At 42.8% G+C, this 144,179-nt stretch overlaps 1 protein-coding gene and 1 long non-coding RNA gene across 2 annotated transcripts; one reads left to right on the top strand and one right to left on the bottom strand.

Moving 5' to 3' along the window:
* The first annotated feature begins 11,501 nt into the window (after positions 1-11,501).
* On the top strand, positions 11,502-17,837 carry LOC142827670 (uncharacterized). The gene is made up of 3 exons (XR_012902377.1): positions 11,502-12,396; positions 15,774-15,804; positions 16,797-17,837. It is a non-coding gene; the product is annotated as an uncharacterized LOC142827670 (long non-coding RNA).
* Positions 17,838-57,627: 39,790 nt separating this feature from the next.
* On the bottom strand, positions 57,628-132,194 carry TGFB2 (transforming growth factor beta 2). The gene is made up of 7 exons (XM_006115568.2): positions 130,843-132,194; positions 82,161-82,324; positions 64,369-64,501; positions 64,142-64,252; positions 62,480-62,657; positions 61,313-61,466; positions 57,628-58,080 (listed from the first exon to the last, which is right to left on the bottom strand). The coding sequence occupies exons 1-7, from the start codon at positions 131,183-131,185 to the stop codon at positions 57,922-57,924; spliced, it is 1,242 nt and encodes a 413-aa protein (XP_006115630.1). The 5' UTR covers positions 131,186-132,194; the 3' UTR covers positions 57,628-57,921.
* Between the last annotated feature and the right edge of the window lie 11,985 nt (positions 132,195-144,179).

Below are 144,179 nucleotides of genomic sequence, written 5' to 3'. Positions count from 1 at the left end.
AACACACCCCGGAGGACCTCATGAGAGAGGAGATGGCCTGCCTGCAGTTCCTCATCCAGGGGCTTGAAGACAAACACCAGGAGCAGGCTTCAACCAGGAGAAGTGCTGGGCTGATCAGGAAGAGTACCAAGATGAGCAGGAGCAAAGGAAGGCCTCCTGGGACCCGCTGGCGCACCAGCATGACACCATGTGCTCCTCACTCACCTCAGTGGCGGAGGGCATGACATTGTGCATGAAGCAGACCACCAGTCCCTTCCCTACCACTACCCAGGATTCGGTCAGGATGGGGATGTGTATGCTATCTATGCCCCATAGCTGGGGAAGCGCATGGCAATAAAGCCATCCACAATGCTGTCCACGTTCCTCAGTGTGATGACCCTCCATAGCAGTGCGTGGTCCATGACCTTCACTATTTGTATGAGCAGGGCCCCAACTGTGGATTTCCCCACACTGAACTGGTTCCTGATGGAGTGTTAGCTGTCTGGCATGGAAACCTTTCATCTCTCATGCACTTCTGCACAGAGATGGCAGGTCACGATTGGGTGTCCTGTTGCCTGAGGGTAGGGGAGAGCCACTCACATTCTGAAGCCAGTGCTGCTTGTCCCATTGCTGCAAGACGATGCCGTCCCATCAGTCCGAGCTCATCTCCCACTGCCAGAAGTGGTGTTTGACGATGTCCAGGGGATTGAGGGGCATGCACAGCAGCAGGAGCACCAGGGACTGTGTGATCAGGGCCTGCAGTCCATGCTGGGGTTGGTCCTGCAGTTCCTGGTCCTCATCCTGCTAGAGCAATGCGAGGGCAGTCTGGAAATACAGCACCATGAGGCACAGCACAAGGCCCGTGAGCCTGGCACTGCTCTGCAACATCTCTGGCTGCATGCTGTGAGGGCTGTGGCATCTGCAAGGGCAACCTGAGCAAAAGAGGCACATACCCACTGCATCTCTTTTGTGTCCTGTGAGGGGGCAGGCAGTGGAGGAGCGGCATGTGAGATGCAGCTATGGAGAGGAGCTCCTGAAAGCATTCGCTACAGCTTCCCTCACCAATCTGCTCTCCTAGGCTGTGTCCAGACTCAGGGGTTTTTTCGGGAAAAGTAGCCTTTTTCCGAAAAAACTTCACCTGCGTCTAGACTGCAGCCGCGTTCTTTCGAAATTAAATCGAAAGAACGCGGCTTTTCTTTCGACGGCGGTAAACCTCATTTCACAAGGAAGAACGCCTTCTTTCGAAAGTGCTTCTTTCGAAAGAAGGCGTTCTTGAATGTAAATAGGGCTTCTTCGAAAGAGAGCATCCAGACTCACTGGGTGCTTTCTTTCAAAAAAGCAGCTTGCTCTTTCGAAAGTTCTGCGTGCAGTCTAGACGCTCTCTTTCGAAAGAAGCTCTTTCGAAAGTATCTTTCGAAAGAGCCTCTTTCGAAAGAGGCTTGCAGTCTAGACATAGCCCTAGTGCTCTCCCCAGAATGCTTCCGGGCAGTGCTTTTTTTGGTTAAAAAAAAGGGGGGCCGGTGCTCCAGGGGAAAAGTTGTTGAGCTCTGACTGGAGGTGCTGGTACTGCATCTGGAGGTGTCGGTACTGCATAACGGGCAGTACCGTCACAAAAAAAGCACTGCTTCTGGGGGCTCTGAGTTCAAGACAAGTTCCAAGCAATGTGGATGTGCTATTTTTGGAATAATGCTAACTCATTTCAATGCTTCCCCATAGTGGGGACTTGCTATTTCAATTTTGTTAAATTGGAAGTTGTCGATTTTAGTAATTTTGAAATAGTTTCCTAGTGTAGACATGCCCTAAGTATGTACCCAAGGTGGGGTGTGATTGTAGTTGGATGGCTCATCCTGATGCCTCACCCTGCCACAGCCAGTGCCCCAGCCACCTTGAGCAGAGCTGGCTTTTGTCTGTCTCACTGGGCTGGGAAACACCCTCCCAGCTGTTATGTAGACATATCCTGAGAGGCGACACTTGTATTTGCATGTTTATGTCTTTCTCTCTATGGGCACAGGCACAAACTGGGATTTTCATACATGCACATCTGGCATGTGAAATCCTTGCCTTAAATTTTATTGAAAGTCAATCTCTTAATGAACAGACAAACACGCTGGGCTTGCAATACAGAGCTTATTAATAGTCTGATAGGTAGTAAATTCGGGGAATAATGAGTTAGTAACAGACCAGCTTCTAGATTTTTAAAGATGTACTATATGATCATTATGAAATTTTAGCCACAACTATTTTCTTTTTTGGATACCAACAGAGAGCTAGTGACTGCACTGCATTTATTCTCTGTTTGTCAGTTCATACAACCAAGCAAACAGGAAAACATCAATGCTCCTTTCACTCTGGTTCTAAACACAGATGAATTGCAACTGTTTGTGTGTTCTGACTGAGACAACTGGGTACAATGTTATACCTAGAAGGAGGCATCTGATACTGTTTCTGTATCCCAAAAACGCCTATACTGTCTGCACCCAGGACTCAATCCTGCAAGGAACTGAGTACTGGGAAGTGCAGAATGTCCTGCATTACCCCTAACATTCATGGCAGTTGATGGTATGCAAAACCTTGTAAGGCCAGATCCCAAAGGAGCATTTACAGGATTCTAACACGAAAAGTAGTGTGCCTTCAGACCCAATGAATAATAACTACTATGTAATAGCTGCTGTAGAAAAAACTCAAAACAGTAACATCAGCCAAACAGAATGTAGCTACTTCAAAACAAGATATGCACATGATTCAGCGCATGGGAGTCAGTTATGCATTAGGTGATTCTGACTAACTTATTAAAAGCCAGGCTCTTCCATGATATTATTAGGATACTGCACATATAAAGCTGTTGGGGGGGAGGTCCTAATATAATACAGGGTAAAGGGTTTGAGGAAATTCCAGTGTTTTTATAGCAGGCCAAAGTCTTCTGTTTTATTTTTTTCTAAACTTTTTGGCTAGGATTAGAGATGGTATAGGCACTTACTTGTATCTAGTAGGACTTATCTTTCCCATCTTTGACCCAATAGTCCTATTGAGGAAAGTCCATTGGAGTTAAAGTTGGTGTGAGAGTGATTGGCAATTCCAGTCAAACCACCAGGGGGGGAAACCTGAATATAGAGGGAAACACAGAGGTATTGCCAACTCTCTCCCCTTGCCTGCTGCTCTCTCTCCAGAGCAGATGGATGGTGAAAGACACAATTACTTCTTGCCTAGACACATGATCTGGATACTGGTCATAGTGATGTGTTAAGGGAGTTCCTACTTCTCTTAGTCCCTTGTGTAGTCATGCAGGCAGAGAGTTGGTCTATGCTGCCCGCAAATTCTGGCTGGGCTGTGCCAACAGACTTGGGCGAAGGGGCAGTTTAAACGCAATGTGGATGTTTGGGCTTGGCCTGGGATGTACAACCCTGTGATGTGGGAGGGACCCAGAGGCTGGGTTGCAGTCTGAGCCAGTCTATACCACAATTAAACAGCCCCTTACCCTGATGCCCACAAGTCCATGTCAATTGGGAAATGCTGGCCACAGGTGTCTAACTACAGTGTAGACCTCCCTTGAGTTGCTTTATGCCAAAGCTGACGATTGGTATTTCTTTAAAAAATAAATATATTCAAGTACATTCTGAAAAAAGTAGAATTATTGCCATAGGTGTGAATGCAATTCTCTGTGTGGAGGACAAACAAAAAAACAAATACAAAATATAAGCCAAGGCTACTCCACATTACTTTGCTCACAGAAAAATCCAAACCTCTTCATAATCCAACATGTAAAAGCAAGACCTGATAAACAGAACTGAGAGCTAGTCTTCCACCATCCATTAGCATTAAAGCCAAAGCACTTTAGTCCTTCCTGCTGAGCCCAGTGAGGAGATAACTGACATCATTTTCTGTGTGTCTTCACAGTTGTTGTAACCTCATTATTCTTTGAATTATCTTGGCTGCTAGTCATTTTTAGGTTTAGTTGGTGCCATCTCGTCTGTAAAGCTCTGCAGTCAAAATTACAATGTGGAGAAAGGTCACAACACAAAAAATAAGTCAGTCTCCATCTCGTAGCACTTGTAGAACTGCTTTAGTTTCCTGAATTATTCATTATTTCTTCTTGTTTTCAGTTCTTGGTAATTGTCTGATCTCATCCTGCTCATTGCAACTCAGCAATAATGTTCTGTGAATGCTAAAACAGTTTCTTTTCCTCTCCTTTCATGCCAATTGCTTTTACCGGGTCTATTGGAATTCTGTAGTTGGGGGGGAGATAATACATCAGCACAATACAAAACAGCTAACCTCTGCAAGCATAATATCCAAGAAGTCTAGTATCATATAGCTCATTGCCAGCAGTTAATAGCAGAAAACTATGACAAAGAATTTACCTAAGTGATCTCCCTCTTCCCATATGCCTGGCTCATACCAAAAAAAAAAAAAAAAAAAAATGTTGATAAGGCCATTGGTGCTACATTGTTTTAAAAGGTCTGTTTGTTCTTCTGAAATAATTGGGCTCTTTCCTACCTGAACTTTTCCTGTTCTGTTTGACATACCCTAGGGGTTAGCCAAAAGTATAGGGTTGTATTTGTCAAAATGCAGATGCTAAAATTACCCAAACATCAGGATAAAAATGGGAAAATGCTCTGTCCCTAACACACCCTAAAGCTACTGAGAAAGTGAGGAAGTTGGAATAACCTCAACAAATGGCTTCCAATGACACGCGCCATTTCCTCATTTTCCCTGGTCAGCCTTAAATGTCATCATTCACCAGCAATATTTAGACTGTAGTATGAGACTCATCACAGCTTCTTACTATACTTAGAACAAAAAGTAGCTGAGGTATCTCAGCCACCACGATGTCGTAAATAGCAGCAGCTGCTGACCGCCGCAGGATCACCCAGGGCTACATCACATCTTTACTCAGTGCCCTTTGGAGTGGAGGGTGGGGGCATTGCTGCACTGCTGCTAGAAGAGTTCAGGGTTCAAATAAGAACTAGATACATTCATGGAGGTTAGGTCCATCAATACGTATTATCCAGGATGGGTAAGGAATGGTGTTCCTCATCTCTGTTTGTCAGGGGCTGGAAACAAATGACAAGGGAAGGATCACTTGATGATTCCCTGTTTTGTTCACTTCCTCTGGGGCATCTGGCATTGGCCACTGTTGGAAGACAGGATACTGGGCTGGATGGACCTTTGGACTGACCCAGTATGGCCATTCCTGTGTTCGGGTTGGTAATTCATTAATATGTGTAACATGTTCAGACCATCAAGTAGGAAGAGCTATAAAAGTGCATAATAAGGCACTGAGGGTATGTCTACACTATCACCCTAGTTCGAACTAGGGTGGTAATGTAGGCAACTGGAGTTGCAAATGAAGCCCGGGATTTGAATTTCCTGGGCTTCATTTGCATCTCGCCAGGCGCCGCCATTTTTAAATGTCCGTTAGTGCGGATTCCGTGCCACGCGGCTACACGCGGCACGGACTAGGTAGTTCGGACTAGGCTTCCTAGTCCAAACTACTGTTACTCCTCGTGAAACAAGGAAGCCTAGTCCAAACTACGTAGCCCGTGCCTCATGTAGCCGCGCGTCACGGAGTCCGCACTAGCGGACATTTAAAAATGGCGGCGCCCGGCGAGATGCAAATGAAGCCCGGGAAATTCAAATCCCGGGCTTCATTTGCAACTCCGGTTGCCTACATTACCACCCTAGTTTGAACTAGGGTGGTAGTGTAGACATACCCTAAGTGACTGAGGGTGAGATTCTGGAAAGCACATATGCATGTGCTGCAACTTAAGCCTATGCTTAAAGCTAATTGATTGTAATTGGGTCATGCTTAAGCACTCTTTCTGCATAGAGCTGCATGATAGGGTGCTGAGAGCCGGTACCTGACCCAGCACTCTGATCACGTAAGCATTAATTCGTGCCTCCTCCCAGAAAAGGCCTGGTGGAGAGTGGAGTACTTAATTACCTAATCACAGTAGGGAAGGGGAGTTGATGAGGTAAGGTCTGGTCTATAAAGACTTACATTGGTAAAACATCATCATTCAGGGATGTGAAAAATCCATACCCCTGAGCAATGGAGTTATACCAACCTAACCGTTGGTGCAAAAAGTGCTATGTCAATGGTAGTGTTGCACATGGAGACCTGCCCATATTGTCCCATTAACTCAAAGGTAACCGAAAAAGCAATGGAAGAAAGGGCCCAGGGGAAGTCTAGCAGGGCCGAAAGGAAGGAAGAAACTGATGAGCTATCTCCCGGGACAAGAGGCCGAGGACTAGGACTAGGGATGGGATCTCAATGCTACATGGGGTCATGATGGTGGTTTGTTGGAAGTAACACAAAATAAAACTCACGAAGGCACTAACTAACACCAAGACTGTTTGTGTGGGATCTCAGGACAGGACTGAAGCCTACCCTGTTACAGAATGGTTTCCTGAATTAGAGACCTTAGCTAGACATCTTGCAGAATAGAATTTAATTTAGATAGTGTAATCTAAACCACTTGACGTTAGAGACTTAGATACTGCTGAGGTGCACTCCCAACCTTCTGAAGCTTTTTCTGAACAGATCAGTTGAATTCCCTTTTGTATTTATGACTCTGGATTATACTTAATCTCTTTCCATACACTTTTAAGGCTCTGTGGTCAGGTTTAGCTGGGGAGCAAACAGGTGCAACTCTGCTAACTTCAAGGCAATTCTAAAACTGATAATTTTCTCAAGCACATAAGTTACCATAGTTCCTGTTATTTTATGACACTGATATTTCACTCTCACATTTTGTCCTGTGCTCATAACATTTTCCATCTGGGGTACTTTTCTAACCCTTTTGAGAGGCCCTGGATTTTATATACATTATATATATAATCAATCTGTAGTTCTCATGCTTGGAGACAGAAGATCTTAAATTTACATCTCAGGATACATCTAGACTGTAGGCTTCTTTCAAAAGAAGCTTTTCTGGAAAAAATCTTCTGAAAAAACTTCTTCTGAAACAGTGTGTCCACACTGCCAAAGCTCATCGAAAAAGTAATCTGCTTTTTCGAAAGATAGCATCCAAACTGAATGGACGCTATATTGCATTTAAGCTGTGATTACTATGGACGGAGTGGCACCAAGAGCACCTGTTCTTTTTCCTCTTTCCTCTTCTTTGAAAGAATTCCCTCTTCCTCATCCATACACACACCTTTTTGCAAAAGAGCTCTTTTGGAAAAAGCTTCTTCCTCATAGAAAGAAGTTTACCAATGTCAGAAAAACCCCACTGTTCTTTCCATTTTTTTTTTAAAGAACCCAACTGCAGTGTGGATGTAAGTGAAGTTTTATTTTGGAAAACAAGCCTTTTTTCTGAAAAAGCTCTGTAGTATAGACATAGCCTTAATAAAGAAACCTATTGTATATGATTTGTTAAAAAGCCATATACAGTAAACTTCCGATAATCCGGCACCTTTAGGACCCAAGGGGTGCCGGATTATCAGATATGCCGGACTATCAGAAGGGGGGGCTATGAGGGGTCTGGAGTGGGGTGGGAGGGGATGCCACCCCAGGCCCCTCATAGCCCCCCCCCTTACAATAGTCCGGCTCTGCCCCAGGCGTCCCTGATTCAGCCGCTGCTGGTCAGTTTCAGCAGCAGCTGGATCGGGGATGCCTGCAATAGAGCAGCTGGGGTGCTGCCCGGTTGGTCCCGCAGCGCTGAGGGGCGGCGCTATGGCACCAACCCAGCAGCACTCCAGCTGCTCTTGGGGACGCCTGGGACAGAGCAGCTGGGGTACTGCCCAGTTGGTCCTATAGCGCTGCCCCTCAGGGCTGCGGGACCCACCCGGCAGCACCCCAGCTGCTTTGCTCCCGGCTTCCCCGATTCAGCTGCTGGTCAGTTTCAGCAGCAGCTGAATGGGGGAAGCCTGTCCGGCTGCCCCAGCACTTCCGGGTTCCTGATGGTGCCGGACCATCAGGAGTCCCGGAGCATTGGATGCCAGACTAATGGAGTTTTACTGTACTTCACTGTTGGATGGAAAGGGTTCTACTGCTAAAGTTACCTTCTTATAAAATCATAATAAAATCACTGAACTACTTACAGCAGAAAATCCTTGAAAATTATGATAGTGATTCTATTATATAAAAGATGAAAGAGCAGCTATCATTGTGGTTCTCTTTTGGGGTTAAGAACAGGAACAAACTAAGCCCTGTTAGGGGGAGGAAGGGAAACCAGTGAAGATATATTTTCAAATAGCTGAAAAAGTACAAAGCTTGTGCTTTTTGTCTCTTCTCCCAAAGGAACAGTGAAGTCTATCCAGCCAGAGTCCATGAAAGAAGAACAAAGGCCGAGGCATCATGTGGATAACGTTACAGACTGATTATAATTCATGTGATGCTATTTTATTACTGATGGAACAAAACGGGAATAATTTCTCTGTATGGACATTATTTCCTGTGGCTTTATGATACTGGGGCCATTTTTCCCAGAAACAACATGGTATATTAATTTACTCCCCATACCATAGGAATTTCTATTTGAAATGTCCTTTAAAATAAGTTATTTATCCTTCTGGATTAATTTAATTCTTTTTCTTCTCGTTTAGAATATTCCAGTTATTTTGCCATTAAGCTGCAGGATTTTTATGTCATCCCAGAAAACTTTATATGGAAAAATATCTTAGGGGTGGTAGATTTATTAGCCAGATATGTTTTAGGGAATTCAGCTAAAGATGAGCCAAGCCATTTCTTTCTCAAGGATTCAGGTCCCTCTGAATAAATGAAGAGTAGAAAGAGAAGGCAGAGAGGCCCAGGATTCAGGAGTATGTTTTTTCTTGAAAGTAAAAATTACCACCAGTGTGCAATGTCCTGTTTTCCCAGAAAACTGTGGAGTTGGGAACACCAACTGCATTGTCATCATATAAGAATGACCATACTGGGTCAGACCAAAATCCATCTAGCCCTCTATCCTGTCTACTGAAGGTGGCCAATGCCAGGTGTCCCAGAAGAGATGAACAGAAAGGGAATCATCAAATGATCCATCCCCTGTTAAACATTATAAATAGGGCTGAAAATGGACAATTATAAATGTATAATTATCATAAATATTATGATTCGCTTACATGGGGACGTTAACTCTGACAGATTCCTCTACACTCTTTGGAAACTCAGCCTTATTCGCCTCAGACCAGATTCTGCAGGAGATTCTGCAGACCAGTTTTACCGAACTAATTTCATTGCCCTCATAAATTAACTCTTAATATACCTCAATGAATGAGAGAGGAAAATAAGCCCCTGGCCTGCACTTTGCTCTCTACCTCTCTCATAACCAACACTAAGGGACATCTTAAGGTCTCAGTTTAGTAAAGCACTTACCCATATGCTTTACGGCTTTTGGCCCCCTAGAACATAACTTCTATTCTTCAACTACTGCTTTGAAATAACCATATGATTTCCAGTGCAATTATGTTCAACCTATAACAAAAAATGTCTACAGAGTAACCAGCTTTTGCTAGTCACTTGAGTATCACATAATATGTGTACACAGACATTTATGCAAAGGAATTATTTCCCTCCTACTGAGATGAAACCCCCTCTGGTATAGAAGGCAGCATCTGTCATTTAACGTTGACTAAATTATTCTTTTTGGTCCCGCATGGGTCTAAATTCTCTGCTGTCATAAATGGGCAAGTCTTTCACTGAAGTCAGCTGTGTTGTACCCATTTGCACCAGTAAATAATGTGTCTCACTAAGTGGCTATTTGTTGCCAAGGTCCCCAAAAGGAATGGAGCCTGATGAGGTGTATGACAACCCTCTAAAACTTACTTAACTTTACAAATTGGGTTACCTCAAAAAGATCTCAGATACGTCTGACCCAGCAAGAATGGGAGTGTGGCTGAAGAGGGGACATGGGGAGTAACAGGAGAGTCAGAAGTTTCGGCATAGGATGGATATTTTGCAATGGAAAGTGCTACCCAATCACAGTGTGACATCTCATTTTTTTCACTAGTCCTTAAAATAGCCATTTGGGGCAGGGTTTCACTCTTTTTTTAATGCTCATAACAGTACCTCACACGTTGGGTGCTGTCAAATAGATACTAATAATTGCCACTTTTCTATTAGCTATGGTGACAAAGCCAGTTCAGCTGTGAAATGAAAAGGTCTCCTGAAGCTGCAGCAACAAGTCTAACTTCAGGAAATTTTCCCAAATTCTGTCTTTTATTGCAGGACAGTAGAAATATATATTTTTTCCTCTGAGAGTTTAAATTGTCTCCTGAAGAATATTGCTAACAGAAGGAAAGCATCTGGTGAATGACTTACAGTAAAGCAGCATTTGGCTTGTACAGTAATCTAAGAGATTTTCTGGGTTTTTCAATGGAGTGGGAATAGGAATATATTAAAATTGTAATAATGATTTATAAATTAGCAAAGACTGTCATCACACTGTTTTTTTATAGCTAATCTAAATGGCAGTCACAGTGGAGTCTGGTTTGTCTCATGTTCTCCCTCTCCGTAAAACCAGGCACAGACACTTTGCTGGATATTCAAAGTGCTTTTATCTTTGCCTACGGAGACCCCCGAGGATTGAAAACAGGAAGAAGGTGTGGCAAGGGAATTCGTATCCTCAGCCTTTTGGAAGGACCTGACTTTGGATAGCTCTCTTCAAGTGTGGCATTTTAGCCAGGATTTTTTTTTTTCTGTTTAATAGGACATCAGAGAAAGGAAAAAGCTTCAATATGGCCCAAATACTGACCCCAAACAGCAGCAAAATAATTTTTATGCTTCTCTCAACCAGGGCCAAAGATTAATTTTTCTAACTATAAAATGAAGGACAGGAGTCCAATTTTCAAGAATGGATTTCTGCCATGATATCCTCAATCGGTAATAAAAAAGGGGGATTTCATGAGGTAAGGAAAAGATTAGAAAGGATGGATCTCAGTACACACAAGTGAGAATGGATAGGTATGGCAATAAATGCTTGCAGAATGAAATGCTAAATCACTACTATAGCCAGCTCCTCAGACTTGCTGTCCAAAATGCTTGTGATGACATCAGGGGTGAAGAAGATGTTGCAGGAGTAGTGGATACTTTTAAAAATTTAGTCCTGGCCTTTTGCCCCTCCACAGTGACTGGGCAACTACCTAAATTACAAGCTATTTGAGGCAGGGTGTGATGGGTCTTCCGGGACCCACACCACATCCAGAGGGTGGACGGGGGGAGGTCGGTGAGGAGAGGCACAGTGAACAGCGAACCCCCCACCACTTTGCAGGGAAATGGGGGAAACCCTGCGCTGCCGCTGGCAACAGGTCAGTGAGGGAAGCCCAACCACCGGCCTGCAAGCAGGGGTGGAGCACAGGGAGCAAGGCATCCAGGGGGTGATGCTGGCCCATGTCAGGACGCCGATGAAGGGCAGCACTAAGATGGCACAGAAGCCAGCAGTCCCTTTCAAAAGGACACTCAGCTGGCAAGGATGGAGGGGCTGCGATTTGGAAGGACCTTCCAAAGGAGTGGCTGGAGAGGACAAGCTGGAGCGGACCTGAGAGGAGGAAGGCTAGGGACAGACATCGGCAGCCACAAAGAAGGCGATCCGGCGAGGAGCCTGGTAGGAACAGGGGTTAGAAATCCGGAGACACCAGACAGTGGGAGGGGAAGGAAGCAGCCCAGGGCAGGACCATTCTGGTGCCTGTGGGCTGACGCGTTTTGGGGGGACACCCTGTCAGCCAGGTAGGGAGCTGCAAATCCCTACACCTTAGGCCCCGGGCTGGGACCCAGTGGTGAGGGAGGGCCCGGGTCCCCATTTCCCCTCCCTTCAAGGTGGTTGGCCAGGTCAGCTAGTCCGCTGCTGCAGCAACCGTAGTGCTACTTTCACAAGTCTTGTACTTCAGAGGGGACAAGGAAGCGGAGAACGCACGCATTTTGGGGGAACGTAAGGTGGGCGGAGCGCTGGGCCACCGCCCAAACTCTGGGCAGGGGAGCTCAGCATCTCAGCTGTAGCATGACAGACTCGCTACACAGGGACTTTCCTTTTGTTCTGCATTTGTAGAGCACCTGGAACAGTGAGATGTAAGAGCATGTCTAGGCTTCTAGGCATGATGGAATAATAATGTTCTGAGGTGATTCTGCAGATACATTGAGTTACTAAATACTGAATTTTTCAGTGGGATTCACAATAAGTTGTTATATCTTGAACAAACAAGAGCCCAAATCCTTCTTTCACATTATTTAATCCTGGTCCCATTTTGGCAAGGGTCAGAGTGAAATCCAGGATGAAATAGCCAGATTGAAGGGCTGGACATGTGTTATGTCCATGTGCTTGTGACTGCAAGCAATTCAAGAAGCCCAATTGACTCTGGTTTGTTTCCAGCAACTCACCCAGCCAAGAAACAAAGCTCCAGTTTTGAAAGAAAGCTGCCAGATTTCACCCCCATCCTCACCAAGATCAATGAGATTCAAAACATTGTCATCTTCAGATGAAAGTGAGTTCTTATTAGCATTGTCAGTCTGTCAATCAAGATATGCTCAGTGTTACACTGTAGCTGTGTGCACATTGGTCCCAGGAGATAAGAGGCAAAGTGGGTGAGGTAATGTCTGTTATTGGACCAACTTCTGGAGGTGGAGGACTCGCTAGTTCTCTTCAGGCCTGAGCTCTGAAGAAGAGCTCTGTGTAAGCTCAAAAGTTGTCTTCCACCTCCACACATTGGTCCAATAAAATATATTACCTCACCCACTGTGTTTCTTTAGGATATGCCCAAGGCATTTTTAAATGTATGCTTAGTTATACCATATTAACACAATATGTCTTGAAATACCACAGAAAGACACAACATTTTTTCATCTTACCCTTCAGTAGGAAGTACAGCTCTTGCAACCAGCTCTCTTCTGTCTCATGATCTAACTAGGACACAACTAAAGATGGTTAAAGTGTCCCACAGATTTGTACTTTGTCTGTAACCTCTTCCCAGATTGTAACAATTGGTTACAGGAATGTAATCTGATACTGCTGGCTTGCAAACAAAGTGTTAGACAATCTGCAAACATGAGCTCATCACTCCAGGCAAGGTGAAAAGGGTCTCTGATGTGGTATCCCCATTGCTGGCCCCCAGATACGAGTTGAAACTCCAAAAGGAAACCAGTTTTTAACATGGTATCTGTTTTCATTTTGTTACCCTTTGTTCCATCTATGGCTCCTGCACACTTTGATATCTAGCCACTCTCTCTTTTTTGTTATGATTCAGTCTACAAGCATTTATTGTTAAACGGCTGTGTCTCACAGCAATGCTGCCACTGGGCTATATTTCTTAGGGGAACAATTTCATTCCCTTATTCTCCATATACCATCTCCACCGTCCTTAGTGCTGGTGGTTTTCCTGTAAAACTTAAAAAAAAAAAAAAGCAAAGCAAAAAAACCCAAACAAACAATACAAAACAAAACCCCAACAACCCCACAACCAAAAACACCCCAACAAAAAACCAACAAAGTAAACACACTGTTATGGATGCTGTGAACGGATAAAAAAGATCAGATTAAAGCACATGCAGACCTTCTGACTTCTCCTGCCCCACTGACCCTGTGCATCTTTGCTGTTTTCACTTTCATGGAGTAGTGGAAAGAAGGGGGATCACTAGCACTGAACACCCCAAAAGAATGTGTCTGGCTAGGGTAGGAACAGCTACCACTGGAATAAAGCACTGGTGGAGGTGTAGTAATTGTTCTAGCTATTCTGGAGGTAAGTGGGGATATGTCTACACTACAGCGCTAATTCGAACTAACTTAGTTCGAATTAGTTAATTCGAACTAAGCTAATTCGAACTAACGCATCTAGAACTAAAAACTAGTTCGAATTAGCGTTTTGCTAATTCGAACTAGCAAGTCCACATTGAGTGGGCCCTGAAGCGCGGTTAAGGATGGCCGGATGCAGTGCCGGCAGCGCATCAGATGAGGACTTAGAGCGTGGAGCTGCTGTCTCAGGCTAGCCGAGGGCTGTGCTTAAAGGGTCCCGACCCCCATCCCGGACAGACAGGTCTCAGGGGTGCCCCGCTTGCAAAGCAGTCCTGGCTTGGAGTGCCCGGAGTGCCCACACTGGGCACATCACAGCACTCGGCCATCAGCCAGGCTGCACTTGCCGCAGGCTGCCATCTGAGGAGAGGGGGCAATTGGGGGTCTGCAGGAGAGCTTCCACCCCCAGAAGCCCGTAGAGCCAGCCCAGTCCTCCCCATCAGGGGCTCGTACCCCATTCCTCCCTCACCTCCTTCCACTTACCCTTCCCTAACCCCTCTTCTTGATGTACAAAATAAAGATAACGTGTTTTCCAAAATGGAATCTGTCTTTATTGAACAAAACTGGGGGAGACTGGGAAAAGGAGGTGGGAGAGGGGAAGAGAAAGGCTGGGAGAGGGGAGGGCAACTAAAATGATCAGGGGTTGGGAACAGGTCCCATATGAAGAGAGGCTAAAGAGACTGGGACTTTTCAGCTTAGAAGAGAGGAGATGGAGGGGGGACAGGATAGAGGTCTCTAAAAGCAGGAGTTGGGTGGAGACGGTGCATACAGAAAAGTTCTTCATTAGTTCCCATAAAGAAGGACTAGAGGACACCAAAGGACAGGAATGGGTAGCAGGCTTCAAACTAGTAACAGAAAGTTCTTCTTCACAAAGCAAAGAGTCAACCTGTGGAACTCCTTGCTGCAGGAGGCTGTGAAGGCTAGATCTGGAAAGGGAAGTAAGATCAAGTCATGGAGGTTGGGTCCATGGAGTGGTATTAGCCAGGGGGTAGGAGTGGTGTCCCTGCCCAAGGTTTGTGGAAGGCTGGAGAGGGATGGCACGAGACAAATGGTTTGGTCGCTGTCTTCGGTCCATCCCCTCCAGGGTCCCTAGGGTTGGCCGCTGTCGGCAGACAGGCTACTGGGCTAGATGGACCTTTGGTCTGACCCAGGACGGCCATTGTATGCTCAGGGCTCAGGGTCAGGGGTCTCAGTGGACCACCTTGATTTTCATGCAAACCTGCTCCTGGGTGGCCAGGCTGGCAGCTCTCCTGCCCTAGATGGCGACTTCCTGTGCCTAGTGCGGAGATCGTGGACGAGGTCCATGATGTCCGCACTAGCCTAGGCAGGTGCCCACCTCTTGTGTTCCCGGGCAAGATCCCGGGAGCCGCCAGCCTGGTCCCAGGAAGAGGGGGAGAGCTGGGGGGCATCGGGTGGCTGGCTCGAGCCGTGCCAGGTGCAGGGTCTGCTGGTTGGGTGCTGGCAGGCTTGCACCTGGCACGGGCACCGTAGCCAGCCCATGCCCCTTTAAGAGGTCCGGGGCCGGGAGTGGGGCAGACGAGTTTCCCTGGTGTTGGCCAGAGTGGCCACCAGGGAAAGCTGGGGAGGGCTAGCCTCCCACTAGTTCGAATTAAGGGGCTACACACCCCTTAATTCGAACTAGCTAGTTCGAACTAGGCTTAATCCTCGTGGAATGAGGATTACCTAGTTTGAACTAAGCGCTCCGTTAGTTCGAATTAAATTCGAACTAACGGAGCACTAGTGTAGCGCCTATGAAAGTTAGTTCGAACTAACGTCCGTTAGTTCGAACTAACTTTGTAGTGTAGACATACCCTAATATACTTGCTTCTTGGTAGGTATAATGCTGCAAGTCACTACATGGGCGATGTTTTGGGGATTTCATTATATTCAGATAGCAAGCAACTTGCCCAAAACCAACTTTCCCTTACGTGGGGGTTTGAACTCAAAAATTTCAATAAGATCTAGAATTGATTTGAGCCTTCAAGCAAAATTTGAACTGAACTTTATCTGAGATTTAAATATAAGCTTTTGTTTTAAATCTAAACTAATCTTAGTCCTTTTTATTTGTCTTTGCAGTTCCTGGTTCCAGACTGGTCAGGAAGCAGAGGTATCAAAATACTACAAGAAAGTTTGTTCTCTGACAGTATTTCCTGCACACACAGGAGACAGACAGTACAGTGCAGGGATGGGCAATAATTTTTGACTAGGGGGCCACTTCAGAAATTTTGTAAATGGCCCTCGGCCACTCTGGAAAGGATGGAGCCAGGACACATTCATGCTTCCCCACCCACACACCCTGATTGGTCTGGGGTTGGAGGAGCGCCTGAAGTCTTTGCCCACGCCCCCCTCCCCTCCCAAGGAAAACCAGCTATTCTGAACAGCTGGCAGTTCCCTCTAGGTGCCTGTGCCCTTGGCAGTGGGAGGAGAATTCATGAGCTCCCCCTCTGTCTCCAGGTCAGTCATGGTCTGGGGGTGGGAGTAGCACACAAAGTCTGCCCCCGCCCTGCAAGGGAGCACTGCACTTAGAGTCACCCACCAGCTGGCAGTTGACTCTCGGTGCTGAGCCCCTTACAGGGTGGGAGGAGACTTTGTGTGCTGCACCTACCCCCGGGCCACACAGGGCTTGGGGGGTAAGGGTACCCTGCCCCCATCTAAGCTCTGCATACTCCTTGTAAGGCAGGGGCATGGCGGGAGGAGACTTCGCATGCTGCCCACCCCTCCAACCCCAGTCCCTGATTGGCCTGGGGGCAAGAGGAGCACAAAGCCTCTCACTCCCTGCCCTCCGGCACATGGCACTTAGATTCAACCCTGGCAGTTGACTGTATGCGCCGTGCACTCTCCCGTCCCTAGTCCCTGATTGGCCTGGGGGCAAGGGAGTGGCAGGACCTCTGCGGGCCGGATCGATCTGCTTTGCGGGCCACATTCAGCCTGCAGCGGCCCCTTTGCCCACCCCTGGTACAGTGTAAACTTATTAACAAAACCATGGGTGAGCAATAGTCCTGGCCATCTGAAGAATGGGGATTACACTGGGGATTACAGCCACCGCAGTTGGACTGTAGGGAAGCCAGCTAACAAGGTATCTGCTTCTCTGCACTTCAGGTTTGTCATACTTACAGTGGACCATCACCACCATGGCAAGCTGGAGAAAAGAACACCGGTATTACTTAAGTTCTGCTCCTGCAATGAATGACACCGGGAGTTTGGGTTATTGAACTTGTCTGATTATCCAAAGGTCATGGGGAAGAACATTTGAGACCTTGCTAAAATTCAGTGTTGAATGATGACAGAAATACTACAAGAAATACTGAGATTGCCAGGCCAGTTGTTAAAGCCAAAAGACCTGGAAAGCAGAACGACAGAGGTCACCATAATAAAGTCATCAGTTATCAATAGAACACAGGAACAAGCTGCGGTGGTAACTATATGCTACCTGCTGACTTTCCAAGAGTGAATGTTGCAACATTAGTAAATGACTTTGCAAGAGGGTGGTCATCCCCCTTAAAGGTAGTAACATTCCCCAGAGTCAGTCGTACCTGCATTATTCCTTCTTGAGAAGATGAGCTGGTCAGGGTGGCATGGGGGAGGACTCAGGTGCATGAGCCACGTGACTGTGTGCTGAGGTTTATAAAGGAGAGCTCTTATCTCAGTAAAGGGGGAGCTGTGAGTCATAAGAAACCTGCAGACTGGGACTCTTGGGACAGAACATAGATAATGGTGGGCGGAGGCCATCTGCCAGGATTAGAGCACAACCCTAAGAAAGATTGCTACGGAGGCCCTGCCCCAAGGACAGAAAGGACCAGACTAGGAAGAGACCAGGTGGAAGATCTCAGAAGAATGGAGTAAGACCAGAAGAGCTTCCCCATAGTGAAGAACCTGAGGGAGCTGAGACAGAAATGGAACATTAAACCCTGAAACAAGGATAAATTGGAAGCCCTGAGGGTTTGATCCTAGTAAGGTTGGATGAACTATATTTGTTTCATGAGAATTTAATAAATCATACCCCAAAAGGAAAAATGTTATTTCAGAACAATGGGGTGGCATGTTCTGGGACCCCACCCTGCAACAGGAAAATAAACACCCTTTGAACAAAATTATTCATGGAATAGGAAATGTCTAGTTTTACCAACAAATAAAATTATAACAAATGGTCTGGTAGCACTTTAAAGACTAACAAAACATGTAGATGGGATCATGAGCTTTCGCAGGCACAGCCCACTTCTTCAGATGACTGGAGTTATGACCGGAGTTATCTGAAGAAGTGGGCTGTGCCTGCAAAAGCTCATGATCCTATCTACATGTTTTGTTAGTCTATAAAGTGCTACCAGACCACTTGTTTTTTTTTTTTCAGTAACAGACTAACTTGGCTACCCCCGAAGCAAATAAAATTATATTAACTATAATTTCAGAGCAGTGTACAGGGTTGGGTTGGGGTTGGGTTTTTTTTTTTTTTTTTTTTTTTTTGGTGTGTCTTTTTTTTTTTTTTTTTTTGGTCTTGCAGTCCACTTGCCTTAAATAAAATTCAATTTTTACAACCCACTATCTATCCAAGTACAAAATAATCTTTCGGTGAATCACCTCAGCTGTGACTTTCACACTGTCTCCTGACAGAAAATCTTAATCCTTATGCTCTTGGGACATGTCTTATTTTACATCAGTACTTGTTGTGCTTTCAATGCCCCACCTCTGGCTGTTTTTCACATTTCAATCTGTAATCTTATATGTCCCTTTAGTGCCTGACATTGTATATCTTCTCCCCCGGTCACTGTTTTTAGTTGTGGTCTCATAGAGCATCTGAACATAAAAAGAGAAGATAAAGACCATATAGAGACAAGTGTTTAAATGTTTATTTAGTTCAATTTCAACCAAAATGTGAGCTGGAATCTTAGAAACTTTCTTTTCCCATCTAATTTCAGACTTAAATTGTTAATAGAATAAGAAAATAAAATAATGTATTAATTGTTATTGTCATGATGCCTTTTTACATCTACTTTTTTTTAGAACAATGTCAAGAATAACTTCCAGGGCTGGCCTGGCTGTACAATAACAGGACAGTATGTCTGTCTGCCATGTTAGGGATCCAAGATCTGGTTCAGAAGGGGCTTCTTTACGCTCCAGCAGCCCAATCCAATAAGGCAGTGGTTCTCAACCAGCGATATATGTACTCTTGGCACAGAGGTCTATATGTGCCTAGTTTTACAACAGGCTGCATAAAAAGCACTAGTGAAATCAACAGAAACTAAAATCTCATACAATCACTTATTTATACTTCTCAGTATACACTTAAATATCAGTACAATATTAATATTCCAGTTGATTTTATAATTACACGGTAAAATGAAAAAGTAAGCAATTTTTCAACAATAATGTGCTGTGACATATTTGTACTTTTATGTCTGATTTTGTAACCAGTGAGGTGAAACTGGAGTTCCACATGACAAATCAGACTTCTGAAAGGGAGGCAGTAGTGTGGAAAGGTGGAGAGTCACTGCTATCAGGGACTAAACAGAAGCTTTGTGCAGACACTCAACAGCATCTCATCGGTTCTGGCTCCAGGTTATTGTAGGTCTATGAGTACTAGAAAGGCAGTATACTCCACCCCTGGCCTCAGTGGACAAGTGTCCAAATCACAAAAACAAAAAATTTGCAACTAGCTGCTAAGCAATTAATAGGCTTTGAAGTGAAGAAGTCTGACACAAACCACCCCCAAGGTGTGGACTCAGATTGAAGCAAATTGGTTGATTAGTGTTAGGTAGTTTGCTGTGTAGGTCTGATTAAAGAGAGAGAGAGAGAGAGAGAGATTCCATGAGGACTAAGGAATGTTTTGGAATAGCATTCTATTTCAAAATTGGGTGCTGTGTAGACAGCACCAAATTTTGAAACAAGCTATTTTGAAATTGACTCAAAATAAGCTATGCAATTTGCATAGCTCAAATTGTATAGCTTATTGCGAGGTACGGGTGCAGTGTAGATGCATCCTGACTGGGCTTAGAGTACACTTAATTTTGAAGTAAGCATCATTGAACGCACTGACACTTCAGCATAGTTCAGTTTTTTCCAAGGGAACCTCATCCCATACTTCTTTTCTCAAAAAACTGAAGTAAAACAGGGAAAAGGCTTATGAGACTTATGTTGTCACCATTATGGTCTGTGACCATGATTTTCCAAAATAAGGGACATGTATTATGTAATATAAAGTAAGAAAATGACACTCAGAGGCAACTAGAAGCTCTAGATTTCTCTTACTGCAGCTTTCTGTACTATATACTTGAGTGATAGATTCTAAACCTAGTTAACTAATTAAACCACCCATAAGGATTAGCTAATCTAAACATTTTTTTCCCCTAGCAACATCTAACACAGCAAACAGCTTGGGAGTTTACTTGTCAAATCACACTTGTACTAAAAAGCATGGAGAGAGTCTTGAAGAATGATGCATTGCAAAGTGAATTGTGTAAGTTACTAAACAATGGATCCACTCAGTCACGTCTACATCTTCATCCACATCATTTTCTTCCAATAATCAATTTTCCTTATGATGTTTCATTCCTACAACTAGACCCTGCATCATCTTCTTGCACTGCTTACACAGGACACATTTTCCTTTTTTACCCAGGGAATTAATTTTTTTCCAAAACATTTCCAGATAGGGCCCCTCATACCGAGAAGCCATGACAGATTTTCTGTAGCAAAAGTGGGGGAGTGGGAGTGGGGGAGGGATATAGAAAGCTGTGTGTGTTATGAATAATGTCTTCCCTTTTTCTTTCCAGTCCACTCCACTGTTCCTTTCTATGTTGCATCCATCCTTTCCTATATATTGCCTCTCTGTCTTTAAGACAATGTTTTAACTAACTCCTCTGCCAAAGTCCACCACCACATAAGCACAGAACAAATGTGAAACCAAAAGTGCACTGAATATACCAGGGACCAAAATGTGTTGTGTATAAGCATTGTAGCATTTGGCACCCAGCACATGCAGTCAAGTGTACCTTCAATTTGAAGCCCCAAACAAATACAATTGGTTCACTTAAAACATCATTTATAAACATCTAGACCTGGACCACTCAACACATGGCCTGCGGGTCACATATGGCCCTCAACCCGTTCGTTTGTGGCCTGTGGTGCAGTTTGGGCTTACATGGGACTCAACATGCAGCCCGCGGGTGAGATCCTTTGAACATGGCCTCCACTGGGAACACGCTCCACAATGGCGAGGTGTGCAAGCGGACAGGTTGGCTGGAACAGATGGATATAGGGTGTCAGCATTTCAAGCCCCCAGAGAGGAGGTGCCAGAAGTACCGGGGCCTGCAGGAAGTGCTTTGTATTCATACCAGTCAGTGCGAAAGAAGCTATTTGCATATATTATATATATATATATATATGTGCAATCACACTTAAGTTGCAGCCCTCAGTATGTTCTGTGAGTATCATTGTGGCCCCTGGGGATTCCAAAGTTGAGTATCCCTGATCTAGAGTTTGCAAGTGTTGTTTGCCAGTCCTTTTATGATGCACAGAAATTTTAAACATTTTCATAGCTTTCCGGGGGACTAATTAAAGCATTCAAGAGCTTTACTGTTTGAGCCCTGTAATTCTGATGTGAAAGGAAAATTTGAGCAGTCACACACCGAGATGCATGCTTGTTCATTGTAGCTATAAAATACAGCTGCCCAGGGACCTGGCAAGAATACCAACCTTTTACTCTTCCATACAAGTTATTCAGAAATAAAAAAAGACAAATTCTAGTTGGAGGAGTTTTTAGTTGGGTTCAGTTGTTTTCTCCTTCCAATACCACATTTGGCTACCTCTCTTCTGGATTGTGATACTGGTCATTCAAAGGAGCTGCTGAAATGGATTTAAAGCTGATTTGAAACATTTCTCCCCCCCCCCCCGTCTCCCTGGGTCACAGTCCACAGTCTTTCTGCACCCTCCTATGTTAGCACCTGTTGTGTGGTGAGCCAAAGTGTCTCTGTTACAGAATGAATCCATTTAAATATCAGTGACAAGGCTGTGACCAGAAAGCAGATGCCATGTGGAGGTATTTCATTTTCCAGCGTGGGCTGATGTTCCAGCGTGGGATTTTAAAGAGTACATAGTGGCTTATTATTTTTACTCCAGAGAAAGGAGCTTTTTGATCAAGGGAAGCTGAGTCACCTCTTGTTAGTTTTATCAATTTGTTGGAAGTGAATGTCGACACTCGATCTTTTGCTGACCTCTTATTTTGATTTTCTGTCGAGCCCCCTCCCGACATATTTCCTTTTATCGTGTCTCTTTGATATGCAGGGGAAATGGATACATCTTTAGTTGGCTTTGTATGATGTCATGGGCAAAAACAATGCAAATCCCATGAGGTTGCCTTGCATTTGAAATGGTTCTCTTAGAGAATGAGGCTCAGTTCTAGAGCTTTTTCCAGGTTCTGAGTTCTTTTCGGGTTTTTTTTTTTCCCACAGCTATTGTAAGAAAAATAGATCACGGGTCAGGTAATGTAAGCACCAGACTACAAAACCATTGCCAAAAAAGTGTAACCACCCAAAAGGCTCAAAAGGAAAAAAATCATTAAAGTGACACATGTTAATAGTATTGAATTCAAAACACTTGTTTTGACATCCAGATGTTGGAAAGCGCCATATCCTGATTAACAAAAATATTCTCTAGTCTTTCAGCTCTTCCTTCCTTATTTTGATTATAAGTCAAGTTTTGGAGAAATTCTTTCCCATTACTATCCACTGATCACATCCCCAAAGTATTTCAGAAGTTTAACTTGTTTCCTATAAGGAAAAAATGGAAAGCATAACCACAAATATTTATGTTAATGTCACTGTTTATTATTGGAAGCTCAGTTCAGTCTGCTAAAGTGCTATAGCAGCATACCATGAGATATACAATCCAACTCCTCAAGGCATTCCACAACAAACAACAACAACAACAACACATCACTGTTGCAACATGGAAATCCATTAACAGAGTGCTAAATACAAACATCTTCAAGTGAAAATTTGTTTAAACTGAGTGTTTTGAAAAAATATATATTTAAATATTACAGACTGAAAGCAAGTCAGAAATGTATCCCGCTCAGCCTTGTGGATTAACCATTTATTAAAAAAATGAAAAATAAAAATGAAACATTCATGTTTTTAACAGTGAAGCCTCAAAATGCCACTAAACACTAGGAGCATTCTTTATATTCCTCCTTTACAACTGGGATCTATTTGTAAAATGGGTGATAATGGAATGCACTTCCCTTGTAAAGCACTTTGTGATCTGCAGATGAAAGGCACTATATGAGAACTAGCTATAAAAACAACAGTAATAAGTAAATGTAGCCATTGAGTGCCATAACCATGGGCACACAGGAAATTTGTGGCACTGTCAAGAATAGAACTTGAATCTCTGAGACCAGTGAACTTGAGTCCAGTGTTGTGCCTTTCCCCCTATTGAATGTATGGTTACAGTACACGTATCCTGTGTCATCAAAGCTGCTCAGTTGGCCGGTGTCTAAATGTTTATTACCCACTTGAGCGTCTTTCTTTCTTCAATGGGAAACAGATCTCATCAACCAAATTACAAATATTGAGCAAGATGATGCCCTGATGTAACTTGGCTAAGCAATGCGTGAGGAGGAAGAAATGATTTTCTCTGACCCACAAATCAATATAAAGGAAGCAACAATCACAGGCTCTTTGTTTGAGGGAGCACAGGGGGCAATTCTTCAGGGGGGAGGCAGCAGGAGCTGAGAGAAGGCAGGACTCCAGAGCTACGTCACCTGGGCTCTGTGCAGCAGAGGAGAATACCTCTTTAAAGGAAGTAGTAAGTTCCTCTGCAGCCTTCCCCCACCCCACACACACACTCCTCCTAGCAGGCATTGTGTCTCTGCAGGGTCTCTCAGGGTGCATCTACACAGCAAAGTTATTATGGAATAATGGCCGTTATTCTGAAAGAACTGTGAGCATCTACTCAGCAGTTTAGTTATTTCAAAATAATTTCAAAATAGCAGATGGCTTATTCCGACTTCTGTAAACCTTTTTCTACGAGGAATAATGCCTCCTCCAAAATAGCTATTTTGAAATAAGGCATGCGTAGACACTCCACTTCTGTTATTTCGAAATAGAATGGCTCTGATGACAGGCTAAGTTACTAGGGGAGCCTGCCTCAGACTAATGTTGAGGCTTCCCTTCAGTGTAGATGTGCTATTTTGAAATAACTATTCCGGAATAGCTTATTCTGAAATAACTGTGCAGCGTAGACATCACCTCAGAGGCAGAATGCCTGGTGCTCTTCTTGAGATGTGATGGATTCACTGTGCTCCAAACACAGACAAGTGCATAAAATATCTACCTTAGTCCACCTGGAAAAGGGGACTTTTTTCCTGCACAGCAAGGAAGGCCGAGCTCTTCTACTAGGATGAAGTTTCAAACCATAACAAAAATAAACCATAGTTCTGTTCCAGAACTTCTAGATTCCCATTCTAAAGACTGGTCATAAAAGTTCTTCTTGATCAGAACAAACTGTTATCAATCCCTCTGCTCTGGTTACAGCTCACCTCCCTTTTAAATCTCTTGCTTTGCCATGAACTATTTGTATTAGAAAGCTTATGTTTGAACTGGAATTGGCACAAATACTCGCCCATTAGATATTCCTTTTCTGCAGTAATCTGATCTCTTTCAGTGCTTCACAAATCACACTATCCACTGAGGACAGAAGCCTATGTTTTCTTATTCTCCAAAGAGAATAAAAAATTGTCAGTAACCCTGACAGCTTCCTGTAGGGCAGCTCTCACAGCTTATTCCAGAGGAGCTGAGCAGTAAATTTGCCATAAAAATATTATGAGGTGAGTATGCATCTCCCACCGTATTCAGAGATTCGTTAGTGAGTTAGAAAACTTCATCACGATCAGTCTGCAAACTAGTTCACAGGCTAGCTGGCCTACACCACTTTGAGATGTGATAATTGGTCAAGGTAAACTGAAGAAAAGGCAGACCACTAGTAGCAAAGTCCATGAACATTTGTGCATGAATGGCTATTGTTTTAGAATCTTTCCAGGGTAAGCTTTAGAATCATATGACCTTGCAACTTTCTCTAACTCAGCCAAAGTCATGACTTATACTGGCAGCTGTTTACAAGGTTTCGGTCAGTTCCCCATTGAAACTCAATTGGGCTGGGGGGAAAAGGGGACCTGTGGTTATAGCAAGAGGCTGGAAGCCTCAATTCTCTTTCTAGCTGTGCTACTATGTGACTGTAAGTACTCAACTAAGCCCTCTCCACCCCACTTCCTCATCCTAGAAAATGGACGATAATCCTCCTCTTCCCTCCCCCCCAACACCCGACCCCAGTTACAATAATGGGTGAAAAGTGCTATTCAGATGTATTATCATTGACTCCTAAGTTGCTGTAAATAGTCCTAACTGTTGATGTGGTTAGTTGACACCAGCTGAGATTCTTCTCACTGAGTAGCTGATGCTTTTTCTTTAAGGCTATTTCGTCATTGCTTTTTTTTTAGAAGTAGGGAGAAGAGAGTTCTGGAATTTCTCAAAAAATGGATGTTTCTCCTCCTTCTGAAAAGAGTTTAGAAATGTGGAATGTTGTGGGAAATTACTCTAAATGTTAAAAAAAATGTGCATGAAAAAAAACCCCACGCTCTAACAGTTTCCTTGGCTAGAGCAGTGTCCCAGGGTTGGATCCAGCTCAGCAATGCTCTTTGGCCTCTCTCTTGCTTTCTCTTTCCAGGACCATGTCTCTCATTCATTCTTTGCTTCCAGGATCCTATCTCTCACCCACACACTGCACATAAATATACAGATGCATTCAGTACACATACACACCCTTTGGTAGAGCAGGATGATCCGAAAGCCTCTCTTTTCCTTCTCCATTTTAAAAGGCCCAGCCTGCCCTTAATCACAGCACCTCCATTGTCCCATCTTTGTTCTCCAGACAGGCACGGAGAGACCAATGCACAATTTATGTGCTGGATCTGTTGCTCTTTTGCCTGCCGTCCCTATCCTATGAAGAGCAAAAGGGCTGCTGCCTGAAAGTAACTGCAGTTACAGTTGTGTGGCATTTTGCAAAGCTTCTTTACAATGATTCTCACCCCCACCCCACTCTCACACACACACACACTCCCCTCCTGCCACCTCCCATGCTATTGGAACTGATCACCATTTTTTAAACAGGAACATTTTCTTTGAAAAAAAATTGCTATTTTTGTCCAAAAATTGCCCCCCTCCCCTTTTTATGGCAAAAAACCTTGCTTTTTTCAAATGACACAGTTTGAGTGACACTTCATTTAATCAAAATGCTTATTGAAAACATCATTACCCCTCTTCCTGTCCCCCCTTTTTTTATCATCAACATTATTTTTCAACAAAACATACACGTTTCCACAAGTTTAAAATGTTGATAAGCACTTTGGAAGTTATCTGGAGAATGTTTTTGCTAAACAGACATTTCTGCTCAATAAAATTGTGTCTATATTGCAAGAAAAATAGAATATGAATCTGTTTTTACATCGGTTTGGAAGGGAAACAACCTCCACATTTCAAATTCTAGCCATCATCAAGTGAAGTAGCCTCAAATGTACAGCAATAGATTTAGCTCTCTCTCTTCCACTTTAACTCTCTTTCCAGTTTTTCCATCTCTCTCCCCCATCACCCCTTTGACACTGAGCTACCATTTTCACTTGCCTTCTCCTCAGAGAAGAGCAATCATAGCACTTTAAAGGAAAACTGCAATGATTATCTTCATGAGCAGCGGGTAACGTACACAAGGGAAAGCACGGCCCGTCCCCAAACCGTTCACACTCCCACTGCCTGGCTCTGCGGCCGCAATGCAGCTGCCTGGCTCTCCTCCTGGCCAGGAAGAATGGGGCTGTGGGGTGGCTGGCTGTTCAGGTCTCCAGTCGCCTGGCACACCAACCGGCCAGGACGGATGGGGCCAAGCCACCTGCTGGGATGGATCAGAGTAAAAGGCTTGGGAATATTCGGTGGCTGGGGGCAGTAACTCGGGGTACAGGCTAGTCTGCTGCCATGGGGCCAGTCTTGACTCTGGGGCGAGGTCATGGAACGGGGCTAGGAGGCCTTGCCTTCCCCAGCTGGGCATTCACCCACCATCCAAGATTATTTCTAGCATACCCAAGTGCTCCAGCCCTGATCCCGCTCTTCTTAAAGTCAGTGGCATAGTCACACTGAGTTTGATGTACAGGAGCATCAGCTGAGAAAAGCATTCAAGTGTTTATGCAGCTTTAAGGAGGTAAGCAGTCCCACTGAAGCCGATTAGACTCCTTGCATGCTTCAAGTTCGGCATGGGCATAAGTGCTTTGATGGGCTGAACCAGAAATCAGGATCTCTTAGGTGGTTGCCACACACACAAACTGTACACCAAAAATAACTTTCCAAGCTTTAGAAATACTTGCTTCAGTTTCAATTTCGCCCAAGCCAGATGGTGCAAGCACTTCTCACTGGGTAAAAGTCACCTTGCATACGAGAACTAAGCACCCCTGAAGACTCTGCTAAACCTCTGTCTTGACAGCTTATGCGGGACGTTAAGTAATGCAACGGTCCCATGCTGGCCTTTTGCACAGGAATGAATTTTGCCCAGGGAGAGCTTCTGCTTTGCCAATACAGTGTTTCAAAGTATAAATTCCACTCTCATGGTGTCCGAGTCCCAGGAAACTGAGCTCCGTACCTGAGAAAGGCAAAAAGGGTTGGATGAATATGATATGGCATATTCCATTGTTGATATTTTTAGAATTTTGGAAGACTGAAACAGTGTTTCTATTAGCCACTGCTCGATCCTCGCACAATGACTTTGAAAATCTCCAGCCTTTGTGAGAATAGAAAGACGGCCGTAACCGCTCAGAGCTAGAATAGATTTTTTCCAGGTTGACAGCCAGCACTGGCCTATCCTGTTTTCCAGGGTAGTCATTCTTTAGAGGAACAGCAGGTCCCCAGTGACACTGTGGAGGATACAAGCAGCAGCACAGAGGGGGGGCTGGTTATGTCTGTCTTCATCACCCATACCGTGGTTCTGATTAATTCACTGCAGCTTAAGAGGAAGACCAAAACACTCCCAGTCACATGGATAGGCTAGAACAGGCTGTCTCCAGACAAGTGGCAGGCAGCAACCTGAACATGGTATCGGGAGAAAGCCCTTTTCTCAACACAAGGCTGGCTAGAATGCAGATGATTGGATACAGCGTGCAGGCTTTTAGGGCCAAGGGTCACTTTCTCTGCTGCCTCCAGTATTCTTTGCTATGTTTTTAAATGGATGAAGTCAGCAGAGGGGGACATGTGAATGGGGAAAAACCATCCCTCACCACATAGCATGCAGTCAACAGCTTCTACAAAGAGTTTCTTTTTCACATGACATATGACAATGAGACCAGGAAGAGACTGTACACAGAGCTCCTCAATGGTGTGGGGGGAGCAGGGGGATCTCCTAATTGAAACTCATGTGGAATGCCCTATTGGATTACAAGTTTAGTGGGCCGGGGCGGAGGAGGTAAACTCCTAGAGATGGACACTCACAGAAGATACATTTGTCACTCTGGGACTGGCTTGTTGGTGTAAGGGCCTGCTCCCAGGAAGAGCTGAGTGCCCTTCAATCGCACTAGACAAAAGTGTTCTCTCACTTATCCTGGATAACGGCACGACAACTGGCTGAGGCTGAGGAACATTTGGCAACACTGAGGTGCCCTTTGTGCTCCCCAATCCCAGGGCCTCTCTGCGTTAGCCTATTTCCTGGGCACAAGTTACAATGGCTGGGGATCAGTGCCATACAGGGGAAGACTTTACTGTGGCAGTTTGCTGTCTGACACCTTTCCTGTTATACCAGGGAGACCCAGTCAGAGCCAGATTCACCTTGGCACTGCGGCCTGGCACCAAGGTACAAAGCAGCAGCCTATAGACCAGGAACAGGTGTGTTGGTTTCCAGTGACCCTCCTGGGGGGGTTCAAGAGGATATTTTCCTATGGGTCAAACCCCAGAAGTCTTTGGAAGGGCCAAGGAGTGTCTGGAATGCAGTTGTTCTAGCATGCAGGCAGAATAGCAGGATTGGAGAGGCTCTCACAAGGCACGCGCAGCCCATCCATGTCACAAAACACTGTTCTTTAAGGACTTCCTGCTGCACTCTGAGGTGCAGGAAGTTGGGGAGACAATGACTCCATGGGTCTATTGGCCATTTCCCATCACAGAAGGCAGAAAGGATGCTTGCATGAGGCAGCCAAAGGGCTCCCTACCGTTCTAATCCTCCATAGCTGAGGGAGAATTCCATTCCCTCCAATCCCAAAGATTCAGAGCCGGTTTATCCGCACTTGTCACTGAGACAGCATTTGAGAATACTTTGGTGGAGCTAAGCTGCTCATTTTTGACTCATGTATTGTTAGCCTCGTGGTAGCACACTGAGGCTCCAGTCAGAGATCAGGGCTCTATTGTGCTTGGTGCTATACATATCTATAATGAACAGAACAATCCCTGTCCCACAGACTTGGCAATCGAAGGAGGAATTGGAAAGCATATTTACACTGATGTGCTTTCATGTTTGTGTAATCAGCTGGTTGCCTGAGAAGGTGTGATTTGGCCCACGAAAGGACTGACCACATCCTAATCACAGCTGAAAGGTATGCAGGATCCTGTTAAGCTGTGCATGATCTGATATTGTAGCATGTGACAAGACATAGATATACTCAGAAATACTCTTGTGCCTTCTACACAATATTAACAAGGGTGTGTCTAGACTCCATGCCTCCTTCGACGGAGGCATGTAGATTAGCCAGATCGGAAGAGGGAAATGAAGCCGCGATTAAAATAATCGCGGCTTCATTTAAATTTAAATGGCTGCCCCGATCTGCCGATCAGCTGTTTGTCGGCAGATCGGGGGAGTCTGGACGCGATGCCCCGACAAAGAAGCCTTTCTTCATCGACACAGGTAAGCCTCGTGAAACCAGGTTTACCTGTGTCGATGAAGAAAGGCTTCTTTGTCGGGGCATCGCATCCAGACTCCCCCGATCTGCCGACAAACAGCTGATCGGCAGATCGGGGCAGCCATTTAAATTTAAATGAAGCCGCGATTATTTTAATCGCGGCTTCATTTCCCTCTTCCGATCTGGCTAATCTACATGCCTCCGTCGAAGGAGGCATGTAGTCTAGACACACCCCAAGTGTAGCAAATACTCTCAAATGCTGGGTAAATCTAAAGAGAGAGGTAAAATATAGCTGGTGGTACTGCAATATTTTGGGGGAAGCAACTAACAGAATTGCTAAAATACTCTGAGTACCAATATTTAAATTATACCCAGATTATTTTGCTTTCAACATTAGTGACATTGGAGAAGCCAGCAATGCCAGTTAGTGTTCATACCGTAGCCTAGCAAATCAATGAGCATGCTTGCCCTGCAGGAAGGACAATGTTCTGCAATAAAAACACCTCTAATATACATACAGGCAAAAACTACTTTAGTCTATTTGCATCTTAGTGATACTTGCACCACATGACACAACCAACTTAACAGTATAAGTTATTAGTATTCCTGTGCTAGAATTAGCAGGCAATCCCACGAATAATTAAGCACATACCCATTCTTCCACTCAGCTTTAAATGGTGACTGTATTCCAAAGCTGGAAGTGTGGAAAAGCATTTAGATACGATTTGTAGAAAGAATTACAAGGAATCTCAGGGCACAAATAAGGAATATGTTGACATGGAAGAATAGTCTGAGTAAACTATTACATAACAGCTAAGCTATAATAAAACCCCGATTCCAAATCAAATAAGTCTCCCAGACTGCTTAAAAATGAGTCACCAACAGCTTTATAAACATACAAAATACTTGACAAGGAAGTCTCTGATAATTTTTTAGTAATTATGTCTGTGAATTGTTCTCTGTTGACATCACTATTAGAAATAGTTTCCCATAAGTTTGCATTGCCTGTTAACATCTGCTCATTAATCACTAAATTTTTGAATATTTCCTTCATTACATATTTATTAGAGAGTTTACATGATTCTGAAGCTGGCTGCTCAGAGATTTTTAATTAGCAGAGAAACAATGGTATGGGACAGTACTTGGATTTTTCATGTTCTTTAGAATGAGATGGCTTAGGGTGGGTTTTTTTTTTTAGTAGATTCTACATGGCTTGAACAGCTTCATACCAGAACATGAATTCACAAAACAAACACAGATGACAACTTCTGTTGGTCCCAGATATATGTAGGGAATAAAAAGCTATTGGATTTTTACTTTTTTGTTTGAAAGACATTGTAAAGCCATATGCATAATTTATCTGGGTCTCGGATGAGTTTTTCAAAGTTTGCCCTAGTGTATGATTTAGAAGCAAATCCAAAGCCAAATTTGAATGTGAAACAGTGGTTTCTTAATATGGTCTGGACAAACTGATGCAACTGATAAAGAGATAAAATGAGCCAGATGATGAGTGCAATAAAGAGAATAATTGGGTCCTGAGAAAATCTTATTTGGCAGATGTGAATTGGAGGACAGTGTGGCCTGTAACAGTATAATGTCTGGGAGGCAGGAAGGTCCTCCTGTGTTCCAAGGAGAACTGGAGTATCACCTCGGGCAATGCACTTGACTTTTTTGGGCCTCAGTCAGTCCAGCTGTAAGACTGGATTCCACTGAAAACCAGATGGTGTCTCTGAATTGAGCTAAGCTGAGTAAATAAGTCACAAGGAAAATAGTGTATTTGAAAAAAATGTCTTAGCTACTAGTGACAGTCCAATCAGGCACGTTACAGGCTGTGGCAACTGTAGATATTTCAGCCACTGATGAAATATGGAATATGTGAATTATTTTTCTCCCTTGATAAATAGTAGGAGGAAAATAAATAATGAATTGCTTGGCAATTTGGTGTAAGAAAAAGCTGCAGTGAAAAGATGCAAGGTGGATACAAAATAAGCTTTTAAATTGAGACTACGGCAATGACACTAGTGAATTGCATTGTTTAAGAGCTCCCATGATATATAAGTAAATGAAATACTGTACAGTCTGTCTACAGTGTGCAGGACTAGAGTGACTCATTAACAAACAAAGACATTTTTCAGCAAACACCCACTAATAAGGCTCACGCTGCACTGATCTGTGTGTAGAGAGGCAGATGTCAGCCTATTCAGAAAGATCAAAAGGAATCAATGGAAAGAACCTGGAAGGAGCCATATGCAAAACAACACTAACCTTGCCAAGAGCTAGCACCACACCCGGGTGTGCGGTAGTGCAATTAGAGTACATTTAAATCTCTATAAAAGGCAGCTTGTGTTATATGTTGATGTTCCACTTGGCTTTGCATTGCATTGTCCACCTTCAGAGTTTACCTTAAAGTTATGGGATGATAGCAGCCATTTTATGACTTTTTCAGCAGGAAAATGCAATAGGAGGATTATTGGGGTTTTTGCACTGCAGTTTATAGCCTGTCTTTCTGTACAAACTGCTCTATCCCCCTGGGGTTTTAAACTTCACTGCTGATGTGAAAGTGGCATCACTGCTATCCTCATTCCCATAGTTCAGTTTGGCACTCATCTACATGACGCAGCAGCTCCAAGTCAGTAACAAACTCTTGTAGAAAGATTTTAATCTATGACTTTAGAGGTAAACTATTTAGATGAACCAATTGTACTATAGTGATAGAAATGTAGCCGTGTTAGTCTTTAAAGTGCTACATAGTCCTGTTTTTTGTTTAAGCTACACCAGACTAACAAGATGGTTTATTAGATGATGAGCTTTCGTGGGCCAGACCCACTTCCTCAGATCAAATAGTGGAAGAAAATTGTCATAACCATATATACCAAAGGATACAACTTAAAAAAAGTGAACACATATGAAAAGGACAAATCAAATTTCAGAACAGAAGGGGAATGGGGGGGGGGGGGGGTAAATGTCTGAGAACTAATGATATTAGAGGTGATAATTGGGGAAGCTATCTTTGTAATGGGTAAGATAATTAATGTCTTTGCTTAAACTTAGGCGTAAAGTGTCGAATTTAAGCATGAATGTCAGTTCAGAGGATTCTCTTTCAAGTGTGGTCTTAAAAGGTCTTTGAAGCAGGATGCAGGTAATCAAGTCATTGAGACAATGTCCTTTCCAGTTGAAATGGCAAGAAAATGTTTTTTGTTTGTGATCCTGTCTAATATCTGTTTTGTGGGCATTGATTCTTTGGCGAAGTGTCTGAGACGTTTGTCCAATGTACATAGCAGACGGACACTTTTGGCACATGATAGCATAAATTTATATTTATATTTATAGCATATATAATTTATATGTACATAATGCTATGCACATTGGCCAAATGTCTCAGACACTTGGCCAAAGAATCAATGTCCACAAAACAGATATTAGACAGGATCACAAACAAAAAACATTTTCTTAACATTTCAACCGGAAAGGACATTGTCTCAATGACTTGATTACCTTCATCCTGCTTCAAAGACCTTTTAAGACCACACTTGAAAGAGAATCCTCTGAACTGACATTCATGCTTAAATTCGACACTTTACGCCTAAGTTTAAACAAAGACTTTAGTTATCTTACCCATTACAAAGATAGCTTCCTCAGTTATCACCTCTAATATCATTAGCTCACAGACATTTACCTTCCCCCCTTCCCATCCCCTTTCTGTTCTGAAATTTAATTTGTCCTTTTCATGTGTTTACTTTTTTTAAATTGTATCCTTTGGTATATATGGTTGTGACAATTTTCTTCCACTATTTGATCTGAGGAAGTGGGTCTGGCCCACGAAAGCTCATCACCTAATAAACCATCTTGTTAGTCTTTAAAGTGCTACATAGTCCTGTTTTTTTGTTTCAATTGTACTATGTGGAGCCAGAGAGCATATCAAATACATAACTATAAGGTTTAAAAAGAGTGAAAACCTAGCCCTATAAAAATCAAGGGCAAAACTACCATTGGGTAAAGATTTGCTTTTGCGCAAAAGCATCCGTGCCAGTGTAGATGCTCTCTTGCACAAGAAAGCTCCGATGGCCATTTTAGCTATCGGGCTTTCTTGCCCAAGAAATTGATGTTACCTGTCTACACTGGCCTCTTGAGCAAGAGGACATATCCCTGAGCGTGAGCATCAGAGTATTTGTGCAAGCAGCACTGATTTCTTACAGTAGAACATCAGTGTTGTTGTGCAAATACTCGCGGCCAGTGTAGACAGACAGCAAGATTTTGTGCAAAAGCAACTGCTTTTGTGAAAAATCTTGCCAATGTAGACAGCCTTACAGAAAAGGCAAAGTGCTGGGGGAAGAAAAAGCACTTAATGGCTGCTGCTGCTTCTCCCGAACTCAGTGAGAGTTTGGTCACAAAACAAATGGGAACAGAATAGAGTTCTTATAGACATATTTTTCAAGCACTGTCATTTACTCAAGGCCAGCTTCTTCCCCAGCTCCTGTTGAATAGAATCTTATTCTCAAAGTAGACCCTCCCAGTGGCCATTCTTCTCAGTCAGCTACTGCTTAGTGTGAATCTGGCTTACATAGTTTTCACCTGCCTTCCCTCTCTCCCCAGCCTCTCCTTTATTCAGAGTAGTTTTGGCAGTGAGCAAAACAGCTGTGGCACCATCCTAGCTAGGGCCTGTCTCTACTCCTTACACCGGTGTTACACAAGCAGGGTTGGTCTGGAAAACCTCCTATAGGGAGTATGCCCACTTTTATTTCCTGCAAAGTGCTAGGAATGTTTGAAAGTTACAGTAACCAACAAAACAAGATAGGAAATGAGACATTTATCCCCTTAGAAACAACTTTATTCCCCTCAGAGTTCCATAGACATTTTCAGTCTTCTTTGGCACCAAAAAGATATTAACATAACCACAAACATCAGGATTTTTTTCTGCCTTTTGTAAGGATTGTGTAACTACCACCAGGCAGATTTAAACCTAGGGCCTCTGGAACTTAGTATATGAGCTTCTACCCTGTGAGCTAAAAGACACCATGTGCTCAGCCAATGCTGTAGAGGTCTCTTTTTCTTAGCTGTTGCTGTGGTCTAGGTGCTACTGCATGGGACAGTGAACCATATTAGGGCTAAGTCTACACTTATATCTGCTTGCGCAAGAAATATGCAAATGAGGGTAAGTGTGGAATATCACTGAGCCTACCTAATGAGCCACCATTTTTGCAGAAGAGGCTCTTGCCAATTATTTTCAGGAATAATGACATTGCACAACAGGGTTTTTCTTGCACGAGAAGGGGCAGTGTAGACATCTCCTTCTGGTGCAAGAGCCTCTTCTGCAAAAATAGCAGCTCATTAGATATGCAAATGAGGCTCAGCATATTCCATGCTGAGCCTCATTTGCATATTTCTCACACAAGAAGCCGCAAGTGTAGACATAGCCTAGGTGTGTTACAGTTGGGTTACAATTGCACACACTGAGCATCAGAACAAGAACACAGAGTTCAGCTTGAAAGATATTTTACTCAGCTAGCAGCAGGAAGGTGCAACAAGTTTAACATTATCTTGGAAGATACAGATTAGTCAGGCAGCACAAAGCTACAGCCCCTTCCAAAAATTTATTTTCTCCCAAGTAGAAAAGGTCACACCTCTTCATAGCCTGTCTACCAATAGCCACCTTCAAAGCTGTGGAAAGCCACAGAGTAGGTTTAAGATGAACATAGTAACTCCTGGTGCTCCCCTTTGTCAGGCATAGTTATTGTTCAGCTCTGGAAGACAGAACTTCTAGTTGAGGAAGCAATTTAGCTGAATAATGAAACAAGTCACCAAGAGCCTGACTTAAGTCCACTGAAGTCAATGGGAGTCAAGCCACTGACTTCAGTGAACTTTGGATAGAGGCTAGCTCAAGGTAGTCAACAGGCAGAGAGCAGAATCAAAGCCAAACCACCAGATGCTTTTGAAGAGACTGGGGGGAAACAAAAACAAAACCCTGCAAGCCACCTCTGAGGATCAGCACTCAAGTCTGATGCCTCTTCCTTCAGTTGGTTGATTTGTCTCTCTCCTTTTGGAATTCATTGCTCCCTCTCCACAGCTTAACCCTCCAGCCAGGTCTAGTTTTCCCCTCCTAGAGGCTCAAAGTCAGCTAGATGAAGTACTTCAGGCAGGCTTTGTCCCAACTGTGCTGTTTCCCCAGTGGGGGATAGAATCCCTGGGTTTCCCTATACCTCAGCAACCAATTTACTTAAGCCCAGACCCTGCCCCTGTTCTACATTCTTTCCTACTCTCCTATCTTCTGAGCCAGCCACTCATTTTCAGGTTCTTGCCAGAATCTGTATTCCCAGGTAGCATCCCAGAGTTTACTCATTCACAACACAGCCTTCTTCTACCCCCACTAGAAAGTGACTGAAAAATTCCTCCCTATTGCTCTTTTGTCTGCTATGCTGCATGGTTTTATACTAGCTCAGCATGCCCAGCTTCATCATCATCTGCCCAGCTTCATCATCAGTGAGAGCTTATCAGCTCTGATTGTTCTGCAGGTGTAGCCTTGTGTGGGGTTAATTGACCCTTTCTACTTACCCAGGCTTTGCATAGGGGTGGACACTTCGTTGCAGGACTGGATAATCTTGTGAACAGTGGTAGCAACTGTAATTGCAAAGTAGGCCCCAAAACTGTGCAAAACTGAGCCTATACACAAGTTTTTTTTTCTGAATTAGAGTCTTAGGTTACAAACTCTTTGGGACAGGAACATGTATTCACAATTATCTGTAAAGTGTCATGCACAAGGTGCTAGAGAAACATGATAAAGATACAGTGTTACTGCTTTCTGCAAAAGTTAAAGCCCCAAATGAGAGTGTTCGACACCATCTGCCAACATCAGGGTGAATCCCTCTCGTAGGATGTGGGGGGGGGGGGGGATCTCAGCTAGGGAACAAAGATGTAATTTACCCCCACCCTCTGCTACTTTTTCTCAATTTAGCCCAATGAGGAGAATTTAGAACCTGTACCCGAGGTGAGCAGAGCACAATTCAATCATCTGAGGTGGGGGTTTTTCATGCAGTTGCACTTGATATGTCAAATAAGGTGGACAGTCATGTCCTGTACCCTGTGGAATGTGGAGCAACAGGAGAAGGGTTGCTGTCCAGAAGCAGGATCCAATAAAAACTGGGACCCCAGGGACTCCCAATGAGTTTTGGATCTAGTCCCTGATGACTTGTCACTGGGCTCCCTGGAGATGAAAAAAATCTCATCTTCCGCAGCTGAAAAAGGAAAATTATCTTGAGGGGAGTGTGGGCCTAAACAATGCGGAGACCTTGTTATTAATTATTATTATTATTTATTATTATTATTGAAAGGACCATTTTCACAGCAGCTACAGCCAGCTACAAAGGATGACTCACTTGCACCACTGATCTACACAAATAGCATGTGCTAAGATTACCATCTGGTATAACAATCTACATTGCAAGGCTCCACATTTCCTGTTACCCAGGGTAAGTATATTTCAAGCGTGAGGGAAAATGTTAGCAAGTACCTTTGCAGAGAGAATAATGTGTCTTACACAGAGGGGGGAAAAGAAAGGGAAATTATGAGGTAAATGCTATTCCCCTCTTTCTACCCCCTTACCACATAAGAAGAAAAACATATTAAGTTTGCAGTTCTCATTTCTATCGTATTTTAAAAGTCAAATCTATGTAATGAATACCTGCCTGGAAGGATTCCAGCAGGATGCTGACAAGCTTTCTGGACACTGTTTGAAATGGATGGTGAACATTTAATTCTCCCTTTTTTAACAGTAAGACCATATCATATGCAACCATATGAGGAGCTTTAGACCCCTGAAAAAATGTAATTAAGTTCTACTCTCTCTCAGTAGGCTAAACTATGCCTTTAAGGCACAACCAGCCCCAAAGGACCATCCTTTAAATGGATGTAGCATCTGCTCCTTGCAGCACCCCGACACCTTGTACAGCTGCAATCTGACTCTGTGTCTACATAAAGATGGCTGCTCTAGATGTGGGTGATAGACAGAGAGTTACAAGTACACAAGTGTAGTTATAGATAGACCCAGGTCCTCCGATACCATTAATCAGAGCAGAGCCATTGAAGTGCTCACTGAATTACACACACTGGCTTCCAGCTAGCTCTCAGTCACCAATATTGCACATATCTAAGCAAACAGGTGCAGCTATAGTCATAATTAGAGCCAACATGCAGAGTACTTTTGGTTCACCCTGAATTCTGGCAAAGCTTCTCAAAGCCCCACAAAATTGTCCTTCTGTTTCCTTCTGTGATATATTCTCCACTACCCCTAGAGAGCAGAGTCCTTTTGGGGACCAGAATACAGCACCACCAGTGGGTAGAAAGCTTTGACTAGACAGCTGTATATGAGCTGGCTAGAACTTACACTGATGATACAAAGCTGGGAGAGGCTGCAACTGCTTTGGAGGACAAGGTCAGAATTCAAAATGATCTGGACAAACTGGAGAAGTGGTCTGAGGTAAACAGGATGAAGTTTAATAACAACAAATGCAAAGTGCTCCACTTAGGAAGGAACAATCAGTTTCACACATACAGAATGGGAAGCGACTATCTAGCAATGAGTAATGCATAAAGGGATCTAGGGGTCAAGTTGGATCACAAGCAGAATATGAGCCAACAGTGTGATGCTGTTGCAAAAAAAAGCAAACATGATTCTGGGATGCATTAAGAGGAGTGTTGTGAGCAAGACACAAGAAGTCATTCTTCCACTCTACTCTGCGCTGATGAGGCCTCAGTTGAAGTATTATGTCCAGTTCTGGGCACCACAGAAATTGGAGAAGATCCGGAGAAGAGCAACAAGAATAATTAAAGATTTAGAAAACATGACTTATGAAGGCAGACTGAAGGAACTGGGCTTGTTTAGTTTGGAAAAGAGAAAACCGAGAGGAGACATGATAGCGGTTTTCCGATATCTAAAAGGGTGTCACAAGGAGGAAGCAGCAAAATTGTTCTCCTTGGCCTCTGAGGATAGGACAAGAAGCAATGGGCTTAAACTGCAGCAAGAGAGGTTCAGGCTCGACATTAGGAAAAACTTCCTGTCAGGTTAAACACTGGAATAAATTGCCTAGGGAGGTTGTGGAATTTCCATCTCTGGAGATAGTTAAGAGCAGATTGGATAGACGTCTATTAGTGATGGTCTAGATGGTACTGGGTCGTGCAACGAGGGCAGGGGACTGGAGTCGATGACCTCTTTAGAACTGGAAGGTACCTCGTGTCCTATGATTCTACACCATTAAACCTTTCCCATTCTCACCAAGGAACACTGCTGCATGTCAGGTCTAGCATGTGCCGCTTCTAACAGGAGCTCCCATGCTATCTGTCTGTCCTCCTTCAGCTAATACAGGAACCAGCCCCCTAACCTAACCAAAGCAGTTTTCTATTTAAACGGTGCTTTGACATTGTGCAGGAGCTAGAGAAAAGATCTGAATTTGTGAAGAGAAGAAAAGAAAATCTCCCAGACAAAAGAGAGGTAATCAAACAAAATAAAAAAGAACAAGACACTGAATATCAGAAAAGGGACTTGGCCTCAGAAAGTCAATGACATTCCTGTGTTGCAACAAGGGAGATAATAATGCTGCTGAATATAGACAAGCTTCCACAAAGACCATAAAAGTTTCATCCTCCATGTATACATTACCCAGAATCTGGTGTTAAAAGAGAACTATAAGCCTGGGGCATGATGGAAATAACATCAGAGTGAAGCCAGTAGCTGTGAGAAAGGAACATTTCATCACACTCAGAGGTCTCTCCGTATATTTTTCCATGCTGTCTCTGTATCTGAAACTCCCTCCATCCCAGATTGCAAGCTGTCTAGATGCTCCTCCTTCCAATTCCTCCTCCTCCTCCTCCACTTCTTCGTAGAGTCCCAAACCATTAGCCCATCTCAGTAAAAATGTTGACCCACAACTACGATACGAGGAGAGAGAAAATGAATGCAGACAGGCAGATCCGCAACAGATTGCTCCATTCAAGCCAATACTCCAAGGCGATTTCACTCACTGAAGCCAGTGGACAGTTTGCACCTGAGTTGAGGAGCTACACCTTCCTAAATTGGAATCTTGGCTTCCTCGTGCAGTTTATTCTGTCCATCTGTTTTAAAATGAAAACTTCCTAAGGCGAGGAGCCTATCTTCCTCTGTGCTTTGTTCAGTGCCAAGTACTTTGTCAGTACTTAGCAAATAATAAATAACTAATTACCTCATGGGCATAGAAAGTGGCTGATATTTAGAAAGTCATGAATTGAAATCTTCTCACCCACTTGCTGATTGCTCCAGTCAACTCTGCTGTAGATATGCCTCTAACAAAATTAGGATCAGTCTGAAGATGTTATGTATGCCTACACAGAGACAAACACAGCTGCTCTGTGACACTGGGGAAAGATTTCTCTCATTGTGCATTGGCCCAGCTACTCAGGCTAGATGCAAAGTGTAAGATGTGGGCCTGAAAGAAAGAAGTAAATCAATGAATGAATGAATGTGAAAAAAAAATGCGCTAGATTGTAGAGGGCCAAACTATTTTCTCCCTCTGAGTTCAGACAATCTTTAAGAAGCTTTAAATAGGCTACACTAGAGTACAGTAATGCCAGGAGGCAGCAAGATGCAGACCGTTATACTGTTTTCCTGTGATATTTATCAGCTGCTAAATTTAAGCTGAAAAACAAGAACAAAATTATTGACCCAGGAGTTACTATGGCCTGAGACTAAGCCAAGGTCATTCTTATTTCCTGCACTGCTTCCATAAGCCCCAAATCAGCATTCATTTGGCAATGTTGCAAATCAGGAGATCCTCCATTGACATCAGTGGAGTTGCATGTATCGTCCACAAAACATTTTGACATACCTTGTCCATTTTGAAACTTCTTTGTGAACCTTTGATTTAAGCCACTGATAGTCACTCTTTTTATTTTTAAAGACTTAAAGGATGAGGCATTGGATGCAACAGCTTCCAAGAAGTTCAAATTGTGCTTTCCTGTCGGGATGCTACCAACGTTAGGCCCAGATTTTGATCTTCTTTTGTTTTAGAATGCATTATTTTGCTGCAACAAAGATATACGTGTTCTCTCATTTCATAACAAATGTTCCACCGCTGATTTTTCCTAAACTATGCTCAGAACAGAAGAACCACCTCAAAATCACCAACGTAGCTTTAGCCTTTAAAATGCTTGCACAGACTGAATACATTTGCTACTGCTACCAATGTCACTTTGAATAAGAAAGAGCAGAAAAATGTTCACAAATATACATTCCTAGATCAAAAAAAATGTTAAAGCTCTCAAGTTGCCTTGTGAGTTATCAATAAATGTGCTCGATTAGAAAACAAATTAAGAAACAGAATCCAACAGCTCCGCCAGTTATCTTATTCCTTTATGGTCACCAATCCTGTCTGTAACTCCAGGCCCCTCCGTTGTCTGAGGTTTCTTGAAAAAACACACCAGCCTCAATATGAAATCTTTGATTCCCACAGAGAATTACATTTCAGAATGATGCTCCATGCTAGCAATTTTTTCCCTGGCCTTCCACATATGGCAATATTTATCTTCAAAGTTTTCCTTTTTGGCTTGTAGACCAGTTTGTAAACCAGATGATCTTGTGTGGCCTAATTGTAGGATGATTTGTTGTGTGATTCAGTAGCATTGTTTATTTGTACAGTGGTTTGATGGAATTTGTAAACTGCATAATATTGTTTTACAGTGTTTTCTGTTATGAAAGTCACATTTCGCTCTAGTATGTGCTAAAGCAATTACAATTAGATGCGGTTCTCAAGATACTTTGATCTCTGTTCTCTTGGTATATTAATTAGTCAGATTAAAGCTCTCATTTACACTAGGTACTGATGTTGAGTTTGAAGAATGAGGGATAATAAAACTTTGTTTTATACTATAAAAATATTATCAGACAAATAAGATGTAAAGCTGAATGGTGGAAATTTGATAGGTGTTCCTCATCCCTAGCAGTCTCCATGAATTACTATGTTTTGGGATACCATTTTAGCTCCTGTTTCAACACAGATCTTTTGTATCATGACTTCTGAGACGTGTTATTTGCCGTTCAGAACAATGGGAGCTTTGTTCTATTTGATCATTGCATTTTGTTTCGTTATGAGAATAGAGAGGCTGCCAGGCCAATAAAATGTTCTAAGGTCTTTCTGAATTTCCCTCCTAGTTTCCATCATTAAAGACCCTTTCAGGAGTCTGTTTGGTTTTCTAATGGGCAGATTTCTGAAAGGGTGTCATGAACATAAATCCAGGAAATACTCTGAAAACTTGGAGTCCAAAGCCTTGCTCATGGGATTGGTAATGGGTCTTTCACTTCTAGGCCACTGAGTTGAATCCAATCCTCTCCACTCAAAGTCATTGTATCTCATGGCTATTTGCTGGTCTGTGTAAAGAAGTGGTGGGCTCAATACAATTCCTTGTGGACAAATCAAACAACAAATGGTCTGGTAGCACTTTAAAGACTAACAAAACATGTAGATGGTATCACGAGCTTTCATGGGCACAGTCCACTTCTTCAGATGACCAGTCTGAAGACCACTTGTTTTTTTCTGTAACAGACTCACTTGGCTACCCCCTAAAGCTCGTGAACAAATGTCCACATCAAAAACAAAATTCCCATAATTATGACTGGTAAGCTTGTGAACAGTCTCAGTATAGCAGCCATCAATGGAGTAAACATCAAGATTGGGCTTTCCTATTAGCCTGTGGAAGAGTTCTCCCTTGAAGAGTTTTGAACAACACTGAGGCCTGGTCTACACTACAGCAGAAGATTGAATTAAGATACACAACTCCAGCTACGTTAATTATGTAGCTGGCATCAATGTATCTTAAATCATGTTTCCACACCGTCCATACAGTGGGAGGTTGACAGGAACAAACGCTTCCATTGGCTTCCCTTACTCCTTGGGAGGAGCCAGAGAACCAATGCCAATGGGGGCACCCTCTGATTTTGATTTAACAGGTCTTTAGACTCGCTAAATTGAACCCCAGAAGATCGACCATAGCAGCATCTATCTTCCGCATAGAGTACATGTGTCCTGACAGAGTTTTGAGTGTGGGAGCTGTCTCTGTGGCTGACCACATGGTAGGATTTCATTGGATAAGAGAGACATCTGTTAGCCTTGTTGGGTATTCCTTTGCTGTAAGGTGTTTGTGGATGAGAAAATGGAAGTGATCAATGGCCAGAGTAATTAGTACAGATGAGGAATGGCCACGATGTGTGATTGATAGACAAACCTCCAGTGTCTTATCACATAATTGGGTACAAGCAATAGAATCACTGTCTCCCAGATTCATTCATTAATGGTTCCAGCAGGAAATACAGATGCAACAGTGATTCATACAGAAAGGCTGCTGAAGAGTTTGGCTGACCTTTCCTTTTTATTTAGCCGTTCGCTGTTTTTCATCTCAGTGTACAAGCAGGTACTGTGAGAGATTATTTCTGGCAGAGCGTTTCAAAGAAATATATCAAGACGAAGAGACAGGAGTGCATTTTAACAGAGGAGAGTGACCCAAATTCATACTGCAGTTTTAAACCTGCAATTCAGCTATTTCTGCATAATCCAGGTGTGGCGGGTCAGACCTGCCCCCTCCAGAAGCCCCGTGGTACCCGCTGTGCCCGGAGGACGGGGGCAGGGCGGCACGGGCGCAGGACGCCGCGGAGAGTCTCAGGCGGGGAGCGCCGGGGCCGGTAACGGGCGACAGGGCAGAAGGACAATGCTGGAGTGGCCAGGGGCCAGGGGTAGTGATGTCACCAGGGACGTCACCCTCCGGCGACCCGGAAGTGGCGTGAGGGGATGATGTCGGAGGGGACGTCATCCGGGCGGGCGATTCAAATGAAGGAGCCGGGCCAGCCGGGGGGGAGGCTCCCGGGCGAACGGCGAAGGGAGTCGGCGACAAGGAGGCCGGAAATTTTGGAGGCATGGGGTGAGGCATAACCCCGGGGTCCTCTGACCCCCAGTAGGAAAACACAGGGGGGAAGAAGTGGCCCAGGGCAGGGGAGTGGACCCCGAGAGCGGGGGAGCTTAGGGGTTTTCCAACCCCCTCCACTAGTTCGGACCAAGGTCCGAACCTTAGGGCCCTGGGCCGGGGTTTGGAGTGAGGGCGGGCCCGAACCCACTTCCCCCCCCAGTGGGCCGGCGTACCAGTCGACGCTAATTGGGGCAGGGGATAATTCGCCCCGGCGCGTCTATAACGCGATTTAAGTGTAATAAACTTATAGACACTGACCAGACTAAGTACAGGGAAACCGGGAGAGGGGTACTAGGGGACGAGGGGAACCTCGTACACCAGGTCAGATTCTCATAGCAGAAAAATGGTTTGTAATAGGAGACTGTGTGGAGCTAGCATGAGCCCTCCCCCTGCCTCTGCACAGCACCGGCCTAAAACACTCGTCCATGTCCCCCTGCCCACACCTTTCATGTGGGGCTGCCGCTGGAGTCCCTGCTCACCTGAACCCTGCCTGCCCCCTGCGCAGGGCTGACATTGTTGCTTCCCTTCCCCCAGTACATTCCTTCACTGTCATGCTTTGGCAAAAGTGAGTGGTTGTGCTCTTACTAATATATTCAGTTGGAAACTTGTGATAGCTGGAAAAGGGCCTAAAAAAGGGATTTTTCTCCAACCCAAAGTGGGAAGTCTGGCCACCCAAAACCCAAGTAGGATGCACATAGTTAGCTGGAAGCCCACACAGGTGATGGGGTAATGCAGTGCAGCCAGCAAGGGTGGAGAGGCCATGAGTGCTCCAGCATCACTTAGGGTATGTCTGCACTGCAACACTATTCCAAAATAATGCAGTCTGTGTCTACACAGCAGGCAGTTATTTTGAAATAGTGTTAAAATACTGTTAAGCTGGAGGACTTCTTACTCTGACTCCTGTAGGCCTTATTTTATGAGGAGCAAGGGAAGTGGGAGAAAGAGTTCTCTATTTCGAAATAAGTGCTGTGTAGACACTCCCTATTTCAAAATAAGCTATTGATGTAGCTCAGTTTGCATAGCTTATTTCATGTTAAGCCCTGCTGTGTAGACACATCCTTAGGCTATGTCTATACTGCTGGCTTTTGTCGGCAGAGAGTATGCAAATGAAGCGCTGATTAGCATTTTGTCACCCTTCATTTGCATAATCTAGTCAAGCTGTTTTTGAGCAAGGGGTTTTTGTGCAAAAACAAGCAGTGTAGATGTTTCCTTTTTGTGCAAAACCCCCCTTTTGCGCAAGATCCTTATGCCTCTCCGGGACAGGAATAAGGATCTTGCAGTAAAATGGACTTTTGCGCAAAACGGCTACGACCACACTGACTGTTTTTGTGTAAAAACCCCTTGTGCACAAACGGCTCAAATAGATTATGCAAATGAAAGGCAACAAAATGTTAATCGGCACTTAATTTGCATACTCTCTCCCTGCAAAAGACAGCAGTATAGACAAAGCCTCTGAGAGCCTGAGCTGATATTCTCAAGTTGTAGGAACTCATGCTTTGAGCTCTAGGGGTCTCCAGGCCAATTCCCAGTGTGTTTGCCAAACTGGCAGCATCCCATAACCATCATCCGCTACCTGTCTGGGATTTTGTGCCCGGTATAGATTCTGTGATTAATTAACCACACATGAGTCTTAATTGCTCTTTTAATTACCCTAAGAGTCTGTCCATGAACTAGCTGGCTGATAAAGGTGTTGAATATATCTAGGTCTGCAGTTATAGCAAGGTAAATTCCTGCCTGTTGAAAGGGTTCTCTATGCCAAGACAAAGGAGTAGGAAAGTAGGACAACCAGGTGTAAGTTCAATAAATACAATAAGAAAGACAAAAGCAAAACATAACCCCCTCCCCCCCACAAAATACAATGTGCTTGTTTCTCTCATTCTCTTACAGTGCTTTATGTTCACACAATCCAATCCACCCTCTCTACAGATGTTCCTTGCACATACTCAGTGCTCCTGATTTATGTGCACCTGTCTCCTCAGACATGAATTGGCTTTAGCTCACACCAGACATCTGCAATGATTAATCTCCTGCATTGCACATATAGGAGTTTGGGTTTGTTAAAAAAATGCTCATTTATTATATTTTGAAAACTTATTTAACTTTTCTCACAAAACTGAGGGAAGCAACATATTTTATAACCTATCTGAACACAGATGCAGCTTCCAAATCTTCTTAAATTGATCCAGACCACCTCTACGATAACAGGTTACACACTGCAATGGAATGCATAACTTGACCATGAACTGCCGCATATTTTGCACTTCATATTTACATTTTCCCAACTGGAGAGTGGGGGAGCTGTTTTCATCCAGATAAAGATACTTTCTGCTTTGGAAGGATGAGATAAATCTGCACTCTACTGAGATGGCCAACAAGTTTACACTAGGCACTAGGGCCACCAGTTAATTTGTGTGCCATTTCAGATAGCAATGACATTGTTGGATCTGTAGCATGTTGCTGGGATTTCTATCACACAGGGTGCATCTATACTGCAGGACTTAACTCAAAATAAGCTATGCAAAGTGAGCTACATTAATTGTGTAGCTTATTTCAAAATAGGGAGCATCTACACAGCACTTATTTCAAAATAGAGCACTCTTCCTCCCACTTCCCTTACTCCTCATACAAAAGGAGTCAGAGTATGAAGTCCTCTTGCTTGACAGTATTTTGACATTATTTTGAAATAACTGTCTGATGTGTAGACGCGGACTAAATTATTTCAGAACAGAGCTAGTTATTTCAAAATAATGTTGCAGTGTAGATGTACCCTAAGTGACACAGAGGTCCTGTAACTACTATTTTAGCAAATGTTCATTCAGCTGATTAGATCCGTGAGCCCTGGTCTACACTAGGAAGTTATTTCTAAATGACTCCCCTTATTTTGAAATAACAAGCAGAGTGTCCGCACTACCAAACCTGTTATTTCAAAATAACGAGCTGGTTATTTTGAAATAATAACTCCTGGTTTCCATGAGGAATCACGTTCATTTTGAAATTGTTATTTGGAAATAGTGTGAGTGTGGATGCTGAACTGTTGCTATTTCAAAATAATTGGCCTCCACAGGCTTCTCACAGCTGCACTTGTGGCCGCTCTGGCCACATCTGTCAGCTCCACTGCTCCCCTTCTCCTGCAGGGCTTAAAGCAGCAGGCTGAAGGACAAGGGCTTGTGTCATGTGTGGACCTTTCACAGCCTCGTGCCACACAGCACCCATCCCAGGAGCCATGGCAGACCCCAGCACTCCCTGTGCCCCCACGGCTGCCAGCACTCCCACAGCATCCTCAGCTGCCCCTTGCCAGGGATGAAAGAGGGCATCAGCCTGGGCTGGTGTGGAGATACTGGACGTCATTGAGGTCTTGGGTGAGGAGACCAACCTCCAGGATGTCCACCCAGGAGGAGAAATGCCAAAGCCTACAGCCAGATGGGTGGCTGCCTGGCCGAGAAAAGGCACACACGGACCTATGACCAGATCCACTATTACAAGCAGCTTGATGCCATCCTGAAAGGGGACCAGTCACCTCCCCCCTACGTTGTCATTGAGTCCGGCCTCCCTCACCTCTGTGATGGAATGCATGGCCACATCCATGGAGCGGGCAGCTAGCCACCTCTCCACCCCCCATCTTCCGCCAGCATAACTATCCACATCAACCCCGCCCCCTCCTGGCTTTCCCTTTTAGCCACCCACGGGGCTGCTGGGGCCTCTGAACATGTGGTGGTGGGAACTATCAGGCAGCAGAAGCCTCCTGAGCTACCTGAGGCAGGTGCCAGTCCCATCCCCATCCCTAAGCCTCCCTCCCCCCTCCTCCCTCCTCCCCTTTCCCTTATTCCAGATTCTTTCCCTTGTCCCTCCCCTGTTGTATATCCCCCAATAAACAAGTTGGCTATGTCTACACTGGCATGATTTTCCGAAAATGCTTTTAACGGAAAACTTTTCCGTTAAAAGCATTTTCGGAAAAGCACGTCTAGATTGGCAGGATGCTTTTCTGCAAAAGCACTTTTTGTGGAAAAGTGTCCGTGGCCAATCTAGACGTGCTTTTCCGCAAAAAAGGCCCGATCGCCATTTTTGCAATCGGGGCTTTTTTGCGGAAAACAGTACTGTGCTGTCTACACTGGCCCTTTTGCACAAAAGTCTTTCGTAAAAAGACTTTTGCCCGAACAGGAGCAGCATAGTATTTCCGGAAAAGCACTGATGATTTTACATGAGATCGTCAGTGCTTTTCCGGAAATTCAAGCAGCCAGTGTAGACAGCTGGCAAGTTTTTCTGGAAAAGCTGCTGATTTTCCAGAAAAACTTGCCAGTCTAGACACAGCCCCTGTGTATTAAAGGGCTTCTTTATTTGCTCTGTAGGGGAGGGGGAAAGGTGAAAAGGGAAGGAGGGGAAGGGAGAGGTGGGGGAAAGGCACACAATGGGAATGCAAGGGTGCCTTATGGAGAGGCATGGGGGAGAGTCTTACTCATGGCCCTGACTGAAACTCTCCCTCAAGGCCTCCCGGATGAACACGGCCACTTGATGTGCTTGTTAAAGGGCTCTGGTGTCCAGCTGCTCGTATGCCCTGGCCAGTCATTCAGCCTCTGCCCCCGACCCTGGCAGGAAGGTCTCCTCATTGCTCTCAAATAGGTTGTGGAGCACACAGCAGGCTGCCACCGCTTAGGGATTTTGCACTCACTGAGGAGACTCCTGAATCTCCCTTTTATATGGCCAAACACACACTCCACAACCATGCAGCACCTGCTCAGCATGATGTTAAAGTTCTTGTTGGTGAGGTCCTGGCTGCCCATGTGGGGTTTCATAAGCCAGGGAAGCAAGGGGGAGGCTGTGTTACCCAGGATGCAGATGAACACGTCCACGTCCCCAAACCTGATGGTGTGATTGGGGGAAAAAATGTTGTTGTGCATCTTTCAGAACAGACACGAGCTCCGGAAGATGTGGGCGTCATGTGTCTTCCCCAACCAGTCGACGCTGGTGTCGGTGAAATGTCCCTTGTGGTCCACCAGTGCCTTTAGTACCATAGGGTATGTCTACACTACAGCGCTAATTCGAACTAACTTAGTTCAAATTAGTTAATTCGAACTAAGCTAATTCGAACTAATGCATCCAGACTAAAAAACTAGTTCGAATTAGCGTTTTGCTAATTCGAACTAGCATGTCCACACAGAGTGGACCCTGAACCGAGGTTAAGGATGGCCGGAAGCAGTGCCGGCAGCGCATCAGATGAGGACTTAGAGTGTGGAGCTGCTGTCTCAGGCTAGCCAAGGGCTGTGCTTAAAGGGACCCGACCCCCACCCCGGACAGACAATTCTCAGGGGTGCCCCGCTTGCAAAGCAGTCCTGGCTTGGATTGCCCGGAGTACCCACACTGGGCACATCACAGCACTCGGCCATCAGCCCGGCTGCACTTGCCGCAGGCTGCCATCTGGGGAGAGGGAGCAATTGGGGGGCTGCAGGAGAGCTTCCACCCCCAGAAGCCTGCAGAGCCAGCCCAGTCCTCCCCATCGGGGGCTCGTACCCCATTCCTCCCTCATCTCCTTCCACTTACCCTTCCCTAGCCCCCCTTCCTGATGTACAAAATAAAGGACACGTGTGTTCAAAAATAGAATCTCTCTTTATTGAACAAAACTGGGGGAGACTGGGAAAAGGAGGGGGGAGAGGGGAAGAGAAAGGCTGGGAGAGGGGAGGGCAACTACAATGATGAGGGGTTTGGAACAGGTCCCATATGAAGAGAGGCTAAACAGACTGGGACTTTTCAGCTTAGAAAAGAGGAGATGGAGGGGGGATATGATAGAGGTCTCTAAAAGCATGAGTGGGGTGGAGAGGGTGCATACAGAAAAGTTCTTCATTAGTTCCCATAATAGAAGGACTAGAGGACACCAAAGGAAAGGAATGGGTAGCAGGCTTCAAACTAGTAACAGAAAGTTGTTCTTCACAAAGCAAAGAGTCAACCTGTGGAACTCCTTTCTGCAGGAGGCTGTGAAGGCTAGAACTAGAACAGAGTTTAAAGAGGTGAGATAAAGTCATGGAGGTTGGGTCCATGGAGTGGTATTAGCCAGGGGGTAGGAGTGGTGTCCCTGCCCAAAGTTTGTGGAAGGCTGGAGAGGGATGGCACGAGACAAATGGCTTGGTCATTGTCTTCGGTCCATCCCCTCCAGGGTCCCTAGGGTTGGCCACTGTTGGCAGACAGGCTACTGGGCTAGATGGACCTTTGGTCTGACCCAGTACGGCCACTGTAAGCTCAGGGCTCAGGGTCAGGGGTCTCAGTGGACCACCTTGATTTTCATGCACACCTGCTCCTGGGTGGCCAGGCTGGCAGCTCTCCTGCCCTAGACGGCCACTTTCCTGTGCCTAGTGCGGAGGTTGTGGACAAGGTCCACGATGTCTGCACTAGCCCAGGCGGGTGCCCGCCTCTTGCGGTCCCGGGCAAGATCCCGGGAGCCGCCAGCCTGGTCCCGGGAAGAGGGGGAGGGCTGGGGGGCATCAGGTGGCTGGCTCGAGCTGTGCCAGGTGCAGGGTCTGCTGGCTGGGTGCTGGCAGGCTTGCACCTGGCACGGGCATCATAGCCAGCCCATGCCCCTTTAAGGGGTCCAGGGCCAGGAGGGGGGCAGTAGAGTTTCCCTGGTGTTGGCCAGAGTGGCCACCAGGGAAAGCTGGGGAGGGCTAGCCTCCCACTAGTTCGAATTAAGGGGCTACACAACCCTTAATTCGAACTAGTAAGTTCGAACTAGGCTTAGTCCTCGTAGAATGAGGTTTACTTAGTTCGAACTAAGCGCTCTGCCAGTTCAAATTAAGTTTGAACTAGCGGAGCACTAGTGTAGCGCCTATCAAAGTTAATTCAAACTAACGTCCGTTCGTTCGAATTAACTTTGTAGTGTAGGCATACCCCTTTCTGTTTATATAGTCCGAGGTGGTTGGGTGCCTGGATGGGGATAGGAGTACTATCTATGGCTCCCCTTACTAGAGGAAGCCCATGGTAGCAAAGCCATCAACAATGGTGTCAATGTTTCCCAGAGCAACAACCGTCTGCAGCAAGATGTTATTGATGGCCTTGACTGCAGGAACACAGCCCTGACCATGGATTTCCCCACACTGAACTGGTTCCTGACAGAGCAGTAGCTGTCCACCATGGCGAGCTTCCAGAGTGCAATGGCAACATGCTTCTGTAGGGGGGCAGGTGACCTGTCACCTTAGGGCAGGGGTGAGCGACTCGCAGAGCTCCAGGAATGGGGCCTTCTGTATGCAGAAATTCTCAAGCCACTGCTGGTTGTCCCATCACTGCAGGACAATGCAGTCCCACCAATCCAAGCTGGTTTCCTGCCGCCAGAAGCAGCATTCTGCGTCAGGGAATTGTGGGTCATTTGCAGCAGCAGGAGTGCCAGGACCTGGGTAAAGGGGGTCCTTTGGTTCTGGCTGCTTGTCATTGTGCTGGAGGAGCACGTGGATAGTTTGGATGAACCGCGCCATGAGGCTCAGCATGAGACCCATGAGCCTCGCAGCTCTGGCTCCATGATGTCAGTGCTGTGGTGTCCGCAAGGGCAACCAGTGCACACGGTGAGTTTGGTGTCCCGCGAGGGGGGAGGCAGTGGAGGAGCATTGTGAGAGACACAGCTGTAGAGAGGAGCCCCTGTAAGTACATGTCTCAGCCAGCCTCAGCAAGCAACTGCAGGAAGTGTCTGCCCTCCTAGGGCCCTCCCCCAAGTGCTTCCAGGGGCTTTAAACCTGATTCAGACTCCACTCTGTGTGGACACGCTGTTTCGAACTAATTCTGAGCTGTTTTATTGCTCCCCCATAGCGGGGACATGCTATTTTGATTTTGTTATTTCAGGAGTTATTTTGATTTTACTTTTCAAAATTATTTCATAATGTAGACACACCCTAAGTGAGATTGGAAGCTGAAGTACTGACAGTTCTGCAAGAGTAAGAGCTCATGGCACATAAAGGCCTAAGAGTCGAAATGCTACATTAACTCTAGTCACCACTTAAGTGAGGGATAGTTCTTGGGTGAATGTAAGTTTCGCGCAGTGATGAACTTCACCCCCTCTAATGTAAGTGGGGTCTATTAAAGTCAATGGAGCTCCCCTCTCATACTCCAGCAGTGAATTTAGCCATAAAAACTTGTTATACATCAGCTTCAGAACCAAAGCTCCAAACACTGGTGACATGTGGATCCAGATTTGAACTAAGTAACTGACCTCAGAATTTGGAAAAATTTGGCCCTGGATCTGAACTTGTTGGCTTGCACTCACCTCTAATTAGCTGCATGAAAATGGTGTACAAGAACAATCCTCTGAATCCCACAGTGTGTTTCAAAGCATAAAATACACTTCAAGTCCTATTGGCCACTTGCATCTTTATTATGACAAAACAATCCAAGCAACTCACACCTAAAAAGTTTTATTGGGCTCAGCCTATAGTATGTGCAAACATTACAGAAACCCAATGATCACTGACCCTTCCCCACTCCTGCCAACATTTTGGTTTGGATTAAAACAACAACAAAAAAAGCAATGTTAGTTTCTTGGACCACCACAATATGTTTTAAGAAAGTTTTATGCCCATGGGGCTCAGTATTAGATTCCAACAGGTTACTTCATTAAACGAGCATATCAAATTTGAGTGGGAGTTCTCATCAGCTTTCTGTTCCGTTTAATTTTATTTTTATACAGATGAAGAAATTACTGTTACACCCATACCCACTGACAAGCCAACTACATTACTTCACATCTACTTTATAACCACATATAATTACATAACCTCTTGGTTTATTTTCTCCCAGAACTCATGACTCCTCATAGAATCTATTCCGTCTGATCTAAGAGGCAGATTTTGGCCTAAAAGTTGGTTTTCAAGGCAGTTCTACTGTTTGGGGCTTTTTTCCCCTTATATTTAATATTCTCTATTTATTAACCACATTTTGATTCAAGCAGAGCAGCATGTGTCTCTGATCGAGTCTGGGTAAGCTGTATTAGTAAAGGGAAAAGGCAAGCGCAACACAATAATATCTTGCACAAATGGTTTATCTTTAATTCTGCATAGCTGTTTGATTACATCTCTTTCTGAAGGGGCAGGTCTCACTTTTCAGCCCCACATCATAAAATGTTTTCTCAGGACATTCTGTTCTGTCTACTTTGTTTCCTTCTAATTACACGCACCGTCAGTATACTTATTTCCAACTAAAATTCCCCATTATTTCCCCACCCCCAGCCCAGGAGAAAGAGAAACCAGGGCTTCAAAGTGTTTTAACCAACAGGTGCTCTGTAAGAATGTGTATGGGTTACTTTTTTGGTAAGTAATTGGAAGATCCTGTTATTAGCACTCTTACGTCAGAAGCAGCATCTTTCAGCAGACCTTCATATAAATGAGTAAAATGAAAATTAAAGGCCCGATAGTTTTACATTACTGCAGTTTTGTCAGTGTAACGCCGCTGAAATTAATGAAAATCAACCAGTGTAAAATATAGACTCACCCCAAAATGTTTATCCCAAACCTGATTTTTTAGATAACACATGGACCTCAAGGATTGTGACTATTATTAGCAAAGTGTGATAAATAACCAGGTACAAACAGGTGGGTTTTTCCTTCATCATCTAGGGGTGCATAATATGTCCTGGCTAGCTCCTTGACTCCCACTGAAATCAACAGCAATTACACTTGCTTTTCACTTCTTAGGGTCAGCTTCTATGCTGGAAAACACTTTTTAATATACAATATTAATAAATTAATCTTAAAACATTGCTGTCTAGTTCTGGGACCATCCCTCACCTGAGTGATGTGTATTTAAGTGACTAAGGCTGGTGAAGCAAAGTTGAGTTATTGGGCCCCCTTCATTCTTATTTGCTCAGATGACGTGATTGCAAATTGCAGAATGGGTTGGGAAAGACTCTTCTCATAACAAACAGTGGAATCAGATTACTTGTCAAGAGCAATAGAGCCATGTAACTATTTCTCCGCTCTAAACAAACCACTATAAACACAGCGGTTTGTAAGTAGAGTATAGCACTTAGCCAACAGATGACAGAGGTAAGAGCAGGCCGGAGTCTGACCTCTTATGAGACTGTGTGGGAAACTGCATAAAGCAGGAGTTCACAATGACTATGTGGCTCATCCATGTGAACACTGTACAATTTCAATGAGTTCTACCTAGGGGTCTGAGCTGGGTGTGAGCATTTGTCAAATGGATCAAGAAGTGGATTAGATCCTCTTCTTACTTCCCCTAGCACAGCTGAACTAATCTAAATAGAAATTACTTTGTCACCGCTAGGTTGACTTGGTCTGGATTTAAACCCATGACCTAGCAGGGAAACATCCTTCCCCTCCCCACAAACTAATGACTAATTAGGGACGGTCCATAGGGGCGGTCTAGACTGTGCACAGTGCAGATCAGGGTCTGGACACAGTGATGAGGAGGTGTAACAGAGGTTTGCAATGCCACTGCCTATGTTGTAACTGTTCTCTGAAGGCAGCAGATTTTATCCTTCAGGACTGTCAATCCAGAACACCTTTTGCTGATACTACATTCACCTAGAACAGTATTCTGTCAATCACTACGCCTGTATTTATACTGCAATGAAAGAAAAAAAACACGGCATGGATTCTGTAATCTTTGCACTAAAGCCGTGCAAAGGTGTGATACATCCATTCAGAGGAATTTTTGTTAGATTTAGACCACAGAAAACAAGTATACAAAAATTACTTTCCACACTAGGCTGAGGCATATAGTACTGAACTGGGGGATTTCTTATGTCAGAAGAAGACTGCCATACGAATGTGACATAAGCATATAATTGAAATAATTTATTTACCACTAGAGCACCAAAAAAACAGACATACACTATGTTAAGATACAAGGTAATCGGTCATCAAAATACAACACAGCTGTTCTTATGTTTCTTTTTTTAAAAATATGCTGTCCATACAATTGTATTGCTTTAAACACACACAAAAATACTGTCCTAACCCAACCAGCTAAGTGCTTTGTTATTCGGCCCCCCTTCCTCCCCGAATCTGATCCTGTGAGGTACTGAGTATCTCCTGCCCAGTGCTGAGTATCCTTAATTCCCACTGTCTTCAATGCAAGCAGAGGGGGTCACAGCACCTCATAGAGGAGTCCTACAATACGCACCTCTTTATTTCCACTTATACCTCATTCAGAGGCTTTGCTCGGGACTTACGTTATGCCTGTCCCCTCCCCCCCACTCTCTTTCTGTATGGGGGTGACTTTCATCCCACAGGAGCTCTGTCTGCACTTTGTAGGATCAGGCCCAACGTCCTTATTCACTACCAGGAAATATATGTCTAAAAACAAACCAAAAAAAGAAAAGATTTAGGAACTGTCAAATAGAACATTTCAAATACTATCAGTGCATTTCTGAGGAAAAAAAATACAAAACAACTCATCCAATTTGGGGGAAATGACCTATTATAACACAATTATAAGGCATTATACATAGAATTGAAAAAACATACCCCCTCACTCCCAAGCTCTAACTGTTGATTGCGTCCAGCGCATTTTGAGTGCAGTTGCACACGAATGGCATCTCAGATCCTGCTCCTTCAAATCAGAAAGCTTCCAAACCAGACTTTTGCCGTGATTAATTGATAAACATCAAGTTGGGTGTTTTTTTAAGTTGCCAAGTTTTTTAAGTTGCCCTTGACCCCTCCTCTCCATCCACAGAATTTGGATATTGAAGCTCATGAAACAGATTAGGGCTAAATACTGCAAATGCCAGCAGTCACAGTACTTTCTGTCTCAAGAGTGTTTCATTGATTTCCACAGGTCTCTTCAGGAGAATAAATATAGATCCTGCAAAGACTGGACCCATCATTTGTTAACTTCAATTTGGTAAATAATGAAAGAACCACACACTCATACAACACCTCATATACCTCTTCTCCACTGAGACAATTGGCACAGTCAGATTATTCACAGGGCTACATTTTTATCTCAGTCAACGTCTATGTAAATTAAAGGAGCAAAATCCAGACCTGCAGCCTGATGCTCCACGGTGTTACTTCAGTTTTACAGCAGTGTTGCTCTGCTGAAGTGACTGGAGTCACATTATCCTAACTTCAAATTAACCTAGTGAAGATTGTGTTTTGTTTGAAAGCTTCAGGGATAAAATCCTGGCCACGTTTCAGTCAACTCCCAGTGAGTTCAATGGAGCTAGGATCTCACCCTCTGTCTTGTATTTGAGGGAATGTACCAGTTATATCCAATTGTCATATTTCCACGCACAGTCTTCAAGCTTTTCCACTCATAACAATTTATAGTATGAACTCAATCAAACTGTTTCTTTTAATGTTTTCATACATCTTTGTCTAGTTTAGGGATCTGTTGCTATTTAGTGATTTTTAAACAACACATTCAATGTAGAACTTTTTTACTTCCTCTAGAGTACTCTGAAGATTGTTAAGGCCCAAAGCAGTGTCCTAGAAGCCTTATGTTCCTTTTGTTAGAAAAAAGAAAAGAAGGTGTTATCTGAAGAAAAAAAATAAACAAAGTTAGACAAAATTTACAGACACAGGGCTAGATCCACCAAATCTTTCCACCTGCCAAGAATCTCAATAGGCCTCATCTGCTGCTATACAGGTCTGCAGAAGTTTTGCCATTGACCACTTAGGGAGCAGGATCATTCCTACAGACTGACTGCAGGTGAAAAAAATCACTGCTGTGCCAAAGGGCAACAGAAGGCCTGTAAACTAAGTTCCACACAAACCTTGTTTTGAGGGTGTTAGTGATGCATGTGCAGGCCTTCTTCACAATAGTGAATTTCCCTCTGTGTGAAGGTTTGTAGGGCTGAGCCCTAGCCTCATATCAGTTAGGCTATGACAGCTTGTCCTGAAAATATTGTTTCCTTATCCATCTCTTTGATTCTCTTTAGCCAAGAAAATAAACCAAAATTGGGTTTAGTCGCATTGCAATTCACTGCTACAAATGTGGATGAACTAGGATGAGGGGAAAGGGAGAAGGAGAATATTTTAATCTACCCTTTTTGTAAAACAAAACACAAATGGAGTCAGGTAGCTTATGTCATAATGATGAACAATATACAAAGCACATGTATAGCAAATTATTATAAAACATGTATTTGTAGTGCAAGTCAAAATATAGGGACTCTGCTCATACTGGCCAGCTAGAGGGAAACATGACTGAGTGATCAAAAAAAGAGCCCCCAATTCAAATTCAAACTCATGAGAGTTGACAGTATTACAGAATACAAAAATATGGTGGAAAGTTTACACGTTACACATAAAGTACTTAATTTCTTTAATAGTTTACAATAGAGATCTACAGATATGTTTCCAATTAAGCTGGCTTTTACTACCCACCTATTGTAATACTATATTGTATTACTGTAATACCTATTGTAATACTTTTACTACCCACCTATTGTAATATCAAAGGAACAAAACATCCCATAGCATAGCTATATAGCAACATATTAAGGTCTGAAGATTAGACCAATACGTGTTAAATATTTCACTGGTTTACTAAACTGACATTTTAACCATTTACAGTAAAACAACAAAAAAAAAATCTTATAGACTTGTCTTTGAGACGGAAATAGAGCATCCTTTATTAGTAATTTTTTTCAGGATTTAAAAACAAGGGTTTGAGACCTTACAAGAAGCCTCCCTAGGCCACTGGCATGTAAAATAAGGCATTTTTAAGGCAGATTTTCTCAATAATGTAATAACTGACTTCTATTTCAATGGAATAAACTAACCACTATTTTCAGGATCTTTTGACCTTGAGTTCCCCTAAGCATTAAACATATTTCTGGCAGTTTATTTGGTCTCCACTTTTTCCATGTTTCTTTTTTTTCCCCAATGGCGAAGAAATGTTCATTTGATAGTTTTTACATACAAATAAATAATGCACTGTTAATGCTAAAACTAAAAAGAATGGGTAGGATGTCTATCGCATAACAATACAGAGAGATCAAGTAAGGTATGGGACAGATACAGCAACTCCACTTAATGGGATTTTCCTGTTTTTTTCCTTTCACATAGTAACACTAACACATTCTTCCAGTGTTTATTTTTAAAAGGTGTGGTTCTTTTTGTTGTTGTTGTTGATGATGATGATGATTTTGGTTTTTGTTTGCTTCTTGTTTATCTCACTAACTGAGCAGGTGAAATGTAGGATAAAGGCCATCAATGTTTTGATTCAAAGATGCAAGTTTTAAAAAACAAAACAAACTTTCAAACAGTTCAGACGAATACCACTTTCTTCTTCTTTTTAGGTTTTTTTTTAACACTGATGAACCTAAGTTTTCTTTTTTCTTCTTAATCTCTTTTTTCCTTGGTTATTTTTATGCATTTTATTATTGCTGTACAGGGATATCTTTTAGCTGCACTTGCAAGATTTTACAATCATGTTGGAAAGTTGTTCAATTTTGGGTGTTTTGCCAATGTAGTACAGGATGGTGAGGGGTTCTAAATCCTGGGACACGCAGCATGGCGAGGCAGATGCTTCTGGATTTATGGTGTTATACAAACTGAGTACCTAGAAGAAGAAAGAAAAAAATTGGGATGAAAATTGTGCCAAAAAAATCAACGGCTATCTATCTCCATCTCTAGCATCTTTTGCTCTGATAGGATGCGCAAAAGTTTGAGCCAAAGTCCAATGAAGTCAGTGGACAGACTTCCCTTGACTCCTGCATGCTTTGGATCAGGCCTGATCATGCTTTACAATTTTAAGAGTACATGTCATCCCTTTGGCTACATCTAGACGACAAGCCTCTTTTGAAAAGGAGCGTCTAGACTACAACCGCTTCTTTCAAAAAAGCGAGCCGCTTTTTCAAAAGAGAGCACCCAGGTAGTCTGGATGCTCTCTTTCGAAAAAAGGCGTTCTTCCTTGTAAAATGAGGTTTATTGCGGTCGAAAAAACCACCGGGTTCTTTCGATTTAATTTCGAAAGAACGTGATGGCAGTCTAGACGCAGGGGAAGTTTTTTCGAAAAAGCCCTGTAGTCTAGACACACCCACTCTCTTCCCAATACAACTTCATGCTTTCTACCTCACCCACTGTGTACCCATTATCAACAGATGCCAATATACACAGAGATATCCTTTCCTGCTTCAAAAGCCTCCTAAAAACCTGTTCCCTAGCACATGCTATTTCTAGATGGTAGTGTGTGATGCCAGCTGGTAAACCATCTCTGGCACAGACAATTCACTGTACAATACTTTGTGTTTTCAGGGCTGCACAAATTGCAATGGATAACACAATTGGTGCTGATATTCAGCCTTCATTTGCTTTGGGGATCTCTTATGCCCTTCAGTTACTGATCTCTTTATTTAGAGAGTTAGCTTCTTGGCCCAGAGGCCCTGTCCTCTAACTTGGCTGCAAAACCCTAGGCAACATAATGATAAAAGTAAATGATAATGTGTGTGCAAAACTTCTGTTAATGGTAAATAAGCTTAGTCAGAGTTGAATGGAAAGGTTTTGTACCTGCCAAGACTGAGCTGAGTTCACTCTCTACAATGTGTTAAAGCAGTGTTTCTCAAAGTGGGCCACGGGCCCGCTTTGGGAAAGCTGCTAGCAGGCATGTGCTGCTTTGTTTACCTAACGGCTCTGTAACCACGGAGCCTCATGGCTCCCATTGGCCCCAGTTTGTTGTTTCCAGCCAAATGGCCTGGGCCGCCCTGCTTCCCGCAGCTCCCCTTGGCTGGAAATGGTGAACCAGAGCCAATGGGAGCCATGAGGCGCCATGGCTTTGGAGCCTTTAAGTAAACAAGGCAGCGTGGACCCACTAGCAGTTTCCCCAAAGCAGACCCATGGCCCACTTGGAGAAACACCTTTTTAAAGTATCAGTGATATACAGTAATTAATTGCTGAAATCAGATCTTGGCTGGTGAGTTTAGAAAGGAAATTATTTTAAACTATTTTATTTGTATCTACATTGACCTGATTTGTGCACAGATAGGGGGTTGAGGGCACAATGGGCTTATGGATATTATTCTAGGGATCTCCATGAGAGACTACCTTGGAAATTCAGCCCTCAAGATCACCTTTTATTAGCTGCACATTTTGTTAACATGGTAGCCTCAAAAGAGCTATATTCATGCTTTCAGATTTTAGTTGACTGCTTACTAATGTTGGTTTGGCAAATGCATCAAAGGGAGAAGCGATTTGTTTTTCTCCCGTGCAGCTACGTCCATTGTTGCTGCTATGGATTCATTGTGACTCTGATAGCAAAACGCTTGCCTGGAACCAACTATGGCCAAGTTAGTAGCTCTCATGCCATACTAGATTCACATGGAGAATGGTTTTCTCTAATGGAAGTATGTAGGTTACCCACTGATGATACATAGGTATTTCCGAGGATGCCATTAATGTGTTAGTTAAATACTAAAAGATCTTTTCCCAGAGCTTCAGCATAGCATTTGCAGTAGAGACAGAAGTCCTGTTCAGTACAGAAACACTAACTACTTTATTAAGCAACCTCTGACTTGTTGGGGAACTATCCAAACCACATATTTGTGACCATGACAGTTATTCTTCCTTTTTCCTTAAAAAACAAGTGCTGCTCCAAACTTTGCATACTACTACTGTGTATAAGAAGGAATTTATACGTCTCTTTTGCATCTACGCCTGTTGACACCACTGGAATATACTGACGCAGCCAGCCAGCCACATATATGCAATGAACGTATGCTGAACTGTTTCCATTCAAGAAAAACACAGGCCTGGACGATAAGATTTTCTCATACTAGAGAAAGCAAGATTACTCTTCAATGTGCTCAAATCCAATTACTTGCTAATACTAATCTGATATTTTAAAAAAGTCTTAGAGGGGTAGCTGAGTTAGTCTGTATCTTTAAAAACAATGAGTGGTGCTGTGGTACATTAAAGACTAACAAATATATTCTATCATGAGCTTTCATGGGAAAAAAACCACTTCATCTGATATGGGTTTTACCCCCAAAAGCTCATGAGTGAATATATTTGTTAGTTTCTGAAGTGCCACAGGACTACTGATATTTTGAAGGCAGCATGAGGAATGAGAGCCATCATTCTTGGTTTGAATCCAACTGCAGATTCCAGCGCGCAATGCTACAGAGCCAAGTTTAATGTTTCACATTTACTGACTCTCACAAGTAGACCCCAAACTAGGGAATAAATCACATCTACTCAGTTTTCAGGAAACCTGTGAAAGATGGCATATCAAGAGTTGAAACCAAAACCCTCTAGTTATCCAAACAATAAGTAAGGTCCAGGCAGTGACAGCAAAAGCTTCCCTACACGGATACAGTGCTTTTGCAACTTTGTAGGTGAAAGAAAGGGAATCCTTAATGGAAGCTACATTTTCTGAAGTAGCCTTGCAAAACTAGAATGTGTTAACTTCCAGAAACAGCACGACAAGGCTTAGCTTGTCGACTTTGCGAGCGGCGAAGCTAAAGCACTCACTTTGTGATGTTTAGGACATATGTGATGCATCCATATGTCTTGGTGATGGGCTAACTGTTAAAATGAAATTCACTCCCATGCAGAGGGCTAGCACAAGGGCACATATGACCCACTCAATCTCTCAGCTGAGGCCTTATGCCGATCCCCTGTACATGGCTGCATTTTACCACTCGGTCTTGAACTTTGAAAGCTTTTGGTATTTGGTGGCAATGAGAATATCACTCTACCCAAGGTTTTAACACAGTTACAGGAATCACAGTCACAGGATTCCTGTCACATAATAATAAAAGTCACAGGAATCAAAGTTCTCAAAAGGCAAGACTTACTCTGCTGTGCTGAGTATCTGAGCTCCATAAATATGGGCAGGCCCCTGCACAAAAATTAGCATGATACCCTTTAGGTTCATGAATCCATTTCCAGCCAAGATCCCTCTTGAAGTCAATATAAAGTGGACGCAGGCAGCAATTATCCTGCACATTTCTGGAAATAAAAATACAGAGAAATGCATTGGTCAGAAGCACAGTGGGTGTGGGTGGGTGGGGGGTGTAAGTGCTTCCTACATAATGCTTATCAGGAGACCTTAACCCTGACTTTCATATTAATTCACACTGTAAGATTCCATACTGTGCCTAAGCAATGATTTCAACTCCAAGCACTAAGGACCAAGTCCTGAGACCACCAAAGTTAGACCCATAGTTGCCTCACTACTGATGTTAAGATACAATTAGACAAGTAATCCCATGTACAAAGGAAGCACTAATCAGACTTGAGTCTACCCATGATGAATTGGAGGCATATATTTGAGAAATTATAGTTGTCTCCTGTGTAGAAAAAATAGTACCTGAGAGACTTAAGATTTTGTGGCCCTGCAATGAAGAACTATTCAGGGCAACTGACCAATCCCTACGGCATTATGTGACTCAGCTGTAGCTCTTTAAACTGTGAGATACTGGCAGAATCTACACTTATGAAGTTCAAGAAGAAAAAGAGGCAATTACTTGGAAAACAATACAACCTCAGAGTATACACAATACAACGCTTAACCACAATTTTGCTCTGTTCACACATACAATTGTTTGCCAGACTTAAAATTAGGAACATTCCCCACCCCCAGCTATGCTCCGTTGCCAGCGTAAACTTCCTCTGGGGAGATTAGCATCCTTACATGATCTGTTTCCTGCGATTACATATTTGGTGTGGTTGGGGACTAGTACTGGTGGATCTTGATTTCTTGTTTTCTAAAGGTCCTGGGCACTCTCAGTTCTCCTTAACTTCAACAGAAGGTGAGCATGAACCTCCTATTACATGCAGATCCCACATGGACATGTCAGTTTTATTACAGACTAATCTAACCTGTCTGAGAACATGGGGCAGAGTTTTGTGTGAATATCTAGTGAAAAGAAATTTAGCAAATCATATTATGAACAACCCAAGTTACGCTTTTAGGCATGTAGGAGTAAGTATAAGTAAGCTGACTATATACATGTATTTACCTAAAACAATATGCAGCATCTAGAGCACGCTTCTTCCGCCGACTGGGTTGTTGCGACTCAAGTCTGTAGGAGGGTAATAACATTAGCAGAAGATGTGGGGTCTTCCCACTGTATTTTTTCCTACTGGACCTGAAAGCTTTCCCATCACCACTGGAATATATGTAGGAGTCATCAATACCTTCAAAAAATACATTTTGGTGATAAACATTGTGTTGCTTTTTCTTCACAAATTATATAAACCATCTCTTTAAAAAAATCTGTCTTAGAAAACTGGTGGTGAGGACATCATCTGAGTGTATCATGGGGGCAGGGGATCACAACCTGAGATCTCTGCATTAAGGTATATACAGTATATACCCTCATGTCTACATTGTATTGGCCTTCCCCCAATGATAAGCTATCTGAATGGCTTTTTGAAGGCACATAATAGATCTATCAACATTAGTGATGAAAAAGGCCTATTGGCTCACCTATCCATATGGGAAAGTCCACGTGGTCTATGCTAGTTTTAAAAGATCTACATGATGATGATTTTGCCACTTTTTATGGGAGACCAATTCAATAGAATGAGATTCACAGCTTTTAAGGCCAGAAGGAATCATTAGATCATCTTTTGACATTTCACCTTCAGTTTCCTGTGTTTAATTTAATTTTCTTATTCCTATTTTAGCCTATTACACCACCTGAGCAATTCATCTTCCTCCTTCATATTTACATCTTACAAACGCTTATACAGTCTCATCTCCTAGAGTCTTCCATGTCACTAACCAATACATATTATTTTGTTCAGGTGATCTTCCCTCATAAATCGGTCCTTCCAGCCCCTTCATCTGGTATATAATGGCAATGGGGACTTTAGAAGCATTTGAGGTGGTTTTTACAGTAGCCACAGAACCATTACTCTTCCAAAAAATGGTATCTTGTGATCAGCCAGTGTCTGGCATCATGATATTCTTCATGTCATGTGAGTGGCTTCTGTCCTCCAAGCTGAAGACATTACTTATTTATTTGGGGAATGGAAAGCAAAAACACTTGACTACTTCCCTGACTATACTAGAGAAATTTACCATGCTGAGAGAACTGTTTAGTCCCTCTAGAACACATCATAGACGACAGTGCTGCAAATACTCTCTGGATTATACCTGCCTACACCAGCACTAATCAACAGTTGACTCTGCACTATTGTAACCTGTACCATGTTAGTGCCAGTGTGGCAGCAATAAAATCATTCAAACGGAAGCAGTTCAGTCAATACTGTCAACTCATTTATGACCCATAGTGCACTGGTGACCTTTAAAGATCTCCCAGAATCCACTACTTTGGGAGTAGCTGCTCCTTGAACTGTGAGATCAATAATGATTGACAGTGAAATGAAAATGGTATGGAACAGGCTAGTGTGGATGCACTGAACCATTTGTGCATTATTGATTCAGTTGCAGAACAGTCCTATTTTATGGCATTGCCATGGCTTCTCCTGTGTGTCCTCAATCATCCCATTCCCTCCAACAAACAGCCAAACTCTCTAGTTCTTCATCATGCTCCCACATGAACTGTATTTTATATTTTACAGAGACCAAAAAAGGTCCTTATATTTATATCTTGTAATCAGCAAACATCAATGCCCTCTGTACAATCCCAACCCCCATTTTATTGCTTCATTACCTGCAAATCTTGCTTCTAGCTCTTCACTTTTATTTGGGATGATATAATTATTTGAAGGCACGAAGGTGCAGCATGGACAGTGTAAACTTATCTTAAATCCAAAGTTCCTCTCTGCAAAACATGAAGGCGATGGGAATCATTTTTACCTCTGGAGTGACCCTGAAATAATTCAGGTAATGGAGTTAAAGTTTGGGTGGGAATCAAGAGAGAAGAGCACAAGTCATCACCTTTGTGATGGAGCCATTCATGCACAGTTTCAGTGACATCAAAAGACAGCCATTCCCCTTCAGCTCTTGTTTTAACCACCTTGCTATCAATGTAACGCTGTCCTGGTGAAGGGAGTTCTTTGGATTTAACAACCTGCAAGAAACAGAAGACAAGTCAAGACTGTGTAGATTTTGCAGACTTATCAAAATGGACACTATGTAGCTAATTGTAGAGGTGCAGCAGAATAAAGCAGGGTAAATCCTACTTGAACATAGCTTTTTATTTATACTGCTGAGAGTTATCAGAGGGTTAGCTGTATTAGTCTGAAACTGCATAAACAACGAGAAGTCCTGTGGAACCTTACAGACTAACAGATTTATTAGCGCATAAGCTTTCGTGGGAAAAGACCCACTTCGTTGGATGCATATAGTGGCAAGGTGCCACAGGACTTCTTGTTGTTACTGCTGAAAATGCTTTTTTTTTACCCCAAATTTCATTCCATCTTAGTTTGTATTTTATATCAACAGGTTTATCAAAGCCTAGTACTAAGCGCTATAAGATTTTTTTTTTACCAATATGAGGCAGCACACTTTCAGATTCTGCAATGCAATGCAACAAATTCTTTTCCTTATTTCCAAGCAACTGAGCAATTACCTCTTTGCATGCAATCACAGATTTCACATTTTCCTTCCTAGATGTAGACTGACGTATACTATCTGTGGACCCAAATCCCAGTTCCCTGGCATTACTACATTGATGCTTTTGTGATTCTGGAAGCTGGAATGCCATGCCATATTAAGGACATTAACCAAGATCTAATCATAACAGAGATTTGCCCTATTGGCATAGAATCATAGAATCCTAGGGCTGGAAGAGACCTCAGGAAGTCATTGAGTCCAGTCCCCTGCCCAAAACAGGACTAATCCTAACTACGCCAGCTCTCTGAATCCATGTTGTTTTTCACAGTCCAAGTCCATCTCTAAATCAATGACCAATGGTATTCTCAACCCATCATCAGCAATTTGTTGGTTTATAATCAGCAAATGAGGCAGTAAAATTCACCTGAAAAAATCATGGACAACAGATATGAAAGTAAGCCATACGGTTAAAATACGTTTTTTATCATGAAAATACGAGGGAATTAAGTGACACTCTTCAGGTCAGATCCTGTCCCAGATGCAGTATTTCTTCATTATTTCAGTGGAGGTTCTGAATATACCAAAGAATTGTAATTGGATTTCTCTTCCCTTGAAGTGAACTTGGCTCTTGATAAGAACAACGAAATGGTAATTTCGTATTCCAAGGAAGGAGCATTTCTTCCTCCCCCAGATTTCTACTGTGGGACTGGGAGCGAGGGGATATAGAAGATGTGATTGATTCAGTCCTGCAAGCTGCTGAGCCCCTTCCAGAAACAGGTGAACTCCTTCTGTTCCTCAATGGACATAGTTCCTATTTGGCACCTCTCAGAACTGGGGTATCTTTATTTACAACACATTCTTCACTAAGTGTTCACAAAACTCTGGAGCAGGAGAAGAAAGGTAACAAAGAGGTTCCCATTCCTCAACTGTGCCCCAGTGAATCAGTAGAAACAGCAGAATAGGAATAATTTAGTCTGTTAGAAGAGATATGCAGGTTACAATGACCATTATTACATTATTTGATCAGGAGACCTATCTCATTGTTCCATACACAGCAGGAGTGTTTCTCTCTTCATTCTTGGCTGAATCAGCACCCCCCCCCCCCAATACGGTGTTAGGGGATACCTAAAATCAGTCTCCAGACTGCAGGTGATCCAGAAACGCTCCATGACATTTTTCCCCTGGAGAGGTAGGGGCACACTAGTACCAGCGAGCCAGTCAATCACCAGGATAGATAGTTACAATCTACTAATCTACATTCCTCCTGCACTTTCAAATTAGATAAAGTATTTTTCACTTCCTTTCCTCCATGACGACATACAGTTGTTTTGCAGTCTGAGGCAGCTGCCCCGTGGGAGGAGACTCCTTCTACAGAGTGATTTGGAATCCTTACAAGTAAAAGGTGCTCTGTAAATTAATCGAAATAACACCCCACATCCTCTCTCCTGCCTTCTCTGGTGTCCTTTGTTTCTGATCATTCTCTGCTCTTGCAACAACCTCTCCCGTACACTAGCCCCATCTCTATCACATGCCCATTCCTTTTGTGAGGCATATTTTCTATACTGCTCTCCCCTCTGACAATGTCTCTGCCCTGTCTGACTGAAAATACTGTCTGGTGACTTGTATTTGCATGAGTTAGAGACTCTGTGTTTTTGGAGCAGGGACCTTGCCTGTTCAAATGATCTGTAAAGCCCCATGGACACTTCCAGTGCAATAACAAATTAATGGGGGACAGAAGTAAATAAGTAGAGTGAGAAAAGCATAAATTACTCTGGATGGTGCTGAGAAAGGCATTAAGGTAAAATTTCCACTTTGCAAAGCAATCACTTCATATGTCCTTCTTGCACCTCTTCTAATCCCTCTACTTTAAAAGCTACAAAGAGTCTGGTTTTCATTTGGATCCCAGACCTCATTTTTTTGAGCATTACCATGTCTGTGAAGGCGACACACTGAATCACATGCAGGCTTAGGAGATAGAATTTACATGTACAAATCCTCATCACTCAACGTGCTGGTAATACATTTGGTCACCTGCCCACATGGGTAGGAAGCATGTCCAAAAGCAGCTACATACAGGTCCATGCATACATAGTTTTATTGGTGTATGAGTGAAGGCTGCCTTTGAAAATCAGGCCCAAGTTTAACAAAAGGAGAGCCAAAGGTGTGTGAAATAGCTGCAACTATAGAGGCATGAATGATCTTGTGTATATATAAAGTGCTTTTGTATCTAGCTTTCCAGTAGGCTTGCACAATTATGTGACTTTAAAAAGGATTACAGAACAGTAGCACAGTTATGCAAGTATGTGGTCCAAGGATGGAAAGGTCACCCAGGCAAAAGGACTATATCCAGTGAAGTTCTGAACAATTACACACAGTATCACTTTTATTTGGTAGGACTGGTTTGAAGTCAGAGCAATTTCTTGCTTTTTCCCTGCTCTCTTTCTGTTTACAGTACACCTCTGTAAAACAATGCCCGGCAGAAACATCTTTGCTCATTTCTCTGCGATCTCCACCATTGAAGTATGTTTAATGTGTTTATCTTTAGAAGATAGGAATCTCTGTACAAGAATAATCCTAAGACTTATTTTGCTGCTTAGACCATGCCTTCAAGGACTTATTTTCTACGGCACTTCTAAAAGATACAGTACTGCTAAATATTTTGGACCAAGTTTCTTTTTACTAACTCGTGACTTGGAGACACACAAAAAAACCTCATAGGAAACATCTACTCTGCGGAGATATTTTGGGATACTGGAAGAACCTGAAATAGCTATTCCGTGTCTACTGAAGCAGCCCATTATTTTGAAATAGATTTCAAAATAATAGGTGGCTTATTCCAAAGTCCCGGTAACCCTCGTTCCATGAGGGTTAAGGGGAATTTTGGAATAGTGAGTTATTTTGAACTTTGGTGCTGTGTAGACAGTGCTAAATTACGAAATAAGCTATTTCAAAATACACTCGAAATAAGCTATGCAATTTGTGTAGTGAAAATTGCATTGTGCAAATTGCGTAGCTTATTTTGAGCTAAGGGTGCTGTGTAGATGCACCCATAATGATCTGTTTCCTATGCTTTACATCATGTAGTATCAAGACTCCATGAAAGAAACATACAAACACATACTGTAGTTTATTTGGAGAGGCTGATAAAGCAGCATAGACTGAAAGATATATATGACTTTATGGTACATCTGCACAGCAGGGCTAAAGTTGAATTAAGCTATGCGACTTCAGCTACGTCAATTGCATAGCTGAAGTCGAAATAGCTTAATTCGACTTTTGGCACTGTCTACACAGCAGGAAGCTGAAGAACATGGTCCCTTCGACTTCCCTTACTCCTCGTGAAGTGAGGGTTACAGGGGCCTGAGTAAGAAGTCCTCCAGCTCGACATTATTTCAAAATAATGGCTTGTAGTGTAGACGCGCACTATGTTATTTCAAAATAACTAATGTTATTCTGAAATAACAAATGCTGCTATGTAGATGTGCCCGTATTTGCCTGCACAATATTGAACCCAATAATAAATGCATACTGATGAATATTCTCAGGAATAGACACGGGGACCTCAAAGGGGCTACTCACGGGATTAAATCCTCATTGATGCAAGTAAAGGTTCCATCATCTATCCTTTGCAAATGACGCTAGTACATCTTTGCAGAAAACACCCAAAGCATGGTAAACAAATGGGGGCATTCACATTTTTTGCTGCTTAATGCCTACAACGCCCAAAGTATTATATCTTATGTTGAAATTTTTCAGTGGTGGTAGCATTTCCCCCCTCCCTCTTCTTGATTATTCCCCATTCTCTTCCGTCTCACCATACACATGGCTCTTTACTAATTCTGAAAGTGACTCACTATGAAGTTTGAAGAATTATGAAATAACCCTGAAGCTCAGCAAGGAGGGATAGATGTATGTAGGGTCACTGTGTTCAGTGGTGAAGGGGGTTCAGATCTGATCACAAATAGATGTTAAAAGAAACTACAAATGTGTTTCTAGCACAGGCTGCTGTTGCTACTTGTTCCACTTTATTTTTCATGGACATAACCATGCATTTGCTTGAAAAAGACATGATTTTAAAAACTTAAGAGACCAGGACAATTAGCTGAAATCATTAAAATACCTGCTTAGTGTAATACATGGCTGCTCACTCCCAAAAGAGCACTGAATGTTTTAATAAATAACTAGGCAAAACATATCTGCCACCAGAGGCATGGATTGTCTTATACTGTGCTTTGTAAAGCACTGTGTACACTAACCTGGCTTTTTACACGATAATCAACAAGACTAGAGAGTTTCTGAAACTAGCAGAAACACAGTCCTTTGTTTCCCAAGATAGGCTAGCTCCTAAGGGCTTGTAAAGCAGAGCGAATCTGTTTCGCTTTAGAGGAGTTATGCTGATTTCCCCACCATCTGAGGATCTGAATGTCCAAGTTTTTAAAGAGTGAAAATACAGAAATGCTGTTTTAACCTTTCCACTGTTTTTTTTCACATGCAAATGGCAAGATGATTGAATGAGGTCTAAGACAATAACCACCTAAACCAGCATATCCCATTCCCTCTCTTAAAAAGAAAATCCCACAGAAAGACAGATTCAACCTCTCTTTGAATAATTAGAGCTCCAAAAGCAACTTTTTAAAAGTACGTTTAGTAAAGCTGCAAACTCAGCTAAATAAACTGCATATATATAGATAGTCCTGAAATTCAATTGGACTATTCACCTGTACTAGTATTCTTATAGCTACTACAATAAGAAATCAAAGAACAGAAAAACTATAAACAAGTGTTCCAGGAATCTTGTAATTAATTACTAGGTAATTTTGGCTATGAAATCCATCACCTGCTTAAAAAAAACAAACAAACAAAAAAAAACAACTGAAGTTCAGTAATGACCATATACAAATAACAGGCTGATATTGTGTTTTTATGCACATCAATTAGAGCCAAGAAAACAATGGGCACACATCAAAAGCCAAGATTTAACAATAATGAGAGTATTTTATATCTTACATTGGGTATTACAGTCATTAAGTACTAGAAAACATTTTCAACAAATTACCTTTTCCTTAAAATTTTTCAATAACTTTCAAAACACAAAAATCAAATGTCAGCCTTAAAGTAACTATCTTGTCTGTTATGTCACTTCCCTAAATAGGCTTGCAAGTATTCTCAGTTAAAATGGGATTTAGCCATTTTTTTTTAAATGGCCACAAAGGCTATTCATCTCTTGTAAAAACGTGTCAGCAATCTGTTTCCCTTCTCCAATAACTCTGGGCTCTCTGATCTCCTCTTTCCAGATACTTTTGACTCATTTATAACTTCCTTCCTTCGGTCCTCTCCTCTTCGCTTTAGATCTCTTAGACTGTTTTGTATTTCAGCACCTCCGTAGACTCACTAATTCTTCCTTTCCTCATCACTCAACAGCCTTTATTTCCATGAGAACTTAATGGTCCTTTGTCAATAATGCAAATATCCATCTTTCAACTTTTTATCCCTTGTACCAAACAACCCTAACCAATGACAAATTGGTCAAAGGAAGAGCATGAGAGATAAGATAATTATGCACAACATCACGGCTATAAATGGTCATTCAGGATAACCTCTTTTACAGTTCACATGCAAGATGGCAAGAGTTGCTAGATGCAATTTCATCCTGTACAATATAATTGAAAAGATATTCTCAGACAATCATCTTTGACTTCACCCCATCCTTTCCATGGAGTAAGATTGAGAAACCAACTCCCTAGATAGTCTACTTTCTCTTCACTCTCCTGCCAAACTCAGGAACTGGATTTAAAATCTTGCACTCTAACAAGAAACAAATCTGTATGTTTGTTGCAAACCACATAATCTCTGATCGTCTCCTTTTTTGCAATTATTCTGTGTAAAAGTTCATATGGCAAATTAGTTGTGAAAACCTTTTGCAGCACAGTTTACAAGATACCTACCAGCTGAAGATTCTTTTCTTTACCATTGGCACAAGAGATCAACCATTTATTTGCTATAAGTTTTGCTGCTTGAATTTTCAAGGTTTTTGTGCAGCAGGTTTTGCAAATTATTCAGAGTTGCTCTCAGACCAATATAACCCTATGCAATGTTATAGAGCTATAAGGGATTAGGGCCTGGATCCAAAACGTCACTTGAAGTCAATGAGGGTCTTTCCACTGACTTAGTGGGCTTTGGATAGGCTCTGAGGGCAGAATTTGGTCCCCAGAAACTAACACATGAGGTGCAGAGTTATTGCCAAAATACAAAAGTATAAAGTATTTGCCAAAATGTTTTTAAGGTCTATGGCTCTGCTGGGCATGTGCTTGGAACTTGCCAGGTATGTTCTTCAGGCAAGCTTCCAAATACAGAGAACATACTGCTCACAGACCCAAAGTCACTTTGCATCTAGATGCAATGCAGCTGCACTGAGCACAATAACTGTCTACCTGCATCGGGCAGCTAGTTGCTTTGAAGGTCTGGAGGAGGACTGAGGGAGTGGTTAAAGAAGATCACAAAGGAAGCTGACCCGTTCAAGTGGTCATCTTGGACAGGTCTCTAAATGTGATGATACAGCACTGCATCATCATCTTGTAGCGAAGGGACAAGCCAGGCCAAAGGCATCCCCATGCCCTAAGCAAGACCCGAGCCAACCAAATGAAGGTTATGCATGAGTGGTACAATGTGAGGCACTGGGGAGACACTGCGGGTTTTCCTCACCTTCTTTTTATCCAGTTTTAAATTTTTGACTTACTACATCTCCTGAGATCCTGTGTCCCTTTCCATCTCTGTTTGCCTTGTTTTCCATATGATTAACTCCTCTCCCATCCAAATCTTCAATTTGCCCCCTTGAATTTTCCTTTTCCTTCCCCTGCCAGCCACCTTCACACCTTTTCCACTCATTTGTCTGGCCCCTTTACTGGTCACTGCTTCCCTGTGCATACACTGTGGAGTGCCAGCAGAAGTGTGCAATTTAAGGTGCCATGTTTTTGCCGTAGGATCTTCTGTCCCAAGACAGCACAGAGAGCTAAATGACAGAGCATCTCTTCATCAATCCTTTTGATGCTATGAAGAAGAGGGAGGAGTCTTATATTCATGGGGTCACCTCTTCTGCTCTGTTGAGCATAAATGCTGCTCCAGCTACAGGTAGGAAGATTAAAACTCTACCAAATTCTCCCTGCCAGGAACCTGCTCTTCCAACTTAAACTTCTTCAGATTTCCCTTCCTAGGGAGTTCTCATTTCATGGGAGAAGGGTGAACTTGGGGAGATGTGTTCCTGCACACTAGCTAATAAAAGGTGGTACCTTTCTCTCTTCTTTTAGCAGAGAAGGGGTCTCTGTGCTCTGCTAAACTTATCCCTTATTTTTATCTTATGCCTGGGTCCCTTTTTACAGATTATTCTAGCTCCCAATACAGAGCTGTATGGCAGAAGCCATTTTTCCTCAGAGTGGAAGAGGAATCCTGTGTGAATAATAATCAGAGCCAAGTGTCAGTCCTTTTGCCAAGGGACCACCACACTCCTGTCCATGTCCAAAAAGCACTGTAATACTAAGGTGGTCTGAGCCAAGATTTATTAAACTCCCCCACCTCTGTTCCTTAAATCAGCCAAAAGGATGACTTCCAACAGCTCAAAGGTGGGTTTTTTTTTTATTACTCCTGCCCAAAATGGAAGCTCTTCCCTCCACAACACTCCCATCTGCTAGTTTGGGGGTAAGAACCCAGCTCAACCCACAAGGTAATAACTGCTGGATCATAAGATGTATCCAGATATTATACTGTAGTCAGTCACTCTGACACCGTGTTGTTTTAAAAGGCATACTTGCCACAAATTGCAAATAACCTCTGTCAGTCAATGGTCTATATTTCTATGCACAGGATATCGATTTATTCCCACACCCTGTCCCAACAGCCAAAAGGTAGCCACACTTCAGTAGGTAAGGGAAGTTCCCAAAAGCACAATGCTTAGTTACAAATAAGGTTTTTAAAAATGAGACTCTTCCCTATTCAACTGATATGCATTAGGGATGTAATAGTGCACCTGATTAACCGATTATCTGATAAGCAAAAGCTTATAGGTTAATGCTATAGACTACACGCATTTCTCTCTCTCCCTACCACACCGCACAGGCTGCCACCCTAAGCTGCTGCCTCTGTGACAGACAGCTGGTCCACAAGGGGAGCTGATTTTTAAACTAGTTCTTCTTGTAGACCAGCTCCTGCCTGGCACCCCACGTGGAGTGGCAGGGGACTCCTCGGGAGTGAGGCTGAAGCGCACGGGCTTCCAGCCCCACCCCCGGGACTACAGACTAGTCAAGTATCCAATAAGAATTCATGAGGTTACTCGATTATTCAGTTAACCGATATTTAACATCCCTCATATGCATTATTAGCCAGAGGTAATCTATACAGTGTCTGGTGTGTGTTAGATTTCACAAGAGAAGTAGTATTTGGAACAAAGATTATAGTACAAATACAAAATAGTTAAGCAGAAATATATCACACGTACCCAGGGTGTACACGTCACTCTAATCCGCCAAGCATCAGCAAAGCATTTTTTTTCCTTTTGCAGAGAAGAAAGCTGTTATGTCCACATAGTGTACAAAGTCTGTAGTTTCACAGCACGCAGTGTATTTGACATTAGTGAGAGCTACATTTCAGATTGTAAGACTATAATTTCTGGAAAATACCATGTAAATTGTGATAACTATCAAAATAAGCTGTTTTATACGTAGTCTATTGCAAAACCAGAAAAGTGAAGTCAAATGCCTCAGGTGAAGTTTATAATAATTTTCCTGGTTCAGATTCCCAAATCCAGCCTCTCTGACCAGTATTTTCCATGGCATGAAAAAAGCATTACTTAGTAAGCCCAACGAATCAATTGGAATTCTCATTCAAAAGAAAAATGAGCCCATCCTCCCCGTTCTGTTCTCAATTACAGTAGGATTAATGGGGGGTAGAGCTACTGAAGTCAACGTAATTACTTCAAATTTACACCAATGTAAATTTGCCCAAGCTTTTCTTATCTCATTCTAACTGGACTCCCTGACTGAAAACAAGACAAGAAGCTGTCTGAATTGTAAATATTTCGAACATTGGCTGTGCCTTCCATTTAAATCTGACTCATAATGGGGTGATGTAATTGATGGTATCTTCATTCTACACCTTAAAAGGATGCCCTTAACATTTTTGAGGTAACTTCTGTGAAGCACAGACTCTACTGTTCAGCTCCTAAGGCCCTATTCAATGCCACTGAACTTTTGGAGTGGGTCCTGAGACACAAAGGGTAAAATTCTGCTCCCTGTTTCTTCAAATTCTTCATTGTAATTTGATGTCCCCCTTGGGCTCTACCCTGGTGCTGCGTGCTTATTTCAGCTTGACTATTTCTTCCTCTACTGTTTCATGTGGTGCATTCCTCTCTTCCACTAGCCTATCAGGTACCCATATATATAGCAGCCTCAGATAGCAGCCACAGTAAAACCAGCGTTTCAACTGCATGTTTCACAATGCTTTATGATGTGTTACCAAAACATGGCGCCGGTTCCACAGGAAGTCATTTTAACATGTTATTGTTTGACAGTCTGTACCTAATAAAGCTACCTTAAAAACAATACCTCTCGGAACAACTGGAGCGGATAGGAGTCTACCCTGCTGGGCGCTTTTCCCTTGTCCAGCTTTGCTAAGTTGCCTTTTTATTTTTGAAATGGTTAAGCACAAAAGTTGGGTCTTTTCAGAAGAGTGCAGAGGCTTTATTCATAAATACAGAAGCACCTTAATAAAAGAAAGATGTGCTGAAGTCTTTAAAGCAGACAAGAGCACTGATGAACAAAGGCATTCTCATAACATCCGAGCTTTATCTGATCAACTTCTAATAAAGCTTGCATTTGGCATAAATCTGTAAAAACATAGCAAAGGCCACTGGAGATGCTAGGACTTGTTTATTTAATCTTATTCCTCCTCCAAAAGTACTTTATCCTCCTAATATTCTCTAAAAATCTTAGTGTATATTCAAAACTGCATCACATGAAATGCTCTCAAGTTAATGGCTAGCGAGGGAGAGGAAAGATCATTCTCTGGTGTTTGGGGCTGTGCTGTTTTATTTCTTTCCAGCATCCCACTCTCCAGAGTGCTGATGTTCAGCAGCCACCATGAACTAATTAAAGGGAGGGTTCAGGGAGGAAAAGGAACAGAAATTATAGCTCTTCTGACAAATTTAAATCTCTGTGGGGCCAACCACTGGTTACAGGCTTCGAAAGATAGTAGCATCTGTGTAATACGGAAAAAAGTTGTTTCCTACTCTTGAGAGCCTTCCTTTGATAAGGATGAAAGAGTTAGCATCTATACAGAACTTCATATCTGCACAGGGCTTTTCAGGCTTCATCTAACTGATCCTCAGAATGCCACTGTCTGGTAGATAAGTATTATTATGCTTTTTTGACAGAAGGCGAAACAAAAACACTGTACAGGGTCTGATTCAGATCTCAGTTTCGCTACTCAGGCATTGATTTCAAAGTGGAGGTATACCGAGAAGTTATACTCGTGTAAAAGACACCAGAATTGATACAAAGGACACAAAATGACTTGCTCATGGTCATATAGCAAGTCAGTGGCAGAGCCACAATTAGAATAAAGCCCTTGGTACCTACAGTGGCCCCTCCATGTGCAGAAGAGGGAATACCATTGGCAGAATGGAGTCAATCACAACCAGATTCAGGCATATCTGGGGGCAGCTTGTGGAATCATGTAATTGTCTCAGAAATAAGCTTTCATTTTATGTTTTAACCATCATGACTAAAGAACATCTTGATTAGATGCCCCCAATGTAACCAATGCAGTCATAGCTGCCTGAGTCCATAGGGAGACAGAAACAATAGCTCTGAGAAGTGTAAATTCCCCCGTGCATCTCAATGGGGTGTTAACTCTGAGATCTATTATGTGACAGAGGAGAGAAGTGCAGCAGGTCTGGGCCAACCCCTCAAACAGCTATACCCTGGTTACTGGGGTAACCAGAGGCCCCCTTGCTGCCAACTGTTCCTCTCTGGGAATGGAGAAAGGGGACTCATCTGCTGCCCCTTAGGGAAAGAATATTCTTGTTACTGCTCTTGAAGCGAGAATGGGACTCCATGCTATTCCCCTTCTCTCTGGAAAAGAAGATACTGGCATCATCACATCAAACAGGGTGCTGGAGACCTGGAGGGGTTGCATTATGGTGCAACTAGACCCTTGACTGCCTTAAAGGAGTCCTAGAGTTTGTGCCCTAAAAAACACATAATAGAGTCCTGGGCTGTGTCTACACTGGCCACTTATTCCGGAAAATCAGCCGCTTTTCCGGAATAACTTGCCAGCTGTCTACACTGGCTCCTTGAATTTCCGGAAAAGCACTGACGATCTACTGTAAAATCATCAGTGCTTTTCCGGAAAAACTATGCTGCTCCCATTCGGGCAAAAGTCCTTTTCCGGAAAACTGTTCCGGAAAAGGGCCAGTGTAGACAGCACAGTAATGTTTTCTGAAAAAAAACCCCGATCGTGAAAATGACGATCGGGGCTTTTTTGCGGAAAAGCGCATCTAGATTGGCCACGGACACTTTTCCGGAAAAACACCCTACCAATGTAGATGCGCTTTTTCCGGAAATACTTATAACAGAAAACTGTTCCGTTTTAAGCATTTCCGGAAAAGGGTACCAGTGTAGACGTAGCCCTAGAGTTTGTGCCTTAGCAAAAAACAGTGCACTCATTTTCTGATGAGGCCCCAAAGGAAAAGGTGAGTATTGACAACAAAAGAGCTTAGAAGGCAGCATCTTGCTTCCCTATTTTTTTCAGCTAGAAGAGTAAGGTGAGGGGCCCAGGTACCTGGAGAACTAGAGGAGAATGCAAGGAAAGATTATCACTGTGATAGCTGTCACATGCTAGTTTTCTAGTCTCTCTCTTTCCCACCTTTATATTTTTGACTGTAACTGTTCGCAGGACAAAACCAGGACACTAACTCCAAATACTAGGACCCAGTACTGCCATGTACACTCCATTCCCTTCTATATTGCCATGTTAGGATTAAACAACCAACTGGGTTTTTAAGAAGTGAGCCTTTAAGAAGTGAATAAGAGCATCTTACTTTAGTACCCAGGGGACTGGTGGCCACAAAACCACCATCACTCCAATAGGTGAACAGCAGAGACAATGTTGCAAACAAATTCAGTTTAGCACACTGGGGAATCTAAGCCTCTATTACACTGCCAGCCATAGGCTACGTCTACACTTCAGGCTTTTTGCGCAAGAACACTTGTTCTTGCGCAAAAACTTGCGGCGCGTCTACACTGCACACGTGTTCTCGCGCAAGCAAATTTATAGTAAAGCATCAGAAAAGAGGGCTTCTTGTGCAAGTGTTATTCCTCTCTCCACAAGGAATAAGCCCTCTTGTGCAAGAGTTCTTGCACAAGAAGGCAGTGTGGACGAGCAACAGGGGTTTCTTCCGCAAGAAACCACTATGGCTAAAATGGCCATCAGAGCTTTCTTGTGCAAGAGAGCGTCCACACTGCCATGGACGCTCTTGCGCGAAAGCGCATCTCTTGTGCAAAAAGCACATGGCAGTGTGGACGCACTCGTGCGCAAGACCTTTTGCACAAGAACTCTTGTGCAAAACAGTTCTTGCGCAAGAAGCTTGCAGTGTAGATATAGCCATAGTGGCTTTAATAGGTCAGAGTAACAGAATAAGTACAAACTACGCCTTTTTTTTTCTTCAACACACACAGCTAGGTGGCTTTCACCTTGGCTGTGTTTACATTGGCACCCCTTTCTGGAAAAGGGATGATAATGAGACCACTCGGAATTGCAAATGCCGCGGCAGATTTAAATATCCGCCGCGGCATTTGCATGAACATGACTGCCGCTTTTTTCCGGCTCGGGGTTTTGCGTCTAGACTGGCGCTTTTCTCCGGCAAAACCCCGAGCCAGAAAAAAGCAGCAGCCATGTTCATGCAAATGCCGAGGGGATATTTAAATCCCCCGCGGCATTTGCAATTCCGACTGGTCTCATTAGCATCCCTTTTCCGGAAAGGGATGCCAATGTAGACACAGCCCTTCTGTTTCTTTGAAGAGGTCTGATTTGATTTCACTCTAGTCTGGCTTTATTACTGGTATAAAACAATCTCTCATTACTCCCTGCCCAACACAAAAAAGCAGGCAGCCCTCCCCCGCACAATAATATATAGGGCCAAGGTAACTGTCCTTCCCAAGTGTCTATACTTTACCAATGACATAAGCTTGCTCCAGCCCATACCTCCCCCAGAATAATCTCCAGCTGGCCCTCATTACCAGTCAGCTACTGAGTTAAGAAAAGGCACTTTTTTAACCCTCAACGTCCATCACAACCCAAATGAAATTCAGTGGGTTTAGCACAAGTTGCCCCAAGTACATACACTTCAGGATGCTGATTAGCTACCACAGAAGCACTGTGTCTGTAACTCCTGTTGATGGGAGCCTGGCTTCCTTTCTCCCCCCCCCCCCGCGGCTCCTTCTCAGAGACCCCACCCCTCTCCAAGGCCTCATCCTGCTCACTTCATCCCCCTCCCTTTCTCTCCCATCCTCACTCACTTTCACCAGGCTAGGGTAGAGGCTTGGGGTACAGGCCCTCGTCTTGGGCCAACAGAAGGGAGGGAGGGGCTTTGGGCTTAGCCCAGGGTGGGGGATTGGAGTCCAGGAGAGATTTCAGGGTGCAAGCTCTGGGAAGGCGTTTTGGTGCAGGGGGACTCACGTCTGGGGCAGCAGGTTGTATGCAGGACGAGGTTCAGGGCTGGGATAAGGGTTCAGGATGCAGGCTCTGGTTGGTGACCATTTAACTAAGATGGTTTTCAGGTGGAGCAGTGGAGTTAAGGCAGGCTTACTCCTGCCTTGGCCCTGCACCACTCCTGAAAGCAGCTCGTATGTACAGCAGTGGCTCCATGGTGCCATGTGCTGCCCCTCACCTACAGGCAATGAGCCCACAGCTACTGGACATGGTCCTCTATAATTGATCAATGGGAGCTGCAGGAGTGGTGTCTGCAGGCAAGGACAACATGTGGACACCCCTTTCTCCTCCTTTCTCCAGGGCTGCAGGGAGATGCCAGCCATTTCCAGGAGCAGCAGTTACCACAAGGATAATGACTCCAGCCACGACAGGTTAGGCTTGAACTCACTACTCAAAGAACTAAATTTAAGCATAACAGAGAAATGAAAATGATGAAATGCACAGGCCAGTCAAAAACCAAAACTAATCCACTTTGCAAGCAGTAACGGAAGTAATAACAACCCCTCATGTATGTGTTGGGTCAGAGATGAGAGTGAATGACAGTGTATGTTTGTGAGACTGTCACTCACATAGTGTGTGTGTGTGTCTGTCAGATTCACATTGCCAAGCTCCCTGCATGCCCTTCTCTCTGTGTGGAGATGGGGTACCCAAGTGGGGGAAGGAAGGATACCCTAACATCAGTGCCCCCCCTTCTCCCTCTCACACCCTGCACAGCAAGCAGGAGGCTCCCGGGGGTGATGGGGGGGTACAGCTCCAAGGCAGAGGGCAGGAGCAGCATGACAGTGTGTGGAGGGCAACTGAAATGCCAGTGCTTGATAGCTTCCTGGCCAAACCAGTCAGGATCCCCTGTCAGAGGCTCCAAGATCTACTGGTTGGTGACCACTGCCTTAGAGGAAGTCTCAGTAGAGAGCCTGTCAGTACACAGCCTCAACAAGGCACACTGGGGTGACTGCATGGGCTAGCTTGCAAGGTCACTCTACTATGAGCTGCCAATCTTTACAAACAGAGGGCGTTAGTCACCTTCACCAAAGACAATAATTTTGTTTTAACAAATGTTATAGAAACTTCAAAATCATATCATATATTTGAACTTACTTCCCACTCTATCCTGGGTATAAAAAAAGCCAGGTTTCCATCTACAGCCAGCCGCTGATCTGTAGAGGAGTCATAGTCTACTGTGAATGCTGGGGCCACTATATCTAGAGTGCTCATTAATTTGTATGCACCTGCTCTGCACATCTGCACTCCTGCTGCTGACTGCTAGGACAATTCTGAAACCGTTTGGTTTGCAAGCTGGCTGCCTGCCCAGCAGAACCTAAACACAATTCCACATCTCCCTAGCCAAAATGATGCCTGCAATGCATAATTCTCAGGGCAGCTCCTCAGGGAGGCTGGCAGCAGAGCTCCAATTTCGAGAAAGCAGCACAGACCCTTCAGGCAAATTGTAATATCCTTAGTCCAGTGAGCTGTACCTTACTCCACAAGTGGCCTCACTGAAGTCAATGGTACTACCTCCAGAGCCTGCCCTGTGTACTTTATTGGGGTTTACTAGCTGTGACCAAGGGCACAATGCCTAGCAGAGAGGCACTGCTCCACTAGTGTCATGTGGTTCCTGTAATACCTGTATGAGAATTCCTGGGAGCTGAACTCATAAGTTTCCCTATTATTAGCTGAAGTGTCTGGTGATGTTTCAATGTAACCAACAAAAATCATTTTATTAACACACAAACAAGTCACCTCAGGACAGACGGAAGAGAGATGGATCATGTAACTCTGCGACTGTTTCATTCCTTAATCCCAGAACTAAGTGCATCTTCTGCTCCCTCTTTTCTCTTTCACCCATGTGGCTTCCATAAAGAAACCACTCGAGCGTACAATGAACGAAGCCTCAAATTGCTATCTTGCTTTGAAAAGCTCTAATGATTAGGCCTGAGAACAATAGTCCCATTTCTCACGTCAGTGGTGTAGCCAGAAGGGGACACTTGGGTGGGCCCTGACTTTGGGTGGGTAGGCAGTGTTTCAGGAGGGATTGGGCTGCCTCCCCCACAACTGATCAGAAAGGGTGTGTGTGTGTGTGTGTGGACATGCTGGTCAGTGGACTCTGAGCTCAGGAACACAGCTGGAGCACGGGGTCCACGTGCAGGAGCTTGCCCTGTTCTGCCTGCCAGCCACGTGCTCCAGCCCAAGAGCAGAGTCTGGGTGTGGGTTCTAGCCCTGCTCCTCCTGCTCCCCAGCTGGAGCACCTGGCAGAGCTGGCGTTAACCCCTAAGCCCCAGCCATGCTCCTTGTTTGAAGCACCAGGCAGGCAGAGTGGGATGAGCCTCTGAGCCAGTTCCCCAGTTGGAGCTAGAGCAGGCAGAGCAGGGCAAGCACTGGAGCACAAGGAGATCTGGGGGGATGGGCCTAGATACAAAGTAGGCAGGTCATAGCCCACTCAGGCCCATCTAGGGTTGCACCCGTCACATGTAAAGCAGTGATTAGATCAAGAGATGGAGAGTTAGGGTCCTGGATTCTGTTCCTTGCCCTTGCCACAGACTCAATGTGTTAGTTGAAGCAGATCATGTAGGGCCCAGTTTCATAAGCACCCTCCAATATTGCATGCCCAGCTTTAGACACCTAAGATCTGATTTTCTACTGAGCACATTACAGCTCCCGTTGATATCAACTGAAGTTGTTGTTGGCCACCCAAAATTAGAGTGTGCTTTTGAAAAGTGGTTCTTCACCTCTTTCTGGACATGTCTGGCCACTTTACTGTGCTGCAACTTTCTCACTCAGAAGTGTGAAATTCCCCCTCTCCCCCAGCACAGCAAGCTACAGTGTTGTTAGATATCTATCAGGGATGGCCTAGATGGTGCTTGGTCCTGCTGTGAGGGCAGGGGACAGGACTCGATGACCTCTATGATTCTCTGAAAGCACTAGAGTAAACAGAAACCCAGCTCTGGGAACTACACTCCTTAGATAGAGTGCATAGAGTGCTGGTGATACACTTCCTCTTTAAAGCACCTTAATGTTGTAAGTTTAGACTTAGCTTCTGCCTCATTTAGTTCTATTTGTTTAAGTGGGGATAATAAACTGTGTCTACTTCAGAAAGGTACTATAAGACCTAATTAGTGAATTAATATTTGTAAAGTACATTGATATCTTGCAATGAAAGGAGAGGTAGAGGAACCATTTTTTTATTATTAATTTACTATCTTGAACTGTGAAAACACTCAACATTAGTTTTTCAGTTAAGATTTTGAGCGCATGAAGCCTGAGTCTCTCCTTGCTTACATAAGTGTAAATTTGGAATACCTCCACTGAAGTCAATGGAGTCACTGGAGGTTAATTCAAAGTGAGACAGCAAAGAATCAGGTGCATGGAATGTTATCGTAAGGACTCAGTACAATAATCCACAGTAATAGTGAGAGCTTTACCTGATACAGTTCTATTCGCTGCTCAGATACCCGTGCCTTTGAATTCTGCAAACGAAAAACTCTAAACTCTGCCTTCACCAAGTTGGAAGCATTTTTCTCCATCGCTGAGACGTCAAATCTGACGATTCTGTAGTAAAGGCTGTAATAGTTTGGTGGGATGGCATCTGCAAGAAGTTAGTGTAATCTTTTAAAATGATAAAATACATTGTTCTTTTAAAGACCACAAGCCTCGAGAAACAGTAAGGGAAATGTGTGCAGCATGATTCAGTTTCCGATGGCCAATTTAATATCATTAAGAATTTAACCAGAAAAGTAAACACATGTGTTAGACTAGAGGAATAGCAGATTAATAGAGATTAACTAGCCATTTCAAATTCTATTTCAGGGCATGCATTTAACCCCGTTCTTTGAAAGTAACAGTGGAAAATCCTGGATGCTTATAAACTGGAGCAAGTCCGTGACAGTTGATATCTGGCAAATGACTTCAGACTTGCATAGGCTTAATTGTATTTTCCAAGAAAACAGAATTTAATGCAAGCACTTCGCCCCATATAGGTTTCATTATTTCAAAGCCCAGAGTAAAAATATCCAGCCCTGTACAATGTGTTTTCTGTTTTACATATTCTGACTGTATTTAACTGCAAAAATAATTAGAAGGGAAAAGGGATAGACAAGCATGTACAAAAAGAAAACTATATGTACAGTGATCAACTGTCAATGATACCTGATCATGTATATTAAAATGCATCTGCTGTGCACTGGAGAGAGTTGGGCAAAAGCTCAGGCACCGTTTGAACATAGGAAAGCTGGAACAAAATCTTACAGTTACAAAAATCATCAGTTTAAATTTCAAAGGGTTTCCTCTCCTAAATCTTATCTGAGGTTCCCATGGCAAGCACTTACACCCAACTCCATACAACATAATGGGTCAGCAATCATTATAAGCTATTCTATCTAATTTTGTCCAGGAACACAAACAGCAATCCATATAACGTGCTGCTGAACACATGCTTTGCATGTGTGACAATTTTCCACACCATGCTGTTTGGCAAGAAGTCCTCCAGTTATGGAGTGGGTGGGGTAAGTAAGCCAAATGCAGAGATGAACCTGAGTGGCTCTAGGGGCCTGATACAACTCCCACTAAAAATAAAATGAAGACTGTTTTCTCTTTTACATTTTTTTCCAACTTGAAAACTGTATAGAAGAGAAACAAAGATGAAAAACATATACTGGGGGAACATTAAAATAGACAAAATGGGCTAAATCCTCTCTCTACTGAGCTTTAGCAAAGTTATGCCAGCTGAAAATTTGAGCCACCATCTTTAAAACACAGCATTCTTCTCACATTTCACACAATCCAATTGTCATGCAGTGGAAGCAGTTGGTACCCAGACTGTTACAGGATTGAGCCTCTGAACAGTTAAACCCCAGGCATGACTCTTGAGCTTTTTTCAAATGTCCTGGAGGAGACTCTTGCTCAAACCCTTTTCCTGTATTTTGACAACTTTTCTCTTACTGATGGAATAGGGTTTCTTCTTCTGTGGTGTATTATACAATTACTAGCTATAGAAAAAGCAAGTCCAATAAGTGAGAGTCTATTTCTAAGCCACTACTAGTAGAGGATGATTGACCAGATCATTAATCATTTAAATCAACAAAGAACATGTTGCATTTCTACAATATCTTTAAGGTGTTTTTCCACTGTTATCTGAAGAATCCAGCAGTTCTAGATAATTTGCAAAAAGGCACCAACCTCACTTTTACATTTAGTACACCTGTCACAATGCATTACATCTATTTTTTGCATTCTGTCTGGACCTGAATATAATAAATAAATAAATACAAGGTATATATCAATGCAGGAAAGGGAAGTGCACCATCAGCAAAGAGTGAAATCACATATTTCTATTGTCCTTATGGCTTTCATAAGGCTAAACCAACTTAAAATCTCATTAACAACTGGAAAATGGATAATTCTGAAAAGTAATTCTTAACAAGAGGAAAATTTCAGATGACAAAGAACAGATTTAGACCACAGTTTGGCTCCACTGCATGCAGTAGATTACCAATTCTCAGCATATGTGCCAAAGTCCACATAAAAGAGGACTCCCAAAATAAATCTCCACTCAATATAGTTAAATGCCTTCCTCACACCTACTGCAGTTAGCACATTGGTTGACCAGTCTTTCTTACTGGTACCATCAATTTAAAAAAAATGAGCAAATATACCACATCCTAAAACAAACTCCCGCTGATCACTCTGCTGGACAACATCCTTGCCACCCAACTGGCTAATTTTTTTTTGCAATAATCTTAAAATAAGAATTCAAAAGAGAATTTGGTCCATAAAGCCTCACTAACAGAAGGTCCTTATCTTGAGTCATACACTGGTCATAGTCTCTCTCAGAGTAGTAGGGAATTGCCTTTGCTAAAGCTTCCCTTTACACTATCACACAACATTTAGTCTCAATATTTTTGAGAAATTCTATGAAAAGCAGGAGGTAAATCTCTACTAAGAGCAGAAACAGCCTGCTTGATTTCTTTTTAAGTTACAGAGAACGCCAAGACTACAACCTGCCTGTTGTCCAAATCTTGTCCTACTACTAGGAAAGGAAAATCTTCAGTAAGAAGCCTCAGATTTCACATCATGGGAGGAATATATTTTTGGCTAAAAATGCATAAATGTATCACTGATGTCTTTAGGATTAACTGTAAATTGTCCTTCCTCGTCAGTTAGTTAAGATATCGGCCTATAATTTTATTCCCTGTGGATAAACCAAGTTGGGAAACGGCTTCTCCTCCATTACACATAGGCAAATTCTGTGTTAGAATTAAGTTCTACTGTATTTCCACATATTTCTTCTGAATAAGATCTAACAAGGGCATCCTACAGGTTGCTCAATGTTGTTTGTAGAAACTATACTTCCATGTCCCCTTTCTGATTTTTTTTGAATTTTAGATACAGCCTATTCATGAATCCATTCCTGAAGAGTCTGCCAGTAATTTCCTTGATGCACCACCGCAATACATTTTTTCTGAACAAAATCAACATTTTTCTCTATTTATTTTATCATTTTTTCATTAACAAATGAAATAGAATTCTATCTCCATTACATGAAAGGTATAGGGACATCAAAGATTTGGTAACAATGGAGGACGGGTCATTTATGTTACAAAATCCTTACAAATAACTGCAGAATCACTACGACTGCCGAAAGACTCCCACTGACTTTAAAAAGAGTTGGATTTGGCCTCAAGTGACTCTAAGATGCTGTAATTTGTACCTTCTTCTGAACCCCTCCTTAGCATACAAATTGTATCAAATTAGGCACAGTTGGACTCCCATCAACTCCGCTTTGACTCTGGCCCAATAATTTCAATGCATTTACACCAGAGATGAGTCTGTCCCATGTAGTTTCCAAGCACAGTTTCATTGTTAGAGAGCAGAAGCCTGAAACATTCTTTGAAAGAGCATCACAAATAAGTGGAACTAATTCAATATGTTTCCTGTTGTTAGGAAATGTAAACAACTTTTCTTTTCTCATTGGTAGAAACCATAAGGACTGACTTCACACATCCACCCACACTGGAAAGGCTGAGAACTTCCATCTAATCCTTCCATCAAGGGCTGGTAATAAATGCTCCAAAGATTTATTTTTTATTCCCTTTTGTGTTTATTAAACTTTGGAGGGTTTTCTTTGCTTTTTATTTTTCCCTCCTTCTCCTTTTCATTCTGGTGCTCTGCCCGTTCTTCATTATCACAGTTACAAAATATGAGGTCCCTTTTTCCCCTTCTCCTTTTTATTCTTCTTAACTGAATTATATGAATGGCCATGTAGTAGGCTTTGAAGAAGCATATGCAAATATTTATGAGAGTTGCTTGATTGTTATTAAATGCAGTTGTTATGCTTTCTATACTCTGGCAGAAGTTCCTTGCCCTCTCTTAGAACTGTTTAGAGAGTTTAGATTGCAGCTTAGTGATAGCAATAAGCTACCAGCAGTCACTTATGCATAACATGATATTGTTTCTTCCCACCTCCTGTGTAGATTTCATTCCTGGCCCTTCATATGGATTCTTGTCCAGAGCAACCCCCCCTTTAACACCAATGGCATGTGACAACTGAAGTTGTATGTACTAGGAGATGGAGGAAAAGGCAACTTGTAATCTATTACGGAGTAACTTTCCAGCAGGATCCTATCCTTGCTGTCAGGCACTCTCTTCCAGTGAAAACCTCTCCAAGAATTAGACAGTTATCCAACACATCTGGATTCCAAAAACTCACAGCTAATTGTCCTCCTCACCACTTGTGACTCCAATGTGACTGCAGAATCCTGCAAAAAGCAGTCTCCAGAATGCAGAGAGCTGCCTATATGGAAATATACAGAGCCATATCATGCATATGGGCTACATTCAGGGGTCTAACATTCAAGTGTTCAGAGGCCCAAATGGGCAGCTCAGATATACATAGTCACCCCTATGATAAGCTTTTCCATCTGTGATAAAAGGTGTCTGAAAACAACCATCAGCTATTCCAGTGCCTTGGATCTAGATGGATCACACTGTGTCGGTAATTTGGAGCAGTTGCAGATACCACTCCCCACTTCCTGTAGTGATATCACAAACTCAGAAAGTATCACTGAGATATTCTTGGGCGTGTACAGCAGGGAGTTTTCAGCCGAGGGCTCCTGGCAATGGAATTCCCTTTCATCACACAGCAGTATACATTTGTGTCTTGCCTCTTTCAGAGCATAATACAAGACACATCCATTTGTAGCTTGCGGGAGGTCCAGATTTGTAAAGGCAGCTAGGTGTTGATGCAATTCATCTCTTATTTAAGAATTTAAGTCTTGTTTTCAAAAGGGATTTAGATACTCAAGGAGACTAAATTGCATCGATTATCAATGAGACTTTGGATCCTGAGTGCCTAAATCCTTTTGAAAATGAGACTGCAGCTCCTGAGTTAGTTAGAAATGTTATCGCTGAGTACAGCAATGCCTAAATATCTTTAAAAATATGTTCTGGAGAGCCAAAGCAAAACAGTAGATTCTGAGAAAGAAAGGAAGAGAGGTTTCCCTGACATAAAGGCAATAAGAAAGAGCAAAAGTTTGGGACACCATTCACTGAATATACTGCTGAAACCATGGAAGAACTGAGAATTGACGACACGTGACATCAAATCAGCCGCTGTACCACTGATACTGGTGGTTAAAATAGCCAACCCAGAAGAAAGGTAGAGCCAATACACCACCATTGGAGTGTCAAGTCCCAATCCTTGTGTAGGCTCCCTCTTACTAGAGGAACCTCTTACATTTACTGGAAGGATCCTTTGTGCTGCAGTCTACTCCTAGAGACTACAACTCCCATGAGCCCTTGGGAAAAAGGAGGGGATGGTGGCTCTTCCAGGCAGGGAGAGAGAGAGTTGGTGGGGTGCATTTTGGAGAGAGCAGCCAGACTGCTGGTGTGGAGCCTTTTTCCAGTCCAGGAGCCACTGCTGGAAGCTAGAGCCTGCTGCTGAGAGGCTGCTGGGGCTTTAGGCTAGCAGGCTGCTTCAAGGGCTGATGGAGCGATTGTCCCTGGAGGGGAGAGACTTTGGCTGTGCCCGTGACTGAGAAAGGCCTGCGTAACCCTGTATAGAAGGTACTGTGTGTAACTATGGCTGTTTGGGAAAGTGCTGCTTGGGACGGAGCACAGAAAATAGACTGACTCTGGGTGCAAAGGGAGGCAGAGTGACCAGCCCAATGAACCAGAGCTGCTGGCATTAGGTGGAGCCAGCTCCAGCAGCAGTGATTTTGAAGCTGGCTGCTCAGCTTGGACTGACACACACAGGACCTGCACAGTGCTGTCTCCACTCCAGCTGCAGACCTCCAAGCACACGTACGCAAGCAAGGGAATCCAGAGGAGGGCACACTCTGGGATGAGATAAATGGTGGCAGTGTAAATGCCAGATAGTTAAGTTTTCTTTCTGTCTACTTTGTTAATTGCTTTTATTCATTTTTAGTCTGTTAAACCCTTTTTCTTTAAGTTTGTTATGTAAAGGAGCATTGATGCTAATTTAATCAATTAGATGTATATTATTTATAATTGTTGTGTTGGAGTTAGAGCCAGATTATTACTGGAATAATTTGATTCCTGGAGGCTCCCCAGGCACATCATTAAGTGTGTACAGAGCCAGACAGGTGGAGGCACCGCCATTGTATATACCTTTAGTAGCAAGGGACTGCAGCAAGGGGGTGGTTAGGGAATCCCCAATTAAACAACATCACCATCGGGCTACTAAGGATCTCCTTTTATGTTAAACACATCAGGCACCCAGGTAAGTGTAGCCTGCTCCCGAGTAACCCCGTGAGGAAAGAGGGGGATCACACTTGCTATGTAAAAAACCCCAAACTCTAGGCCTAGATGGGACGCCTACTCTAGTTATTCGAAAAGCTGGCTTTTTTGCCCATCAGTTATATCTACACAAACCAATATTGACAAGGTAATTAACTTCTTTCCATATTAAATAATGAACTTCTAAGGAAGAGTATTACCTGCAGTTGATGCTTACCTGTAGAGAATCTGTGTAATTTTCTCTCTATATTTTCATGAACTGCCTGTAAGGAGTCAAAGTACATCACAGGCCCTGTTCTTCTAGTCATGAACTGATTATTATCTCAGCTGAAATGATACAAGCTCACAGTCTGATTATTACTTATGCTGAAACACAAGCTCTCGGGAGAATGTGAGTTCTGTCCACGCTGTGCCTGTAAAGCTCCATGTAGCCACACAGTACACAGCCAAAGACAGCCCTTCTGTTCTAGAAGGTCAAGATGATAATTAACAGCTTTGTGCTTAATGTTCCACTGTTGAACTGCTGTTCCTCTGTAAAAATCTACAGTGCAATATGGAAAGAAAATAAAATGTGGATCTGCTTGGAAAGCTGGCCACAGTTAGAAAAAGATGGAATTTTCTAACAGGGATGACACATAACTGTTGATACCGGGAGGGCACAATTTCAAGGTTTGACACCCCCCGCTCCCCAATGAGCTTAAGTCACTGCCATCCCTTCAGCAGCCTCCTCTTTATCCTCAAGCTCCCCTCCTGGAGAGCAGCAGCTATTGGTCCTGCCTTTCCTGCAGGGTGCAGCTGGCAGGGCAGATTGCCTGGCTTCCATGGTCTCTTGACTGGTTCAGCTCCACTACTTGCCATGTAGGACTAGGACAATGGGACTGAGCCAGGCCACCTCTGAGTCAACACTGAAATAGAAGCACAGGAATGGGGCAGCCCTAGCTACCCTCCTTCCAGCCATGGTGTCCAAGCCCTGCCCTCCCCTGGGAGGGGTCTCCTGTCCATTAGCCACCTCAGTGTCCCTAATTAAATCACCCATAGGTTCTAGTGTAAGACTCATACAAATACTGGGACAGGTGACCAGTGGTGACCCTGCAGTAGTCCTTGCATAAATTTGGGGGAGGGGTCACATGACCCCATTGTCCACCCTTCACACATATGTTGCTTCCGACAGTCTCCCTCCCATTCAGCTACTAACCTTTGTGGTCTTAGTTTAAAACACAATTCAGTCTGGGAAACAAAGAAGGCAGTAAAAGGCTAGACACCCACTCCAGCTACTCAGCACACTCAGTCACATGCTGCTCTGTAGGCCCCTCAAGATCTTTACCCACACCTGTGCTAGCAGAGTATCACTCCAATGTCACCCCAGACCACGGATACAGGCTGCAAACCGGTGACCCTATTGAACACAGTCAATTCTGGCTCTTCCTTCTTTCCTCTCACACTTACTGTGTGCTACCAGGTGGAGAAGGGCTGTCATGCAAGATAACAAGAATGCCTGTCCATTTTCTGTGGCCCGAGGCAGGAACAGCTTACCGTGGTACCAAAACATACCCCATCGCTGAGGAGGAGACCATCAGAAAGGATAACAGCCACTTCACTCCCTCAAAATGTGGGGGAGGATGGTGCAACTTCATACCAAACAGTAAAGTTACAGGACACATTGGTGCAGAGCTGGCTTATCTGAAAAGATGGTTTGTGTCTAGTGACAGCCAAGGTCTCAGCTATAGTTGACATTATCACCCCTTTCTTCAGACACATAGCCACTGCTTTCTGGTAGACTGTAGTCACAATGACAGAGAGTTAATTCAGGCTTGGAACCCACATTGGCCCAAAGAGACCCAGGCCCATTTGCAAACTGTGAAACTAATGCTAGCATATTTTTGACAGAAGTGGATTAATCTCTTCTGGTGCTTTTAACCAAGACTAGGAAGACCAGATTTTCAAGTGCTTGGCACCCATAATTTGGGATAGGTTTTCAAAACTGCTCGGTTCCCAGAGAGATACCGGAATAAAGGTCAGATTTTGCAAAGGCCATACCACCTGATAGGTGCTACTGTGACACTTGTGGCCTGATTTTCAAAAGCACTCAGCTCGTGCTATGCTCCCCTCCCGGAAAGCAGCAGCCCCGCTGTATTCACATGTATTCTGGTACTGAAATGGGGAAAGAGTATGGCTGAATACCTAGCCCCATTTGTGGGTGGTGAGACCAAAATCTGAGCCTAAATCTTTACCAAACCAAAAGACATGAAGCAAAAAACTTTCTTCCAGTCCCTGCTGGTTGCTACAGGCAATGGTTTTGAAACTACGGGTAATGACCCAGCTCTGGGTTGTGGAATGTCGGGCACTCGGTCTCATTGCTGCAAAGTGATCAGGTGATCAGTGGGGGTGCTATGGCAGGGTACCTGTCTGTCCTGGAGCCACAGACTGTGCTGTGCCACAGAAGCAGCCAGCAACAGAATTGGCTCCTAGTGGGAGAGGGCTCTGCTCTGCCCCAAGCACTAGCTCCACACTTCCATTGGCTGGGAACCTGGCTACTTCCGGGGTGCAGCATGGTCTGCAGTGCGAGGACAGGCAGGAAGCTGCCTTAACACCCTGCTGCACTGCTGACTGGGAGCTGCTTAAAGTAAATCCTTTCTGCCCTAGCCTGGGCAAACCCGGAGCCCCCTCCTACACTCCAAAACTCTGATCCTCAGCCCTACCCTGGAGCCCACACTCTATTCAAATTATGCTAGGTCATGGGCATTAACAATTTTCTTCAACTGGTCATGAGAAAAGAAGTTTGAAAACCACTGGGTGATAAACAGACGGAATCCAAAAAACATGCAAACAACTGTAGAACACTACTGTCTGTATGATCAGAAAGCCAGACAATAGGCTATAAAGTAACACACTGGGCCTGGAGTAAACAAAAAGGCAAGAATGTTATGAAAAAAAAATCTGCATATCCTCTCTTTACCTCTTTCTTTCTCTTGATGTTGCCTATCATTTGCAGTTAACAGCCCAACACTAATGTATCACTAGATGCTGTACAGCATCATGGGCACCCATTCCTTCTTCCTTTCCTGCAGATGAATGAACTATTAAAAAAAACAAAAAACAAGCCCAAACACTCAGTGCTGTCAAAGCAGAGACAGCAAGAGCTAAATAGTTTGGAGAAAGAGATACTACGCATGCCTGCTTCATTCCAGCCCACACACGCTGCCATCCACTGCAGGAGAATTTTACCAAAATAGAAAGTGATAGTGAAACAGTCTGGATGGCTGGTGAGTGAGGTGAGAGGAAATGGCCTTGATAGAGAAAAGTGACCATATTTAAGGTTAGTGGATAACAAAAGCTGGGTTTTTTCAACAGCTGTGTTTAAAAAGGCCAGCTGTAAAATAATTACCTGTATGTCAGTCTGCTCTTACTAAGCCAGGCTTCCTGCATTGCAGGACACATGCCAATGATGACATTATGTGGGATCTAAGAGGTTCCCCCTAAGAGAAACAAGTCCAGCACAAATCAGAACACATTTATTTTTGGGGACAGCGAGACCTTCTATATTATTAGCACCTTTGACTGTTGAATTTAACCGCAACAAAGTGTTGCAGGATCACCCTTCGCAAAAAGGGGGATCTGATTGTGATGCATGGCTAGAAGGAAAGTGAGAGTAAAACGGTTAAATACATACACCCCCCCTTACATTACTTGTGGTAGCTCTTGAGAGGTGCATCACTCCGTGTCCCTGCCAAATTTTAATTGCTAAATGGGGTGTCCCCATATGCCCTGACTCTCTAGATAGCACTCCCTGCACCCCCTTCTCCTGCAAGCACCAGTCACCCCTGTACACACCATCACAAAGTATGTGTGCTTCTAACATCCACCTAGATTGAAAATGAAATGACCATGGAAAACTAGTGGTAGTGACTAGAGAACAAAGACTAGGTACTGTGTAATCAGACATACATGTTTAAATAGTGTGAATTACCATATACATTGTGAGGGCGTTTTATTATCATTACTTCATGGTCAGACACTGTGTTTGACTAAACACAAGCCATGATCCTGGCATCCTGGCCCTTTAAAATTTCTCCTGTCTTGACAGTACGTTCCATTGAATCAGAGAGTTCCTTTAAAAAAAGGCACATCTCTATGAACGAGAGAAGTGGAATTGGAAAGGGCCTGGATTATATAGAAGGGCCGTTTCGCTACAGGGAAAAAGTCTAACAATATAGAGTAAAACGTTTTAGTGCATTAGGATTAAACAAAGAGCCTTGAATCAAAATACTGATCCAAATATTTCTCAACTACAGAGGTATTCAAAAGCTATATTCAAATGGCTGAAACCTCTGCAAGAGTAAGAAGGGGGTAGCTGTCTGTGGCCTCCCCTAGGAAAACTGTTACTTTCTCTGTCATCTAATGTGCACTCAGTGCTCATCTTTCTTCACAGCTGTACTAGACGATGATATTTGCTGTGTGAGTGCTGTATGACATTACATCTCTAGGATTATGAAATGATAAATGAAGTGATATATTCCTGACCAGACCACAGAGAATCCAGATGGGACAAAGCAATCACTGCTGGTGGCACAGTGACAGACCGAAGAAATACTTAGTGTGACCAGCGCTGAATGCTTCACTTTCTTAGAAATTAATATGGAACCCTTCCCAGGTTATGATTCTGCCCCTCTAAATTATACTTAACAGGATGAAGCAGAACAGGCAGCACTGAAATGGGAAAGACTAGTAATCATTTACTCTCTCTCTCTGGAAGATCTGACACTCATCCCTTTGCAAAAATAAAAAAAAAATAAAAAATCAGGCCAGCCAGCAAACAGCACGTAAACACCTGCAAGTTTTTCACAGATGTGTTCCGTTTTATTATATGCATTCTGCTGCTGCCTCTAAGATTGCTTGGAAATGAATCCGTTCAGGAGAAATTCCATGGCACGCAGTCACTCGTCTCATTCCTTTCCTTGGCTTTATTTATATCTTTTTGTGCTGCTGTGCTGCTTTTCCTCTCCCATGCTGGGACACAGGAGTTGAGCACTGGTGATAACACTTAGTGCATATCAAGAGAGCTATTTTCAGGTCAAATTTCAGGCTGCTGAACAATTGCTTTGGACTGCTTAACAGGGTAACCATGTTCACCAAGAGTACTTTGGTGGTACAGGTTGAACCTCTCTAGTCCAGAACTCTCTAATCCGGAAACATCTGTCGTCCGGAATGATTTTAAGTTCGCTGGATGTCCATTTATCATGAGTATGCCGAAGTTTCTAATGATCCCATAAGGTTTTTTTAGAGCCACCTGTCCTGACTCTCAGTGTTCTCTGCTATTATTTAGCTCTAATTTACCCTAAATGTCTTCTAAGAGCCAAGTAAGCAGTGGAAGTGTTGGTAATGAGGATAGATAATATTGACCTTCTGTGGTTCGGCAAATTCTCTGGTTCAGCACTGGTCAGGTCTCAAAGGTGCTGGACTAGAGAGGCTTGATCTGTAATGGGTGAGGCTGCTGCAGCCTTCAGCAAGGCATCTGGGCAAACCAGTTAGCCAAATTCTCATAGAGAAGATCTACACTACAACTCGGAGTAAGGGCCTCACAGCTTAGGTAGACAGACTCAACATAGTGGAGCTCAAGAAAGTATGCTAAAAAGCAATATTGATGTTCTGGCTCAGGATGGAACTCAAGCTATCTTTAGCTTGCTAGCTTGAAGCATGTCACCAGTGCAAGTCTCCCCATGAGGCCAAGCAGTGTCACTTTAAAGCTCTAGAGTAAAATTGTGGGCCAATTGAAGACAATCCCATTGACTTCAGTAAGGCTAGGATTTCATCCTACATGCACAGCAGTCTAGTGTAACAATGGAAGAGTTTTTCGGCACAAGATGACAGTCTTCACATGCTCTGCCTCATGTTCTCTCCTGATTCAGGTTGCCAACAAAGGTCCTTCAAGCTTTTGCCAGCTATTTTCTGAATATCTGAGGAAGGAGAACCTTTCCAAATCACCATCAGAATCCTTTGAATAAAATCCCAGGTTATCATGTATCACCACTGAAATCAAATATGTAAATAGATGTGTGTTGTCTTTGGAAAATTCTCAGGTATGCACTTTGCTATTATGCTTATACTGGAATGTAAGAAAAATACCCAATGTGCCTTTCATCTCTTTCCATGGAATCACAGGCGCTACTGCCCATCTCTGTTTAAGAAACTGATTAGGAAACACAAGCTGACCCTCTTAACAGGCAAAGTTGAGGGCCTCTGAATTTGTTGTATTGGGTTAGCTGAGAAGGTTGGTGCCTAGAACATATCAGATTCATCTCCTTCAATGTGTGTAAGACTGACCACAGGCTTCTTCATAACAAAAAGCCTTTTCTTATTTTCTTTTCCCTACTTCTTTTCTTAGTTGCAGACTACTTAAACAAAGTTTTCAGAAGGGATCTGTAACAAGAGACATCCCCATTGGCAGAGTGAATGTGCAGATACAATGAAAAGCCTAGTTCTATTACTTGTAAACTATTATGCTTTATACTCAGACTACTTAAGGATGGCGGTTAATTAATACATAAATAATAATAATAAACTCCAATAATGTTTTTAATGAAAGACAGTGTTTTTTATTTTCTTATCAACAGGCAATTAAGTATTGGGATGGTTTGTGTGTATGTTCATTATTTTTAAATCTGTCCTTTTTTGGCATTTACCTTATAAATTTCATTTATACTGACTGCAGGATTAAACCTGGCTTTGAGATATTATCTCGGTGCTAATTTACTAATGAGCTACATTTTTAAAAAAACATTGTCCATAATTTTACTGAATCCATCAGACTTATGTCAAACATTACTTCTGTTACAAATCTACTCTTCTTTTCAACATATGAGACTCTTGGCATAGCTACACCTAGCTGCACCTGCTGTGCATATCACTCTTTTCATGGCTCTAAGATTTCTCAAGGTACTGAAGCTGAGGCATGAGGTCAGGGAGAGGCACAAGGGAATTGTGGAATCTTAACAACTTCAAGGAGAACCCGCCACAGATGGACAGGATGCACCTGCACTCGGAGACGGGGTCTGATGCCAATATGGCTGCTCAAGCCAGCTCGGAGGCAGTAAGAATGCAGTTTACAATAGACAGCACCAAGTGCAAAAAGATTTGTCACCAGTGCTCGTTAATAAACTAAATACTATAAATGTAAGTCATAAAAAGAAAATAGCCTTATTTCAGCTACATCTAAAGCCCAGAATGGGCAAACTGGACAGCTGGAGATATTTACCTCTGACTTCAATGGACTCCTTACTATTTGACATTTTCACATGTGGCCTGAATACTTCTGAGTGGGTCTATGGATCCATTTTTCCGTCCTCCTCCCTCTTCCCCTGCCAAATAGAAGTAACTCTTCCCCACTGATCACAGCCTGGATGAGGCGTTTAGGTGGGTTAAAATGGTGATTCTATGGAGAACCCCGAACTTACCACTTCATTTTATAAAAAAAGGGTCTGGAGCATAACTTCATGCTGAATTCCACTGGAGAAGAGGAGGCCAGCTGCTTATGCTAGGGTTGTAATAGTCAGAAATGTTTACTATCGAGGGGATATTCTTCAAATGAGATTGGAGTCTGAGGCACTAGGCCTCTGTCCCTGTTGCATAATCTGGAGAGTTCTAGCATATGCATAAAGTGCCTTACAATTATTAATTCACTATTTAATCACCACGCTCCATACATTAAGTAGGTGTGGCGATATGTAGCATTGTCTCCATCTTACATAGGGCTACATAAAAATAAGGAGTGGTTTAAGTGACTTAAGCCCCAGAAAGAATTCACTTTCCCCAGATTAGAATACAGGGATCCTCAGGTCTTAGCCCCACGCTAAGTCCATTTAATAATACACTCTTCCATGCTGAGGGTTCAGCTAGCCAGCCCAACCACCAGGCCTGTTGCTGCCCTAACAGCAGCAGCAGCCCATGAGGCACCCCTGAGCCACAAATTGGTTTGCAGTCCCCTTGATTTGGAGGGATTCGTGCCTGTGTGTTTTTTGGGAGATACCAGAAACCAGGCCTGGATGATTGTAAAAGGGACTGTGACTAACCCCTGGGAAAAAAGCACAGCTACAAACTTTCAACGCTAGAAACTGATTTAATACACTTTCACGGCTGTCTCCCATAAAGACTTACTCTCCCCTTTTAATATCAACTGTGGCCTGAATATTTCTATGTCACTAAAATCAAGCCAGGCCCCCAAAGCCGGTTCTGTCAACCTTACAACTCCCAAATACAAACAGCTTCCACAATGTCGCAAACAGCTGAGTTAAACCTTTATATGCTAAATTACCAGGGCAGTGTTTTACCTCTCTGAACACACTCTTGCACATCTGTGGAAAGGGGCTTGTAACTGCGAGTGCTATTGTACAACCCAGGACAATGGTTGGAACCACTGAGGTTACCTCCTGGCCATACATTGATACCATGACTCAGTGCTATCATATGATACAAGAAACATGCCACTGCTGAAGCAAGCTGTGCTGGGAGCAGGGACAGAGGGGAAATAGAAACACTGTGAATTACTTAAAGAAAACTACTAAGAAAGCTTTCTCTAAATCCAATTTTCTACAACAGTATCACAACAACCACAAAGCCGTCATACATGACAAACTTAGTTGTGTTGAAATCAAGGAAATGGCAGTGAAAAGTTACTCAGGCTATTTCCCAATTCAGTTTGAGCTGGTCAGATTGCTGTGTTTATGTATCTCTATTTTAGAGAGGGGGAATCCAACTGTAATAATTTTGTTCTTGTTTCATAGCATTGTTGCTTTCACATAAAACACTCTCTTTCCCCTTTATTAATCCACAGGGAGTTCCAACCAATTGGAAAAGAATATGTGTGGGATAAATGATAAAATCAGTCTGACTTCTGAAATGCAGTGATATAAAGTCTCTGACTCAAAGCATTTAGCCTGCATTTAACTTTAAACTTATATCTTGCTGAAGTCAGTTTAAGAGCTTTCCTGAAAAGGATTGGACTTAAGTATGTGGTTAAGAGCTCTCCTAAATTATAGCCTGTAACTGCAAGGGAAAATAGTGTGAGTTGGATGGATCACCCTAATGACTGAATCCTTCTATTTATGAAGGTGGCATTGTGAGTTCCTCTTAGTGCCCTGCCAAAGTTCTTGATTCCTGTTTTGAAGAGACCACCTCTACAAGTAAGACCATCTTCATGACCATTCCATTACTGCCCTCCCTTCTGAGGCTCCCAGAGGGAAGGAGGGGTGTGTGTGACAATTAGTGTCAACCATGAATGGGGAAATCTATCTGGGAATCTCACTACCTATTGGAGTGAGAGTCATCTGGAATGAATTTCAGTCTAGACAGAGCCACCCTGTCCCACAAAAGCATCGAATTTTAAATAGGAAGTTGGGCTTTTAAAACTCAACAAGCAAATGTTGCTTTAATTGTCAAGACCACCAGCTTATATGGACAATGCTCTGCACAGAGATCTCGTTAGAAAATGGGCACTGCACCCATTTGTGATTTACTGTTGAATTGCTGCCATCTGAATGAATCATGATCCTTCAGCGCTGCTCCTCCCAATCTATCCCTCTATCTCTTCATCTACATGTAGAGCTCCCACCATGAGAGCTGCTGAGTGCCTCCCAAACATGACTCTCCACAGTTGGTGGTGGCTCCATTGTTCTTGCTGCCCCATCTCAGTTGGAACTCTCCCATAATTTTCTTCCTTCAAGCCACTGACTCATTTCCCCTCCTTAATTATTCCCTTAAAACTTTCCTCTCTCTTTAAGCTCATAAAGTATTCTTTCAGTGAAGCATTTTGCAATGCCCTCCATTTTTTAAAAAAAGGTCTAATTGTGTAGTCATGTTCTGTACAGTACAATTCTGTACATGTCAGAAGGAGAACGGATGGGTTTATTTATAGTTAAGGTAAGACTGTCAAGTTTCAGCATCTTTTGGAATTGAAAGACAGTCAAATTAAAAGGCATAATTGTAATACATGTAAAGTTAAATAGGCTTCTGCAATTGAAAATTGCCTAGGAAAGCAGTTTCCAGTGCTGTGGTTTTAATTACTACATAAAATGAATGGAAAATAGGATTAAGGATTTTGCACAATTGTAACACATTGTATTTGGAATTGGAGCATTTTTTCAGCTGCAAGGGCATGAAAAAAACAATAGAATGAGGTCTAATTGAACTAGATCCAGCTTCTTTTTAATATTTCAGTTTATTGGACAACATTTGAAATCATTCTTCACTGGCATGTAGAGAACACAAATTACGTAGGTGATTTTGCAAATCAATCTTGTTTCCTCTCGGACTCAGGATTTTATTATTTGCTTAGCAGAAAAATGTTTATTGGACCCTGTCTCCCCAATCATTTTGCTTTATCTTATTTATTAGCTCTATAAACAAGAGGCTTTCCTACACCGATTGAGAAATTGACTGAAATCCGCTCTGACTGAAAGAAGTCTCGTGGCTAGGCAAATTCTGGCTTGATACAAAAGTAAAGCTATGTAGGGGATAAATGTCTTAAAACTGCTATTGTGTCATCATAATAACTAGTCTACATGGGCAAATGAAATTAAACCCAAAGCTTGTTCAGGGGTTAGCCACCACCAACAAAGCCTAGAGAGCTTAACATCCACAGCTAGAGTATTTCTTTCAATTCTCCCCTTCTTTTTTTATTTTTGCCTTCATGCACAGTGATTTTAGCCTGAATAAACTGCCCAGTGAGTGACTCTGTTCTTTACAGTGTCTTCACCTAAGTCAATTACCCAGCAAGAATTTAGCAAACTGTACCAATCCATTCAAGCTTTTCCTCCTCAAGCTCAAATTCTCCTTAGCTCCCCCTCCTGCACAGGCCTGCTCTTCATCGCCAGCTGAAATGAAATCTGGTAAATATTACACTTACAAGGTAACTGGTTTGGAATGTGAAGCATCTTGAGCACAGCATAGTCTCTCCTTGGCACCTAAATGTATATACTGTGTTGCCTAGTGCCAAACTGCATTCAGTGGGCTTTATGCAATTCAAATAAAGGTATAAAAATCTTGGGATATATTAACAGTCAGATTGTTTGCCAAAGTGACAGTTAAAAAATGCCTTCCTAAGGAAAACAGACAAGTGCTACTTGCCTTATAGAGACCTTAAAGAGTATCCTGTCTTGAATACACCTTTCAGCTTTGGATAGAGGAACAAATGTTTTTGGAACTATCTTCGTAAGTATAGAACAATGGAAGGAAGATCAGGTCTGATCTGTTATGCTCTTCCCCACCCATACAATTTTTCCTCACCTCATCACATGGAATGCCATGATCATCAGCAAGTGTAGGGGTTCATGACTTTTTACAAGAAAGCTCAGGGGGCAGGATCTTAAACCAAGTAAAAATGTTTTCTTCGTGCAGGATTTTTAAATCATTTGACCACCATTCTGCTAGTACAGAATTAGCCTTAGATGTCTGCAAAGGGTGGTACTTAATGAGTTTGGAGAGCCAGGTTGGAGACATGTGTTTACAGTATCTCTCAGTAGCTGAAAACACCTATTTGGATGCGTTATGCAGGCCTCTGCCTGCTGCCTAGGAGACAGTGTTGATGCTAAAGGAGGAAAATATAAGTACTGTGCAGTAAGCAGGTTAAACTATCTTCTTTTTATAAGCAAGCATTACTGAGTGACAAAAGTGAGAGTCATGGGCAACTACCTTCTGTACCACACAATATGGACTGGCTGGAAGGATCATTGCACACTGCTGACAAAAAGCACGTTTCTTATCTGCTAATTTAGGGACAAGCCTTGAGAAATGCTAAGCAAATGTAATTCCCATTTGCTTCAGCTAGAATTACAGATGCTTCAAAAGTGGCCATTCGATCCTTAGCATTTTCACTTTCTCATCTATGTGCTTGGGATTGGCTTCCTTACATCCAAGATTCAGAGATAGAAAACAGGATTTTAAGTTCACAGCACATCCCTGAATGTTTTTGTAGGATGTATTGCACATGCTTCTAGAACACTGAACGGCTGAAGAAATATTATAGATGGGATGAAGAGAAAACTAGAATTGGACAGAACTCAAACAATAGGTAAGAAATATACAGTAGACTTCTGATAATCCGGCACCCTTGGGACCCAGGGGGTGCCAGATTATCGGATATGCCGTACTATCGGGAGGTACTCTGGTGGGGTGCTGTGACAGATCTGCCGGGACCTGCACTGTGTGGGGGGGGAGGGTCGGCGGGGAACGACGCAGGGAAGGGTGAACTCTCTGCAGTGTTGCGGGGAGGCGATGGAAGCCCTGCGCAGCTGGCTTGCAAGCGGGGAAACTTGTAGGCAGCGGCGAAGAGGGGGCGAGAGGCGGGCAGCTGTTTAAGGCGGGCGGGTGAGCAGGGGGGTGTCGGCGGGAGACGGCACGGCGAGGGGCGAACCCTCTGCCTGTTGCAGGGAGGTGGTGGAAGCCCCGTACAGCCAGCTTGCAAGCAGGGAAACTTGTAAGCGGCGGTGGCGGCGAGGGGGTGAGAGCATACTGGACATCTAATCCTCATTTTTTCAGGAAGAACAGCTCTTGTGCAAGAGGCAAAAGCCTCTTGTGCAAAAATGACCTAATTAATTATGCAAATGAAGAGCAGCAATATGCTAATCTGCACTTCATTTGCATAGGCTTTTGCACAAGAGAGGTGCAGTATAGACGTAGCTTAAAGACAATAATGGATTACAGAAATGGAATGTATCCCTACTATACTCACTGAAGGAACTATCGTAATATAAGATTTTACAAATCCAGCTAGAGCAGGAATGGATTATATGGTAGCCACAAGAAATCTAACACTGTTAAAGCTTTAGAGCTTTCTAAACATACCATAAATCTAATCTTATCTCAAAAAGCTCATTATGAAAGCACCTCTTCTTATTAATTGGTCACTGGGGGCTGAAAAGGGAAAGGAGGAATATTTATTGAGGATGAAGAAAGAAGACACCTCCCTGTAGAGATGCATGTGTGAGAGCCAGACTTACTGTATGTATTGTTCTCTCTAATGGAATACTAAACAGGAATCTTTGCACCATTAGGCTTGAATGTGCAAAGAGGTCATATGTAGCACAAGGTTCTCAAAGCAATTACAGATGGGCTGTCATGTATCCAAGAAGTATGAGACAGAATCATGATGTGGCCTGCTGTGGCCATCAGTATGAAACAGAGCAAAAGGGTTCCTGGGTACTCCTTATTTTATCAGGAATAATGTTAAAACAGCTGAAGGGAACACTGTACTGTATTATGTATTTCTAGCTTAGACAACTGCAGTCGTCTGGCAGTCTGTTAAGTTTTTCCATGGTATCTATTCTCAGCAGGCTTCTGTTAAAATATGGAAAAGCAAATCTGCTTCCAGACAGTCACTGCAAAACCCACCAGGATTTTGACAAAGGTGTAAAATAAATGCAAGCTGTACTAAGAGCTTCAATTAGGAATTGAACGAGAAATATGGAACATCTTTGGTTGATTGCTCTCCATTCTATCCTCACCTGTGGCAGGAGACCCACAATAGCATTGCCCAGATGTAAGTGAGCATTACATTCAGCACTTATATAAAATGCAAACAAATGAAATACTTTTTAATCAAAAAGGGGGAAAATCCTATTGACACTCACAATCTACATTTATGTAATATAGTTCCAGGACTAAAGAAGGATCTAACAGTTGTTCCTTGGGAGCTACTGTTCCAGATTTCTTGATATTCCAAACTATCCGTGGAAATGCTGTAAGCACTGATATAAATAAATGATTCACATTTTTTTTTGGTTTTGACTAAAAATATGTTTTACATATTTTGATATAAGCAATTCCTCAGATTCAGAAGATCTAGAAATGGCTTGACTGTATCCAGAACTCTGCGAAATGGATTGCTGACATACACAAAAGTTAAAGGCATTCTCCCATTGCAATGAACATGAGATTTATATTGAAACATATGATCATTTTGTTGACAGCTGTCTAGCTGTCCATTACCCGGAAGGTCTTTTGTGAACAATGGAGAGCTTACCCAACACAATTAAAAAGAGGAAGAAGTAAAAAATGGCATATTGCCAAAAAACTTGGATTCAAAGTTTTCAAATTACAATACAGTTGTTATTGCTATTACAAAACTTGGTTAGTCGCTGTTTTTTTATTTGAAAAAAAAAAAAAACAGAACATTGAATCATAGAATAATAGGACGGGAAGGGACCTCGAGAGGTCATCGAGTCCAGCCCCCCGCCCTCAGGGCAGGACCAAGCTCCGTCTACACCATCCCTGACAGATGTCTATCTAACCTGTTCTTAAATATCTCCAGAGAGGGAGATTCCACCACCTCCCTTGGCAATTTATTCCAATATTTGACCACCCTGACAGTTAGGAATTTTTTCCTAATGTCCAATCTAAACCTCCCCTGCTGCACTTTAAGCCCATTACTCCTTGTCCTGACACATCTATGTGACACATTTGTCTACCATAATCTACTGTGCCCTAGACAATCTTCTGAACCTTAAAATGGACTTATGCCAAATACTAGTTATTGTAGAGCTAGACAGATGCCTTGCCTGGAGCAAAATCATATACAGACTGGAAAAGGCTAAAGTACTTAATATAGTCAATGTGCACTTATGCTATTTAACTCTTCAGTGGCTGGAATGGAAGAAGTGCAAAACCAAACAATCACAGAATGGCACAGATTACTTCAACACTACAAACCATGGGGGCTACGTCTACACTGGCCCCTTTTCCGGAAGGGGCATGTAAATTTCACGAGTCATCGTAGGGAAATCCGCGGGGGATTTAAATATCCCCCGCGGCATTTAAATAAAAATGTCCGCCGCTTTTTTCCGGCTTTTAAAAAAGCCGGAAAAGAGCGTCTAGACTGGCCCCGATCCTCCGGAAAAAGTGCCCTTTTCCGGAGGCTCTTATTCCTACTTCAAAGTAGGAATAAGACCCTCAGGAAAAGGGCACTTTTTCCGGAGGATCGGGGCCAGTGTAGACGCTCTTTTCCGGCTTTTTTAAAAGCCGGAAAAAAGCGGCGGACATTTTTATTTAAATGCCGCGGGGGATATTTAAATCCCCCGCGGATTTCCCTACGACGACTAGTGAAATTTACATGCCCCTTCCGGAAAAGGGGCCAGTGTAGACGCAGCCGGGGTGTGTCTCCAGAAATCTCAGCATTGAACACGAGATAGTAGAGCACCAGTATGAAGGCAGGGCAGTACAGTAGCTCAACTCTTATTCTGCAAAAACTTTAACAAACAAGGAATGGTCCTGCAGCACCTTAGAGACTAACAAAAAAGACAGATGATATCATGAGCTTTCGTGGGCACAACCCACTTCTTCGTTGTTTTTTAAGTTTTTCCAGTTACAGACTAACACAGCTACCCCTTCAGACTCTTATCCTGCAGTACAGCTGCTTTTCCAGGTGACAGGGAAGTAATCAATATGAGTTAAGTCTGGAGTGAAGACACAAGTCTTATCTGCATCTGGGGTTTCCAGACTCAGTTGAGCTTCCTATTTTGGAAGGCAGGCTTTGGTTTCCCTTGATGCTACTGCAAATGCTAAATGAAGCTAGTTAGATCTAACTGAAGGATGTGACAAATGTCTTTCACCGAGACACACTGAATTTCCATCACTGACAGAGATGGCAAGTTGGCTATATTACATTCATTGTCAAAGGACTGGTTTCAAAGCGCACATACTGCTAAATTGTCAAAGGACTGGAAGTTTTTTTTCTTGGTAAGGCTCAGATTTTTTTTTTTTAAATCAACTCCTCCACTTACTGAAAGGTGTGTCATAAAGTTGAAAGCGTGACAGAAAATCTGCACATCAGAATGACCCTACAATGCTGAAAGCGGGATCAACAGCAATGGGTATGAATGCAAGCTGCAAACCATATTAGCAGGTATTAAGAACTCCACAGATATTGAAATGATGTCCAAGCTTAAGAACAGATCAAAATAAAAGCCCCTATTTATTTCTGCATATTTTGATCAATGCTTTTAGTCCCTAAAGTGTCACCTGTTTTGTTTTTGTTGCTTAAACTGTTCTTTTCCTAACAATAACACCAGAATAAATGAGCCCTGAAGCAGCCCTCATGTCATTTTTGCAGGAGCCTCCTTCCCATTATCGTAGACAAACATAAATGGTAGAGCTTCAGGGGGTAGTCGAGTTAGTCTGTTACAGAAAAAAGCAACAAATGGTCTGGTAGCACTTTATAGACTAACAAAATATGGTATCATGAGCTTTCGTGGGCAGAGCCCACTTGGGGAAACAGGATACATTCAGACAGAAAGAGAGAATCCAAAACTAACACAGACAGTGACCTGAGTAATATTCTACAGATTGCTTCATACACTAGGATGATTCAGAAAATACAGATGTACAACAGTGTGAGAAACAATACCTTTAAAGATCAAAACAGACTAGCAAGGCATCTGCTCTTGCTAAGAACAGCCTATGGAGCTAATTATTTATTAACACATTAGTGTAAAGCAACAGAAAACCGAGAAAGCCTTTCAGAACTAGTTGTCAGCTTGGTGTTGTAGATACATTATGGATATATTTTACTGATTACAGTAGTTATCAGTAGAAGAGTGCAGGTATTTAACTGATCAAATCTAAAGAAGCATAATTTTAAGTAATCTTACTGATTCAAGTTAGTCATATGATTCTATTTCAAGTTACACAGGATACTGAGGGCTATTAAATACAGTATATAGTGTTTTAATTGGCAAGAGATTTACAGAAAATAGGGAACACCCTTCTGTAAACTAGGATATGAAACATGGAACTGATCCATAAATTAGAAAACCGAGTAGCTATGCTCCCTGTGGGCAAACAGTTCTGAATGTGTACACTCTGAAATGGAGTTACATGGACTGTTTTAATTATGACACATCATGCATATTTACAGATGTTTCAGGGGTGCCCATATTTTGCCCAGCTGGAGGTTTCTCTGGTATCAAGATGGAAAGCTGCCAACTCCTTAGGCTAAGGGTCGCTGCAGAACTGGACAGCAGAATTCCAGCATGTCTATGTGGTTGTGGAATGCACTTTACTAAGTTTGAGACATATGACAGGAATCATGCAACATTGTAGAATGGCACTTACATACAGGCCACAGCTAATGCCACTGGGATCCTTGTAATACAACACATGAAGGAGATTTTTCAATTTTTCAATATGCATAAATATTTCAGAAGGTTCTCCCATATAAAAAGGCTTAATGGAAACCCAGAAAGAGTAAAACCAGACTAATTAACAATGAAATGTAAACTGAAGGTTAATATGTCTGGGGAGTTGGAACCCAAAATACTGGTGTTCTGCTGGAGGGAGAGTCCTGGGAAGTAGCAAGAGATAGAGTTGACAGTGGATAGCAGATTAGGGATGAATTCCCAATCTGACATGGCAGCAGAAAAAAAAATTGCTTTTGGACTGCTTGCCCAAAGGCATCCCAGCACAGAGCAGGGAGGCTGTTTCTATGGGCAAGTCCACACTCCAGCACAGCTGGTCTCATGCAGCTGCACCGTCGTAGTGCATCTGGCGAAAATGAATTATTGTGACGGTAGAGTGCATTGCCATCAGCATGATTATTCCACCTCTGCAGGAGAGCGTCTCCCACACCAGTGTGGACAACGGGTTGCTGTAACTTGTGTCACTCAGAGTGACACAGGTCACATCAGATTAAGTGATAGTGCTGCCCAGCCCTATGTGAATTAACTATGTCCACATAAAGAATATTGCATTCCGTTCCAGGCATCTAGTACATGCAAAATACTGACTAATTGGAGAGAATTCAGAGAAAAGCACCAAAATGGTTAGCGGTTTGGAGAATCTGGCTTACGAGGAAAAATGAGAAGAACTAAATATGCAAAGTGAGTCCCAATAAGTGCTGATGCATCTAAATGCCAAGAAAAAGAGAGCTTATTTAGGGCAGTATTATTATTACCCTGGAACATACCTTGTTGTTAGAATAGCTTTTGGCTCTGTCATGTGAATGTTAACAAGGTGCCAAAAACATTATCAGGTGTTTTTAAGCACTTAGATACAATGGTGGTAAGTACAGAATAGATAGACAGATCAGTTAGGCAGAAGGAAGAGAAAAGCATAGGGTTAGGGTTGGGTTGGGCTGAACATCAGGAAAATCTAGTATCTCCAGATATTGGGTACAATTTTCAAAAGCACTTAAGTGACATAAAAGTCTAAGTCTCATCAACTTTCAATGTGTAACTAAGTCACTTTTGGTCTGAAAATTTGTAATCATAGTCCCCAGGAAAAGTTGTTAGTTCCGGCAGTTACCACCAGATTAGACTGAAGTGAACACACACCAACACTGGCAGGGACATGGACTGCATGATCTACTAGATTTTTTCTATCCTTAACTTCACTGATCTATATATTCTGTTACATATATATTTGAACTCTGCTCTGCTTTAAAAAAACAAGAGGGATATTCAGTATCTTCTAGAAGAAAGGGATAAACAATTTGTACCGACATCACTCAACACTCACTCACTCCCACAAAAGATGGACTTTTTGTAGTTTCTCCGCCCTATGTTGATCCTGATTATATTAAGAAGAGCAGAAAACAGAAGACAACCTGCAAATACTGTTTTAAAGAAGTCTCCCAATTTAAGAAGTCAAACTGGATACAGAAGATTATAAAAAGTGCTTATATATTTTATTTCAATAATTCTTTCCTAATAAGGCAATTTGCTGTTTATAAGCATTCCAATAGAACTGTTGAAACAAGTCCAAAAAAATCTTTAAATGCACTCTTTTCATAATGTATATATCAACCTTGCTTGTCGCCTACATCTCACTTAGACATTTCAAGTAAATAAATGCACACTTTGTTGGAAGTGGCCAAATCATCTCCTACTTACATGATACTCAATGCTAAAAGAATTAGTGACAGAGCATTCCTGATTTTCCAGGAGGAAACATAAGTCCTTTGTAAAGAAAGGTGTGATCTTTGTAATAATAAATCTGAGTAGAAAAAGGAAACTAAACTGCCATTAAGATGAAAGAGTACAGGCAAAGTATAGCAGGGCCAAAATTGGGCAATAGTAACTGATTAGAGAAGGGATGCAAAGGAATGCATATACACTTGCTTGTGGATAATACAATGTTAATATTTCAGGCCTTCAATTCTGGGATCATGGTTAGTTCCAGGTGAGTCCCGATATTTTGTTAGAGCAGTGGTTCTCAACCTATTTACCATGAAGGGTTGCATATACGGCCCACAATGTGTTTTGTGGGCCACATCCAATACTACCTCTATGACTCTGAGGCTATGTCTAGACCGCAAGCTTCTTTCAGAAGAGATCTTCCGGAAAAGCTTATTTCAAAAGCGATAGTCCACACAGCAAAACTGCAACAAAAAGCAATGTGCTTTTTCAAACGATAGCGTCCACATTGATTGTACACTCTCTCACATTAAAGGTGTGATTAGTCTGGATGGAGTGGCCATCAGGGCACTTATGTTATTTCCTGGAGGCCTCTTCTTATGAAAGAACTCCCTCTTCTGCATCCACACATACCTTTTTATGACAAAGCTTTTTTGGAAAAAGGCTTCTTCCTCATAGAATGAGGTTTACCACTGTTGGAAAAATTCCTCCATTCTTTTGACTTTTTGTCGAAAGAATTCAATGGCGGTGTGGACACAAGTATTGTTTTTCTGGAAAAACAGCTGCAGTGTAGACACACCCTGAGGATGTAACATGGGCCTCTCTTCTGGCTCATTGGGCTGCAAGCTGCTTGCAAGCCGCAGGTTAAAACCCACTGTGTTACAGACTGTTGAGTCAACAGCTAGCACTCTAAAAAGTTGTTGAATTCAGCACGATCTCCTTGAAACGATATCAAAGCAGCACTGGTGATACTTCCAGAAGGGTAAATTGGGCCCTTGGATTCAAATGGAAGCTACACACTTTTCTGAAAGCAGAATTTGGTCATAATTAGAGAACATTGCCTTTATAAATCCTTGTCTTCCAGGGATTAGTACTACATCATGACATTTGTCTTCAGAATGTCTGTATGACATGCCTATGCCAATTTACACCAGTTGAGAATCTGTGTGCACTTGATTTAAAAAACAAAATGTAAATATTTAGTTAATATCAATTAATTCTAAGAGATTAGATATACATCTGATGCTTAGGAAAATGCTACTTCAATATATGCTGCCTTGCCCTACACCATTCTCCCCTGTCAACCACCTGAAGTGTACGGGAGGCTAGACAATGCCTATGTGCAGCAGTGTTGAGAACACTGGATGGAGACAAAGAGATGGAAGACGAGATAAAGGAAGGCAAAAAAAAAAAAAGTTAAAGAGGGAGGATCACTAGCAAAGGGATATTCATGGCACCAAAGAAGAGCTCTAGTGAGACAAAGTTTTGGAAATCAGAAAATAATCCTAACATTGAATGAGGGTGGTGTTTCTGTGCGTGCACCCCACAGGTTGATGCACTGTACAAACATAACTGAAATAGTCCTTGGCCAAAGAACAAGTCTGAGACGATGCCATTTTCCATTTCCGCTGATCCCTACTGATATGACTTAGCATGACCACCTTTGCCAGCACTGCACACTGAGGCTATGTCTTCACAGCAACATTATTTCGAAATAACTTAGTCTGCGTCTATATAGCAGGCAGTTATTTTGAAAGAATATTGAAATACTGTCAAGCTGGAGGACTTCTTACTCTGACTCTTGTAACCCTCATTGTACGAGGAGAAAGGGAAGTCAGGGGAAGAGTGCTCTATTTCAAAATAAGTGCTGTGTACAGGCTCCCAATTTCGAAATAAGCTTCACAATTGACGTAGCTCAATTTGCATAGCTTATTTCGAGTTAAGCCCTGCTGTGTAGATGCACCCTGAATGAATATGGTCAGGAAGATGATTCTCCTTAGATTTGGCTTGATTTCTTGAAGACAAATGAAAATTAATTATTTTAGAAACTCTTTTGGTCATTTTGAGGTGAGAAGCAGGAATTCTCTTTTTATCTTTTTTTTTTTTTTTTTTTTCCAGCACTATCATTCTGAAATAGCTTCAGTTACTCAAGAGGACATTTTGCAGATCTTTAGTTCTTAACAAAGAGGAAACAATGATAAAAATCACAAGACTGGTAGTTGCTCCCACTTTCTCATAATGTCCCATGTGCATTTGTAACTGCTTTTGAGATCCTTGGATGAAAGATATTAAAAAACTGCTAAGTGTTGTACTACAGAAAGGCATTTAAAAATGATGCTGGTCAAGCTGTTCATGTTAAAAAACCAGGTGCTGTTCATGCTCAGCAACTTCTTATTCTAAGTCACTGTTTGTTACATATGACTACAAGGCAGAATTCTAATACCGGTCTTCCTCGTCTATGCAGACACAGATGGGCCAAGAGGCAGCAGAACCAATGGAGTTCAGCTGTATGTAAGGGGTCCTGGATAAATAATCAATTTAAAATAAAATTTGCAAGTACTATTCTAGATATTCCTGGGGGAATTCTGCATCACTGCTCATGCACAGAATTTGTGTCCCCTGCAGATTTCTTTGCTTCCTTGCAAAAAAAAAAACAAAAAAAACACCACACACTTCTGACAGAGAAGCAAAAGGAAGCTGCAAGAATAGTCACACATCCCTTCTCAGCAGCACAGACATGTCAATTTAGGTGCCCAAAGCATCTGGTAGAGACAAATAAATGCCAGGGGAAGAGTCTAGACAGCTGTGAATATGTGATAGAGAGACAGTTGGTCCCCTTGCTCTATATTGTGGCATGCTTGGCGTGGAGATGCAGGGCTTCGGAGTGCTTCTCACGTGGTAGGTATGAGACAGGCTCTGTCCCTCAGACAAAACAAAATATAGCAAACAGCCTGATTAATGAATTGTACCCACTGTCTTTGTGAATTCTCCCAGGAGTACAACAGAGATGAAAAAGTTTTAAGGCTCCTTTACATTGCCAGAGTGGTGAAAAATATTGCCTTATAAATGCTTATCATGGTTTAGTAATTAGAATTACTCCCCCCCCATATATTTTTGTTATTTGGTTGAATATTGGTTGAATAATGTGATATCTTTATCTTACATTTATATGAATGCAGAGAAATAAAGAACTTCAGTATAAATAAAATAGAAAAAAACTATTTTGCAATAATGTGTTTGTGATAAAAGCAAATCAATGCCAAATTCCAGCTGATATTTGATCCATAAGCCCAGAATTTACCACCCTACCCTCACTAGGTTGAGTAGCACTTTCATCCATGAGCAATCCTATTGCTTTCATTGAAATTACTCAAAGAATAAGGTTGTACTCAGCACAGTTAGGATGGCAGAGTTCTAGTGAGTTCATTATACTGTGTGTTTTTTGGAGTCATTGTAGGTATTTCATCCTTAATTCTGAACTTCCTGCTTTTGCTGATCTGCAGTAAAAGCCTAAAGCAAAACAGTCTGACAGTTTGAGCCAAAAGTTTGACCTACATTGCAACTGCTATAGTCTGATGGGGAAATATACTCTCGATTCTAAATTCTCTTTGCAAACCTCACACTCGGCTGACAAGAAATAACAATCACTAGAAGCTATTTGGCCACTGACAAAGAAGTAGTAAAAAGTGCCCCCTGCAAAAAGCAATAACACTGAATAAGAAGTGACATTTCTAACATACAATTCTCTGTTTCTACTATAGGATTGGACTCTAGATAAGTACTAGTACATTGGACTGGAATAGCTGCTGGATGACAAATACAGTCACCATGAAGAAATCTTTGAGCGGATATGAAAGTCTCCATCTTAGACCAGGCTTGTTTCTTCTTCAGGATAAAAGATTATATGATGGAGCATCCACTGGCTCCTCAATTTAAATTACTAACCTGTTAGGGTGGAAACTGTTTCTTACCATGAATATGAGAGTTCCTAGCATAACAGAGGCTTGATCTCAGTTGGGGCTTCTGTACAGCAAATATTAAGGCACTTTGTCTCCTAAACCCTCTCTTGGATAGTGATGTTAGCAACAGATGGAGGCAGCATATTTCTACCAGGCTGCTGGCTGCATTTAGGTTTGGAGTGAAATGAGCCCCTTAAATACATGGCCAAATTCTGGATGGCATGTAGTTCTACACACCGGAAACCCTCAGCCAGCAACTTCAACATGGTGTGGAAACTGATTCCTCCCATGTTCGCCCCTTACAGCATCAAAGAAGAGTGACATAAACTATGGAGGAGGGGATGCATATTTCCTGATTTGGCAATAGCAGATAAAAATAATCTATATTACCGCCTGGTGGGTTTTTTTTCAAAGGCAAGGTTATATAACCACGATTACTGGGGTACCTTAAAAAAGTTAAGAATTAAAGTCCAGACTAAAAAGGTTTTTACCTCAATTTTTCTGGAGCATAGTATTATTACTTGTACAGAGATTTGGATTATTTTCTCTGGGGCACTATTAAGAAATAGCAATTCCTTATTTTAAAAAAGAAGTGTACCTTGATCTGCTCATTTGTATTTTGTCTGACCTTTTCTGCCTAGAAATTTCATAGTTTCAATTCCTGCCACCAAGAACACTTTGTTTGCCATTGGCTCACTCTGGGAACCTAAACCTATCCTGTTGCACAATACCTATAAAGTAAGGGTAGATGTCTTGGGATCACCTGGAGGCTACAGCAGTCTCTAAAACAGATATCAGCCTATTAAGTGCCTTCTAGATTAGAACCAGGCATTTGATCTTTACACTGAAGCCACTGGGGGTAGGGGTGGGACCAGTAATAATGACAAAGCAGAGATGGGATGTATTTGCACAGCACATGTCCATCAGTAAGACATGCTCTACCAGCTTCGGCCTTTTTGAAGCAGTTGTGTCCTACCTCAGTAGAGTGAGCTGCAATATTCCAACCATGGGGAGTTTAAAGCCTGGATTGCATTGGCTAGGTCCTCACCTGAGAGAGCAGAACACAGCTGACTGGTGTAGTGGAGGCCAAAGAAGATATTTCTTGGCACTGTGGAAAACTGCATGTTGAGGGAGCGTATGGATTATAGCAAGACCCCGAGGCTCTGCACTACTTTGGTTTGATGCTCTGGATTACTGATGATATTAGTGTACTGGTCAGTTCCTTAAAGGCATTTCCCACTATCTACCAGCACTGGTTCCATCTTTCCTATCTGAGACTGAACTAACGACTCCTCAACCTTTTGCTGATTTCATGTTGACATTGGTGGCAGAGACTGAATCATTGAAGAAGACACTCAATGGCGTTGTGTAACAGCTGAGTCTATGGCATTTCAAGATCTCTCTGAGTGGTCTCAGGAAAAAGTTAAAGAGGAGGGGTGCAATTACTGAGACACAGAAATCTAGCAGTATCTCCCTCAGGGCCATTTGTATATTATGCCCTGATCTGAAACCTGAATACAATGAACTGAGGGGTCTAGCAGAAGGTAAGATGCTGATGGATGTCCCAACTACTTATCTCTTTCTTAGCAGCAGAATGGTCCCAGCTACAGTTTGGGTTGGGCACATATTAGTGGTTCATTGTACTGTGGGGTAAGGCACAACGCCTGAAACTGTGTCAGACCCATGTAAACCTGACATAGGTCAAGTGAGTGAGATTAGAAAACAGTTCTGTGGTCTCTTGCTAGCAACCATGCACATCATTCTTTTATTACTCTGTACCTTATTAATCAGTACTCTGTAAATATACCATAGTTGTAAAGTTGTTACTGATATAATTTGCTTGCAACTGGCAAAGGACGATAAGAATCTTGAAACATCATCACTACTCAATACAATATTTCCAGCAGAAGGGTGCATTCTGAATATTGATACTTTCCCACTGCAAGAAAGAAATGGGCACAAATCAAAATAGCACATCCCTGAATTTTCCCTGAATTTTGGGGAAAAAACTATGTGATTCTAAATGTTAGGGCTTGTCCCTGCCTCTAAATATGTTCAAACAGCAAGGAGAATACAGATTCTATTCTCCTAGAACAACTCTGCAGATGTGTATATTTGAGAACAGGGCAGTTAACGTAAGAAGCTCCATCTGCTTAGAATAGTCCATTTGCCCTTACCAACTGTTCAACATCACAATCCACATGCAGTAACTCACTCTTATAAGATGCCTTCCTGTAGCACAGTCTAACTTGTCCTTTTACTCAATTACTACCTATGGGTACATCTACACAGCAGTGTTATTTAACATAGTCCACATCTACACTACAAGCAGTTGTTTGGACATAATGTCAAAATAATATCTAGCTGGAGGACTTCTTACTGTGACTCCTGTAACCCTCATTTTATGAGGAGTAAGGAAAGTCAGAAGAAGAGTGTTCTTCCTCAGATTTCCTGCTCTGTAGACTGTGCCAAAAGCCAAAATAAGCTATTTTGACTTCAGCCATGCAATTGACGTAGCTGAAATTGCGTAGCTTATTTCAGCTTTAGCCCTGCTGTGTAGATGTGCCCTATCAAAGCAGGTTGTTTTTCAGAGGGCCCCACAGCTCATCTATACTGCTTGAAAGATTTAAAATCTGTCAGTAAATTTCTGTATTGGTTTGTAGAGAGGAGATGAAAGTCAGTCCCACGGTTTAGATCCTGTTCTTCTAGCCCCACTTCTGCCAGGAAGAATTCCTGCTCCTTTGGCAAGCCCTGAAGCTATTTGGCTTCTGACACTGAGCCAGGGGCCCAGAGAAAAGAATTTCTAAACCATTCCCTGGCTGTAGAAGGAAATGAAAGAAAGTAATTTTCAAGAAAAGCAGGTTGGACAGTCCAACATTTTGCTCTAGAGACAAAAAAAAAAACCAACAGGAAATGTTCAGAGAAACTGCAATATAGAAGGAAGGGGGAATAACGTCAAAAGAAAAATGGACATTTTGATTTGCACTGCAATCAAGTGTAAATTCACAGATTCTAATCTTGAAAAATACAATTTAAAATAGTTAAGAGAAAGATACTCCAGCTAATGGATAAGTGAATGGCAAAGACAGGAGAAATAGCAAGTTTTAAAACTGAATTGGAATTCTGATGTCTTTTCTGTCTCACATCAATAATTACAGTGAATGCAATGCTTGAAAATTAGACTGGAAACGCACAGAATGATTTTGCATTGTCCACAGGAAGAAATCTCAGAAGAAATTACTGGATAATATTAATGATATTAATTCCTGGAGTGGTGAGACTACTCTTTATAATATTTTGGAGTGAAGTGTCTGAATGAACTGGTTTGATTAATTCTCCACTTGTTATTTTGAAAAGATAGTCTAAAGCCTTCAAGTATCAATTTAGTAACCAAAAAATATCAAGCAGGACTTCATCTGTTATTTAATGCTCACATAATCAGCAGCCATTTGATCTGTCAGTGAAAACTCGTTTGCAGCGTTGTAGGCATGTTGGACCCCAGATACAAGAGAGACAAGGAAGGTGAGGTAATATGCTTTATTGGACCAACTTCGGTTGGTGAAAGAGATAAGCTTCTGAGTCCAGAGCTCTTTGTCAAGTCAAATAATAAACAAACAAATAATGATCAGATCAGACCAGTATGCATCTAGGATTCATGAAGCATGGGTCTGTTATGACTTATTTGTGATGTCCAAGCAACAATGAATAGAGAGAGTAGTATGTGTGTGGGTTTCTTTCCAGCCTAGTAGCAAAGTTACTGGTAGCACAATAACTAGGGAGTTATTTTGAAATAAACCCCTCTCTTATCAAAATAACAAGTGGAGCATCCACACTACCCAGTCCATTATTTCAAAATAATAACTCCTGCTTTCCTCGGGGATAACACTTATTTCAAAATTGTTATTTCAAAATACCATTAGTGTGGATGATCCAGTGCAGCTAATTCAAAATAATTGGCCTCCAGAGGCCTCTCTCAGCTGCATTTGTGGCTGCTCTGACCACACCTGCCAGCTCCACTGCTCCCGTTCTCCTGTGGAGCTGAAAACAGCAGGCTGCTGGAGAAGGGCCTGTGGCACATGGCCAGCTTGGCAAACCCCGTGCCAGACAGCAGCTGCCGATGGAGCCATGGCAAACCCCAGTGCCCCCCACGGCTGCCAGCGCTCCTGCTGCACCCTCGGCTGCCACTGGCCAGGGATGCAGGAGAGCCCCAGCCTGGACTGGTGCAGAGATCCTGGACCTCATTGAGGTCTGGGGCGAGGAGACCAACCTCCAGGATCTCCACACAATGCGGACATGTACAGCTGGATGGCCACCAGCCTGGCCGCCAAAGGCCACACCTGAACCCTCGACCAGGTTCAGATGAAAATAAAAGGGCTCCGGCAGGCCTACAACGAGGCCAGAGAGCAGAGTGGATACTCTGGGGTGGCACCACACATGTGCCACTAGTATGAGCAGCTCAATGCCATCCTGGGAGGGAGGGCCAATCAGGGGTTTTCTCCTTGGCTTGGGTGCTTGCTCAGCACCCCACACTCCCACCTGCTCCTCAACACTCTGCCTAACTTGGAATCCCCTCCCTGAGACAGCACCCTGCGCTCTCACCTACAACCCAACACTCTGTTCCAGTCTGCAGTCCCCTCCTACACTCATATTCCCTCCCAGAACTTGCACCTCTCACCGCTTCCTTCTTCTAAATCCTCAGTCCCAGCCTAGTGAAAGTGAGCAAGGGTGGGGGAAAGCAAGTGATGGAGAGAGGGGGAAATGGAGTGAGGTAGATCCTGGGTTGCCCAGACATTTAAAAAGTGATCTTGGGCACAAAAAGGTTGGTGACCACTTAATTAAATGCAAGACAAAATTTAGAAAGTGAATCTGTGGTTCTTCTGACAGCATTTAGCTTATACCAACACTGCTATGTTTCCGCTATAAAAACTCAACATAGCTGTCAAAGGAGTGTGTATTCATCTTTCATGTCTGAGTAGGGATTTATACTCAAAACTCTCATGGGCTTAACAGGGAATTTTCTAAATTCATGCATTGGGAATATACCTGTAGGTATGCAACATGAAATGAAATAAAGAAAATCAGAATGTTACTTCTTCTAAGTCTTTACAAAATACTGAATATCCATTTCAGCATTGCTGTTGTGTTTATCATATTTTTTAGACGCATGGAAAAAAATTACTTACCATTACCATCAGGGATGTGAACATGTACATGTGTACACAGTTACACACAACACCACCACACTCCGCCCCGATATGAAAAAGGAATAAGACCTTAATTTCAGGATTTGGAAACCAACCTATATGGTTAGAACTCTACAGCAACTGATGCTGCAGTCATTCTATAGACAAAAGTCCCGCTGAAGTTAATGGAAGTTTTCCCTGCTCTCAAAATGCCCCCTGAGCGCATAACCTGGAGTCAAATTTTATTCACCATGCCACACGCATCTTTCATTCTGCACTGCAAATATTCTGGAGGGCAGCATGTCTCTGATCACATCTATTCTTTAACAACAGTTTGGGATACCACCACCGTGCCTTTCCATGTAGCATTACTTTGGACACAGCACTAGCAACTGTCCTGTAGGCAGGCAGATGAACAAGATGAGCTAATGAACTCAAAATTAGCCTGTCTAATGATATCCTCTAATAGTGAGCCAATATATATATATATATATATGCTGTGATACATACTAGATCAATGCATTTAATTCTACTGGACCCTAGGTCAACAGACAGCCTCACTCCAACTACAACACAGTCAAGTTAGTTAAAAATCCAGTTAGATCTGGAAATGTTTGTCCCAAGCCAAATCTCCTTCTCAGTACCAAATGCATACAACATATGTATTATGGCTCCACTAAAAGCAACCTTCTGAAACAGAAGATTGTACATCTGACTGTCATGTACACCAAGTCCCCTACGCACTAAGGATGTAAAATACCATTTAATTGTGTTAACCGGTTAACTGAAATGGGGCTAGGAGGACTGCTCCAGCCTTTCCACCAACCACAGCTGGAATGCCTCTGTCCATGGCCCGCTGGGCTGGGCCGGATGCAGACTGTAGCTGTTCTGGGTGGGCTGGAGTGTCCTTGCCTGTGATGCACCAGACCGGGCCAGCAGCAAATGGGGCCTGCTCTAGCAGGCTAGAGTGCCTCCCCGCCTGCAACTCCCTCACCTGCAGCGGGCCTTGCAAGGCCAATACAGCCCCCTACCCACAGCCTGCTGCAGCCCCTGCTGGTTAACCATAACCAGTAAGCATTTCCTGGTAAGGGTGATGCTTACTAGTTACCCAGGTAACCATTTACATCCTATGCACCATGCACCAGACTGGCAATGTAATGAGAATCTGGCCTCTTGGCTTTAAATCCTACTACAAGATATTTGGGCACATACTCCAGGCTGACCCTGATCAGGTATGGGAAGTACTGCAACCGGGTGGAGCTTCCTTTGGACACAAGGTTATACCAACCCCCCTTCTTTTTTGCCATTGATGACCGACCACTGGGCTCTCACTGACATTGTGTTTTTAAGAGCGTGGGATAAACTCTTAGTAAAGCAGGTTCCTCTGTTGATCTATCATCTCAACATGGGTCTGCTATTTATGAAGAGGGCCTACAGAACCAAATCTCATTACAACTCAATGAAAACTAGACAGCTAGGGCTCCTTTGAAAATCCCATCCACAGCAACTACTCCATTTGCTGAACTGATCACTAACCAGACTCTGACCTCCAGGACTCTAGTGAAAATGTTGAGTGACTACTCTTATGTCAATAGATTTACTCCAAGTTTTTATCTGTGTAACTGAGATTAGAATGTACCTCCTAATATTTCGCTCATTACTCTGTGAGGCACTCTGAGACACACCAAGCAAGAGAGGCACTATATCAAATCACTTTCACTTCCATCTCATTAGCACAGGTCTTGTTCCCAAACTCTTTTGCTTTCCAGCCTGTAAATTCAGCATATATCATCACAGCTGCTTTTAGCAGTCACTCTGCTAGCTCCAGTTTAATTGAGAACGGACTTTAAATTTTTGCAGATAACATTCAAGGACCATGTGGCTTAGTCTTGGCCTTTCTGTCTAATCTACTGCTTACTGGGTTGCCAGATTCTTCTTTGCAGCCTCTAGAATCATCTTTACTATAAGTGAACTAAGGATTTGTACAGCTGTCTGCAGAGAAGTTTTTAGATATGAAGCCCTTAGTTTCTAGACTAGAACTGGATTTAGGGAGGATGATAGTAACATATTACACAGCATGTTTATTGGCAAGGTCTCATGGTCACATTGTCATTTCTTTAAGGGAGGGGTATATGGGATACCTGAGAGGTAGAGGACATGAACTCATACCTATTACTCTGTATTCTATAATCATGTACTGTTGCCATATTGCTGCCATATGCTGTTACCAGCTGACATCTGCTATCAAATGCTGCTACCAATAAGCTATAATGTAGTTTATTTTTAAAGCTTTTTACAAAGCATTGTACAGAAGAACATCTCTGATGGCAATTCATCAAAAGTAAGGAGCCATGTTACAAAAATATGTCTAACACACCTTGGCAATATGGTTATTCTTTTAAATCAAAAGTGTCATAGACCTGATGCAGAGCCCTTTATAATCAATGGAAAGACACCACCTACGGATCAGGCCCTAAATCAGTAGTACAGACTCAACAGTCATGTGACAGCAGAAAGTTCCAGGTGCAGCTGGTCTTGTGGTAAGTGTGGATTGGACAGAATTCTTTCCAGCCCCATTAAAATAAATACCTACCACCAAGAGGAAGAGAACTTTCCCAATAAAGTGGGTTAAGACAGGACCCAGATTTGGAAGGATGTAATGTTCTCTTAGACAAAAAAAAAACACTTATGAATCATTGGCCATCTTTTAAAGCTATCTTTTTCTACATTTTTTTAGGATCTCCTGTACACAAGAAAGGAGGGATGTGTGAAAATTCCAACTTTGACTCACTCCCAGACATAAAGATGGACCTAATCTAAGTATGAATCCAGATTCAACTTTTGAGAGAACTTAGACTCAGGATTTTGGTACAAATCCACTATAAGAACATCTAGCTGCAAATTTAGATCCTCAGTGCACACAATGTAGATCCCAAATATAAGCCTGAATATAACACATCACCAGATGAGTGAATTTCTTCAAGAAAGGTGGAACATATTCCAAGGCTCACATACCTAGTGCTTTATCTGCTATTTGTTGCAATATTCTGTCACTCTGCATTACGTCAATATGCAACAAGAGGAAAAAAGAAAATGTACAAGCATCTATTTGTACAACCCAAGCTAAATGAGTTAACATTGTGATACTGTTGCACCAAGAAAAGAAAAGAAAATCTTTCTGGGATGCATTAAGAGGAGGGTTGAGAGCAAGAACTGAGAAGTAATTCTTCTGCACTACTAAGTACTGATTAGTCCTCAACTGGAGTGTTGTGTCCAGTTCTGGGTGCCACATTTCAGGAAAGATGTGGACAAACTAGAGAAACTTCATAGAAGAACAAAAAAAATTATTAAAGGTCTAGAAAACATGACCTATGAGGGAAGTCTGAAAGAACTGAGTTTGTTTAGTCTGGAAAAGAGAAGACTGAGGGTACGTCTACTCATCAGCTTTATTTTGGAATAATGAAGTGTGCATCGACACTACAAGCCTTTATTTCAAAATAATGTCAAGCTGGAGGACTTCTTACTCTGATTCATGGTAACCCTCATTTCATGAGGAGTAAGGGAAGTCGAAGGGAGCATGTTCTTCTTTCGACTTCCTGCTGTGTAGACAGTGCCAAAAGCAGAATTAAGCTATTTCGACTTACGCTATGCAATTGACATAGCTGAAGTTGTGTAGCTTAATTTGACTTTAGCCCTGCTGTGTAGACATACCCCAAGAGTGGACATGATAGTAGCTTTCAAGTACCCAAAAGATTGTTACAAGGAGGCAGGAGAAAAACTGTTCTTCTTTACCTCTGATGATAGGAGAAGGAGCAATGGGCTTAAATTGCAGGAAGGGAAGTTAAACTTGGACGTTAGGGAAAACTTCCTAACTGTAAGAATGGTTAAATACTGGAATAAATCGACTAGGGAGGTTTTGGAATCTCTTTCATTAGAGATTTTTAGGAGCAGATTAGACAAACACCTGCCAGGGATGGTCTAAATAGTCCTTGGTCCTGCCATGAGCGCAGGCGACTGGACATGATAACCTCTTGAGGTTCCTTCCGGTCCTATGATTCTGTGTGACTACTCGGTCTCTAAAGGCCATATCACAAAGAACTTGAACTCAGTAAAAGGAAGAAGTAAAGGGAAGGAAGCCATCTGTATTGCTACTATGCTACAGTTCTGGAGCCAATACAATAGCTCACAAACTGGGCAGGATCAGCCACTGAGGGTGTGGGACCAAAACACCCAAGACATGAACTGATCCAACGCATCTCCTAAGCAACAGCCCCTGACCAAGTTGCTATGCAGCTTCAGTTTAATAGTGCCAATCCCTATGAAGGATGGCAGCAATGCAGCTGCCTTTCTTCCCTCAAGATTGAATACCTCCTAATGAAGCTACATCTGCCAGCATGTAGTCAAGGGGTGCAAATTGCCACCTTCACATGTGGGAATATAGCTAACTCTCTATCACTAGAGATTTCACTGACTATCTCTTCATTAGAGGTAGCTGGAGTTGACTCCAGTATGAAAAATCTCTTAAATCTGCAAAGAGGATGCAAGAGAAATAGCTGGTGCAGTATTTACTATACTCACAGGAATGTTTCTTGGCTTTGTTGATCTGCCCCATTTTTAGGAGCAAGTTGGGTTTGAAAATGGTCAAGCAGCTTCCTCTATACTCTAATGACCGGTAGTCACTTATTTCCTCTCTCACCATTCCAGGCTTGCCAGATACTTCTGGACAGTATTTCAACCCCTCTGTACTGAAAGAGGGGAAATTTGCGCCTTAATATTTACATGGCGCTTTGAAGACAAACTGCTACAGAGTTGCTCTTCCTATTAAAACTCTTGGCAGTTTCAGACTAATCCTTAGTGCCTGTTTTTCCAGAGCACAAAACCACCAATCCGTACAGCACATTAGGCAGCGTCTGCTCAGGAGCAGCCAAGATTTGAAATAACAAGGGCTATTGTCGGTCAGGTTGGGATGCATTAGCAGACATGTGTAGGCTGGAGAGCTTAAAACAGCAGCTGCTCACTCACTCTTGAGCTCATTATTATTATTGTTTAACACTCATATGGCAGAATCAGGGCCCACCATGCCAGGAGCTGTACAAACACAGAAGACACGGAGTTTCTAGTTCCTCACTTTGATGAGCCCAAAGTTGATTCCCATTTTTTTTTTAAATAAACTCCCATGCTTTGATTTCTCAGTCATCTCTCTAGTTTTACCAATACTCTGCTTTAGTTGAACTAGCTACTGAATTGCAAAGGCTGAATGTAAACAAAAACAAATAAGAAAAGGAAACTTCAGCGGCACTTAGCTTGCCTTTTAAAATTCATGGCGGGGGTTTGAATGAACAGAAGCCAGTGAAAACACAAGATACTCGCACGGGCCAAATGAGGAAAAATCACAAATTTATATGAGCAAAAAAGTGAAATGGAAAGAATGACAGATCTACTGCTGCATTTGCTGTGCATATAATAATCACTGATCGACTTTCCCCAGGAAGTGTTGAAATCACCATCACTGAAAAAGGACAGCAGTTTAAAATTAAATTATCTTTCCCAGAACATTCCAATTCAGGCTTTGGCAACAACAGATGTTTTAATACTTTTAAAGATATTTGTGTGTGTGTCTATAGATATAGATATAGATATAGATATATAGCATAGTATTTCTTTTAAGCAAGACCTCCCTCTTTGTTTTTGCAGTCAGACTGGACTTGTGGTCATTTTGCAGGGTCCGTCTTCCAAAGCCAATGTTCGAATCCACAATCATCAGATTAAGCAACAAACTGGGATTCTTACAACAGCCCTGAGTTATGAATGAATGGTTATTTGTGATCTAGCCTGTCAAGACAGATGCAGTATTTGTCAGAGTACTGTGGGTTAGATATGGTGGGAAGGAGCCAAACAAACAGAGCCAAGGTCAAAATCACAACATATTCTCTCTCTCTCTTTCCTTTTTTCCTGTTTTGTTTTCTTTGATAGAGTGTTTGCTGAAATAAAATGCACTAGTCAATATTTTAACTCAGTCTGTCATGTCTTTTTGTCTGAAAAGCAGTATCTTCTCCATGCAAGGAAAGTAAATGAATCTGTCTGTCCATATGAGAGTCCATTTGTTCAAGAAATTCTCTTAAACAGTAAGAGCTAGGATCACCAAATTTGATATGCAGCTCCCTCTTATAACTTAAAGCAAGGTCAGAATTTGGTTGTGCCAGGACAATGCCTAGAATTTGATGGTTTCTTATAAAATGGAAGGGGGGGGGGAATCTAGCAGGAGAGAGAGTTATATTGCAGAATGATCACAGGGGGGCAGCAAAGGGCCAGAGTTAGGGACTGGGACAGCTATACCCACACTGGGACAGCAGGGGGCAGGGACGGAGAAAAGGACAACTATCTATTGTATATTTCAGTTTGTCTGTCTTTGTGTCTGTCTGTCCCCCAGTTTGAGGACATGCACCTCCCCTCCACCTGTGCCTGCTGCAGCTGCAGTAGCTATGGACAAGTACTTTTCACCTGGCTCCAACCTGCTGCAGTGACAGAGGATGATTTAAATGAAGAAAACCAAAATTTGCTTGAGTTAAGGGCCTGAGTAATACCGGATAAATCTTCTAGTAGTTTTTATAATACAAGGAAAATATAATATATTAGGCCTCATCCACAGCTCACTGAAGTCAATGATTCACATTTATTTCAATTACTTTTGCTTCACAGGGGACTTAGGGCTTATCTCTACTTACTCAGAGACTGACTCTGCAAAGATCAGTCTCCCAGAATTCGATTTAGCAGGTGTAGTAAGGACCTGCTAAATCGACTGCTGATGACTCCCCCATTGACTCTAGTACTCCACTGGGTTACAAAGAGTGAGGGAAGTAAATGGGAGAGTTTCTCCCATCAACTTCCCGCAGTTGGGATGCCATGGAAATTTGACCTAAGAAGGTATGTGCAGCTCCAGCTATACTATTCCCATAGCTGGAGTTGCGTATCGTAGGTCAACTTTCTCCACGGGTATAAACCTGGCCCTTGATATGAGGTGCAATTTAATACTGTTATTTATTTGTGTTGCAGTACTGACTAAGAGGCCCAGTTACAGACCAGGACTCATTGTGCTAAGTGAGCAAAGAGACAAATCATGCTCCAAAGAGCTCATCCTGATGGCAAAACTTCCATTGACATCAATGGGAGTAAGATTAGGTCTATAGTAAAAATCTAGAATGGTTTCAGTGCATCATGCAACCACAGTAATAGAAAATTTCTGTTTCTAGGGGTATACCTTCCCTCTCCCTCCTGCAGGAAAATGTGAATGATGGGTAAAGATGTTTTGGGGAAAAAAACCACCAGTTCAAACTCAGAAGGTTGCTACAGAGCTTTCCTCCCAAGGGGTGGGAACATGAGGTATTCACCAAGAAGGCATTTAGGGTGCAATGTTCACACTACATGTGAATACACAGGGAAATTACAGGTGTGTCTCCCTAGACCATGGGGTACGAAAGAGAACAGCTAGACCATCTTCGCTACTTGTCAGATCCTTCCCCTCAGGTACACTATATGGTGCATGAAACAGTCATGGGCATCTTCCCTTTGGGGAAGTCAATACTTCTACAGCAGTGAGGAAGCCTAATCAGATTTCCACTGACAATGCCGCTGGGTTTGGAGGCCATCATTCTGCATAGAAAATGGGCTTCCCAGCTCAGAAGCAATTTGCAGAACATCTGTCATGTGTAACAAAAATCTCTCAACAATTACTCAAAGGTATATACCCAAAGGAACCAGGGCAAGAAACCTAGTCATTCAAATCCAAAAGCCCAATCCACTGTCTTTGGAGCTAAAGGAGAACTCCTGTAGTAATTAGTAAGAGTGTGTCTCTTCTCCGCTCTGCCACTTTAAGGACACCATAATTCACTCATTCATCCACGGAGGCTGCAGCGTATATTGGAAGGAGGGTGGAATATAAGGCTTGGTGCTGAATGTGCTTCCACTCCCTCCCCACTTCTGCAAAGTGATGGCCTTTGTATCCTTTCTCCCCCGCCTCCTTGCCTACCTTCTGCACCATTCAGCTGTAATTTTGTACCGCTGGGTTTTCCCTCACAGTTATTATGTAACAGCAACAAGGATGGTGTAAATGGCTTGGGGGAGTTGTTTCTAGAAGAAAAGTAGCTGTTGTAGCCAAACCATTACAGGAAGCAAGTTGATAGTAAAGATGCAGTTAGGTACCTACTTGTGGATATCATAGATTTAAAAAGAAACAAACATCAGCTTGTGGTTGTAGGCAGGATGTAAATCTACTCTAAACAAATGACTGAAGCAAACTTTATAGTCTAAACAAATCTGTTCAGCATCCATAACATATTATTAAATTAAAATAATACCTGGAGAACATATAATTCCCAGGCTAAATGCTGCCTGTTTAAATGTATAGCATATGGTTGCACAATGGAAATGGAAACATTTGTGCATCTTCACTAATGACTTGTTTTGTCAAGATGCACTGGGAGTTTCCTCTTAATTTTTAATGTGGAAGCATTTCTAGCATAGAACCACTTACGTAAGAAAAAGGACGAGCTGTCCAACTGGAAGAGACTTTTCAGGATAACAAAGATATTGAACAGAGAACTTTTTTTCCTCTGGAAAAAGAGTTTTCAAGCCTTACCTCTTTTACTGGTACTGATGTTTAACAATACATTTTCTAAGTGCTATGAGGGTTCTTAAGCTGCATGACTCCAAATCTCTGTTCCTACCACTGCTAATATCCTGCAAAATCAGGGCTCAGTTCAGCAAGCTACTTTATCTTTAATTGCTAATGAGACTCACATTCTTAAAGCTGTACATGTGTTTCTTGCAGAATAAGGACCTCAATGATGAACAAATTCTAGAGTTCTTGTTTAGCTTTTCCTCAGTTCTTACACATGTAAGAGTCCCAATTTTAAAGTGATAAAAACAACCTATGAAAATCCCACTCTGAAAATGTGTGACCTATTGTTCTCACAAGTGACACCTAAAATGACTAGGACTGACAAAGTAAATGATTTCTTTTTTCAGTGTATTTACTAGTATGTGCTGGACAGCACTTTAAATATAGTCAGTTCTGCTCTCTCTCCTCTGCAGCCATTTGCGCCTTGACTGTAACAGACTCAAGCCAGTGGAGCTTCATATGGGTGCAGGTTCCATCTATCCAGTGACTTGCAGGAGGGGTACTTTAGTCAGCCAGTTTCCTCCATTATTTATTCCTCCACAGAAGCAGAAAACAGAAAAACATCTAAAAATTATCACCTGCAACTGTAAAACCTCAAACTGGCAGCAGAATAGGGGGTTGGGTGGAGTACCAGAAAATGTATTTCTTTAAAAACTTTACTAGATTTCACAATGAGGGTATCTCTTTAAGACAGACATCAAGAAACATTTTGCTTAGTAGACACTGAGATAGGGCTTCGGGATTTTAGTCCTAGATGTTTTGAGATTTATTTGTTTGTTTTTTGTTATCCTGGATGGTCATTCCCTTTCACACACTAAAGCATTCTCTCTCTCTCTCTCTCTCTCTCCTCAAGTCATAGAGTAACAGAATTTACCATGCCAGATCAAGTTTCTGAGCTCCCAAATCTGGTACTCTACTATTGGCTGTGGCCAATACCTGAGGATTCAAAAGAAGTGAAAACACCCAGAATGCACTTTGTCATTTGTGTAATGAGGGTACATGTGGGAGGAGGAGTGATTCCTTCCTGACTCCTATGGTGATCAGCATATGCAGTGAAGCAAGACAGATGTCAAGTACCTAAAAGGCGGAGGGAGAACAATTATTTTCCTTCACTTCTGTTGATAGGACCAGCAGCAATGAGGTTAAACCACGGCAAGGTAGATTTAGGTTGGACATTAGAAAAAACTTCCAGTCAGGCTAGTTAAACACTGGAATGAATTGCCTAGGCAGGTTGTGTATTCTTCATCATAGGAGACTGTTAAGAACAGGTTAGACAAACACCTGTCAGATCCGTGGTATCCACCACGCTAGCCACATGTGGCTATCAGACCGGTTGAGTGTGGCTAGATGGCTTCAACAATGTGGCTATCTGGCCAGTTGTGTATGGCTCGTTCACTATCGCAGTAGTGGCTACGGCTTCAGAACTGGTTGGACATCACGAGTGTAGATGGTGCTTGGTCCTGCCAGGAGTGCAGGGGACTGGACTTGATGAGCTTGCTAGGTTTCTTCCAGTTCAGTGATCCAATAATTTGATTACCTCACTCGGTAGGAATAACTGAAAATGATACTGTTGCTCATAATATTATCATGTCTCTTTCTAAATCCATGTGCAACTTCTTGGCGCTAAAGAGCAAAGGAGGATTCATGAATGCTACCCACATGTAAGTCACATGGCATCATTCCAACAACCTTCCCTCTACCTCACTAGAAGACTCCACCAGTTCTCCAAATTCCTTACATGTAAGAGACAATGAAGAATCAGATCCCACACCTATAACACTGGGCCCACACAGTTGGGAGGTTTAAAATAATACACTCCTTTTGAGAATGCTTCCATGTTTTTAACAAAATAGAAAACCCTGAATGATTAAATTCTGGGCACTGGTAAACACAAAACACACATGAGCTTCACATCAGTAGTTGTTAACATTTGGTAATGATGCAATCAGTGAAGGGGAGGCATACAGCTTGGCCACTTCAGTATTAGTAATTCAGTTATTCTGAAGACAAGTCATCCACATGCCTCTGATCACTGGTAAATCAACTCCTTGTTCATAAAGCAGAAGCAGAGCCTTGAACCCAGCCAGTTTATATAGGTTTTTTTTTTTCATTTGGCAAATAGAAAAACGGTAGTCTATGTAACATAATATGCATGCAATAGAGTTCATTAAAATATAAGTCATATCAATAGTTCCCATAAAGTTAATGTATAGTCAAAAACTGGGCTCAATAGGGATGGGGAGGAAGTCTGTATAAAATTAGCATAACATTAAAGTGAAACAATTATCAAACAAAGGAATTTTAATTTTTCAGGAGTTTGTCTATTTCAGCCTCCCCTCCTCCAAAGATGATAGAATTCTCAAAGTAATCACTTACTTTCATAGGGCTCTATCCTTCTGTTTTTACTAACTCACTAACTGTAATGGGAGTTTTAGATTAATAGAACTGAGCATTTATATGTTTAACACAAATAAGCCTTCCAAATTCCTGAAAATCTGCCTTGCTAATTATATGCATATATAACAAATGTCCCAAATATGTCTGATTATTATCTCCTGTCTGTAACTGTACCAATATTACATTTGTGCAGATCAACAATGCAATGTTTGCGAATACTAAATTGAAATAGATATTCAGTTTAAATATCAGTACTTGTCTCAGAATCAGCAATTTTATCTTAGACAGAATTATCTTCTAATATGACCCAAATTTAATAAAGCCAGGACTTTGGAATTCGAAAGATAATTGCTTCTAATCACAAAGTAATTTTATCATCTATAATCTTTAGATTTCACATTCAATCTACTTCATAAATCTCTGTTAAAAAGTCAATTATTGACAGTTTTATTATCTAACCCAAAACAAGATACATGGGGATTGATGGCACAAAAGCTCAACTGCTTTTTGAGTTTCCAAAGTTTCTTGATATTATTTTCCTGCCACTAATTTTGCAATCTATTATCTTCATGGGTCTATTATTCTTTGACTCTTTGAATTTCTACATATATTCTGACTACAAGTGTCTTTAACCTCAAATGGACTCTCAAGCAGAAGCCAGATGCCCCCTTATTCCCTCAATGCAAACTATCAGAAACCTTAGCATAACTTTACTTTGAGCCTTAAACTAACAGCATGTGAAAAGATTAATATGAATAAATTCAAAACTAATCAGATCCCTTCTTTAAATGTTGACACAGTATTATTTATATCCCATAAATACCTTCTTGACTAAAATTCATCCCAGGAGATTGGCAACTTGCCAGTTCTATTCATATTTACTGTATTTATATAGTACAGTTGGCCAAGGATAATATTTAAGACAAAATATGCCTTAGAGTATATACAATATCTCTTATAGTTTTCCTTTTACATCTCCTTATTGCTAAAAATATTTAGTCTGAACTGTATAAAATACCCCACAAAGACCTATCAGCATTCTCCAGTGATATATAGCTGACTATGAGTATAATTAGAGTATATTTGTAATACTTGGGCTGTAGTCAGTTACTGAACACTAACAACTTTGTGGTTAAAAACTGAACCACTGATCTTTCCCATGCCTTCATCTCAGCAGCTTTTGACCTTCAATGCATTCATAATGATATCCTTCTCCTTCCTCATCACGGTCCCAATGGGATCAGGAACTGCAGAGTTATGAAAATTATTCAGTGAAGTCTAGGAGAAAGTGTATATAACAGCCAATGCTGCACTTTTCATTTGTTTGTTTAAAATATGGTGGAGTGATTCCTCCCTTGCTGTCTTTTTTTGGAAAGGGTCACTCAATCCACTATAACTAGAGAGCAATGGAAAAACAGTTAACCTACTTGCTATGATGTTAGCCACAGCACTTGCACAGTAGTATGGGATCTGTTGCTAAACAGCCTTCTGATCCCAAACTTCTGATGCACTCTGTTGGTAGATACCTGCAGTCTACTTTACACTGCCAAACCCCCTGCTGAATCTTTAGTGCCGCTCTGGCTTTTGACACTATTTTAAAAATAGACTCTCTTTTGTCAACTTTGATGTCACACACCTCAGATATTTTAATGTTCTGAAAAGTAAATGGCTTGGGTTTATAGTAGAAGCTCTGTGTTTGTTATTTTCTTTTGTGGAAAAGAGGGCAAATCTGTGGTCAGGATCAATGCATCTAGCCTTCAGAAATGCTTTATTCCAATTTCATAGCTGTATATCAAGGAATTGGAACTATTTTCTATGGCCTTTGTTAGTAAATAGCTGTGACCATGCTCAGGGGAGGAGATGTTGGGTCTCAAAATAAAGTTCTGACTTACATCAAAATACCAGCAAGAGTGGAGGGCGGTGGAGACATGTTTTGAAGAGAAACTGACACGATTTTTTCTACGTTCTGTCTCAATGTTATTACTGAAAATTACACTGAACCTTTTCCGCATAACCACTTGGCTCCAGCATATATAAAAAAATCTTCTTCCCCTGAGGGTAACAAGGGTGGAGTATATTTATCCTAGCTGTTATTGTAATTACAATCATAAAATGGCTTTGACTGCCAGGGTGTCCTGTACCTGATGGTGTCATTTAACCGTAAAAGAAGAAAAAGGCAGCTGCAAAGAGTGGGGTTCAGACATTTTGGCTGGCATCATGGGACTATCACATGCAAGACACAGCAAGCCCTAAAGCTACAACTTGTTAAAACTAAAACTAAATAAAAAGAAAATGCAATTAGAAACTCTAGGATAAAGTTACCAAGATGGCTCCATTATCTATTTAAGCAAGAGGTATGTACTTTTCAAAAACAGACAGCAAGAATATAGGGCATCAAGTGGAAGGTGGGGAAGAGGGAGGGAAATTAAACCGTTAGGCACTGGAGTTTGGGATATGCTGACGGTGAAGTTATTTTTCTCTCTCACTGGTGTTTAACCTTCCTTGGCATGAGTAGCTAGCTCTTTTTAAAGGAGTTTTATGCTTTTCTGCACACCCACTGCCACTGCCAAAGCAAAGAGGTATGTTGTGATGATTTTTAATCATCATGGGTGGGATATGATATCAGCACAAAACATTTCCCCCTTTTTATTCAGAATGAGATGTGTATCAAAAGTGTCCTTCAAAAAATAGCAAGGCACAGAAAAAAATGAGAAGGGTCCGGGGAAATGACACTAAAGAGAAGGGGGAACTTATCTTGACCTAAAATTAAAGGCACCATTAATTGGAAGGATGGGAGAAGTCTCTACAGCTGTCCTTTCTTAGGGTACCAATTTTAAGTAGAGACCTTGAGAAGGATGATGGGGGGGGGGGGGAGTTGGCAGGGGGGAGGAAAAGAAAACCTGTGATTCTTTTTTATACCTTTTTTGACAAACGCAGGGATAGAGTGAGATAAGTTAAGGGAAAGAACAGCAGGGGAAAGAATCTCAGGTCTTGGGGAGCACACACCGTGACTTGTGTAATGAGTTTGAACGAGAGAGGAGGTGAGATCAAAACACAGCAGATCTGCAAGCAACTGATCCTCTCCCCCCCACCCCCCGCCCCGTCCAAAAAGTATGAACCAAACTCAGAGTGAAGTGGACAGAAAAATTGGGTTATAATACACGGGGCACTGCCGCGGCGTTAGAAGTGAAATCTCTCTCTCTCTCTCACACACACACACACACACACACTGAACTTACTTTCGGGGAAAAAAGGCAGCATGTCTATTTTGTACACCTCTTTGGCATAATACTCCTCATCGCTCCTCTCCCTTTCGCAAGTGGCGGCTCGGTGGTTGGCTTTCTCCTGCAGCAGGTCCCTGGTGCTGTTGTAGATGGAGATGACCTCCGGGGGCACCTCCTCGGGCTCGGGGTACTCTTCGGGGGGGCTGGTGAGCTTCAGTTTGCTCAAGATCTGTCCTCGGATCGCCTCGATCCTCTTGCGCATGAACTGATCCATGTCGAGGGTGCTGCAGGTAGAGAGGCTGAGCGCCACCGCGGCCAGATCCAGGGCGAGGACCAGGCTCAGGAGATAGCAGTGCATTCTCGGCTTCGGACCCGGCCTCCCCGGCAGCGCGGCTTGAAGGAGAACGGAGGTGGCGGGGGAGCAAAGGGGGGCGCTGCGGCTGCAAATGCAGAGCGGGCTGTCGGGGCAAGGCAGAGGGGCGCAGATGAGTGGCACGGAGAGCAAGGCGCTACCTCTGCATCCGCGCGCCCAGTGCGCAAATCCCGGGCAGCGGGGAGGGACTTCACGCGGCCCCCGCCGCGGCGCGAGTCGCTGGAGGCAGAGCCGGCCGGTGGCGGGGCTGGGAAGCGAGCGGCGCTCCTGCAGCCGGAGGGCGAGACAGGGTGGCCGCCGGACGCTCAGCTCCGGGCTTCTGCGCTGGGCTGCTCCAGCGCCGCGCACGGGACGGTGGCAGGGGCGGGCGGGCCCCGCGCTGCGGAGCGGCTGCAGGAACACCCGGGAGCCGCGCGAGAGGCGCCCACGTGTGTGTGTGTGTGTGTACGTGTGTGCGCGAGCGGGGAGAGCCCGGCCGGGACCCCCGGGGCTGGGAGGGAGGGGGAAGATCTCAGTGCTCTTCTCTCCTTCCTCCGGCGCTGAGCCTGCCGCAGGCACCGAGCAACCCCCCCCTCTCTTGCGGTGCAGCTTCGCCGGCGCCCTCCTCTGCCTCCAAAACAGCCAGCCTAAGCCGCAGGCAACACGCCGGCGCTGCTGCTGCTGCCTCCCGTGGGTCTCGAGACCGGCAGCTGAGGGGGAGGGGGCTGGTTAAAAGGTGCTTTGCCCTGCTCTCCCTCCGGGGCGCCTCTGCCCCTGGGCTTGGCTTCTGCGCTCGCCACGCACGGCCCGCTCCGCGGGGCTTCCCCCGTCCAGAGCCGCGCCGCTCCCGCTTTACTTTCTCGCCAGCCCCGCTCTCCCCGCCGGCCTCCCGCCCGCTCTGCGCCCCGCTGCTTTCCTTGCTGAGCGGGGACCTTTGCCAGCAGATAACATCACGCTCGTGCGGGGAGCGGGAGATTTATAAGCTCTCCCTGCACCACGTGCTTGCCGCCCAACAAAATGACGTGGTGGGGCTGCACGGGAGAGAGGATTCCTCCCGCTTTTCCCTCGCCCCGGCTCCCGAGTCCCTCTGAGCAGCCGCCCGCCAGGGGTCCCCCCCCCCCCCCAGCCCGCGTTATCAGCGCGCCCGCTTCCAGGTGCCGCGCCGCGCGGGGTGGAAGAGGAGGGGGTTGAGCTGAAAGTCCAAAACAACTCCTGCCACGCTAGAGTCGTGGGGGCTGCTGCTCCTGGCCGCTTGTTATTAAGGGCCTGGAGACAACTCACATCGCTGCTTTTACCTCAGTTGCAGGAGGGGGACTGGCCTTGCCTCCCCACCTCTTTTGGAGCTCGGGGAGATAGTTCCATGAGAAGAGTATGTGCATATAATTAGAGCTCACTGTGTTATGCCCCAAATTTGGCCCCTTGCTTTAAGAGTCAGCAGAAGGCATTCTGGCTTTGCCCCCCCCCCCCCCCCCCCCACACACACACACTCCCCTGTACTTAACTCCACTTCCATACATGGGCTGGGTGTGTCTACACAGCCAAGTTATTATAAGAGCATCTACACAGAACTAGCGCTATTTCAAAATAACGGGAGGCTTATTCCAACTTCTGTAAATCTCATTCTACAAAGAACAACATGTATTTTGAAATAGGGACTGTGTAGATGCCCCACTGTTGCTATTTCGAAATAGCCCCTTACCAGGGCTATTCTAAGTTATTCTTCCCCAGTGCCTCCTGGGGCTCTAAATCGAGATAGCACATCTACATTAGGGAGGCCTGCCTCTCACTAATTCTGGGGCTTCCCTGCAGCATAGAAGTGCTATTTTGAAATAAGCTATTTCTGAGTAACTATTCTGAAATAGCGTATTCCAAAATAAATGTGCAGTGTAGACATAGCCTCTGTGGCTTTCTCATCTTCCCCCTGGAGGATTACTTGGTTTTTATTAAACTCATTAGGACTGTGATGATGATTCTCCCTTGCCTTCTCCTCAGAGTCCTACCTGATCAGGCTATTTCACCATGTTAGGAGTCTTATCCTAGCCCGAGGATGCGCCTGCATTGTCGTTTGTATTATGCCACTCAATTGCTCAGGGAGGGAGTTTCTTCATTTCTCTCTGAGCTGATCTCTCAATTACTGCTTATATCCTCCATGGAATACAGAGTCTCTTAGTATAATATATAGAAAAACCTGTTGGGTTTACCTCGTCCATCTTTGTGCCAATGTGTGATCATTCCTTAGGGTATGTCTACACTATAGAGAAGATCAAAGCTGCAACTGTCAATCTTCCATGGTTCGAATGAGCAGGTCCAGTTAAAACAGCTAATTCAAACTGAGAGGGACACTCCGGTTGACACTGGTAGTCCTGCTCCTACAAGGAGCAAGGGAAGTGGAAGAAAGAGTGTTCTCCCTTCGACTTGCTGCCGTGTGGACAACACCAAAAGTCAAGTTACAGTATTTCAACTTCAGCTATGCAATTAATGTAGCTGAAGTTTTCCCGCAGTGTAGATATTCCTTTAGGGAATTGCTAGTAGTTTGACCTATGCATTCTGCCCATACTGCATTCTGGCCATGCTCTTGAGAAATTATTCTAGTAAAAAAAGATCTCATTCTTAACTTCATCCCCTAAGTCTTTTCTTTTTCTGTCACAGTCCATTTATCACTTCTGTACTGTACATCAACATGAACTTTATGAAATGATCAAGTAGCCTTTGTTCCTTTAACACCACTTAGTCTATCCCTAAATCCCTTTAAGTATTCCATTGTCATAATTTTTCATTGGATGTGATAAGAGAATCATTTGGGAGTCTCTAGTAAATCATCTTGCCCCCGTCTTACATAGTGATAAAGTTGTTTCTAAACCTTCTGCTATGATACAAGATAGGGATGTAGGAGTGTTGGTTGCAGCATGATGACATAAGGGACATAAAGGATTAGGGTCACAGCTACAGAATTCTTAACTACAAAAAATGTACAGAGGAAGCCAGATAGGGTGGCTCGAATATCCCAAAGACATAAGCTCAGATTCTTTGGTGGTGTAAATTAATACTGATCCATTGAAGTCAAAAGAGATACACCTGTTTATTCCAACAGATGATCTAGCTTTTAAGCACAATCTACTACTTCTAGGAATTATTTCTAAGTCTTGCCTCACCACTTGAAAGTGATAGCCCCTAGGTTAAAATTAAGATTGTCCACAAGGAAAACAACTTCCTTAGAGCAGTTAAGAGTGGGGGCTGCAGGAGATGGTGAGATAAAGGGTTTTGGACAGTATTGGACCCACTGTGTGCTGTTTGCAATGGCAAGGTCCCCCTGTTATCGGATATTACCAAGTAACCCATCAATGCTATGGCTACAGGCAAAGAAGAGCCTTCCTAATGGATAAAGGATAAGAGAATACTTTATATTTGAAAAGTAGTTTTTCCATAGTTTGAAAATAAACTTACTTTAATTTGTCTAAAACCAGCAGAAATGGACAGCACTTGAAACCACACAACTGATGTTGCACAAGTCCTGAATATCACACTGATAGCAGCTGTCCATTTAAACATCTTTAAATTCCTACAAAGAGCCGAGTGAAAGTTTCTCTGTCACATCACCATATTTTTATTGTTTTCTATGCCACTTATTCTTATTGACCTGGCAGGTACAGTTAAAGTGACAATGATTTGAGAAAGAATATAGTTTCCAGGATCAGGGGATATGAACTTGAACTAGTAGAGTCATTCGATTTTATTCCTATAAGATTCCTGTTTAAAAACAAAATGCTATTTCCTCTGTTACTATAAATTGATATTGACTTAACTGACCAGCTAGAGATCTGGCCCTGCTACCCAATGTTTCTCACATGTGAATGTTTCTGAACATGGTTCTCAGATGTGAATGTTTCTGAACATGGGCTAATGAAATTAATGTATTTCCTCCAAAAACGAATAGCTAATAGAAACTCTTCAGTAGCTATCAGCAATGATAATCGACCTGGGGAGAGAAAGATAATTCTCTTTCAGGTTTTTGATATTTTGAAACTCAGTTTTGTTGCAGTTAGGAATGAAAACCAAAAATTTCAAACTTCTCTGTGAAAGGGAATGGAGTCCACCTGGTGGGCAGCTCTGGAGCCGCGGACCCTGGCATCCTTAAGGTCTCTGAGGTAATCTGTCTGGGGGGGTTCTCTAGAGCTGTAGACCCTCTGTGGAGAGCTAGAGAGTGAGGCAATTGAGCGGGCAGGTTTCAAAGTCTGGCTGCTTTTCAGCAAAATGTCAATAAAATCGAATGGTCTCCAAGAAATGTTGTGATTTCAAAATTGGCAAATTCCAAAAGAAGATGGTGTCAGAACTTTTCCAACCAGCTCTTGCTATAAGTATTATAACTGATAACAGAGCAGTTCTTATGCTGCCCAGCAGAGAGCCATGCAATGGTACACATGTACACTACCAGGTCATTACGCACTTTCTTACTCTGGCAAATCCCATTTCAATTTGACATCAGTAATGAATCTGTTGCTATCTATGGCTTCGTGGTATCACTATGGCACAAATTATTGTTCTTCAGAAACTTTCAAGGGCAGCAGGCATAGAAGGTAGATTCCTATTTCAAACCACAGACCCTTCCCACTTGAGCTAAGCCCCTACTACCGGTAACATAGGGCCTGAAACATCCAGGTCAGACATTTTGTTTCTTCCTAGTAGACGATAATGGCACATCCTAGCCAGTTTATTACACTATATAGCAAATCACACAAGAACTAGATTTCCACTTTTAAAGTATAGAATTCTCCCTCTTGTGACACATTGAGCCTATTTTCTATGTGCACCCAAAACTCTGCTCCCACATGTATCTTGTGGATATGCAAGCAATTGCACATTTGGACCCCAAAGAAATTATGGCTTAATCTCTGTTTATCACATGAGCAATTGCATTAAGACAATCAAGATTTGGCCCCATTAACATTTGCCATTTTATGTGCATGGTCCAATGTTATTCTGCTGGAGGAAGTGCCATAAACTAAATATACTTTCAGAATTCAATGACACATGCCTTTCATAGAATCATAGAACACTAGAACTGGAAGGGACCTCAAGAGGTCATCAAGTCCAGTCCCCTGCCCTCATAGCACGACCCAGTAACATCTAGACCATGCCTTTCAATACAGGTAATTCAGTTTTTGAGTTATAACTTTATTTTCACTCCGCACATATCTAGTAGACTAACCTATTATAAGTAACCCCTTGCATTTTATTTTGGGATGGGTCCGGTTGTGTTTTTTACATTACAAACAGTGAATTAGAGTGAAAAACTGCTATAGCAAACATTTGCCAAATGCAAATGCCATTTAATTTGATTTGATCTCTATACATTTTTTAAATGGACCCCATCCTGTGTACTTTGTGCACGCTAATGTGAATAAAGAAAGCACAGAGAATGAACAGGACTTATCTGTTCTTGTGCTTTCAGTTCAATACAATACTGTCTTTTTATATGTTGATTTTTTAAAATAAACAGTAACTGTTTATTACAAAAACAGGGAGACCTGGAAAGTTACGACACTCACTGAACATAAGGCTTTCATGTTTCCTGGTAACTTAAAAATTATGTGGTCAGAATTTTACAATTTGTGTGTTCTTTTTAGATTGTTTTGGTTATACACAAATGCGTTGTGTGAAATACAATGGCAATAATCTCTCTCAAACTGCTGACAACCAGGTCATTAAGTAAGGTGGCTGGCCATATTATATAAATTAAAGAACATTGTTCGAGAAGGAGTAACTTTAAAATTTAAGAGGCACATTTCATAAGCTTCACGTTGATGATGAGCATCTGACAATTGCACAATTAATTCTTTGTGGCATACACAGGACTTTGCAGCAATTACTATGCTCGTGTTGAATCTTAGCTGTTCAGATGGGGTGTGCCAGACAAGAAACTTTTGAGTTCTCATATATATATAAGCACACACAATGGTTCAATTTCTAGAGCATCTTATAATGGTGAGACAGAAAGATGACAGAGGAGAACTGAACAATATGGATTGTGACCAGGATACCAGCATTAAGACACCAAAGGCCAAATCAACCACAGATTTTTCTAAATGGCGGAGTATGCAGATACCCATAGGTGCTGAGCTCACATAACTCTCTCTTGGGTCACTCCTCCTGGAAACCGTTGGAGGAATTCTGGGAGCAGGGGGGAGGTATGGCCAGACTGCACAGTACTCTAGGAACTATTACTAGCTGACGTGGATAAGACCCTGCCAATCTTGAAATCACAACAGCAACTTTATAGCACAACCCTCTACTATTCAGTGGTGACAGGATGCTGTTGAAAATTTGGGGCTCTAGTCCTACAAAAATTATCAGGAGAGGACATATAAAGACCAAAATGGTCAGGACCTCTAATATAAACTATTATAAATTCATAAATCACTGATTTACATGGTGTATGTATTTCTTTCATAGTATTTCAAGACCTTAAAGGTTTATTGCATGCTATTTTAGACTTGCATAGAGACAGAGTTGGTTGTGCGCCAATAAATAAGACAAATGATAATTGTAGAAATTGTTAGTAGCTCTAGCAGAACATCTATATGACAATATTCAGGAAATTCAATTGTACAACTTCAGTGAAAATATGCATTCAGGCGGTAGTTGTGGTGGGTTTTTAAGAAGAGGGTTGTTTATAAAGCAATATTAAGTAAGTGGCAGCAGCCTCAAAAACGGGCCGGTAGTAACGTAATATCTCAAGCCGAGTATTGCAGCTGCACAGGAACAGTTATTGTTTAGTTCACAAAGACTGTAGGGTTCTTGCTTCTCTAGCTGCCCGTTGGTGCCGCTCACACAAAGAAAGGCCTTACATAAAACAAAGTGGATTCCTACGAGTGTAAAATCCTTGAAGTGGCTCATTTTCAACCACAGCAGGGAAGAAAAACCATAGACAGTTAATAGACTTTGATTTACTCTTTTAGACTGGCCCAGTAGCAAGTCCACCCTGACTTACTTAAGGAGCTGGCAAAATAACTTATAGGTCTTGCTCCTCCCCCATTAGCCAGAGACTGAGATCCTCTTTACATGTTTGTTTTTTTTAAACACATTTTCAAGTCCACAGTCCAGGTTTGGGGCACTGAAATCAACAGAAGAGCCGCACAAGAAGGGCTTGCAGGACTGGTCCCTTTAGAATAGTGTTTCTTAAACTGTGTTCCAGCACACCCATGTGCCACCAGGCAGGTAGAGGAGTACCTCAGAGAACAACAGATTTCAAAATGGCCACCCTTAAAGGGCAGGCAACCTTTTGGGTTTTTTTTTTTTTTTTGGCGGGTTTTTTTTTTTTGCACTCAACTTCCCCCAACCCATTTTTCCCCCTCAATAACTTCCCCACAGGTAAGTGCTGAATGTGCGGGACTGGGAGATGGGTTGGAAATGGGGGGGACTACGGCCTATAATGGGAAGGAGAAAGGAGGGTCAGGGAACAACAGGGAGGCAAGATCAAATCAGTATCTTAGATGCCTATATACAAATGCAAGAAGTATGGGTAATAAGCAGGAAGAACTGGAATTGCTAACCAATAAGTACAACTATGATATCATTGGTATTATAGAAACCTGGTGGGATGGGACGCATGATTGGAATGTTGGTATGGAAGGGTATGGCTTGCTCAGGAACGACAGACAGGGAAAAAAGGGAGGAGGGGTTGCCTTGTATATTAAAAATGTACACACTTGGACTGAAGTGGAGATAGCTGTGTAGAGAGTCTCTGGGTTAAGCTAAAAGGGGTAAAAAATGAGGGTGATAGCATGCTAGGAGTCTACTACAGGCCACCTAGCCAGGTGGAAGAGGTGGACGAGGCCTTTTTTAAACAATTAACAAAACTATCCAAAGCCCAAGATTTGGTGGTGATGGGGGACTTCAACTATCCAGACATATGTTGGGAAACTAACACAGCGGGGCACAGGCTATCCAATAAGTTTCTGGACTGCATTGGAGACAACTTTCTGTTTCAGAAGGTTGAAAAACTAGTTAGGCCTCAGCTGGAGTACTGTGTCCAGTTCTGGGCGCCACGTTTCAAGAAAGATGTGGAGAAATTGGAAAGGGTACAGAGAAGAGCGACAAGAATGATTAAAGGTCTAGAGAACATGACCTATAAAGCCAGGCTTCGTGAACTGGGCTTGTTTAGTTTGGAAAAAAGAAGATTAAGGGGGGGACATGATAGCGGTTTTCAAATATCTAAAAGGGTGTCACAAGGAGGAAGGAGAAAATTTGTTCCTCTTGGTTACTGAGGACAGGACAAGGAGTAATGGGCTTAAAGTGCACCAGGGGAGGTTTAGATTGGACATTAGGAAAAAATTCCTGTCAGGGTGGTCAAATATTGGAATAAATTGCCAAGGGAGGTGGTGGAATATCCCTCTCTGGAGATATTTAAGAACAGGTTAGATAGACATCTGTCAGGGATGGTGTAGACGAAGCTTGGTCCTGCCTTGAGGGCGGGGGGCTGGACTCGATCTCTCGAGGTCCCTTCCAGTCCTATTATTCTATGATTCTATAATTCCCCCCAATCTTTTTTGCCCCCCAATCTCCCCCCCCCCCAACAAAAAATCCTTAATGTTCCTCATGAAAAAAAAATTGTTTGGTGTTCCTCGGTCTTAAAATGTTTAAGAAAAACCGCTTTAGAATGATGTGGTGTAAAACTGAAGATTTGCCTCTGTACAGAGTGTGTATACAAATCCTATGCCTTTAACCATCCTTAGTGCTTTTAAGTGTTACATAAACCTCATGTGATTCCTCTGCCCAGGAGTGAATTTCACCTTAGTTAATAAGGGTAGTAAACTTCATCTTTCACTATCTTTCCTTGTGTTCACTGTGACAATGGGAGTCCTTGGTCTACCATCGGTGCAGGCTTCATTCAGTGCATAATGTGCAGCCAGTTATCCAGATACATGAAAGAATGGGCATTAATGTTTCTATATAGCTCAAAAAAACCCCAAACCATTGCTTTCCCAGAATGTTTAAACTGAGAATCACAACTAGATTATTTAATTCATGCGTTAGTCATTCCAGTTTGGTTTAGTATCAGTTTGATATCAGTTCCTCTCACAACATTCCCTAAAACAATGAAACCAATGAAGTGAGAGGAATTGACATCATTGGAAGCTAGAATCCTGCATTGGTCTCTCAGCTGAACCTGCCATTAGTGTCAATTATGCTGGCATCTTTGATGTGGATACAGTAGAATCTTAAGACACCTTAGGAACAGAGGCTGCCTGTAACTCTGAAGAGGTGGGGCTATAGCTGCAGAATAGCAGGGGATGGGGAGTTGGGGGCTTCTGACCCCGGGGGTGCCATGGCTCCTCTGGGCAAGGAGGGGCTCAGAGCTTCTCTCTCACAGGAGCACAAGAGCTCAGTGCTTTAGACCTGGAGAGAGTGCTGGGGCTTGTGGCTTATGTCCCATAGCTCCACTCCCAGTTTCAGCCCCACAGGGGCACCAGGACTCGGCTTCAGCTCCACAGCTCCATTCCTGGCTTCAGCTTGGGGGATAAAGGGAGGGGGAGGGAGAGACTCAGAATTCCCTGGGCTCTGCTCCTGGCTTTAGTGGGGAGGAGGTGCATTAGGGCATAACTATAGCTGTGGGGAGCATTCTGTCTAAAACCGGCATTCCTCTCTTAGCTAAAGCCCCAAACCCTGGCATTCCCTGCAGGGCTTAAGCCAGGAGCAGAGCTGTTGAGTTGAAGTCCGGAGCCCGAGCACATCTCCCTCACCCCCATGTAAAGCCACGCACCATGGTACCCCTAAGTCAGAAGTCCCAAGCCCTTCCACCTGCCTGGAGCCCTGAATCTCCCCTAATCCTGCAGCTGCAGCAGCCCTCTCCTCCCCTCATCACCCCCCCCCCCCGCCCTCCCCAGCTGAACAGCTGAGTCTCAGGGCAAAAACCCTAAGGAAGTACAGTATTTGCCAGTGGATTTCTTTTCTTTCATCCTTTTTTTTCTTTTTCGGTCTGTATTGCTGCCTCATTGAGGCCTTCAGGTTCCACAGGGTGTCTGGTTGACCCGCAAGTCTGTAACGCTGGGGTTCGTATCTTTGAGATCCTGCTTTACATTCAAACCAATATGAGTCTAACCTGATTTCACAAAGGCTACTAGACAGCCACTTTTGGTCATTATACCTATGCAAGCAACCCAGAGGTTCAGGGCTCTGATCACTAGTCTCCTAAGCCATCCATCCCCCTGCTCACATCCAGAATGCAACCTTCAGAATCTGCAGTATTACTACTATGTTTACTAAGGGATGTAGGACCTGCATACAGCAGTTTGGATATGATTGATCCAGGGGCCTTTTAGCTGAGGCCAAGTGTTATTTAAAATGTCAGATATACCCTGATTGATACAGGAGACCTTTTCCAGACATATACAGATGCTTGCATTTCTATAACCTCTCTCAAATTGGATTTCATTAGTATGCAGTTTTGGAGGTTTCATATAAAGCACTTCCAGTCAGCTGTTTCATTTATTCACTTAGCACCCATCTCTGACCCCATAAAGGTCTAAAGGCAAGTCTATAGCATTCCAAACTAAGCCAGATCTAGGATGGATTAGTAGCTGCAAAGGCCACCCACACGCAGGGATGTAACTCTCAGCTGTCCTTGTTTCTAAACTCACATTTCCTGAGTCCCACATGAGTTTGGTGCCATTTCTTTTATTACAGTAACCCTATTCCATCATAAGCGCAGAGTCAAGGAACAGAGGTTACAAAAAATATTCCAACTAAAGTATGTAATTCTTTATCAATGCAGACTTTTAAGGGACTTCAGTTTCTATCTATCCCATCTCCCATTGACTTCAATAAGAGCAGGACTGGCCCAGCTACTGCTTCCTCCTTGCCTTCTCGGTGTCCTTTGATGTATTCTATTTTGGTATTGCAACCCATGGAAACTCATGCATGATGTTTTCTTACAGTTTTTGAGGCCTGCAAATGCATGCAGCTCTGGAAACCTACCGAGCAATTAAGCTGTCTGGTCACAGAGTGCTTTCTAGTCTAGCATCTGTAGGAGTCCATTAATTTCAAAAATACCCAGAGGGCAAGATGGTGGCCATTTCTGTATGGGTACCCACAGTTTGACTATTAAGGAACGAGAGGACGACTCTAGGAAGTCACTACTGCTTGCACACTGTGTATTGCCAAGAAGCAATGGTTCTTCCCTTAAGGGATTCGGAGGCAATAAGCACACAAATTTGATGAAGGCTTAAAGATTTTACTAAGCAAATATTAAGGTAAAATACAATGCTTAATATTAGAGTAAAATACAATAAAGCGAATCTTAGAATAATTTTACTTATACAATACTTATTAAGCCTAAGCAAACCTCAGAATAAAATGCAATGCCTATGTCCCTTCTGCTGCCAGGAAACCCCTAAAGGAGGACAGCAGACGGACCCCAGTGGCCAGTGCGTAGCACCTTCTGCGGCTTTGGTCTACGCCGAGGTTCCAATGTTAGGAATATCCCCACTTATATACTGTTGGATCTACAGTAATCACCTCTGTTGTTTTGAGAAACTAACAAGAACGTTGATACATTGCATATTTTCCCACATCCAATAACTAGCTTGTTGATACTTTGCATATTTTCCCAGGCCAAATAATTAGCATTATCAGGTGGGAAACATTCAGCAAAGATAGCTATGTGATCCTCCCAAGCCCTCCTGCACTCCCATACCAGGTGCACGGCTTTGGGACCTGTCCCAGAACTTGTTGAAAGTCAACAGTGCATTCCTACACTGTACCATCTTAAGCAAACAGCTAATTCTTTGAGAATAACAAAAGAATAATAAGAAGTAAAAAGCATAAATGGCTGCCTAGAGCATCCAGGCCTGATAGGAGATGCAAGCATAAAAGGAATGATTGTGATACACCACCTAATTTCCTCGACCTCACAATTCTTACGCATTTCCACTACACACTGCCAGCTACAATCTGTCCCTGAGACCCGGAAGATTTTGCTGCGTGATACACACACAAACACACCTACACACTCAAACCAAACATGGGGGAGAATGCATACACCATCCTGTGAAATAGTGGTGGAGTTCCCACAATAAAGCATATACATACCCTGACACAGAGGTAATGAAGTTGAAGCCAACTCTACACTGGCACTTTACAACTCTAACTTTCTGGCTCAGGGATGTGAGCTCCCCACCCCCTAAACACAGCACAGAAAGTTACAGCACTGTAAAGCACTAGTGTGAACCAGGCTACAGCCCAGCTACTCCCCTCACGGAGAGCTCCCAGTGTTTATGCTGTGGCAACACTCAGTTTAAAGCTCTAGTCAGATAAAATACTCTTGGGAGCCCCAAGTTTCAGCAAGGCCTCTCTGCCACCCAATCAGGTTGTATGATTAGAGACCTGTAGGTCTTTAAATCCATAAGAAATGCCAAAATAATTGCCACATAGTGAAGCCTACATTTGTCAGCACTTATTGCAATTACAGAGGAGTTCTGTGCAAACTGGATCTCTATACCATTGGGATCCAGGACACAAGATAGCATGAAAAGAACTCTGCGCTAATAAATAATCTGCCCTTTAGCCATTATCTAATTATAGGAATTTATCTCCTCCATATCTGAAGCATTCCTGTTCCAATTTATGGAAAGTTTAGACTTCAGGAATTTGTCTGACAGACCTCCTTGTATAGACATTTCCCCTGGTAGTTTTACTTTTCTTTTTTGCATCTTTTCTATTGGTCTAATCAACATTGTACAGGGCTGCTGAACTAAGGTTGCTCAGAAAATGTTCTTAATTTTCTTCACTTCATTCAAATCTTGACCCAAACCCTATTCATTTGTTTTTGCCTTCTTTCCCTCTAGTGCTGACAGAGTTTACATCTAGATGACCAGTAGATTTGTATTCTTTTTGGAAAATCTGTCTAAAATGTAATTATAAACCATGTATTAAGTGAGAAGCAGATGAAACTGAATTATATGTATGCAGCAGGTCACATCTCTTTGTTAGGATAATGTTAGGA

This window comes from Pelodiscus sinensis, chromosome 3, assembly GCF_049634645.1.
Source record: "Pelodiscus sinensis isolate JC-2024 chromosome 3, ASM4963464v1, whole genome shotgun sequence".
Taxonomy (NCBI): Eukaryota; Metazoa; Chordata; order Testudines; family Trionychidae; genus Pelodiscus; species Pelodiscus sinensis.
The sequence above is the reverse complement of the archived record's forward strand: the minus strand, read 5'-3'. Positions and strand labels throughout refer to the sequence as shown.

Coding starts and splice junctions, on each gene's coding strand:
- TGFB2 (XM_006115568.2), bottom strand. CDS start 131,185: ATGCACTGCTATCTCCTGAGCCTGGTCCTCGCCCTGGATCTGGCCGCG. Junction 64,253..64,368: donor TGAATGGCTCCATCACAAAG/GTGATGACTTGT, acceptor CATGTTTTGCAG/AGAGGAACTTTGGATTTAAG. Junction 61,467..62,479: donor GATGCTGCATATTGTTTTAG/GTAAATACATGT, acceptor TTTTATTTCCAG/AAATGTGCAGGATAATTGCT.